This window comes from Calypte anna, chromosome Z (genome assembly GCF_003957555.1).
Source record: "Calypte anna isolate BGI_N300 chromosome Z, bCalAnn1_v1.p, whole genome shotgun sequence".
Classification (NCBI taxonomy): domain Eukaryota; kingdom Metazoa; phylum Chordata; class Aves; order Apodiformes; family Trochilidae; genus Calypte; species Calypte anna.
In genome coordinates this window covers 46,695,558-46,839,736 of record NC_044274.1, presented here as the reverse complement: position 1 = coordinate 46,839,736, position 144,179 = coordinate 46,695,558, and the positions used below count along the sequence as shown (strand labels likewise).

At 41.1% G+C, this 144,179-nt stretch overlaps 5 protein-coding genes across 9 annotated transcripts; 2 read left to right on the top strand and 3 right to left on the bottom strand.

Moving 5' to 3' along the window:
* Nucleotides 1-14,803: 14,803 nt before the first annotated feature.
* ENC1 (ectodermal-neural cortex 1) lies at nt 14,804-26,544 on the bottom strand. The gene is made up of 3 exons (XM_030467815.1): nt 26,279-26,544; nt 19,776-21,588; nt 14,804-16,106 (listed from the first exon to the last, which is right to left on the bottom strand). The coding sequence occupies exon 2, from the start codon at nt 21,574-21,576 to the stop codon at nt 19,807-19,809; it is 1,770 nt and encodes a 589-aa protein (XP_030323675.1). The 5' UTR covers nt 21,577-21,588; nt 26,279-26,544; the 3' UTR covers nt 14,804-16,106; nt 19,776-19,806.
* A 35,045-nt stretch (nt 26,545-61,589) lies between these two features.
* Nucleotides 61,590-78,319, top strand: HEXB (hexosaminidase subunit beta). Its single transcript, XM_030467850.1, has 14 exons — nt 61,590-61,989; nt 62,097-62,248; nt 64,665-64,730; nt 65,464-65,510; nt 65,728-65,838; nt 68,692-68,793; nt 70,120-70,249; nt 72,021-72,201; nt 73,222-73,308; nt 73,720-73,792; nt 74,435-74,609; nt 75,411-75,501; nt 75,718-75,822; nt 78,144-78,319. The coding sequence occupies exons 1-14, from the start codon at nt 61,658-61,660 to the stop codon at nt 78,205-78,207; spliced, it is 1,716 nt and encodes a 571-aa protein (XP_030323710.1). The 5' UTR covers nt 61,590-61,657; the 3' UTR covers nt 78,208-78,319.
* Nucleotides 78,320-79,184: 865 nt separating this feature from the next.
* Nucleotides 79,185-98,862, bottom strand: GFM2 (G elongation factor mitochondrial 2). 5 transcript variants are annotated; one of them, XM_030467033.1, is made up of 21 exons: nt 98,777-98,862; nt 98,106-98,195; nt 97,486-97,570; nt 95,715-95,760; nt 94,577-94,674; nt 93,438-93,563; nt 92,924-93,012; nt 92,038-92,126; nt 91,717-91,777; nt 91,436-91,621; nt 89,783-89,863; nt 88,943-89,091; nt 87,728-87,868; nt 87,541-87,640; nt 86,609-86,798; nt 83,657-83,733; nt 83,024-83,162; nt 82,685-82,870; nt 80,285-80,400; nt 79,862-80,044; nt 79,185-79,365 (listed from the first exon to the last, which is right to left on the bottom strand). In XM_030467033.1, exons 2-21 carry the CDS (start codon nt 98,166-98,168, stop codon nt 79,237-79,239), a joined length of 2,334 nt encoding a protein of 777 aa, XP_030322893.1. In that variant the 5' UTR covers nt 98,169-98,195; nt 98,777-98,862; the 3' UTR covers nt 79,185-79,236. The 5 variants fall into 5 exon arrangements, with proteins under 5 accessions (XP_030322893.1, XP_030322892.1, XP_030322894.1 ...); XM_030467032.1 differs by having other exon boundaries at nt 98,670-98,844; XM_030467034.1 differs by lacking the exon at nt 98,777-98,862 and adding an exon at nt 98,611-98,682.
* A 349-nt stretch (nt 98,863-99,211) lies between these two features.
* On the top strand, nt 99,212-103,787 carry NSA2 (NSA2 ribosome biogenesis factor). Its single transcript, XM_030467038.1, has 6 exons — nt 99,212-99,318; nt 99,547-99,734; nt 100,815-100,965; nt 101,312-101,491; nt 102,675-102,867; nt 103,525-103,787. The coding sequence occupies exons 1-6, from the start codon at nt 99,316-99,318 to the stop codon at nt 103,590-103,592; spliced, it is 783 nt and encodes a 260-aa protein (XP_030322898.1). The 5' UTR covers nt 99,212-99,315; the 3' UTR covers nt 103,593-103,787.
* Nucleotides 103,788-118,736: 14,949 nt separating this feature from the next.
* On the bottom strand, nt 118,737-131,758 carry FAM169A (family with sequence similarity 169 member A). Its single transcript, XM_030467605.1, has 12 exons — nt 131,624-131,758; nt 131,200-131,299; nt 130,059-130,144; nt 128,583-128,754; nt 127,077-127,256; nt 125,589-125,717; nt 125,292-125,392; nt 123,558-123,612; nt 123,067-123,193; nt 120,936-121,101; nt 119,965-120,171; nt 118,737-119,243 (listed from the first exon to the last, which is right to left on the bottom strand). Exons 1-12 carry the CDS (start codon nt 131,756-131,758, stop codon nt 118,737-118,739), a joined length of 1,965 nt encoding a protein of 654 aa, XP_030323465.1.
* Nucleotides 131,759-144,179: the final 12,421 nt, after the last annotated feature.

Below are 144,179 nucleotides of genomic sequence, written 5' to 3'. Positions count from 1 at the left end.
TATGCATTCAGGCAGAGAAGACTTGTTTCACACTAAGCAGGTAAGCAAAATTTAAACCAGCTGGTTCCAAAAAGGAGGGGCATTGACAGAAGCAGGATTAACATAATTTTATATAACTAAGCTTGGGGGGGTGGGGGAAGCATGGGAGGAAAGTAAAAATACATTAAGAGCTTTCAGTGCTTACTTGAAAGACAAGACAAGCAGCTCACTTCTGAAATCCTAGAAAAATGTCAGTTAGGAAGTTTTTGGAACTACTTTTAAATGTTGACCTAGAACATTTGTTTAATCTAACAAGGTTCTTGGCTACCCTCTGGCTTGTATGGTTGGACTACAAGGCATTAATCATGTTAAAAGGAGAAATAAGACATGAGAAGACCTTTTGGAATTTCTTGAGCCATCATTTGAATCTAATTTCACCTGCCTTTCCAGTTCAAGCAACAGTGCTACATGGATATATAAATAAGGCCTCCCTTTATGTAACAGCAGCTTCAGTTGGAGTGTAGGGGTGATGCAAATGAAAACATTTCGTAACACTTTACGAGCACCTCACTTCGCTTGAGCAGGGAGCAAAATGGTATTTGCAATCAAACTTAAATCCGGTTACAGTAATTAAAGAGATCTTTCAAATCTCCTCCTCAGTGGCAAGAGACTCTATTTGCTGGCTAATTAAAGAGTGTACCTTAAGCCCTTTCAGAATAGATATTAAAAAAAAAAAATAAATTACTGGTTAGGCTTTAACAAAAAGCAAATCAATCCACTATGTGTGCCTATGTTTTGAAATGTATTCTTTCTTTTGATACAGCTGAGGGTGAGAAAGAAGACACACACCTCCTAGCAGCTTGGGGGCCACAACTGACCTTACCAGATCCCCAAGGCCCACCTGGGGTTGGCTGTGGACAATGATGCTCGCTCACCTGGGTTCTCACATGCCCTGATTGCACGGCAGGTCTCTCCATTGTTTATGTGGTGAGGGACCCTGAGCATATCCCAGGTACCTAGGGACATAATGTATGAAAGAGGAGGAATGACAGTAATGGATAGATTAGCACAGCTGGAATATTAGCACAACTCTATGGCTGTCAGATGGATTGAGAAAAAGTGCATATGTGATATCTTTAGATGTCAGCATTATTTCATTTTGAGCAAACTTCCCTATATTTCATTTCTAGCCATTGAGCTCAATAGTTTTAACAGTAAGGGTGGTCCAGCAGTGTTGATGCTATTTAGATCTCTGAAAGATCAGTATTTTTTTCTGTCCCACACCACAAATTTCCTTTATAATGTCTTGTTTTCAGCGTGTAAAACAGTACAAATTACACCTTGCCAGGTTTTATACCAGTGACCCCCTGGACCAAAGTGGTTGCTCAGTAAAATTACCTCACATGCACAGGACTCTCTGTCCCTCTTTGCCAAGGCACAGTGTGGAGCCTCATGGACCTGTTGCAAGTACAAATACACGAGAAAGCGTCTGGGTTTTGGGATCCATTTTAGTGGGCATAAAATAGATATTAGAGCCAGAGGAACATATTTGGGCCTATCCTATCACTAACGTGCAAAATCAATCTTTCCAAAGCAAAGATCTTTAAACATTTTTTTAATCCATCTAAAAGCAAGTTCTTGCAGAGGTGCTGTTGAACTCTCTATGAGTTGCCACTCAGCTGGACAGAAGTGAGTCCTCTTCTAGCTTCAAACCAACAAGAAGCAGCATGCACAAGTCAGTGCTTCATCTGGTACACTCTGACCCTCTGTAATGCTCAATTCCTCAGACTCAGTGTCATGTTATCTACTCCCATATGATTTTCAGCCACTCCAGGCCATGAACAGAAAAAGTACAGTCTACTCACAGCATGCTGTAGGGACATGCCAGTTTTCCCCCCTTTACTGTTAAAAAGATTCTCCACCATCCACAGATGTGGGACCCTGTATGTGTGCTGTTATTTACTGTAAAATACAACATTTAATTTGATAATATTTCTCTTCCTTTCAGCCAGGATTAGAAATTATTCAGCTTCAGTGCAGATGTCTCTTCTGTCCTAAGCAGCTTCTTACACTATGTTTGTCAGCATAAGACCCAGTGAATTGAAGTGGTGTGCTGAGCACATGTGGGTGTTGCAAAGGACATCTGAGGGCAAGGGATGCTTTGTAGGTATATACCTGTTTTTATACATGCCTACATGTACACAGTCTGCTATGCTTTGGTTTAAAGAAGCTGAGGAAACGTGAGAATAAAGGCAGCTTAGTGGGTCTTTTATTCAAAGGAAGTTAATTTCACGTTTTTCTAACAAACCCTTTCTTGCTTATTCCCTTGCTCACTTCAGTATTCCCTCCCCATGAAAGACTTGTCCCCTGCACAGGAGGTCCTAACCTTCCTGTGGAAGTGCTGGGGAGGAGATGCAGACTCCAGCTTCCCAGCCTTGCACCTGCAGAACTCAGTGATCTGACAGAACAGCACTGCAGGAGCCACACACCACAGTGCAGCTGTATGGGGACAGCCTTCAACTACTGTAAAAACCTACCAGTAGGCATGAAACCAGAATAAAACCTGATACAAAAACTTCTTAACTTGTTTTGTGTGCCTTAATCAGCTGCCTTTTGTTCAGATGCTTAAATCTTGCTGAATATTTTGATAGAGAGGCTGCATAAAAGGACCCTACAGAGACAAGGGCAGCTTGTATGGTCGTGTTCCTTAAGCTGGTTGTATTCATACTCAGGAACTAAGAACAAAATCACACTCTTGGCCTTTAGAGAGCCCTCTGTCTTGTTCCTGACTCCTACTATTTCATAGTAGTTTGCTTTTCCAGAAGACTTAGTCTCCTGTCTCCAATGGCTTGTACCTCTGCCTGTCTTCTGCATAGTTGTGGTTGTTAGGAAGTTTCTTTCTCTACCAGCCAGGTTAGCTTTCAAAATGCTCTGCCTCAGCTATCCCCACATACCTCCTTTCAGTTATTCTGCTTATTTAATCCTCCCATTGGACTCCTTTCTCATCCATAGCAGGGAAGTGTGACAGACAAGTAAATCTTCAGCTGTCGTCACTTCTGCCCTGGCAAGGAGGAGGACTGACAACCCAGTCTTTTCCCACGGCTGAGCAAACTAGAACCCATGGGCTACATGTTTGCCAGTAAATGAAACCACTAATCTGTTGTGCTTAACTGTTACAACAGGTCTAGGCACACTTTCTGCCAGAGCAAATTCACATGCTCCTTAATATTACTGATTTATATATGTTATTGATTGATCAGCTGATTCTGTTCTTGCAACAGGATGTTTTACCTCTTCATTGCATGCTCTCCAACAGGAATGGTATGTCTCAGTTCACTGATCAAAAAAACTGATCACAGCCTACAAAACACAAACCCTGCTGTGGTTAAAGTCAGCAAAGTGCAATGCTGCACAGCTTGTCCTGTTTGTGTAAGTCACTCCAACGCCCAGCATCTATCAAGAGGTGGAAGTTGCTGACAAACATCACCTTTCATAAACCTTTTCTCATCCCACCACTTTCTCATCCCTACCTTTCTCCTCTGGGACACAGGCAGACTTTTTCTTTTCATTCCAGTTTCTCCCAAAATGTATGTTTCCCAACAGTGCCTAAAAATGTCCCATCTTCCCTCTGCAGCACATCACAGCTCACCATCATTTTCTGGTGGCCAAAACAGCAGAAGAGTTATTAAACCTCATCCTTTCATTATCCACAGGACAGAGCATACAGAGGTCACAAAGCATCCCCTTTGCACCACGCTGTGACACCCAACAGAAAATGTCACCAGGAACCAATCCTGACCAGAAAACATAGGGTTTTGTAATGCTACATTTTCACAGTGTGTAGACACTCCTATAGATTTAAAAAACATATGGATTTGGGGAGAGAAATAGCAACATAAGAGGTTTTGAAGTTTCTCAAGCTAATAAAAACCAAATTTTAAATTAGTTCAAATGCCAAATTCAACATTTCCAGAAAGCTGGAGATGGTTTCATTGGAGGCAGAGAGATTACAATTCCTGAACATCTCCAGTGTGGCTGCTGAACAGAAGTCACCCTGTTGGGAAGACTGCAGAAAGACTGTGTATGACCAGAGGAAAGTGGGGTTGGGTGTGCACTGATCAGATCCTCCTAGTAATTCTCCTTTGTAGCTAGAACACACATCACTGTCATCACATTTTTTAATTCAAAGAGAAAGCCTGACCATGTAACATCTACTTTAAGCATATTTTTTAAGAGCAGATATCCTGAAGAAATAATAGCTTTTTATTCAAAAATAGTTGGGATTTTTTTTTAGACCACGGGGCACCAAAACAATAGGTGGAAGGTTGTAGCTACGATTCACAGAACAGGGGAACAAAGATAAATCTGAGTCTTGAATCTGCAAAGGCTCTTACCTAGAAAATTCTCCTGTTCTGGAGATCTCCTTACCCACACAGACCTGTATGAGAGAATGGTTGTGTATAATGACCACAGCCAAGGCAAATTCCACATTTTTCCTGTTGTTTTTATTTCATGTGAATTTGCCCTTTCCACTATAATGTCATTTTAGCAGATGATTTTAAAACAGAGAAATATTTGTCTGTTTTTAGAACACAGCTGAATGGAAAGATGTTGTCAGTGACTTGATGGGGGGAGCATGGAGGTGTAGCTGAACTCTTCAGAGCAGTGACCCATAACAAGAAGCAATGCACACAAAATGAAATAAAACAAATTCCCCTTAAGCATAAGGTAAATATTTTACTGCCAGGTTGGTAAAGTACTGGCACAGAGTGCCAAAGAGGTGGTAGCATCTCCATCCTTGGAAATACTCAAACCTCACTGGACATGGTCCTGAACAGTTTGATGTGGCGTAGCCTGCTGGGAGGTTGGACTGCACCCTCTCCAGGGGCCCCTTCCACCCTCGGCCCTTCTGGGATGGTGCTTGAATGTGCTGCATGGACACTGTTTTTCAGTTCTTCACACTAATAAACCCATAAAGTTATTATATGCACCATTTCCCAATTTCTGCATGTGCACAGGTCCTGGGCTGAAATCCTCTGTCCCTTGCTGCAGGCTCAGACACAAGCAGAGGCAGAGCATTTCCCTGAGCTGTGGCTGCTGGCTCAGGGAAATTGAGACTGATCATAAGCTGCTGTGGGAGAGACAGCCCTTAATCCTGACTACTTCAAGGAAACACTTCTGTGTCCAGAAAAGCAAAGATAATATTGTCAGGAAAGGCAGTTATGCCATAGCTGCCTGCTGCAGTGTTTCTTGCAACTGCTGTGAGGTATTCTATAAGGACCTAAGTCCACATAGGCTGCTGAACTAGAGTAACATCACCCTACCCCAGCCTGGTGGTAGCCATCATCCCAAGACATGCTCAGTGGTAACAGCATCTTCACTGAGCACATCCCAACAGCACCAGCAAATAGGTGGATCACTAGTCAATATGGACACTAGAACAGAAAGACTTTTTAAGACTTTTACATCTAGTTCTTCTCAAATACTGTGAACGCTTGGAGTGGGCTGTCAGGATCACTAAATGGCTACTCTCTTCTTATTTATTTAGAGAACAAAAAGTAATGTCATTTCCCTCTCTGACAATAAAATTCTTGACAAGATGCTGTAAAGATGCTGTGTTTTGTTTTGTTTTTTTTATAATATAATGGTACCAGTTATATGCTCAGAAATATGGTTTACCAAGCCATCTAAGTTGCCATCTGTTATGTTGTTCAAGCATCTTTAGAAGCAGGTAATCTCTTTTTGACATTCTTTTTGATGCTCTGAATAGAAAAATTAAATGGTTTGGCCATCCCTTAATCATTTATATCAGTACCCTGCAGTGTTCCATCATGAAATTGTTTCCTATTAGCATGGGCCTCAATCCTGCAACTTACACATACCAACATTATGATCTGTGAATGAATACAGTGAACTCAACAGGAGTATTCAAGCTGTGTGAAGTTGAGCACACACAGCCATACTCTCAAAGTAAAGATTGTATCTGAGATGAAAGGGGAAAGCTGAGGCATTTTGTAGGCCACGTTTTAACCAGAACAGCTCAACAAAAATAGGGAAAAAAGCTCTCTCTATTTCACAGATCAAAATTAATCCTTTTTTTTTTTTTTGCTATTCCAACTAAGTTAAAATTACTCATATGTTTTTATTTAAATATTCTTATTGAGGGCCTTCATTGTACAATTGTTTAAACAGCCAGCTAATTTACCTCTGTATTTATAAAGCCTGTATCAGAGTTTTAAATGTGGGGTTTTGTAAAGATAAATATTTTCCCTTCTTGCAACTTGCAACAAGGTATAAGAGCAGGAGAAAAATAAATTACTCATTTTTCCAAGAATCAAAGAAGCCACAAGGAGTGAGAAAACTCAAAACCGGAGCATATTGGCAACTGTATTTCTAGTTATCTAAAGTTGAGCCTCAGCACAGAGCCAGGATCCAAAGCCACGTCCCTAGTTTCTGGGGCTGTAATTACCTCTGAGCCATCTGTCCACCATGGCCAGCAATAACAGCAAGGCCATTTCTCCCCACCTTCTGTCCATGGGCCTGGGCAAGCAAAGCCAAGCAGCAGCTCCACATGACCTTGAAGGAGGCAGAGGCTTGAGGTGAGTATGGTCTGCCTTTTCCTGAAAGCACGATGGACCACAGACAGCCACAGGCTTTCAACAAGGAAGTAGCATTTTATTATAGCATCAGATAAAATAGCTTTTAATTGGAAACATCCAAATGAGATTAACAAAATGAACACGCTTGGACAAAAATACCATGGTTCTGAACAGGGAGAGTGTGAGAGAAATTTTTTTTCTTTTCTCTGCAGGCCTGCCTGATAATCCACCAACTGTGAGCATTGAAGAAACCCCACAAAATCTCCTCTAGGACCCCAGAAAACTCTTGGAGGCTTTGCTTTAGATCTGCTCCAACTGTATTTCTAAAGGCTTCACAGTCACCACTTACACTATCAATGCCTCCATCCCTGCTACTCGGTCTGCACAACCAAACCATCTCCCACAAGTGGCTGCTTTTTACCCAAATGGATCTTTCTCCACCCTACAGTGCCCACTTTGCTGTGGTGCTGCAGCCAGTAGGATACAAGCAGGTGAGTTTCATTCCTGCTGCCACATGACTCTCTGAAAAAAGATGTCACGTTATAGCAAAGCAAACATCCATCACAAGGTGTGCAAACTGCATCTGCAAAAAACAAAAAAACATCGGGTGAGGAAAGACATACTTATCCACTCTGTGACAAAAGGGGTTTTTTCATCTGGCTAAGAGGCAAGGAGAAGGGGATTGTTTCAGCTACTCAAACAGAATTGCTGGAAATGAAAAGTAGCTAATACCTCCCAATATAAAATACTCTCAGCAACAGGAAGAGTGTTTGGACACCCATGACCAGGGCAAGGCAGTCCCTGTGAGAGTGTCTGCATGTACACAAGTGTTCCAGAACCCTGTTTGCAGAATCAAAGATGAAAGGCAACTAAACAGAAATGAACGTGCATCAGCAATGATGACTAACCCTTTTAAAGCTAACAAAACACTAGCTAACACAACACATCAGATCTTACCTTATGACATGAGTATTTTCAGGATTTTTGCAAAGTAAACCAGAAACAGCTAGATACAGGTCTGTGCCAAACAGAATTGTAAACAGCTAACAGCCACTGGTCATGTGGAAAAGAGGTTAAAGTTCTGCTATTCAGGTAAAGTGAGACAAAAACAGATATTCCATTGAATTATCAGGCCCTGAGAAACAGCTTCTGAACCCCATCCGATGGCAACATGTAGGCAAATGACACCAAAAGCTTTTCTCCTCACTCGTAACACCCGCAAGATTCACTGCTCTGCCCATCCAACTGTATGGGCTGGGGCCAGGGGTCGAGAGGGAGTTTACACAGGAAGGGGTTGAAAGAGCAAAGGTGGTAGTGAAAGAAAGTAAAGGCTAAGTTGGCATGGAAATGAAAGCCAGACTGCTATCCTGTGTGCCCGGGGACACTTCTACCTACTCACTGACCTCTCGCTCAGCTGCTGCCCAAGCCAGCCATTCACTCTCAAGAGAAAATCTTCTTTGCCTGAGTCCCTTTACAGTGATGCCCAGGCTTTTCACTACTCTTCCCAGTATCTGCAAGACAAGACATTTCTGGGTTTGCAACTGAAATGAAGTTTATTATCTTTGAGATAAGAAGCCCAACCTGCGTCTTTTTGTCTTTTGCAGAGCATCTCTCCACACTGGGAGGGAAGATGAGGGGGAGAACATTTTGTATAAACATCTGTGTAAATACTCTGCTGCCAACAGTTTCCAGAACCTGTCTACTGCCTATCAGTGCTCTTTAACTAAACAGTAAACCATCTGTCTGAAAGAACTATTGTCCCTCGCCACTACAGAAAAAGCCAGCCTGCTTGTGTTTACCTTGTGGCAAGTCCTCCCTAATTCTGTTAGTCCTGAGAGACAATGTCTCTGTAAATAGTTTAACCACTTCTCAAGCCAGTTAATATTGGGAATGGAATAATGAGTGTTCACAGCCAGTCTTGCAAAGCAGCTGGACATGTGGTTGACCAGCACAGCGCACACATTTGCTTGAGAAGGTACTGGGAAACCCAAGGAGGCTCTGCTGCGACTCCCATTGCATCCTTCAACAAATTCCCTCTTGCACCAACTTCTTTAACCAAGGCTGGGATTAAATATTTTTGCTCTCACAAACCTGCTGTTGGAATGAAATGTGACAAGATGCGTCGAAATCTGATGGAAAGAGCTGCAGATTTCTGAATTTATAGTTTGTGTTTAAGACTCTATACATACAAATTGGAAATAAGTAACAGTCAACCATAAACTATGTGTCTGAATCAGAGTGCATGCTATGACCCACAAATTCCACACAGTGATTACAAAATACCTTATGAACTCCATCTAGTACACAAGCTTTAAGTAATTTACTAAATGTGTGATAACATAAGAGTAGGATTAGGAGAAATCCTGGCAGAAATTCCAGTGGCTTTGCCTCCTTCACAGCTCCCCACCACTTCAGAGATAAAGATTATGGTTTCTAGGGTAACTAGACACACACACACAAAAAAAGGACACACTGTCTAACTTGGTTTCCTGAGACTGTCAGAGCATCTTTGGGCCAGAAGCATAGCCTAAACATGATTATGAAACAGATTTGTAATTTATTTAACCACATGTTTTTATTTGCCATCAAGCCTTACATACATTTTTTGTCTTAATGGTGATTCTTGTACTTAAACATACAGTGTCTAACAAATAGTGACACTTTAAAATTGGCAGACCTTTATTAAAAACGCAGAGTGCAAATGGTCCTGTCATGTATCAATCTGATACCACTGAGGGATTTTTACTTTGCTTTATGGTGCACGCATACATAAATATAAAGACTTGAACAAACATGTTATTTTCCTGTAATACTTTTGTTTCTGTCAATTTTTGTATATGCACACACATACAGAAATGATAGACCAGATTACCATTTCAGATCACAACCTTTCACACTGTGTTGGGTTGGAGTGGCAGGGTTTTGTTAGCAGAAGGGCCACAAGGAGAGGGATCCTGTGAGAAGATCCTGGAAAGTCCCACAGATCCAAAATTTGGAGCTGCCTCTGGCCAAGGCCAAGGTGGATACACCTCTGTAACTAACATATTCAAGAGAGGGGAAGGAAACTATAGGATCTTCAGGAAAGAGAAGAGGGGGAAGTGGGACCAATACCTGGAAAGAGACACCATGGTCAGTGAGAAAGGAGGGGAGGAGGTGCCCAAGCAGGGGAGTCCCTTGCAGCACGTGGTGAGATGTCAGCTGTCACCTGTACCCCATGGGGATGGGCATGGTGGAACAGATGTGGACCTGCAGCCATGGAGGACCCTGTGCCAAAGGAGGGGAATGTTCCCAAAGCAGGCTGTGACTCTCTGGGCAACTGGTGCTGGAGCAGTCTGCTCCTGAGGGACTGCACCTGGTGACAGGGACTCACTTTGGAAGAGTTTGTGAAGGACTCTCTCCCATGGGACAAGTCCTACATTGGAGTGGGGAAAGGCTGTAAGAAGTCCTCCCCTGAAGGAGGAAGGAGCAGCAGAAAACAGTATGTGATGAACTTACCATAAATCCTGTTCCCCTTTCCCCTGAGCCACTGAGGGTAGGGGGAGGTAGACTATCAGGAGTGAAGTAATTTGGTCCCAGGAAGAAGGGCTGGGTGGGGTAAGGTATTTAAGATCTGGTTGTGTTTTCTGTTTGTCCTGCTCTGATTTAATTGGTGATAAATAAAATTTCTTTTTTTCCCCAAGTCGAGTAACCATGACTGGTGAGTGAACCTTCCCTGTCCTTGTCTCAACCAAGGAGCTTTTAGTTGGATTTTCTCCTCCCCATCCCAAAATGTGGGGAGGAGTGAATGAGCAGATGCCTGGTTCGGTGTTGCCACCTGGGCCTAAACCATGACACACATCAGGGAGGGGAGCAAATTATGCTTCTTAAAGAAGTGTAAGGATCAAAAGGGATGATGGGCTGGCAAAGCTAAGGATACTGATCTTTTAAAACAAAACAGACAATTTTTTTCTCATTTGGTATTTGATAGCCAAGGTTATGTGCACATGTAGGCATTCTCACACAGACACCTCAGCTGCTTCTTTGTGACTGAGCTCTGCCCAATTTTCTTTTTTTTTTGAAACCAGAACACACCATGCCACAGCTTGCAAAGCCCACAGAGTGCTTCCACCTTCTACTTTTGGTCACACCAACCATTCTTTACACACACGTGGACACTCCTGCCCTTTTCTCTCCACACTTCCAAAGCTTCAAGTCATGGCATTTGAAGCAGTAGCATGACTCCACTTCTTTTGGATCCATCTTTTCCACTTGTCAAAGTCCAGATGACTCAAAGACAGCATTCCTTCCTCTACATTCACCAGAATTTAAGTGACTAATGCTGGATCAGACAACTTCCAGTCTCTAAGCCAGTACCTAAGTGTGACATTACTTGGACACCCTGGCTGTGTTGATGAGAATATATGAAACCACACTCAGCAATATTCCCAGGCACTGGAAGGTGTTTGTCAGTTTTGTTAAATTGTTTGAAGAGCCCCTGACATATCTTTGGCTCCTGCAAACTTGCCCTCTTCCAGTGCGTTCCTGGACAGCGTTCAGGTGCCAGCACACTCTGGTCACCACCCCAAAAGAGCTCATGTGCAGCCACCCAGCCTTGCCAGGACAAGGGGCTGCTCAAACAGCTCTAGGCTGTCCTATGCCAGCCAGCTTCAGTGCCAGGGACTGTTCCCAGGAAAGTTCAATTTACTGGTATAAGAGTACATAGAGCCTTTGAGACTTTCCCCACTCAGGGCTGATCACCCAGGTATGCTAGACCCACTCAGTGCTGATGAGCTGATTCCTTTACTCATTCAGGCATTTAGTATTCACACTTACTGTGAATAGAGCCAATGCATTGCAGGTGTCTAGTTTACAGATTATCAGCTATTTCAAATCTAAGTGTAATTTTCTGTTTCAAATTCTCCAGTATGAGAAGTCTTCCCCATTCAGAGCCAAACAAAGGGAGTCTGAATCCATGACCAGGCTAAAGTCCTCTAATTTAAGTAACCTGACACCCTAAAATGACACCAATAAGTCAGTCTACAGCCCTCTACTCATCCCCAGCAATGCTGTGAGCATCCCAGGCCCTGGTGAAATGCAAATAAAACAAAAAACCCCAAACATGGCAGGTTGCTGTCCAGTAAAGAGGTTTCAATGAGCACTGCAACTGATTGAACTTTATTCTGTTCTGTGGTAAGGCTGATTTCTTCCAACATCCTTCATATCTCAAGATTCTCAAAGATGTTTCCCACTCCTCCAGCCAAGACTGACTGCAAACACCTCAAACACAGGCTGACTGAGCAGTGCCTAAGGCCTGGAAGTTAACTTAATGCCATGACCCTGGTTCTTCTGGGCAAATAAACACCCCAAAGAAGCCTTTCACTTTCAAGGGGCAGCTGCAGGAATTTTAATAAAGATAATTAGAATATTCCAGAAAACTTAACTCTTGCAGGAAACAATACTTACTGCTACTGCCTTGCCTGTCTCTGCTAACCAAGCACTACAACTTCATTTCCAGAACCGCCCTCAGGAACCCAGCTGCTGAGCTACTCGTCACACACTACATAGGCTAGTGATGGCAGCCAAAGCATCAGCATCTTTGCTGCACTACACTGTGACCCCCATCTTTTTTACATTCATCTTCAGAGCTGTATAGGCAAAGGGATGAGATGATAGCTGGTGAAACAACCCAAGCAATGAAGGCAGGCCCTGCTCCTTTGTTCCAACGTGACAGATGTGCACTCAAGGGAAATCCTATTCTAGGGAGGACTGCAGGTCAGTACTTAGCAGACCTAAGCAACTGCACTTTCAGGATGTGTCCCTGAATGCCACTGGCATGATGTTATTTTAGACCAGGACATTGGTCATTAACACCTTAAGGCCAGAGAGGTGCTAAGCCATACAAAAAATCAATATAATTTAAATATATTTATATGTATGCATAATAATGAAAAAAAAATGTAAATGAGCTCAAAAGATCAAGGAGTTTGGCTGTGTGCATGATATAGAACAGCTACAATGTTTACACACAGCCAGCATTTTTTGCCTTGAGAACAATTAGGAAAGATTCAAGATGCCTAATTCCACTTCCAAGTCATATCAGGCACTAGCTAAATTCTGCTGCAAGCACCAACAAACTTGCATTTCCTGTTCTTAAATGTTTTGAGGCTCTCCTAGTTTTAACTGCTGAACTTTGAGATAGAGATCATAGTAACAGCAGCAGAAAAGAACAAAGGAAAGGCAAGTGCAACTGAAGCAGAAGCTTAAACCAAAGCACTAAACTCCATGTTTTCAATGTGCTTTTATTTAAAGGACATGAAAAGGACATTATAAAGGATTCAAAGCATTTTGGGATGGAGGGGGGGAGGAAGAGACAACACTTAAAATAAATGTTGCATGGAGAGAAAATCTCTAATAATTTATTGACCTTCAGTTTCACATTGTGAAAAAAAAAAAACAACAAAAAACAAAATAACAAAGCCACGCAAGTTTTACAAAATGTTAAGATGTAGTAGCAAACAAAAAGACACAACATAGATAACATTACTTCTTCACTTGTACAGTTTTCTTGTAGCACATGAACCACATCTTCAACAGCCAGGAAAGGGAACATTATTCTGCTCTAATCACTCTTATTCAGACAGGTGTCAGACTTAGAGAAAAGGGGCTGCACAATTATACCAGAAGAGGAAGGCTGTTCTTTGTTACATGTTTCTACAGCAACCAGCCTGCAAAATAAAAGGAACCTTCCTGTCTTATGCCAGGGGTTTTGTGTGCACTCTACTGTGAACTGCATTTGCTTCAAAGTATGGGGTGCTTTGCAGGACTGGAACGGTCAAGTAACTAGGCAGGATCCCCACATCAATTCACAGAGCAAGAGCCTAGCATATTCCCTGCAGGGCCAGAGGCCCACCCTGACTTCAACTTCCTTCAGCCTACACACAGGAATTAATCAAGGACTTGAAAGCAGACCACAACTTTGGTAACAGCTGCAGAGAATCCATCCCACTTTGGGAAGCTCCGTGGTGCTGCAGAACAGATTTCACAAGCTAAGCACTTAGATGCAGTGCAGCTTCACATCTGAACTCCAAGGAGCTTGATGGAGAGAGCAAGTCTCAAACATGTAAGCCCTTATTCAAACAAAGGGGCTCCTGGGGACCCCGTTCTTCACTTCCTTGTGCCTCATGCAGTCACTGGAGAGAGGACATGCAAAGCACTGCAGTCGGGTTTTATGGATCCCTTTACACTCCCAGAAGCGACCCACAAGATGAAAGGCAACAGCAATTCAAGACTATTTACTTCAACTGGGCCACTTGTGTAAGTATTGGAACACAGAAAGGAGGCCTACCCCACCTAATACCTTTTCCTACTGTGTAAAAGCCATGTAAAAGAAAAGAACCAATGTGGGGCCAGGATCGGAAGAGGCTGCAGGCTTAAATGCTTCTTTAATCTATCATTTCAAGAAATCAACTCAACCAGAGAAACTAAAACTCTTCATGTCTAGCTGAACACCTTTTAAAAAACTGCTAATGCCTTTACTAATTATTCAGTGTTCTCTCAGTATTCACAGAACTCCAAATACTCTGAAATATAAGGGTCTACTCCAAACAGCATGTCAAATGTAAGGTAGCACAAAGAAACTTCCAGTGATCAGTGTAAACACTTTCAGATGACAAAGCTTCCACAAATACAGCTACATCACTGCCACACAGAGAAAGGCAAGCATCACCAATGTGACTATTTTTGTTTTGCATGCATGCATGCAGCTGTTTACTTTTATCACAGCACACACCAACCATGTTACTGAATGTGTCAGTTAATCTGGGCTCCAGAAACATTTATGGGAAAAAAACCACAATAAAACACATACTTCATGACAAGGTCTGCAAAGAAAGCATCTGTGAAACACAAGCTTCTGAAATCCAGAAGAAAAAGAGTAGCTTCATCTCTGTCTCAAGACCAGACTAATAAGAAACAAGCTTAGTTAAAAATCAAAGTTTGGCTTCTCAGGGTTGTAACCGATGCTTCTGAGCAACCATTAAAAACACCCACCTAAGGAAAGCAAAAGGCAGCAGAGTCTGAAGGCTATTTTTAAGATTAGAGGTTTGAAATTAATTTTATATCCCCATAAGAATTTTGCTAGATTGCTTGAGTCTCTGACACCTGGACACTCAGATCTGAAATCCAGATGGGTGAGGCAATCCAGTCAGTGCAAAATTACTGCTTTCTTTTTTCTTCTATTTTTTTGTTTTTGTTTTTTTTAAGACTTCATCAGTAACCCATCTTGAGGTTTTATTGTTTTTATTCTTGAATCACCATACTCCACTCATTCAGGTCAATGTGACTATACCGTAAGCACCCCTTCCAACACAATAAATAAATAAATAACTTTGGACAATGACTTCATCTGGGCTGGGTATCCAGAAGCTCTTCCACAGTATTTGAGTTGCTATCAGAAAGCTGCACAAAGAGAGAGCTGCAAGAGATTTTGGCTGTTTCCAGATTAGAAATCAAAAGGCATGACCAACACATGAAATGTAGTAAGGACACCATCTACAAGACACACCTGGGTAGCTGGTGGCCTGAGAAAGTGACCTCCATGGCTTCTTCCATTAGTATGTGTGTAATTTAAGATCCTGCCTTGTAATCCCCACATTTCCGACCGGGAAGCCACACCTCCTTCCCACTTCCAACTGTTACTGAACAGTTTTCTTTCTTTGTGCAGCAGAGCAAATTACAGATCACAAAATGTGCAAAACATACAACAATTCACACAAGCCCTTGCAACACAAAGACAATTACAGGCATTGTTTCAGCATGCAAGCACTGAACAATAAATAACTATCTCTACAACAAGTAACATAAGAATGGGACAGATTGAATTACTTATAAATACAGGGAGGAAAGAGAACAAGGAGCATTTGGGGGACGTAATTTTTTTTTCCCACTGTTCCTAAAGCATTTCACCACTGGGCCATTTGATGTCAAGAAGAGAGTCACCCACTGCACACAGGACAATGCAACGTGGGATCTAAGAGATGCTGTGGGCACTGCCCACAGACAAGCAAGCCCCAGTCAGCAGGGTTCAGCAGCAATGCTGCTGCTTCATTCACAGCAGCATCTCACTGGTTCAGATCTGGCCTGCTTCCCCTGCAGCTGGTGCTGGCACTTAAAAACCACCACAAAGAGAGGTGACAACCATTTCAAATTTCACATATAAAGAGCAGAGTCCATGGAAATCAAGTGTTGTGTGCTGCACAGCTCAGAAGTTCTGTCTGGTTTTCTCTTTTGAAGGACTGATTAATATTGGCATTAATCCATAATTACTAGCACAAGGACCAGATCATAGGTTCATCCATTTATATTTAAACCACGTGCTGAAGCACTTAAGACTTTTTTTTTCCCCCTCTCATTCCTTCATGTCTAGGTTAGATAATTTACAAGGTGCAGATGATTTTCTTCAAATGCAAGAGACGCCGAACAATTTTTCTTCATTAAAACTGTTTCTCCAGATCTGAGGTTCCAATTCTCTTCTCCAAATAAAGCAGTACACTAAAAGAATGGGGAAAAAAAAAAAAAAAAAAAAGAAAAAAAAAGAAAGAAAGAAAAAAAAAAAAAAAAAAAAAAAAAAAAAAAGAGAGAGAGAGAGAGAGAAAACACTTAAATAGGTTTGCCATACCATAAGGTTTTTGTTATATGTCAAAGAAAATTTAAAAGCTAGGCTTAGGATACACTGTGCTTCCCCACCCCACCACCACCTCAGTGTTCCTGTGCAATACCAACTACTGATCAAGAATGCATTCAAGAACATAATAATTTAGGGTCAGATTCTGCCTATTTTACTAGGCTTACTCATCAAACTCTCCTACTGACCTCAGAAATACTGTTTAATATTTTGGATTTAAATTCAGCCATTTGAAACCTAAACAAACTAGCCCAATACAGTTTAATATGGTGGGCTTTGCATCCTGCACACTATGTTGGCCCCAAATGTTAAAGCTTTGTAGATTTGTTTTAAGCAAACATAACACAGTGCAACTTCCACAAAAGCTGACATGAATGCTTAAGTTCAAGAGTTTTTTTTCTGTCCCTGGGCCAGGGGAAACCTGGTTGGGGAAGGGGAGGTGAAGGTGTCTTATTCGATTGTTTCCATTCAACATGGAGGAATCCTGAATTGAATTTATTCACTATATAGAAAGGGACATATAATCCTCATACTTAAAACATATCTAATATTCATTAGAGCAGAAGCCTTCCTCATTCTTTTCACAAAGCAGTCCACCATGCATCCATAGTTCCATCCTAGAGTCTTCTATAAAGATTGATTATTCAATGAAACATTCAGCCTTTAGATGCTGAGACTATGCTTTGCTTTGTCACCATAAAGCTATATTAAAATGCCCCTTTCCAAACCATCATGAGCTCACCACAGTCATTTCTGACAGGACTCCTAGGGTTTTAGGAGGCAAAGCCTACATCACTGCAATGCAAAGAGACTGCAGGGAACTCAGTTCATTTGAACACACATCTCTCTCAAGCTGTGCTGTCCAAGAAAAATAAGGAACATACACAGGAAACAAAGAATCCTACAGAACAGCCCAGCACCAAGCCTCTGCAACTGTGGGCTTAAAAAAAGATTATCTTCATCACATCTAAAAAAAGGTTTCCGTACTTGTTGTTAATGAAGTCTTTTCCACAGGTTCTTCAGAGTAGTGTGTTACTTTTCCCTCTGAAACACATGTATCAATACTGAAGCCAAAACAATGTTCCCTGTCACAGGATTACCTTCAAAAAGGCTATAGGCAACTCCAAAAAGCAGGGAAACCAACCAAACAAATAACATAGATGCCTAACCTACTCAAAAGCCCCAAGTTTGAGGAATAGACAAAGCAGGCTGAAGTCTTCCTAAATGCTGTCAGACGGGGGCCACACAGCACCATGAAAACAGAGGGTAATCAGAAGTAATTTCCGTTTTGTCCCTCCCACCCACTGGCAAAGCAGCAGGAGTCAGTAAAAAAAAAAACCCACCAACCTACTTGCTGGATGAGCACACAACATTAGAGAGATTTCTGTCTGCTCCTGTGTTCAGCCAGTTATCTTGTGTGCTAGTTAAACCAGTTATTCTGTGTGTTAGTGATGCTAAAATAATGGCTTTAAACAAGATTCTTCAAAGCAAATGAAAGCTTTTTGCACCGTTACATTCTGAGGACTCCTTTTCAAAACAAAACACTCCCTCTCATGTACTGTAAACTTCAGAACAATTAAGTCAGTGTCAGAAGAATAAGTCAATATTTTTCTTGGCACAGAACTGAGTCCGGGCATTCAGTCCTGCTGCTCTGATAACACTGAGAACTGCTGAAAGTCGGTAATAACAGAAATTAAACTGAAGATGTCAAGACTTCGTTGCAAGCTAGAGAGGAAGGCACTGCACAGACATCAAGAGCTCCATTCGCTGGCTGTCAGGGGTGCAATTACTCCCAGCACCCAGGCTCTGGTAAGTCTCAAGGGTTTGCCCTGCTTTCCCCAAAAGTAAGCCTAGAAAAAAATGAAGCGAGAAGAGAGGGCAGCATCTTAAAGACAACCAACCAGCTGAGATGGCACAACACAGCTGAATTTCACACTACATTTCTATGCTGACCTGCTGCTCTGCATGGGCCCAAACTTGTACATGTTACACATTCAAAGCTCCCAGCTGGCTGAAAGAAACACCAAGATGAATCCTCTGTGTACCAAAGAGACAGGAATGTAATGACTGCCCTACTTTTCTAGGTATATACTTCTATCTACACTGCTTCAAAGACTTCTGGGGTTTGTGTTTACATTTACTGCAAGGTCTCCAGCTGCAAAGGACACCAGAAAAGAAATAATCTGTCCCAGCAAGAACAACCCTCCTTTCTGGAGTACCTCTAACAGTCTGGACTAGGTAACTTAGACGGAAATGCAGAACTTGTTTGATTATTGCAACTGTATCTACTTGCCTTGCTCCTACTAAGGTGCCTGCCCTGCTGGTTACACTATACAGTGTTCAAATAAAAAAAGAAAGTATCACTTGCAGGATTTAAGATTATTTAGAATTAAGCATGCCACTATAGTTGGTTGGTTGGTTGGTGTCAAGTGCGATTCTGCACTTAAGTCTGAAGCAGGGAGTGGGGGAAATTACAACAATAAGGGGACTCTGCCATATTTGTTGGAAAATACACAGCTTAGTAGTTCTGGAAAAAGTCAGTGATTTATTTCCAGGGATGAACTGTAGAAAAGATAAAAATAAGGAAAAATTAGTAATAACTGAAGTAATAGTTTGTAGTCTGCATGAAAAAAAAAACAACTTTTGAAAACACTGGCAATAAGTGCAGGTACCTAGATTTTTTGTGGGTTTTTTCTAAAAACCTTTTCTCCCCTGCTTCTAAAAATCAGAGATCCAAGCAAGACCAAATTCATATTTACTTGTGAGAAGATACAATGCTGAAGTTGCATCTAGTAAGAGCTTGGCCCATTAGATATAATTAAATTGTTTTGGAACAGTGAGTGCTACAGACTAGTAATTATTTCAGTCAGCAATATTAATTACATGTCTTCCTAACACTGTAGCTAATCCAACATATGACCATAAGTCTTTTGAAAAATCTGTATTTTAAAGTTTGTCAGTGGAGCAAATGCCACCTTGCAGATGCAACCATTCTGGCCTGGTGAGATAGAAAATTAGTTGTGAAGTGCCTAAGATAGCAAATTTCCCTAAAGGCTGTCTGCATGAGGAAAGTATGCCGTCTGCCTGGAAATTCAGGTGAAATCACTATCAGGCTTCAGATCAGAATTTACAGTACCTTTCTGGGCACTGTTACCAGGTGCACGGTGTGACCTGCCCTCCATTGTCGGGAAAATGGCACAGAACCCTTGTTTGCCATCCATCTTGTATTTAAACACAGAGTAGAATTTGGTTTCCAAAAGATTATCTGCATTTCCACACAAGTTTTAAAACGTTACTTTTGCTCAATATCTTACACCTAAATCATGAGGAAAGAGAAGTGGGTGCAAAGTATGTGACAAACTACTTCCAGCATCTGGCTTTGTCACAGATGGGGCGCCTGGCTCACAGCTGCCAGGGAATGCATGTCTCAGCTGCTCCAGCTGTAAAACTGGATTGAATATACTCACCCTCCTCAAAGCTAATGCTGAAAAAGTTTTGTTGTTATTACAATGGAAATCAAAGGTGCTATTTCTTACCTGATTATTTGTACTTGCAACACATGCACAATTACGAGGGGAGGTGCTTCCACGTACTAACAAATGCTGTGGGAATTAGCGAGTAGGGCACAGTGGTTATGCTGTTCCACACATCTAACGTGGGATCATAGCAGTCCAACGTTTTGCACCTCTGAATGCCAAAGTAGCCTCCAACCACATACAATTTGTTTCCAGATGCCACTGCATGGCAGCTCATTCGCTTAGCTGTCACATCTCCCACCTTAGTCCACTGGTATGTCTCACTGTTGAATTTGTAAGCAGAGCATGCAGAGAATTCAGTATCTCCACCCATAATAAAAATCTGGTTACCCAGAACAGCTGCAGCTGTGTAGCGCCAGGGCTGGGGGCAGGTGGCTGGTACCGTCCATCTGTTTTCACACTGATCATAGCACTGAACTTTGGGCAGCTTGTCATGGCTAACGCTGGTACCTCCAAAAGCAAACAGCTTAAGCTTTGCACTGACTACAGCTGCGTTGCTTACGCCCTCTCGGAGTGGGGCAACCATGGTCCATTTGTTGGTCACGGGGTCATATTGTTCCACTTGCTTTAAGGATACTGAAGGGGAAGCTGGAAGGCAACCAGTTGCTGCAGTGTGTCCTCCTACTACGTACAAACAGTGCTTAAGTTCAGCAGAGCCATGCCCAAACCTAGCTACCAGCATGGGTGCAGCTTTTGACCACTCCTCGTGAAGGGTGTCATACACCCACACATCTTTGGAGACTCCATTTTCTGACCCTCTTCCCCCTGTGATATACACTTTGCAGCCTATGGCACAGGCACTGAACTCTTTCCGTGGACTCGGTATGTCAGCCTTCGGAATGATCTCCTTTGCCTTCTGGTCCACCAAGTACAGCTTGTCACACATAAAGGTTTGGCCACCCAAAAGAAAAAGCGAATGGCCAGTTTTACGGGGTCTGGCACACAAACTAGTGACCACGCCATCGTTCTGCAATATCTTTAATTTGCACCTTATTGACTCTTCTACAATCTCTTTGCTTTTCCTTTGCTTGGTGATAAGCTCCTCCATGGCCACATTCTCCATGAGGTATATGGCTGGCAAGAGGGCCAGTCTCACCGTCTGCAACAGCTCAGGCAGGTAACAGTGACGCTTACTCAGGTCATAGTTGACCCAGTTGATAGCAGATTCATATACTAGCCTCTCATCTTCAGTTTCTAGTTCTTCACTGGAAAGAAGCTGCACTACCATGTCTTTGGGCAGCTGGAGGAAGTCTTCGCTCTTACTGATACTCTGGAAGTTGCTAAGGCACATCCTCCAGGACAGCTCGTACAGCCTGGTACACTGGTGAGCATCCGACAGCAGCAGCATGCCCAGACAGTTGGTGGGATGTAGGTTTTTCTCCAGAAATTCCGCGCAGGCATCCCGGATGTCCTGGAACTCCAGCATGTCACCAGCCTCCAGCAGCGACTCCGCATTCTCCTCGTTGATGATAACCCTGGAGGAATAGGCGTAGTCCAGCAGAAGCTCTAAAACTTCTGGGTGAATCGAATTATGAAAGTTGACTTCACTGTCTTGGCTCTCCTTCAGTCCTCCGCTGAACATCGCTTCAAAATAGCGGCTACAAGCGGCTAGCACGGCTCTGTGGCAGGGGAATGACCTGTTCCCAGCATGGAGGAGCACATCTGTAAAGAGACGCTGCTGACGCAGAAGGTTCAGATGAGTAAGGACACTATCAGCATAGGATGACTTGTGAAACAGGTATATGTTTATGGAGCCAGTGCTGGCCCTAGATTTGCGATTTTCGTGCATGCTGACTGACATTTTCTTTCACACCTATAAAGGAAAAAAAATATTAGTAAGACAGTAAAATTCATTATTATTTTTAGATATCAAAAAGTTTTATTCACCAAAGTTATTATTCACTACAAATGGGGAAAAATCCTTAATTTACAGGTGAGCGGACAGAGAATTAACTTTGGCATGTGTTTATTTTTTTCTAAGATGAGTTTCATAAATTACATACTCCAAATTCATTGCCCAAGAGCAGGTTTATCTTGGGAAACCTGATCTCCAACTTTCACAGCAATACAGTAAGCAAGACAGAGGATAAAGAAAAGGAACCAGGACTGATTTTCTCACCCTTCCCCAGCCTAGACCAGCTGATTCATTACATACATACACATGCACATGCTTGAAACATTCTCCTGTACTGAATCATAGCAGGAAGAGCTACCAGACAGAATACCTAAGGAATGTCAGAAACTGCATGGGGAACAAAAACCTACTAATCCCATTAGGAAGCTTCCCTTTGGTATAATGATTCCATATGCAGCAGCAGAGAATGAAAAAAGGAACTGTAAAACGAAAACCTAGCAACGATCGTAGACTTACACTAGCAAAACCTTTAAAAAAATACAATGAGTGAATGTTTGAGATTACATCTTGACCTCTGCCAGCAGCTGCCTGCTAAAGTGATACAGCATCTACACAGGCAGAGTCAGCAGAAAAACGTACAACTGAAGCCACCAGGGCATCACCTCTGAAGTTAGATCAAGAGTCAGGAGCACAAGCCATTGGTTCATTCTAAGTTTTCAAGGAGACATAAAACACAAGACCTATCTTTCCCACCCTTTTCCTAACAAAAGCACAGTGCTGTTTGGAGGTTAGTGTTACATTATCTGCCATGATAGGAAGGTCCATCAGTAAGATTACAACAGCAAGTTTCCAGATTTAATTAAGAGTAAAGTTGAAACACTTTGCAGTGCAAGGAAAGGAAGGAATTCTGGCAGGCATATATAGCTAATAGCCAACAAGCCACAGTGGAGGCAGTAGGAGATGAAGCATATACAGCATAGTGCAAGCTGTGGCTGTTGATTACTGCTGTAATCATCTCACTTCTATCTGTCCAAACAGTAATGGAGGCTTGGAGAAAGAAGAGAACCAAAATTCCTTAATAATGATGATATTTACATGCCCAGAGTCTCTTTTACTGCACTTTCACATAAGGAACAGGACAAAAGCCTAACTGGCAAGTGTCCAGTGCTCAAAGACCTGGGGCCACCTGTGTAAATTTTTATTGTGGAAATACTTCCCTCCCTCATGGACTTTAATATTTTCATATTACTCAGCATGTTTAAGTGGTACAGAATTGTACAAATCTATCCTCACATTTCATGCTTCAAGATGACACAGAGCTTTAAAAGCTTTAAAAATATATTTAAAAATATATGGGATTTTTAGAAATTCTTATTACTAGAATCTTGAACAAAATTGAAACCATAAATAATTAATTTGGGCAGCAGACTCCAAGATAGAAGGATTTGTGCATATGGAATACACAACGCATGCAGAGTGACTGCAGCTCAGGTAGTAACATTGTTCTGATAGCTGTGCTAGCATCCAAAATAACTGATCTGTCACATCAGACAGCAAGCCTGTCATTCATCTTTCCTTCAGCCACAGCAAAAAAGCCCCTCAAACCAATATCAACTAAGTCAGAAAGAGACATCTTGCTGCAGAAGTAACAGCCCATTTCCTTTAATCTGGAACATGACTTGCAGATGAAACAACTGGGATGGAAAAGAACAAGCAAGACACACAGTGCTCAATCCAAAATCCTCAAAAAAGAGTGAGAAATCCTTTCCATCAAAGCCACAAAGCAGAGTATATGTCTTGCTACACGGTGCAAAAATTTGGGAAAGTATTTTACAAATGCTCCCTAGGCCAACATCCTAAAAGCGCTAGCACAAAGCTCAGAGCAACTTAAAGAGGCTGGTACATCTTCATCACACAAATCCTTCTATGAGGAAAATTAAATTACCTTTAATGCAATTGTATTGTCTGGCAAATACAGACTCAGATGGCATTCAAAGGTCCTGAGCACTAATCTTAGAGTAAAATTACCCACTTACTCCATAGCCAAAAAGATTATAGTGACCATAATACAGGTTGAAACCTGCTGGAACTGAAGGATTAAAGGAAGGGTCATGGCTTGAAATACTAGTACATAGACACAGAAGGAAGGGTGAATCCTTCACTGGCAAAGAGCCCACTACCAAATTTTAAATTTTTTTCCAGGCACTTGGCCATTTCACATGCAATTACAATGCAGTGCACTGGATTTCTGCAGATTGGCTTTCCTCACACTGAGGACACACTCCTGCAAAGTTTCCTTGCCAGGGAGCAGGAAAGGAGCTAAACGCCCACTGATCAGAGACAATAAGAGTCACTGGGATATGAAGATCATTGTCCCCCTGCTCTCCATCCCAATTAAGCTAATGTGTAGACACCACAATCTAGGCATGCCCGGATCTCTACAGAAACACCGTTCCTCTCCTTTTCCCTCAGAGTATAATGAAAATTCTCTTTTACCATGCATCTAGAGTTCAAAACCAGGGCAGGTAAAGTTCATGTTGGAGACTGTAAACACCGGCATTCAGATCTTACAGCGGGCTCTATACTCCCATGAACACCACTTGCTCAGCATCATTCAGAATAAGCCCATAACCACAATAAAATAGAGGCAAACATAAAAAACTCACCCTGCAGTTATGCATACATTGGAGGCTAGCAAGCTACAGATGCAGAGAGGAAGATCAAGATCACTGCACATTACTCAAGCCCACCCACAGACATAGTAACAAACCCCACTGTAAAAGATAATAATTTAAAAAATTAATTTAAAAGCCACTCTGAAACAGCTACTGAATAAGGCACTCAAGGGTTTCATCCCCATAAAGCAGAAGACTTGGTCTTTCAGTGAGCAATGCCATTTCTTAGGAAGCACTTAAAAGAGCAGCAAATGTGTCATCTGCAACTGTTCCGATAACATTGCATTTATCACCACAATATCATCTATTAAGAAGAATTCAAAGTATGCCAATTCACATTTAAGATAAGCTAGCATATTTCCCAGAACAGAACAAAGATATTTATCTATACATATCTTTTTCCTCCAATGTGATTGCTGAGATGAGTTCACACTTGGACTAGGCAAACACCCTTACATGCAATTATCATAATTTACTGACAGGCAGTGCTTCTGTAATCATGTCCTTTTGCAGTTTCTGACAATTAGATCAGTCTTAATCTTACGACAATATTAAAATATATAAATGACAATCTAGCTTCTTTATTTGGAGTTGGAAATCATGCAAGCCCCAAATACTTCAGCAGAGGTAATTTACAGTCAGTGAGCAAATGCTGATCTTGAATAATGTGAGTCAACTCCCTTCAGGCATTTTTTCCGTGGAAATAACAGTGTTTGTATGTAAAAGAAAAGAAGTGGTCAGTAAATTACAAATACAGATTTTATCTAGGAAAAGAGGTTGAACCAAGATTTTGATTTATAATTGCACCTCAACAGGCTGCTTCACTGCAGCCCAGTTGTAAACACTACTTGAAAACTAAGCAAGACTGGCGGCCCCGCTTAGCAGCTCTGCAACATGCAGGTCCCAGCCTAAATCAAATGAAAAGTATTTTCAAATTAGTGACACATCCCTGATGCAGGCTCATTGTAATTCGACTCTGTAATTGCACGGTGGTGCTTGCGTTTTTGTCTAGAATCAGTGAAACAGCTGAAGGAGAGGAAATCTGCTCAACATCCCATTCATTTAACCAGCACCATTTTCAGTTGCTAAATCTGCAGTGATACTATGACGGCTACAGAGCCAAACCCTGACCCTGCCTGAAGTCCTCTAGCACAAACTCAGCGGCTCCCTAAGACCTGCAGCGAGACGGAAAGCAGGACATGCTTCTCCTGCTAGGAATGCACTACTGCTCACCACACGCAAAGAAACCCAACGCTTAATTCCACCGAGTACCCTTCACAATAACGCCTCAGCAACTCCATCTCTGAAAAAAATAACCAAACCTGCTCGTTTTCTTCCCAACCTGATAAAGAAGCAGCATAATAAATTAAAACGCGTTTGGTTTCCTTTACCGAGCAATAACCACGTGCTGAAGTTTCTGTACGACAGCAGGGACAGCAGCGTCGCAGCGACCTCCGGGAGCTGCGAGGAGTTCGCTCGCTCCCCTCACTCCCTCCCTCCTTTCCTTCCTTCCTCCCTCCCTCCCCTTCTCTGCCCTGACCCACAACCACGGAGCGATGCTCCGAACTTCCTAGGGCCCCGAGGAGGAATCCCAAGCCCACGAGGCAGCCTTCCCAACAGGAGCCGGCACTTGCCGAGCAACGCTGCACTCCGTACGGTGTGCGGAGGCACGCAGCAGACACCGCGGATGCCTGCCCACCAGCCGCGCCGCTGCCCGCGGATGGGGCGACGGTCCCCGAGCGGAGGGTCAGGGGCCGGCGGATCAGCCCGGCTAAAGCCGGGGGGGGCCCGCAGCGCTGCGCGGGCGCGGACCCAGCTCGTCCCGCCTGCCCCGAGCATTCCGTAGCTCTGGCTTCCCGCTCGTCCCCCGCCGCCAAACGCACGGCAAAGACGGGCCGCCCCCCACAACCCGCGCTGCCCACCCGCCTGTCCCCGCAGCCGGCGCTGCAACAGGTCGGCGAGCACCGACTTACAGCAGCGGCTCCCGGGCGAGCGCGGATGTCCCTCTGCCTCCGCGCAGCGCCGCGCATGGGATGGGAGCGGCTGCCGGCTCGGTGGTCCGAAGGAGAGGCGGCCGGGCAGGCTGAGCTGCCGGGAGCCGCGCAGCGCAGGACGGAGGTGGTGCCGCTGGCGGGAGGCGGGACACGGGAGGAGGGCGGGAGGCAGAGAAGAGGGACGGGCGGACGGGCTAGAAGAAGGGGCCGGCTGCTGCTGGCACCGCCGGCCGCAGCTCTGTCCCGGCGGCGGCACGAAGAAGGGGTATATGGGCTAGGGGCGGGAGGAGCGTTTATGCAAAGTGGGTGAGTGACGGTCGGGGGAGGGACGGGAGAGCGCGGGCAGCGCCCGGGCGGCGGCGGGAGAGGCGCAGCGGTGCCACCGCGCTGTCCCGCAGGGGGCTGCAGGGCGGACGAGTCGCCCATGCCCGCGGAGCTGTGGCCACCGCGCTTCCATTGCGCTCTCCAGAGGCCTTCACAGAGCTGCCGCTTCGTAGCAGCGCGCTAAGAGTGCTAAAGCAGCACGGAGCTAAGTCTGGCCTTAATTATTTCCCAATTAAACAAGTATGAGAAAAATGCACTTGTGCAAAAGGCGGATTTCAAAACTAAACATCTTCTACTCATAAGTGTTTACATGATGGAGTTTGTAGTGCAGCTGTCTACCAGAAAAATACAGGATGCTGTATCAGTGTCCACGTTGCTAATTTGCCATTTGCTCATACCAGTTAAATCAATGGTATTAGTCAAAGGTTTTCCAAGGAAGATAAGAATAATTATGTTACTACCACATGGAGGAAACTCCCAATTGCATACAATAGCTAGGAGAACTAATTCATTTCTGAAAATAAAATCTCACCCATATATCTGTTAAAAGAGAACCCTGCAAGCAATTCACTGGCACACAGAGGCTTACTTACATTCTTGTTGCTGGACTCCAGGGACTGTGAGTAAGTACACACTTAGTGTACAGCAGGACACATCTGAGATTCAAGAGAGACTGAAGAGCATGGCTTAACAGGGAGCAGATCAGTGATTTTTTTTTTCAGATTACTTATTTTTTGTGGTATTGTTCGATTACCACAAGAAGTGTTGCAGATTGCAAGGTCAAAAAATCCTGCACATCTGTATGTAATAAAGTATGCTTCAAAGCTGTTTAGGTGTGAGAAGCTGTTGGAAATTGTAAGCCACCTTACACAAGGAGTGTTCATGGGCATCCGTGCTCATTTGAGTCATGTATCTCCAGAGGATTTTGTTTTAGACTGTGAATGTTCAACCTTTGTTGCAGATTGGATTGTTCACTTTATGTGTGCAGGTTTTTCCTTTCATAACATTTCCCATAAAATGCCTTGATCCTGTTTCCTCCCATTTTCCCCCAACAGAACCTGCAGAGATTCTACCCAGATCTTTGCCCTTACAGGTTATTCCACTATGGTAAACATTTCATAGCCTAGTGTCAGAAAGTCAGACGGTACTATCCTTTGCAATTAAAAACACAGAGACACATTACTTCATACTTCAGAACAAACTTCTAACCAGCAGGACTATCACCATGAGTTTAAACCAGAAATCCTAGGACAGATTGGGTAACATAACTAATCCATCAGTCAGCAATATCTAAACTGTAAAATTAATGTTAAGTGTGGCTATGAGAAGCCATTGAAAAATGAGGTCTGTAGCAAAGACAACACACAAGGCTTGCACGGCTACCCAGAGCATGCAGATTTGGTCAATACTCTGCAGGAACAGAATGAGACAATAATCCTCTAAGATAGTGACCAGATGAAGTACTGATCTTCCTTGTTCTCCATAAAGCCAGGAACCTGTTGAAGTTAATCAGGGCAGAATGATTGGATGAAGCTATACATCATCTGTTGGGGAAACAACTACTCAGCCAGACAGCCCCTTCTCTGTGCATGCAGCTTGTCACACATGCACTGCATGAAGTCATGCTACTGGTGGGAGCAGAGAGAGAAGGAGAAGAAAATGGAGTTCCATAGTCCACTGCCTGTAATTCCACACCTGGAATGCTTACAAACCACAACAGCAGTTCTCTTGAATGTGCACACAGGAGGTGACACCTTCCAAACTGCCTCTCTCTGCTCCTTTCTTCAGGGGAGTTAAAACTTAAGTCGTTCTGGCTGAATACAGCTTTTAGAATACACATTTAGAATGCTTGCACGGCTGGCATGGAAATAACACTCAAGAAATTAACCTGGTCCAAAACAAGTCTTTGTCCTGCCTTATATTGGTCTAAGAACTAAGTCAGGTCACAATTAAACACAGTTCTGGTTAAGCCAGTTTTGTAGATGGGCCAATCTGTATTTTGACACTACAGAAAACAAAGGTGGCCTAGCCTATCCCAGGACATAGTTTAACATGCCCACTCAACTAGTTTAAACATGTTTCTCCCAGTATTCATATGCCAGGTTAGATGGGATCTTTAAAGTGTTGCTAAATATCATGATTTTATCACAAATCACAAGACAACTGGCCCTTTTCTCAAAGCCCCAACTTCTAGAGTAATGTGAAATCGATAATCATTTAGGGTTGGTTTCATTTTTTGTTGTTGTTTTTTAATAAGAAGTCTCAAAAAATTACTATGTGGAGCGGAAGTATGGCCTTCAAAACCAGAAAGTATATAAAGCCTCAAATATTTTTAGTTTTCATCTCTGGAATTTTAAGTGCCACATCTGACTTAAAAAAATTGTGGTAGTAAAAACTTCTTTGTTCAACTCAAATCCAGTTTTCTGTGCAGAGAAGCGCTGCTGTTTGAACTAAATAAGTTTCACCTCATATTTTATTTAAATTGGTTTAGCCTCTGTGTTGAGACAAGTTCTTGGATCCTTGAATGTACAACAAACTTTATAATAAGGCTTTACTGACACCTTCATGTTTTTGAGGCATACCTGTCTAAAACCTTCTAGACTATAGTAGCAATACCAGCAAAAGTTCTAACGTTAGCAGAGCTGTATCAGCAAAATAATCCAATTACCAGTGCAGGTCATTTCATTCAGGAGATTAAAATATATTTTTTGTTTTGCTTTGTTAGTATCAGCTGCATCTACACTAGCAGGGTTTGCCAGTACAGCTATCTTGGCAACCCTTTTAAATGCAAACAAGCAGTATGTGCCCGCAGCACAGGCTGAGATCTCATTTTTAATGCTATTAAACAGCTGTGTATTGGGCTTTATCCTTGTTAGACTCTTTTTAACCACATTATTTTGTTGAACTGCTAAATAAACATCGTGGGGTTAAATGTATTAGCGTAATTTATCTTCATTCCTTTCTAATTTACACTTTGAATTAATTAATTAGAACGATGTAATTAACACTGTACAATAGCAGTACCAGTGCCAGCGCTCTCCCTGGGGTATAGGGCCAGGAACACCCCTCAGTGACCAACACCTGCTTTCATCATTTCCCTTTTTACAGGCTTCTCCAATCTGGCTTGCAAGCACAGATTTGGGACTGATATTGCCCAGTGTAGTACAATGCTTGTTGCCAGAGATGTGTTTAAAGTGTTTGGTGGAAGTTGAGCATTCAACAATTCTTAGCAAAAGTTAGGTCAGCTTGCCCACCAAGAAAACCTTCTTTGCCCTTTTCTCCTTTTCTTACCTCTATGTATGTTTATTTTTCAAAAGGACAACATTCAATCAGTCTGGCCCTTAGATGTCATGCAGGAGCATGGCATGGCATGGCATGGCATGGCATGGCATGGCATGGCATGGCATGGCATGGCATGGCATGGCATGGCATGGCATGGCATGGCACGGCATGGCATGGCAGCTGAGATTGGAAAGAAAATATCTGCTGTTGTCCAAGAACTAGCAGGGCTGAGGGGCAAATGTTGATGTACATGACACATAGCTGCTCCTCTCCAAAATAATTGTATTGCATCAGTATGACAAATGGTTGCGAGGTGAGTCCCTTGCTATTTGTAAAGCATATGGACACTATCCCATTTGAAGTCATTGAGTTACACCATCACCTTAAGTCTAAAAGGTAGCAAAAGTCAGGCCTTGTTTTCTATTAAAGGCTGAATGCTATCGTACAAAAGATTTTCAGAAAGATCAGTTTGGCTGTAAAATAATGTTATAGGTGTGGATAATGTCTGGAGTGAGAAAGCTTTCCACCTGAAGGTTTTTTAACCATTAGAGGAAACCCTTGGAAAAGCCTTAGTATGGCATGCAGCCCAGAATTCACCATTGTGCAGCAATCCAGTAGCATGCGCTGGAATACAGGAAAACAGTAATGGAAAAAAAAATGTGTTAGGACTAGAAGAAGCAAACACACATTTCCCTTTTGTACATAATTCCTCTGCGTGTGCCGCTGCACAGTCCTTGAAGGTGTTCAAGGCCTGGTTGGATGGGGCCTTGAGCAACTTGATCTAGTTGGATCTATATGATCTTTAAGGTCCCTTGCAACCCTGGCCATTCTGTGATTCTATGATCTTACCATTTTCCAGTTTGTCTTGCTCTCTAATTGCTCCCCAAAAAAAGTCTCTGCTCCCTTACATTATCTTTTGTCTATTCCATATTGCCTCTTCTCCCTCTTAGAAAAAAAAGCTGTTTCTGGTCAATGAAGACAAAAGTTATGATGACCCACTTTTGAGTGGGTGTGATTAGCTAGGGGTCCCAGGTACTGCACGTGTGCAATCCACTAAACATAGATACCTGGACCAGGACTGGTAGTGCTGCTGCAGAGTGGTTGGTGCCACTTCTGCCATCACTCACAGTGACATTCAGCTGAAGTCGTAGGATCTCATTCTTATACTCACTGTCAGGAGATGTCAATTGCCTGTGCACGTCTTTGCTGGCTAGTTCCACCTCTGAGCAATGGCTCCACAAAGAGGCTGTTTCTTGCTTCTCTCCAGGAACTATTTCCAGGCAGTGCAGACCAGGCCCTGCAGAAGCTTCCCTTGGCTTCTCTCTTGCTAAGTAGCAGTGGCCCCCAGTGGTGACAGCTAAGCTGCCTTCTGATTTCAAGTCTTCCATTCTGAAAAGCCTCCGTGCTGCAAGAGAAACTTGGCTTAAGGACTCGAAAAGTTCCTGCATCTTCCAGCTCTGCAGAGACCATGGGCCAGTTCTTCCTGACCCCTTCTAGCTCCCCCAGACCCAACCTTGGAACCTCCCCAACGATTATAAACCTCTGAGATTGTGGCCGTATCTTATATTATACATGAAAATGTTTAGTCTTTCAGAAGGAATTAGGTAATTTAAACAGAGGGCAGTTGGTCATCTATAAAAAACCACAAATGATGGGAATTTTTTGCTTGTCGTTGTCTTTAATGTTAGCATAACAGAGAGAGAAAAAAGATGCATTCATGCAACCAAATAGCTTTGGCTTTGTAAGGACAGAAATACATATCTTATAATCTTGAGTAGCAGTACACTTTTAAAGACAAGGTATTTAAGGATTTTTAATACTTAAGGACTATTTAAGGACCCTATATTGAATATATTTATGAACAAGGATTTTTTTTTTTTTTTTACATGAGATAGTGATGCCGAATTTTGCCCCAAAAGGCGAGAATAAACTGCCTCAAAGACTTGGTTTGAGTCAAATAGGCAGGAGGTATTTTATTAACGACGCGCATCGGAGAAATCGCAAAGGGGATTTCTGAATTCCCGTGACAAATGCAAGCCTTTTTATACATTTTGATTACAGAATTACATCATAGTACATACATAATCATGCATATGTATATAGAGGCGTGGTATAGGCGGGGTGTAGGGTGGAGCCTTTCTTTTGAGGAGCATCTTGGTGGTCGTTCCGGTTGCCTTCATCATTGGCAGGGGGCGTCCCGTGAGTCTTCCTCCTTTAAACTTTTGAACTTCTTCCTAATTTGGGCAATCTCCGATGTACTTGGCTTGGCCCCCATAGCTTGGCAGAGGCCTTTGGGTCAAGCCGACCTTGTTGGTTCTGAAATGCGCTGAGCTCTATCACTGCCTGTTCCTATCTCTCTTCCCTGCCATTGTGTTCCATTCCTTAACTAATTTATTGCTCTATGTGGTTTTCCTAAACGCTGAGTTTTCTCCAGATGCTCTATATCCTATGCTTTAACCCATTATCTCTTGAAAGTAACTGTTTTAGGGGCTTCATTTCCCTCCTTTTCTTATAACTTACGAATTCTTTCGTCAAGTTCTAATCCTAAGGGGCATTGATACGCCCGTACCATCGCCCAAATCATTTGAATCCTTTTCATCATGGATTTTAGCTTCCACCACAAGCATAAGTTCATAAGGGTTAGTAAAAGCATTGCTATAGTTATAATTAGTATCGGGTGCACCAGGTAGTGGAAAACCTGTGTTGCTGTCGGGGAGAATCCTGTAAAAATGTCCCACCAGTGATGTTGGCCTACTTGTTCTACTTCAGTCAATACCTTTTTTATTTTTTCTGAGTTGTGTTCCACCTGCAGGACCGTGCGCTTAGCTGTTTGGTTTACCCTTTGCACCAGTCTCTCTACTTCCGGATGCACAAGCATCGCCTTGAGAACCTCAACATCCATACCTATCTGTAATTTTGGCAGCTCGTGGTACAAGTCGTACTCTGCGTTAATTAGCTGCTGAGTGGTTACGGGAGCGGTGTAGTTAAAATCGCAACCTATGATCCTGGTAAAATTACACACACAGAAGTTAGTATTGTTAATTTCCTCTTGGCAACTATCTACAGTTAGTTACTGCAAGCTGTTCTGACACAGGCACATCCATTCCCTATATAGTAGACTTGCGACCGTACTCTATTGTGTGAAAGCATTTCGAAAGTGCATACACTATTTTCAGTATCTAAGCATAAATCCTCTGCTTCCACTAAAGCATTTTCTCAAATGTAACCTAATTGCCCCCTAGGAATACATGCTTCTGTACTAACAGACTGCCACTTGTTTTTAGCATTGTCATAGCTCGCCCAGACATTATGATCCACTGGCCTAACAAGGACATTCTGATGTACCGTCCCTAGGGTAAGGATAGGGAAAATCGCCTTCTCTTCTGCAGCCCCAATGGTGAGAACGTAGGCCTCAATGTGCTCATGTTGTGGCACGTAAGTGAAGTTTACTAATTGCCACCAGGCTTGATGGTCCCTTTCAAATTGCGTAGTGTGACTATCCTTCAATATAGTTTCCCTTACTTCCTGGGGCAACGTCCCTGACATTCCTTCTCTCATTATTCCTGCCGCCACCGATTGCACCCACTGTTGTGTCTGTACGCATTGGATGGCAAGCGCAGTTTCCTTGCTAATGTCTCCTGTATAGCCGGCAATTTTAATGAAATCTTCTGCAGTATGGTTCGCTACCAGAGTTAATAATCTAGCTACCAGTGATTGTGTTTCTGCTAATGTAAGCATGGATGAGCTCAGGGGCACTTTTAGTTTTCCTAAGTTAGAGGTTACTGTACTCAATTTGTTTACCAACACCTCCTGATCTATGGTATTCAATATTCCAAATCCAGTGCCAACCCACCCACTGATATCCCTTTGTGTTCGTCTATGATAGGACCTAGTTGCTAGCCATGCATTCCAACCTTTAAGGCTCTGTTGTATAAATGGCTGACAATCCTTTTGTAGGTGGGTGATATTGGTCTGGATATTCATCTGCACCTTTTTCAGAGAATACGTGGGGTCTAGTAGTAGTTTTAGTTCGTTTGATCTCCTTATCACCTGGGGCCCTATAAAGGTTAAGTTATGTATTTTTCTACATTCAATTGGTGGAGTAGTTTCCTGGGGCAAGTCTAGATTCGGGTACAATGGAACCATGTCTCCCGGTAGTGCGATCTTATACCCAACAGCACGCCTAGGGAAGTTAAAACCTCGCTCCAGTGTTTTCAACTCCCTTTCACATGTGAACTGCACCGACTGATCCAACCTAAATACTAGCTCACACCAGGCTTTCCCTTCCTTAGGACCATTGGATGCTACAATCTTTCCTGCGGGTACGAGAAGGGGGTGAGGATTAAAGGTTATATTCTGGGGATGTAATTCCCCAAGCGCATCCTCCCTATAAATTACTGAATTCCAAGGTTGTGATCCAGGTGGATCTTCCCTGAAGTCACTCCACTGACATGAAATTGGGCCCTTTTGCTGACGCCAGATCGTAGGTTTGCCCATTTTCACTGGACTAAAGGTGATTAAGGACTCTTCCGCCAGGGGTTGGATTGTTAGTACTAGCCGCCTGGTTTCTCCTACTGAGTCAAGCTCTCAACACCCAATTTGGATTTGGTCCCCCTTATATGCTAGTATGCTGGGCTGATGCCATACTTCTCTTGCGTATGGCTGATTATTACGTAGGGCATAAACCTCAAAATATGGTCCTTTCGGGCCCCTGTCCGACTCCGGATGGATACACTGGTGTGCGTTAGACCATGGGTCCATTGGGGCAGGGTTTTGGGGAAGAACTATACTTATCAAGTGTCCAGTGATCAGGATGGTAGAGGTCTGAAGTGGAGTCCGGGTCATGGTGTCTACTCCTCTTGTTTATTCTCCGGTGCTTTCTTGACCCGTGAGTAATGGATCCACGTAGGTCGCTCCTTGATCCGAACCGCGGTGAAGGTGGTCAGCAGCACTTGGAAAGGTCCCTCCCACTTCTCTTGTAGGGGTTTTCCTAAGAGATTCTTAACATACACCCAATCACCGGGATTAAACGGATGCAACTTACAGTCAGGTTGTTTAGGTTGGTGATCAATTACCACCGTAGCATTTTTGTCGAATTGCTTCCCCACCATAATCACATAGTCATAAATATACTGATTACCTATTTGATCTACAGCGTCCCCATTTACAGTTTGCATAGCGTAAGGTCTGCCATATAGAATTTCAAATGGGCTTAACCTTTCTTTTGACCTTGGTTTGACTCTCAGCCTAAGAAGAGCAATAGGCAAAGCTTGATACCACTGCCAATTAGTCTCCTGGCATATTTTGGCAATCTGCTGTTTGATAAGATGATTCATCTTTTCCACTTGCCCACTAGCCTGTGGACGGTAAGGCGTATGTAATTGCCATTTAATCTGTAACGCTTTGCTTATCGCTCTTACCACTTTTGCACAGAAATGTGTACCTCTATCCGAGGAAATACTCTTCGGTACCCCAAACCGTGGAATAATTTCATTCAATAACACTTTAGTCACTTCTCTTTCCTTGTTCGTTCTGCAAGGGAATGCTTCAGGCCACCCAGAAAATGTATCAGTTAACACTAACAAATATCGAAACCCTCCTTTTCTTGGGAGTTCAGAGAAGTCAATTTGCCATACCTCACCTGGGAATTTACCTCGATTTATGGCTCCTTGGTGTATCCTAGTTCCTGTGTTCGGGTTGTTCTTCAGGCATCTTTCACACTGGGATGTGACATGTTTTACAGTGGTAAACAGTTTTGGTCCCGCTACCCGAGCCTGCAGATACTGATATAGCGGGTCTAAACCCCAATGGGCTTTCTCGTGCTCTGCTTTCACGAACTGCCACATCGTATTCCCTGGTATTATTAACTGTCCTGTTTCCAATTGACCCCAACCATTTTCTAGCATTCTACCTTTGTTTTTCTGGATCCACTTGTGATCTGACTCCTGATATTCTGGCCGGAGGTTAGTGTCTAACTCACCTGGTATTAGAGCTGTTATTTTTATTTCCTCAGTTTTTGCAGCAGCTAATTTAGCCTCCGCATCCGCTTTTCGGTTCCCTATCTCCGGGGTAGTGTTTCCCTTTAGGTGTCCCTTACAATGCATTATGGCCACCTGTACTGGGAGTTGGACTACCTCTAGCAGTCGCAGGACCTCCTTTGCATGTTTGACTGCTTTCCCCTGAGCAGTCAACAGTCCTCTTTCTTTCCAGATGGCTCCATGTGCATGTACGACGGAAAAGGCATACTTGGAGTCTGTCCATATGTTAATCCGCATGTTCTCCGCCAATTCCAGGGCTCGGATCAAAGCTATCAGCTCTGCCTTCTGGGCTGAAGTTCCTGCAGGCAAAGGATTCAACTCAATTACCTTTTCTGCGGTGGTAATTGCATAACCAGCCATTCTTACTCCCTGCCTCACGAAACTACTTCCATCCGTGAACCAGTTGTCCGCATCTTCGAACGGTTCTTCTTTGAGGTCCGGGCAACTGGAGTAGACGGCTTCAATTGTTTTCAGGCAGTCGTGCTCGATTGGTTCTGCTGGGGCTCTCCCTTCTAGGAATGAAGCTGGGTTCACAATGTTAGTCACCTGAATAGTTACGTCATCTGATTCAGCCAAGATGGCCTGGTATCTTAGGAATCTGGAAGGTGACAGCCAGTGGTTACCTTTCTGCTCTAACACAGCTGAGACGGTGTGAGACACTAGCACCGTTACCTTTTGGCCCAGCGTGAGCTTCCTGGCCTCTTCTATATTGATAATCACTGCGGCCACCACTCTCAGGCAGCCAGGCCATCCTTTGCTTACTTCATCCAACTGTTTGGAGAAATAGACCACAGCTCTCTTATGTGGCCCTAACTGCTGTGCTAGGACTCCTAGGGCCATCCCCTGTCGCTCATGGGAGAACAGCCAGAATGGTTTTGATACATCTGGGAGACCTAAGGCTGGTGCCCTCATTAACTCCTGTTTCAGCTTTCTGAAGGCCCCCTCTGCTTCGGGAGTCCAAACTAGGACACTCTCGGTCTCCTTCAACAAATCATACAGTGGTTTAGCGAGTATCCCATATTGGTAAATCCATAGCCGACACCAACCTGTCATCCCCAAAAAGGCGCGCAGACCTCTTACTGTTTCTGGTTTAGGCATCTGGCAAATAGCTTCTTTTCTGGCTGCTCCCAGGGATCGTTGTCCTCGGGAAATTTCATATCCCAGGTAAACCACTTTCGTCTGCACCAGCTGTGCTTTCTGTTGAGAGACTCGATATCCACTTAAACCCAGAAAGTTTAACAGGGAAATAGTCCATTCAATGCATTCTTCCTTTGTCACTGTTGCTATCAGGAGGTCGTCTACGTACTGCAGAAGAGTGCCATCTCCCAGTGGCCTTTCCCACTGCTCTAATTCTTTGGCTAACTGATTCCCAAAAATCGTGGGGGAATTACACCATCCCTGGGGCAATACTGTCCAGGTAAGTTGGGTCTTTCTTCCTCTATCTACAAATTCCCATTCAAAGGCAAAAGTCTTTTGACTTTCAGGAGCTAAGAGAAGGCAGAAGAATGCATCTTTTAAATCTAATACGGTGAACCATGCCAAATTATCTTTCAATTTGGTTAAAAGGGTGTATGGGTTAGCAACTACCGGGTGTAGTGTCTTGGTTATTTTGTTTACTGCTCTCAGATCCTGAACTAGCCTATAAGCCCCATTGGGTTTCCTTACTGGCAGGATGGGTGTGTTGAAATCCGATTCGCATTCTACTAGTAACCCCAACTCCAAAAACTTTTTGATTATGGGCTCAATCCCCTCCCTGTCTTCTATCCTCAGAGGGTATTGTTTTCTTACCACCGGCCTTGCCCCAGCTTTAAGTTCGACAATAATGGGTGCTGCCTGTTTTGATTTCCCAGGTACATCAGTAGCCCATACTAATGGGTATGCTTCGCTCAGGATTCGCTCGATGTTGTGATTCTCAGGCTCTGGTTCCACACAGCTGATCGTCAGGCTTAGAGCCGCGATCAGTTGTTCCTCGTTTACTTGGAATTCCAATTTGTCTTTGTTAAACTTTATTATGGCTCCCAAGTTTTCTAGCAGGTCTCTTCCTAATAAGGGCTTTGGCAAATTTGGTAAATATAGGAACTGATGGATCCCCATCTGCTTCCCAGTTTTATATCTAATGGGTTTCAAAAAGTAAGCCTTTTCTGGTTGGCCTGTTGCTCCCACGACTTGTACAAATTCATCACTCCTAGGTACCAATTCCCGATTCAAAACCGAAAAGGTTGCTCCCGTATCAATCAAAAAGTCCATTTCCTTTTTACCTTCCCCTAGCTCCATTCTAACCAGTGGGTCTGCTAGGGAACGGCCCACCGGTCCCCCTCATTCGCTATCCTGACGTGTGGCAGTAGCAGTGCCCATTAGTTTTTCCCTTAGCTGGGGGCATTCTCGCTTCCAGTGTCCCATTTTCAGGCAGTACGCACACTGGTTTGGCCCTACTCTGGCTGGGTGGGGTTGGAGCCTCCCTCCCCCTTTTTCTGGGATGCCTCTACCTCTTCCCCTGATCTCTGGTTCCGAGTGGTTTGTATTTTGGGCCGCTACTGCTACTGCCACCACTCGAGCTATCCTCCTATCCTCTTTTTTCTTTTCCTCTATCTCTCTATTATTATATACGTTCCATGCCTCATTCAGCAATGTCTCTAGATTTTTATTTTCTGGATGTTTAAGCTTTTGCAATTTCTTCCTGATGTCTGGATTACTCTGTCCCATCATCAATCCTAACAACTGTTGTTTCCCTTCTTCTGTTGCCGGGTCTAGGGGTGTGTATTGTCTCATGGCTGCCCTAAGTCTATCCAGGAATTCTGATGGGGTCTCATCCTTTCCCTGTCTAATATCGTATAGCATTGACCAGTTAATGGCCTTGGGGATTGCATTACGCAAGCCCGCCGCTATCAGCCTTCTATACTGTTCCAGCAGGTTATAGTGATCTCTGTTACTTGGGTCCCATTCTGGTTTACTGCTGGGGAATATATCTTCTATCCTTCTCCCTGGTGAGGTTAATAATTCTGCATGTCGCCTCCCTGTTTCCAACACAAGCTCCCTTTCTGTATCTGTCAATTCCGACAACATTACTTCTATGTCCTCCCAGTCAATGTCCAAATTCTTTGCCATCAGCTCAAACCTCCTCGCTACCCCCTCTGGATTCCTCCTGAAGCTCCTCGCTTCATCCCTCCAGTTGTTCAGATCACTCGTTGAAAACGGCACCTTGATTCTACCCTTTTCCCCTACTATCGGCATAACTTGTCGGAGAGGAGCTATCGTATGGTTCTCTTCCTCTTTTTCCTCTGCTTCTCTCCGTGCCACAGATCTGGTGTAGTACGAGTGACTGGTCCCTTCCCCAGGATCTTCCTGGCCCTCAATGTCTTCCCGATTCTTTCTCTTCTCTTTTCTTTTTCCCTTTTCCTGCTCTTCACTTTCACCATCTGTTTCTATTAGCTCTTTCCCCACTACTTCCCTTCCACCTCTCTCATCCTTTATCTGAATTACTATATTCAGCCTTTGTGAGCTGTTCTCTGCCTCTCTCATGCATGTCTCATTGTTATCCTTCTCACTATACCCCAGCTTAGAGACGTCATCTCCCAGTGGGTTACTTCTATCTCCAGTCCTTGGTGTGCTGGTTTCCCTTTTACAGCCACCTCCATTCCTGGGTGTACTACCATCCCCATATGGGCTTAGTTCGGGCAGGCTACGCGTCTTCCTTCGGCTCTCTGCTCCCGGCGGACTGCCTCCCTCTCTCTCAATTTCTAGTCTAAGTGGGCTTTCAGCGTCCCTGTCGCTCCCCGACCCCTGCGGATTATCCGACCCCTGTGGGCTACCTTCTCCCCCGTCGTTCCTCGACCTTAACGGACTAACCCCCCCCCCAACTCTTGTCTAACTTATCAGGGCTACACCCAAACTTAGATTTCCACCATCGCTCCAGTTCCTTTAATGGGCTCGCTTCCCCTTGCTCTTCTTCTGGCCTGGGAAGAGGCCCTTCCCGTCCAGGGGCGAACGGATGGTACTCCCATAGGCTTATTTCGCTCTCCCTTCCACTATCCTTCCTTGTTAACTTAAGACACTGCTGCCCAATGCTACATGCATCACAGCAACGTTCCTTAGGCTTTGAACCTTTTTTATCTTTCTCCAGGGCTAGTACTAGGGGGTCCTGAGGGGCTACATTGATTCCACACTCTTTTTGCCATTCTGGTTTATTCCTCAGAGTGAAAAACATATCTGCATACGTCACCTCATCCCATTTATTGAGCCGGCGGAGGAAAAGCATCAGTTGCAAGACTGTATTATAATTAATTGTCCCCTCCGGTGGCCATTTTTCACCATCATCCAATTTATACAACGGCCACCATTGCGTACAGTATTTAAGGAGTGTCTTTTTACTTATACTTCCCCCCGGAACCTCCCCAAAGTCCTTCCAGTGTTTTAAGATACATCCTAAGGGGGTTTTCATATTTATATCTTTACTTGGTTGATTCCCCATTGCTATTTCCTGGGTCTGTGTTTTCTATTCAACTGAGTCAATCTCCTTCCCGCAAGCACTGTATGTCAGTCTATTTTAGCACTTCATTCATACGATATCCAATCGCTTCGTCCTTTTCTGACCTGGCCTCTCACGAGGAACAGGAACTGCAGAGCCGGACTCCTCTTTCGCTTCGCAGCAATGCTGCGTCTCATGCACACTCACCCATACGCAGTGCTAGTTTATTTAAACTGTCCTACCTTTCCGGTCTATCAGAATATACTGCTTTACCGCGAGATGCCGCTGGCAGACCGTAAGGTACAGATACTGGTCGGCTTCGGGCTGTCACACACCCGCAAAACAGCTGTAAACCAAGGTACGGTTTTGCAGATAATATCACAACAAATTATAGACAACACAAAAACATTACATTCGCCTCTTTGCCAAATTCCTACAATCAATACGACAAAGTCAAATAAAAGCATACGACAGAGTTAGACAAAGGCATAAAACGTATGTATCCTTTCAAAGTTCCTCCAAGGGAGTGGAGAAAATTGGACAGAGTCCCGGGCTTTGTTGAACGTGCTGCCGGTCAGCCTGGAACTATTCCCGGGTTTTGGTTCAGAAAAGAAACAAAAGACCAACCGCTCTTTTTAACTCTTAGATCATAGTTTTAAACACAGTTATAAGAGAAAAACAAGTACTCTTAAGCAAGGTAGAAACACGCATACTTTTTTCTGTGGTGCAGCTTTGAGTCTGGTCTGAAAACACAATTTTTTTTAAAAAAAATGTTTGTTTAGCCTGGGGACTTTTCACACTGTTCCCTTCAGATGCTATTTGGTGCTCAAGTCAGAAGGGAACTAGCTCTGCAAGCCTGTTGTGAAGTCAAGCCATATGCCAAGAGATGCTAGAAAAAAGAAGGCAGTGAACAGGAACTGAAATCCCTGACTGCATCAGACACATAGGAGAGCTTCCCATTTCTTCTGGTGCATAAGAGCAAACATAAGAAAAAAAACATTTTTGCCCCTTGCCCTTCAGTGCCCAGAGGACAGCTTATGGATACATAGCCTGATGAGGATCTCAAGTATAAGTCTGGGCTGCTGGCCTGCCAAAAGTCTGTGTCTTAATGCTATTATCCACTGTACCAAATTAAAGTGACAGCCAGCAGAAGTCTTGTAATCATGCTTTACATTATCATACGGATACTTCTTAGAGGACGTGTTTCCAAACTACAGGCTATGAGGTCATGGGAAGTGGTCCACAGATCCACAATAAGCTGTAAAGTTTGTTGCTTACAGTTCAAAAAGGTTGATGATAAAAATGCATGAGAAATTCAGAAGCTTAAAATTGTTTGGGGGGGGACCACTGATTTAAATAGAGCACAGAATTTCCTGATTTTTAGGGGTTTAGGACAGATCCAGACAAGTATTTTAAAGCAAGCTTGTTCGTGTAAATATGGCTTTATTAACTTTCCTGCTGAGCAATTCACCATAAACATCTGGAACAGAACAGCATTACTAGTAGTTTTGAGTCTACATTAATTTTGGGTGTTTTTTAATAGCATTTTTACAGATATTCAAGACCACTAAAGAAAGGAACACTTTTGAACACTCTTGGCAGAATATAAGAAGATTAAAACAGAGTCTCTCTTACCTTGTCTTATTCTGTGAAGCTTTATAATTGCAAGGGCTAAGTAATCAGATTCCAGACATTTGAACAGTATGAAATGTGTCCTATGGAGTTGGTATTTCTGTGTTCTAGATCTAACTTTTGAACATTTTGCCTACAGAAGGGATTCTTCTTCAGGCATCCTTCTATGTAAAAGTAGCCTCAATATTCTCATCAGCCTGTCTCTGTTTGATGAGAGGGACTTAAGAGGACACATTTGCTGGTTTTAAAAGACTTATTTATATACCCTCTCAAAGCCTTTATTTGAGACTTTATTGTTCTTGTCTACAAAGGAAACCAGTGAATTGGATCCTGCCACAAAGCCCATGTATTATACAATGGTTTAAATTCTTCATGGTGTTGGTTTGAATTTTTTTATTCTTTTTTATGAGCAAGCCTTTGTAGAAGATTAATTCACTGTGCACTGCTAGTTCATTTAGTTCTGCAGCAAAGCTTGAAAAAGGAGAGAAACAGTTTGAACGACAAAATGTCATATTATAACAGGCAAAACCTTGCAAGCTTCACATACAAACAGTTGAGGGGAAAACCAGCACTCTTAGGAGAACTTTATTCCAAAGAAGCCTATAACGTCTCTGCTTTAAATGCTATTTCAGACACTTTAGTTAAGCACAAGTTAAGTACAAGGGCTTAACCTTGGAAGAATGCAGACTGTGGGCAGATGTTCAAAACTTTCTTAATAAAGTCAGTGTGGCATTTACTCTGGTTATTGATTTACATTATCAAAACTCTGGATTTTCTGTGAGATTTAATTAGAGATCTGATTGCTGCTGAAAGTAGTAGAAATTAAACTGATGATGCTTTATTTGAGCTAAACATTTTCTGGAGACTTTCCCACCTCCAGGATATGTCTGAACATGTTTTTACTTTCCTAGCTTAAGCAGGAGCCACTTGGCATGTCAACATATGTATATTTTGGCTTAAAGAAAAGACAGTAGTTTGGAAATACAAAAGACTGCTTCTGTCTTTTGTGACAGGGCTAGCGTTAAGATGTAAAACAGGTAATACATTAAATTAGAAAGAATTTGAAGTGCATAGTTGGGAGATGGCTAACTGATCACTTGGGCTTTCTTAAAGAAATGTAATTAAGGTTTTAGTTAACAGGCGATTTCCTTTACATACACATGAAAGTAGGTTCTGAAAACTTAGAATTTTACACAAATAGAATAACAAAGCCTTGTGACTCAGCATATCCGAATAATTGATTGGAAGAAAAACAGGTTTTTCCTTACAGAAGTAGTGCACATTCAACTATGGAAGCAGTCATATTCTGTGCTGGCTTAAAGATCAGAAGATTCCCACTAGCACATTCTCTAGACATCTTTGAAATCCATTGCTTATAGCAACAGACTGCACATATCACAAGTCTTCTGAAAAGAAAAATACTTGCAAGCTTTGACATATCACAATAAACAGATGGCCGCAGGAGCTGGCAGCCTCAAGAAAGTGGTTCTCATGTAGCAATTGTCAAGCACACAAAAAAGGATTTTTTAGCTCAAAAGTAATAGTCCACAAAAATATCTATGCAAATATCTCTAAGCACCATGTGAAATGCCAGTAGATTTATGGCACATGCACACACACAAGCTCAGCCTATGGTATGCACAAGCCCAGCCAAACCTTGTATTTATAAATATATAGTATCATTTTCTCTGGCAGAAACATAAAAATGAAATTTATGGATGACCAATTATATGAAAATACATCATATTTGGACATCTGGCTTCAGAAATTTCTCAAGCAAATTTTAATTATTCATACCAAGAGTGAAAAATACCTACAAACCTCAGTAAGTGTAAATTCAGCTGCCAGGTTTTCATGCAAATGAAAGCTGTATGCATATGCAAACAACATCCTAAAATTTGCCTGGAGGATTACTCAAGCTCCTATGATGAAGATACCTTGGAAAGACCTGTTCTCTTCTGCTCAAGTACATTTCAAGAAGTTTTCCTTCTGCTGGGTGTTTTTGAGATTCCAGTAAATTAAATGGGGAGAAATCTCTGAGGAGAAAGTATCTGACAAAAATCATGAGTGGTTCCAGTAGATTCCATGTATTTTCCTACACCACAGTCAGATGAAAAAGAAATAAAAAATAAAAAAAAGAAAAGCCCCCCCAAAAGCCATAGAATTCTCCTTTACAACTGACACTGCAGATTCCATACAGTTTTTCTGAAATTAATAAATAAAATTATTTTATGTTGCTTCTCTGAGCAGGTCTAATGAAGATGTATTTCTGCAAGAGAGCTGTATTGTATGACAGCAAGAATTTTAAAATTTTCTAGATTTCCTACATCTTATTTCCTACCAAATAACATTAATATGTGAAGTTCCAAGACATGTATTAGGTAATGATCTATGGTTTTTCATGCTAATTCTTCTCAACACACAGACTATAGAAATGAAACCACATTTAAAACACAGGACTCCCAGCTCATCCAAATAAACAGCATAAAATGTTGCCCACGATCTCCAGAGTAAAATTACACAAGGCCTAATCTTTAGACTCCTTATCTTGTAAAATTTTTCCTCTTAGTATATTCAAAAAATTCTTAGTATTTCAGCGTACTCCAATATACTTTATTAGAAATAAGAGCAAAAAGTGTAGTACATTGTTTTAAGGGACCAAAAGAGAGAGATCCTTTAATAATTTCTTACTACAAAATTGTTTGTAAGAAGAGGAAATCTCTTAAAACCTTCTTTCTTCTTCTAGTGTTGTAGTTACAGCACCACAACTTCTACCATGGAATTACTATCATGTTCAACCCTTTGCTTGCTAGGTATAATGTTTAGACACCTCTTTCTTTAACCTGTGACAGTCTTAAGTCTGGGCTGAGTTCTGAAGCCATCTCTACCTGCTCTCCTGGCAGATGCCTGCCCCAAGTCAACACCTCCGCAGGGCAGGACATCATCACCCTCCCTGTCTGGCTGGCAGACAAGCACAGGGCACCAGGCAAGGCATGGAGCTACCCAGAGCTGGTGAAAGATGATGTTAAGCTCACTGCTTAGGTGATCCTTTATCACCAACAACCATCAGAAAGAGATGGGGTGAATCCTGGCTTTCACAGAAGACAGGGCAGATGATCAGAGATGTGGTTTTGTCATACCAGTTACAGAGCTTGGTAATTATGTTTAGTGAAACAGACATGGGTTTATATTACCTGTGCTCACAAATGTAAGATTAACTCCACCCTCCCCTGCTTAAATACATCCCTTCTCCCTCTTATATTATTAGTCATGGTACAATTACATATGCTTTAGAGATAAACAGTGGTATTCTTTCCTTTCTTGATGTCTGCATATATTTATTTCTCTTTACACATTCCTCTCTTGCTCCACCTTGTCATGGTGAATTCAGGCTACCACCTAAGTGTTAACAGCATACTTTCTCTTAGCTGCCCTCCTAGTTTAGCAGTATTTGTCCATAAACAAAGAAGGAGCTGCAGAAAGGGGAGCCTGCCAGTTGCACAGCCAAAATATACTCAGTCACACCCTGGTAATGGACTGATTTTGGAAGGATTGCACGGATTCCACTGTGATAGGTTTTGGTACCACACCCCCTATCTGACCCATTTAGTTCAGTAAATCCCACAACTGTGAAAAGATAGGTCTGATCTGTTAATACCTGCAGGCATAGTTGTCCACTCTACCCTATCTGAGCCAACAGATTAGCTCCATTTCTGAAGCACACGTTCTCAACATTATTCATTTAAGAGTAAATCCCAGCTCGTGTGAAGTCCATGGGAGTTTTGCCAGTGAACATCAACACCTCTGCTATTTTATTCCTTGGCTTCCTAAGCAGGAACTGCCAATCATGCTATATTACAAAGTATTTTTATTAGGTACTCTATGGTGCTTTCAGTGGAGACAAGTTACCCTTTCCTGGCACCTTCAGCAAACCACTGAATTCTCTACATATTTCTTTTGTTGGAAGGGACAGCTCTAAGCTGCTTCAAACCATTCTGACTTCTGAACTGATAAACTAAAACATTTATGCTGCCGCACCTATACACAATCAAAGCCCCATCTACAAGTCTATTTTATGACTGTTCTGCTCTTTTAGGACCTAGGTATCTTCCCATTTCCTTCTGAATAGCAAAGTCTGTTAACTAGACATTGATAGATTTCATATTATGTCATTCTCTACAACTAATATGAAGCATCAAGAAAACATAATAACAGTAAAATTATATATAATAATAATAGTTAACTCAGATAATCAATGTGAGCTTTACTTAAATGTGTAATACTTCAGACTCCTTCCCTAAATATGCATTTCTGAATAAGGTGTCTTTTCATCTGATTAGTTTTTGAAATAATAAATCTACATATGAAAAAACACATGGCTAATGATATTAGGCAATCTTCTCAAAATATTAGTACCTTGGCAGAGCAGCTCTTGGCAGAAGTGAAAGCAGTAGACAGGTATGGGTTTAAACATTCAATAGGCCCTGGGGAGGGAAAGCAGAAAAATGTCAGTACATGCATACTACCCTAGGAATATGAAATGAGAGTAGCACAAATCTTCTCTCTTCTGGGGTTTGTTTTAGAGCCATTCTGCATTATCAGCATCAGTAGAGGCAGTTCTAAGCACAGGATCCCAGTTGCCAGTGTGTTCCTTCTATCCACACAATTGACTTGAATGAAACACTTTCTAAGCACACTTCAGCTGTCCAAACATAGTGTTGAAAATGATCATAGTAAAGGCATTATAGATAAGTAGAGTCTATTTCTGATAACATTTGTTCATAGCAGTACTATGAAGAACATTTACACAAAGCATCTCAGGTCATAAGAGAAACTAATGACCACAAGAAGGAGTTAAGTAACAACATCTGACCAGTTCTTCTTACAAGTTAATCTGCAAATACAATGCTCAAGCTTTAGAGCTCACTGAACAAAAGATTACTTACAGACTGCCAAAAAAGAAAGCAACATCTGTTACTGGGGTCTATACAAGGAAAATATTACAGTTTAACTGCAATCAAAACCATTCTGCAGCTCTTAAAGCCACATTTCACTTTAAATGTATTGTATTTTTTGTTGAAACTGGATATTTTGTAAGGCTTTTTTATCAGTCAAGAAAGCTTTTCTCCAAAATATTTCACTATAAATCTTGGCATGCTTTTCAACAAGTCTTACTCAGTATACTGAGCAATACTGCTTACAAATGCCTTTTAGTTGTATTGTGATAGCTCTTTGCATTGTGAACCAGTGCTTACTCAAACCTTTCTTTAACACTCTTCACAGTCATAGCTTTCAGATCAGAAGTCTCAAGCTCTACACTGTATTTCTAAATGAAATTTCCACAATAAATTCAATGTTCACAGTAAAGATTAAAGACTTGGAGGAGCATATGTATCAACAACTACATTGATTATGTAGGACTGATCATTCCTTCATTCAACTAATACACAGAAAGTTAAAAATATTACAGGTCTAAAGTCCCTTATATCAACAGCACTTTTAAATACAAACTCCATCAATTCCATAGAATTTGTTCTGCAATTCCCAATTAAGTGATTAAAATAATTTGAGAGCTGAGATTCCTCAACTGACTGAAGTGTATTAGATTATCTTCTTTATTGTGACAAGGCCCGAAAGCATCTTTGGCAGACTTTAGTCCAACCTCTTTTTCAAAGGAGGGTTACTTTTGCAGTTAAATCAGCTTGCTCATGGCCCTTTTGAAAAGCTCCAGGTAAGCTCTGAAAAATATCCAAGAATGGAGGTGTTAACTTCCCTCAAACTACTGATGATGAGCTTGTTTATACCACTTAGACTGCTGTTCTCCTTCATTGCTGCAACACCACATGGCTGACTCAGGCTCAACATGCTGCCCACTAAGAGACCCCAGTCCTTTTCTAAAAAGCTGGTCTCTCTCCAGTGTCCAGTCAGCACCAACTTATGGGGGGTTTCTGCCTCAAGTGCACACTTGTAGTTGGTGACTTTGTCTCTGCATATTCCACAGGTGCAAGGTTTGTATATGTCCTGCTTATTTAAGTATATCCTGATTTGGTCCCCCTCTGGGGGGGAACCCCCTGTGGGTAGTATCTCTCTCTTCCAAACTTCTTTAGTAGTCAGTGAAATCTTCCTGGAATAGAATATTTCAGTTGCAAAGGACCTACAAGGGCCACCTGACCAGTTCAGCACTGACCAGAAACTAAGCAAGGATGCTAAGTTAAGAAGCTAAGTTAAGGATGTTGTCTAACTGCCTTTTGAACACTGACACATTTGGGACATTGCCCACCTCTGCAGGAAGCCTGTCTCAGTCTTTGAACAACCTCTCAGTAAGAAAATCCTCCCTAATATCCAGTCTAAAACTCCTCTGATGCAGCTTGGAACCATTCCCCTGTGTTCTGTTGTTGGATAGCAGGAAGAAGAGATCAGCACTTTCCTCTCCACTTCCCCTCCTCAGAAAGCTGTAGGGAGCAATGATGTTGCCCCTCAGCCTCCTTTTCTCCAAACTAGAATCCATAGACCAAGTTTCTTGGCTGCTTCTCACAGGACATGCCTCCCAGCCATTTCACCAGTTTTGTTGCCCACCTCTAGACACATTCAAAGATCTTCATGTCCTTGCTAAACTGTAGAGCCCAGAACTACACAGTGCCCAGGATGAGACTTCACCAAAGCTGAATATAGCTGGACAGTCACTTCTTTTGACTGGCTGGTCATGCTGTATTCTATGTACTCCAGGCTGTAGGTTGCCCTCTTTGCTGCCAGGGCACACTGCTGACTCCTGATGAGTTTAGCATCAAACTAGATCACTTTCTGTAGGGCAGACCTCTAGCTACTCCTCTCCCAGTTTATACTTGTGTCCAAGATGACCCTGTCCCAGCTATAGAATGTAGCATTTGTTCTTGTTAAATTTCATGTCATTGATGGCCCAGTGCTCCAATCTAGGTCCTCTTCAAGGACCCAAGAGGATCCCTCCCTGAAACGTCTCTCAAGAGAGTAAGCAACACCTCCAAGTTTTGTATCCTCAGCAAATCAATACATTCCACTACTGCATCCAGATCAGTGATAAAAAGAAGATGGATCTGGCAGGACTTGGGAGGCTTAGAGGGAGATTCTTCTAGTAAACACTGAAATTAAAAGAGTATTGGGTACCTCAGCATCTTCAATGTCCTTCATTAGATGGTGACCTGCTTGATTCAGCAGCAGGTCCATCTTGTCCCCTGGTCTTCCTTTTGCTGCAAACATGTCTGCAGAAACTCTACCTGCTTCAGTGCCAGCCAAACTGTGATCTTGCAAATGCCATCCCCGACTAGGGGACACATTAGAGAAGTGATGTTTCTTTACCTCAGCTTGGTATTATCTCCAATTTCCTCTTCCCATACACTTCCTCCTTGTGTTTCAGCTCAGTCAGATGGTCTCTGCTTGACCATGCTGGTTTCCTGTGGTACCTGCTCTACGTCTTACATATTGGGATAGCCTCACTTGCCAACAAAAATCATGCAACCTGCACATGCAGGTTTAGTCTTGAAAACAGGAACAAATTTCTTATTATTTACACACATACAAACACACAAAAATTCTGATTTGGGCTTTGAGAGCCCTCTAATACTTTGGCTAGAGACTTTTTTTTCCTAATGGAAACAGTTCATGTTGTCCTTTATGTCCTTTTATTTTGCCTAAATGACACATTAAGGCTGGGACATACTAGTGCCCTAGACCCTCTCTGTCAGGGCTGTAGATTTTGAGAAAATCTGTGTGTGGCAGTTTACTTATTACTGCTATCAAGGGGTTGACAGAAACACTGTTTGAATTTTGGACTTGAATGTCAGGACTTCCGTAAAGCATGGTTTCCTTTTGTCTTCTTCAATCTTGTAATTGAACATAGCATGTATAGCACACAGTTCAATGTATATTGAACCGCATGTATACCCACTCTGATCATTACAGACTCAAAGTCTGAAAAAGAAGATACAAATCCAAGAAGAGTTTTGAAAAGGAGAAACCTGATGTTGAAGCCTGAATTCTGGCTGGAGGGATGCATGGAGAATATAAGAAAAAGTAATATAAGAACAGGATTCTGGGTCTCCTGAAGCTTAAGGGTATAATGATGAACTATAGTCAGATGAACTATAAATGAAACAGCTGAAATAACCTGAGACAGGAAATAATTCAACAATTAATAAGAATTTCATCAGAGCTAGAGATGAAGGAAGATGCCTGGAAGTGCTGCAGAGATTGTGAGAAGTCAGTGACACACGTGCAAACTGTAAGAAGGGTAACAGATTTAAAAATCAGTTCATGCTCTAAGATGGCTTCAAGATTTCTGGCCTTCAGTACCACAGAAGACAATTAAGCAAGTTATTGCATTAGTTGGAGTCCTCTTACAAAGGTAAAAAAAAATATATATAGTAATTCATAGCTGCCAAACAGGCATCCCTGCAGGTTTTTCCTCTGTTTCAATAAAAGTTAAGGGAAGGAAGGATGCACTTGAAGAACTACAGTGTTATCTTGGTATTGACACCTGTCCAGGCTGGCCTCAGTGCACCTGCTTAGAACAACCTATAACTTATGTTTTGAAATACACATATAGAGGATTTGTTTCAGGAGATATTGCAAAGTATAACAAACAAACAAAAAAACCCACCTAAGAAACTGCAAGAGTAATTTGATGATTCCAGCTCTTCTACAGGCAATATTCATGGAACAGGGAACTGGAGGATTATAGCAAATGCAGAACACTGTAGGATAATTCATGTACACAGAGTTCAACAGGCTTCACAGAAATGAGAAAGGTAAATGAAAGAAACTTGTAGGTGCCATTCTTGAAAAAGCAGTGATTGTTCAAACTGAAAACAGTAGAAATCTTAGACAAAGAAAAGGAATAGAGGAGAAAACAGCTCAGTTACACACTTTTCAGGGCTGTTTGGAAAGTAACAATGAGAAAAGCAAGGTGAGCAAAACCTTTTTCCACACAACAGATGTTCAGTTCACCTTACTTGAAAATACTGTGCAAGACTGAAAATGGAGACTATGCCTCTGGTTTTTATGCAAAGCTGTTATCTTCATGAGAAAATGTGAAAGGCTGAGGAATAAGCATAAAGGAATAATTATTTCATAGACCTGTAAATGTAACAAAACACAGTCTTAGAGAAGAAATAAACAACTCCTAGATCAAAGGATTAAAAAATCACCTTCACTGGAAAAATAAGTAGAAATTTATTACTCGCCTTTTTTTTTTTTTTTTTTTTAGCCATCTCACAATAAGTATACACCTCAATGTCAACTTAAATTACATCTACAGTTTTATGATAGATTCATTTGCTATTTCAGGTTTACGTCTAACAGACTGACAGTTTCTAATCAATAGGAGACAATTCCTTTTGAGAATTATTAAAATATACCTTGCATTTAAATGCAATAAAAAGCACGACTGAACATGCCTCTGTTCCTCATAACACATAAATACCACATCTGGTCCATAAAAAAACAGGCATTATATGGAGGTTGTATGAATGCCAGATACGTATTATTACCTGGAACTGTTTTATCCATCTAGCCTTGTTTCCAGATGTTTTATTACTTGTAGACAAGAGTATTGTCAAAACTGTTGCTGGAAGTCCATTTATTTCAAGAGGGCAGGGGACAGGCACAGCGAGTTAAGCTACAGGAAATGTTTGGGCTACAGTTAGTGGCAAATCATGTGACAATCATCAGTGCTATCATGTTTAAAGAGATGCACTTAAAAATTCAATTGCAGACTAAAATTTCAGTTGACTGCATTTTAAATATGCACTTATTTTTCCAGTACTAAATGGCACATAATTGCAGGCAATATTTACAAAAAACAGAGCAAGCAACTAATGGAAATGAAGTGGAAACCATTAGTGCAAAAGTTGCTGGTAACTATAACCATACCCAGAAACATATCAAGCAGCTAGCTAAAAATTCTAAAGACATTGATAACTAAGATCCTTAAATTCCTCCAATTTAGAACTGGGCTCTGGGGTTTTTCTTTGTTTTATTCTCTATAAGGAACATAAATGTGTTTTCAAACATTATTTGAAATGAAAGCAACAGTTCTCAAGGAGCCATATGACATCTGAAAGGCTTGTTTGGGTTCCCACAAAAGTGAGGTTTTCTAGTGCAATGATAAAAGAATGAGATAGAGGAGGGGATGAAAAGGCATGCAGCTGAGGGTGGGAAGAAAAGGAAAAGCAGCAGATGCTGTGTCATTAAACTGTTTTTTCACAAAGATGTCAAAAGAGACAGGGCTAGGGGTAAGGTTAGTTAGGCACAGTGAGGCAGAAATGAAGCAATTGTAAGAATACACCTAGAAAATAGGCACTAACCTAAGGGTTAGACAGTAGCTACTAGTTTTGCTTGTAATGCAAATACACTTCATTAAATGCACAATTTGTTTCAGTGAAGTACAAGATATACAGAGATGAGAAGATTATAAAATGAAAACAATTATTTTTAGAATATTTTACATATCAGTGTGACACTTCTGGTTTTATCCCTGATAAAAACCCAGGATGAATACAGTAAATTTACTTTATAATCCCACTCAAAGTAGCATTACAACATGAACTCAAAATGTCTGTTTCTAACATCTAACATTAACCCCATACTCTTTTCTATACTGTAACATTTCCTATACTGCTACTGAAAACCTAAAAGTTCCTCTCCTCAGCTCATTGTGGGTCCTATTTCAAATTAGATACTGTTTCTCACACCATACTTTATTTTTTAGCAAATCCTCAGCATAGGCATTAAAAAAAACAAAACAACAAACAAAACAAAACCAAACTAAGCATCAGATAAAGGCAAGCAGAACTAACAGTGTCTCAGTGAAACCTGAAGACTTCAGTCCATGACTCTAATATCAATTTCACAGTTAAATGATTTAACTTCCTCTCTTCTGGCTTACTAAACACTAGCATTTAAAACAGGCTTATACTATATCCACTAAAACCCTAGAAAATATTTACAAATTGTTTGAGACACATAATGGCTAGGAGGGTAAAATTAATTTCGGTCCTGTGAATACAATAACCTGAAATACAATTTACCTGAAACCTGACATTGACAAAAACACTACCTAAGGCTTAATCAGACTCAAAAAAATGGGAAAATATTCACCATCCTTTTCATGAAAAACTATGGTGGTTATTCTGCAGTCACTGATAGTTCCTCAGAAACAAAGTTGAGACGATCATTAGAACCAGATACTACTTCTCAGGCTAAGACCTGCCCTGCTGCAATCATGAGCCCTCAACAGGTCCAGCAGTCCCCTTAAATCAGTCAGAAAACTTGTGGCTCTCTCAAAAGGTTTGTGTATAATAATAAATACAATACAATATAAAAATATAGTACTATATTAAGATAGTAATATAGTAATATAGCAATATGAGATAGCTACAATAAGACTAAAGAGTTAATTAATATTACTCACTGTATGTATTGGCCTAATCACTAATTCTGTTCCACCCCCATCTTTTACAATCTCTTTGTTCCCTCTGTAGTAAATAGAAAGCAATCTGGAGGAAGACCGTGTCTGATTCTGCTTCTACAAGGGGTTCCTCAAAGAGGACAGAGCACACAGAAATACCCTGTGCATAGACATCATCAAGAAGAGAAAGACAATCCACTTGTGCAGGGCTGGATGGACACAACCCTGTGTACATTCTTTGCAATGCTTCTGTGTTGGAAATATATGGGAATTGTTCCCTTTGGGATCAGGAAAAGAAGTTCTGCTTAAATTCATCTTGAAAATTTACATGACTCCTGCTATTGAAAGTAAAACCAACTCAGCTTCTCTGCACTGCTAAATATTCTGACACCTCTAGGGATCAGATCTGTCACTTACAATATGCCTATAGTGTATCTAACAGAATGAAATTAAACTTGACTGACTACAGCATTATAAATACATAACAGGAAGAGAACTCAAAATAAGCAGCTTGTTACAAACATCACGATGCTTACTCCTTTATGCTTAAGGTGGGTTTTTTATGCAAAGTAGAGAACATAAGGATTATAAATACTAATAGTGGTATGTGTATATGCAAAGGTCTCCAAACCCTTTGCAAAGCAGACACAGCTCTTCAAATACAACATACTAGCCAAAAAGATGCTAACCAAGTCAAAGGGATGGAACAAACCCAAGCTAAATCTGAACAGCTGCAAATTATATGGCAGGTAGAACTGGCCCCAGGCTCAATCTTTAGAGCATTGCATTCACCTGTGTCCCACTATCAATTTTTATTGAAAGTAGCTGCAAGCTTTCACTGCTATACTCTATTGTCCAAGAGAAAGACAAGTGTTGTGAAAAACAAAAAAGTATTTTCAAAGCTTGCCCCTCTAGGGATTTTTTCAATATTTTGTTACCTATATTATTGTCTAAACCATAGGGTTTTCCTTTTGCAGTTCTCATGCAATCCATGGAAAACAGGATATCCATATATCTTTGATTTTATGTACTAGAAAATGTGCCTGTATCCAGGACTCTGGGTCCTATTTGCATACATGCTGTAATCCTAACACATGTTCTTGTTTCATTTTATAAGGACCAGTAGAAGAGTTTTATCCACTGGCTTCTTTACTGCTCCATAAAGCATGCCTGCTCTGTAATCAAAGTTTGTGATAAAAATTACATGAGCCTAAAGAGGCTAATTCATACTTCCTTCCTCCATTTCCACCACTCACTCCATCCTGCATTAAGCAGTCTGTATTTGACATTGCAAAACCAGGTTTGGGATTATTTTCTTCTTAACTGACGACCCTGCAAGCCACTTGATGCTTTTTGAGATCACAGTCCTGTTTTAAAATTATGAAAAATCAATACCAATTTGCCAGATGTGAACAATGCATCAGATCTAGTTTGGTAACATGGTAGAACACACCAGTGGTGGGCAACATCATCTGAGCTTTTGGACATAACATACCAAATAGATATGGTGACACAAGTATGCCCAAACATCCTCGAAGCATCTCTGCCTTTCACCTGTTGCTAAGCTCTAGTCAGACTAGGTGATCTGTCTCCTTTTGAGCCAGAAATAAACTTACAGGAGTTCACCTCAGCAGTCTCCTTACAAGACTTTCCTTCCAGGACCAGATAATCACAGGGGTACCTGCTCCATGTCCAGATCAGCTTTTGCTGCACCTCCACCTACCTCAGCACATCAAGACCATCATCATGAAGCTGCAGCAGGGAGAGGCACAGAGTGGCCACGTGGCATAGGGCAGCTGAACCTACTAAAGAGTCTACAACGAGAAGAGGAGACAGTATCATGAGAGTACTGTGCCTAATAACTGTGATGTCACACACATTTACATCATTAATCAGTGCATACACATAATTTGACTGTAGTATATAATAGAGCTAAGCTATAACTAAGCCACTGCAGCATTGATCACAGAGTATTGTCAGGAAAGGAATTCTGACCAGAGCAGACCAACACAACACCAGATGAGGTCAGCCACAGCTTTATCAGGCCAAACTCAAAAGCCTCCATGGATAAACAATTTGGCCTGTCCAGACAGCTTCTTACAGACAGTGCTGTCCCAAGGAAGTTACTGCCCTGTACTGATGCACAGGGCTATTCTACACCCCCATATTTCTCACTGTTGAAGTTCCTGAGTTTTCTGTTACTATTATCCTCAAGTTTCTCTAAGCCTCACTGAAGTTCTTCCTGTAGGCCTGTCATCCTCTCCTACTTTATTGTACTGTCCAGAAATCAGTTATTTCATCATAACAGACCCATTATAGTTCTTTCTAGAGAACTGGGACTGCACTTGAAACCACTGTGTGCATTTGCTTTGTGGAAAGCAAAATCTTTATGAGAAAGACATCAAAACTTTTACAAGACTCCAGCCATCCAAAACTTAACAGTCTGAGAGATGGCAAGGAGGGAGGTAGGAACAAACAAGAACCACTCAGAGACTGAAAAATAACATTTTTTTTTCCTGCCTCTCTAAACATATCTATTAAGGTTTATTGTGACTGAAAAATTCTTCTAGTGTCCCTAAAGCTTGGGCTTACTGTTGTGCACTGAATTTTGCCCTGTCTCAGAAGCTGCAGCAATAACACAATTAACCATTATCCTGCAATCTGTAGTCAATAAATTTGAATGTTAACTACTCACAGTACATGTAATCATGAAGTAAGCATCTGATTTGCATGGAGTTCTTCGGTGACAAAATACTATAATGTTTATTTTGCCATATACACACAGCATGGAGAAACTCAGCAAATAAATTATACGTGTAGAATGCATTGCAGTTTCTAATCAGCTAACAAAAGGTTAGAGGACACTACCATTTCCCTCAACGCCTGTAGCTCAACCTTCAGGGTGGTGTACCCAGGAATGTGACACAAAGCTGACTGAGATCATACCACCACCTGCTGCCAATACAAGGCTTTGGGAGGAAAATATTTCACCATCTTTCCCGGTAATGTTGCTAGGTTTTGTTACCAGTAATACACATACACACATACAGATGTACGTATATACCTCTGTTTATACCTCATCTTGTTTGATTATTAAAGAAGTCTCCAACATACAAAGCTTGCAAGGGTTCTGTGCCTCAGACAATGTGTGGAGACTCCTAGAAGGTGTTTCTGGGAACAACTGAAATAATTATTCTATCGCATTCATATTCAGTGCTGACAAGGTGCTTCTCTAGAAAACATCTCTTTTAGAGCTTGTACACACAGACAATTTAGGCTAGTATAAAGCGAGAGATGTAGAAATATCTGTGTCTTCAATGTGTAATTTATTACAATGATGCAACAGATGAGTGACTAATATGCTCTAGTAGTAATTTAACGTCAAACAAATGTCCAGTATTTATGTTTGCGTGGGTCTGCCTTTGGTTGATAATACATTTGTAGGTGTCTTCCTGTACCACACCTCTTTGTGACTCACCAGCCCGCTCATGAGGATGTGCTCTCCTTTCTTGAAATCTTAAAAGCCTAATGTCACGTCTCTGAAAATATGTTGCCATGGACGTAGTCAGGCTCCTAGGTCCACCTCCAGGAGACAGAGGATTTAACCAGCAAACTCAGCAGCTGGTCTAAGTGCTATGCTGACTTGTCATGTTGTCAACACTGAGATATGCTGGAATCCTGGAATTTTCTTATGCCAGGGAGCAGCAAAGAGGCAGAATGCCCTGAATGCTTAACATCAGAAAACTTTTGAGGGGATCACTGTCTTCCACTATTATCATAGCTATCTTGCACAAACTAGTGATTCCCTCTAAGTCCCTTCTCCTCATCTGAATTGTACTCTGTATGTGTACAAAGAAGTTCTAACATGATCAGAAGTTTTGCACTAAAAGACCTTTTAATAGCACATAGTTCCATGGCAGAGATAATGTAATTTCAGAAAGCCAGACAGAAAACAGGATGGATGCTATAGTGGACAATTCTGATGGAGCCTGCTCAGAAGTCAAGAACTGGTGCTATTTTTAAGGACAACTTTGTTTAGGGGAAGGGCAAACACTAAGGTGTTTGGACTGTAGTTGTAAAAGATCTGGGGATCTTCAGGTAAGTGGTCCTGGAAGCACAAGAAATTCTCCTTCTGCTTGAATAGTCCTTATTTCTACATGCTCAAAATAGTGACTCATCTGCTAAATACCTCAGTTCCAATCCAGGACAGCTGTACCATGTTCTACTTTGCCAAACCGTGTGTGCAGTGATGGACTGATCTGAAAAAGCAGCAGCTAGTGATGAGGCACAAATCATTACCCAGCACAGACTGCACAAGAGCCCTTATTCACTTCAGCCTTTCCCTGCTTTGGATGTCTCATTGCAATTGGTGCAGACTGAAGAACCAGAGCTGATGAAAATAAAGAACCCAGAGCAATCTAGTTGGCAGCAGGAGTTCTCCACCAGAAAAGGAGACTTTATCAGTCTGAAGGCCGCAAACACAGTTAGCACCAACCCAGACCTCAGAACTCCCAGACAGCTGTGAAGCAAAATGATAAATCAATAAAGGACCATGAGAACTTCTATAGCCAGTGAGTAGAAGAGAACATTTCTGCAGCTAGCATATGCTGGTGGTTTCTCCTAACACGTTTTTTGCACCTTCTATAGGCTTCACTACTGAAGCCACAGGCTCATCTCAGTACCAGAATCATTCAGATTTTCTTGTATTAAAGCAACACAACAAACACTGACACACTAAGCAGACAATAACACACAGTGAGGCTGGCAGCCTAAACCACAATTCCCTTTACAAAATAATTTGTGTGTACTATATATGCTTTGTCCACAGTTTACTTTCCGGCTGGTTCACATACTTACACTCATCATGTGTCTGGTATTTGCATCCATCCATTCACAAACTGCCCTTGCTATTGTTTGAAGCAGTTTTGGCCTGTGAGTTTTCTTCAAGTTACATCAGTTAAGCATCCTGTTTTGGTTATTTCTCATCCCTAATTAGTTATGTGTGTCAACATCAGTAGAGGCATTCCCACTGTGTAGCTCACACACAGCTCCTGTATGATCTTCTTCCATTTTAAAATTTTCCTCAGCCAAAAAACACACTTGAAGTCAGTTGGTCCCAAGTTCATAATTCAAGCCAGTCTGTGGTTGCATACAGGGTTTCTAGGCTGTCAGCAGTACCAACCTTCTAGATCTAACAGGTGCCTGGATACCCCTGGTATATAAAGGATGTCCTTAAAAATAAATCTGTACAAGGTGGACAGGACAGAAGAAAAGATACTTCTGGAAAAAGCTGGATAGACAACCACCATACAGAAGATCATGTATAAACTAGGTTAGGAATTTACAGGGCACCAAGTTACTCCCTGCTAGATGTTTATTCTATTTCCAACTGCAAAATTTTTGTCCATTTCCCTATAGGAAAATAATAGTGTGAGCAGCTACTTCTAGTAAGAAATTATCATCTTACTTTAACCAGTCCTTCACAACAAAAGTAGACAAGCCCTTCAGCAGAGGTAGCCTATACTATTTACCTAGAGTAAGCTATTTTATACAAAGATTCAGGCTCATGTGCAAAGGACACGTAGTGCTCTTAATTAAAGGATATGTTCCATTACTCACATAGTGGAACAGCTGAACTGCTTACAACCACGGTGAAAACATTTACTTGTAATTTAAGTCAGTTTCAGTTAATTTCAGAATTTAGCTTAGCCTGGAAATGCAGCAAGTAAAATATCACCTGGTTTCCCAATAATGGGAAAGTCACACTCCTTGCTGTGATAGATTTCTTTCAGAAATTAATGGAAAGGCCTTTAACATACTCTAAAAATGTCTGCAAGGGACACCAGTGTGGAATTCCCAGTTTGGTGTCAACTGACACCCTAGTTTACTGGGATGTAAATTCCCCATCTGTTGGCTAGACTAGGGTGGCCACAAAATATTATTTGGTGGTAAGTCACTATTTCCTCTCTGCTGCTGAGTTATTTCTCAAGTAAGACGAGTCAACTGCAGAGAGCTATCTCTTTATAGACTAAATGTCTTTGACAGCTGGAGACGCTGCTGAGTGATTCCTAGTCACTCTGAAGTGACTGATGTTAGAGCAGAACTGGAATAACTGAGAGCCACCTTTAACACTTGCTCCTACAAAAGATATTGCTGTCCAGGCCTATTCCAACATTTTGATTAGCAAGATGAATATCTGAGATTCCATAACGTTGAAAACTGCTTTTTTTTTTTGCTTTTTTTTTCCTCCTATTTAACACAGGAATGTGTGTGTGAAAGAATTTGTACAATTCTGTGTACAAGTCAAGCTCAGCTATATGCATCATGTTGGGTTTTTTTTCATCCTTCACGCTCCAATTGCATGGATAGGCACAGCAAATGACAAAACCAGGATGTCTTGATACATCCCCCTCAGTTGCAATTCACAGCCTCAACATCCCTGCTGTAGCTGCAGCTTTCCCTCATCCTGACTTTATTCACCATCTTTTCAGTGTTTCATCACTTTTTTTGGAGGAAGATTAGATCAGCTCCCTGGACCTGCTGAGTGTTATGGCTTGAACAGAAGCAGCCCTGGGCACACCTGGCAGCCAGGACTCCCCTTCCCTTAAACTGTGCAGCCCAGACCCACCAAGATTCACCAAGAGCATGAGGTACCAGACTTCTCAGAGAACCTCCCTAGAAGCAGTAAGAGCCTCTCCTTCAAACCTGCAAAGCAACAAGGCAAAAAGAGGCAGACAACTGCTACTGAAGGAGCAAGGGTCTGCTTCTTTGGAAGTATACAGCTAGACATCTGTGTTCTTTGCAAACATTTGTTGTGAAGCCACTGTTATTCTTTTTTTTTTTTTTTTTTTTTTTTTTTTGGGGTGGGGGGGGGTGTTGAGTTTTGAAAGTCTATTTCATAACCCAGTGCATGTGACCAGAGTTAAGCTTGCACACATGCAGATGGCCAAGGAAGCAAAGCCTGATCAGATTTTAAACTGCACTGCAATGACAGCATGTGTCAGCTCCCTCGTTGCTTTAGCTAGTGCATTGCCCATGACACTTCACTGTTTACAGTAACCATACAATTCGAGGTAGTGAAGAGCCTAATTTCCTCCCACTCTGACTTCCAGGTTTCAAAAGCTTGATATGCCACAGAATCATAGAATGCTTTGGGTTGGAAGAGACCTTGAAGATCATCTAGTTCCACTCCACCTGCCTTGGAAGGGACATCTCCCAGTAGATCAGGTTGCTCAAAGCTCTTTCCAACCTGGTACTGAACACTTCCAGGGATGAGGCTGCCACAGCCCCCCTGGTCAACCTGTGCCAGTGTCTCACCACCCTCAAAGTAAGGAATTTCCTCCTAATATCTAACCTAAATGTCTCCTAGTTTAAAGCCACTGCTCCTTGTCCTATCACTGTATTCCCTTCTAAAAAGTCCCTACCCAGCTTTCCTGTAGGCACCCTTCTGGTGCTGGAAAGCCACTATAAGGTCTCTCCAGGCTGAGCAACCCCAACTCTCTCAGCCTGTCTTCATAGAAAAGGTGCTCCAGCCCTCTGATCATCTTCGTGACCCCCTGTGGACTGGGATCTGTCCTTTGCACTGGTATCTGTCAAAAAAAACCAAAACCCAGTTTGTTTGGTTAAAAGTTGAAATATATTTCACTGCAACTCAGACTTCCGCTTATTCACAACATAGCTGGTAACGCGGTCTGCAGAAACTCTCTTGAAAAGTAATCTTTTCGCTAACACTGATACTGTTTCGTAGCAGCACGAGTTGCGATACCTTCCCTCCACAGACGGGAATTTCCCTCTACCCCACAGAACCGGAACCGTTCAACGCTTCCCACCAACCAACGCCCTCTTGCCACCGATGTCAGGAACAGCAGCGCCCGGTGGCAAGGAGCGGGGCGAGACACCTCCGGGGTTGGCGAAGCGGCCCTTCCGCGCTGAGGGGACCAGCCCTCCAGGGAACCTTCCTGAGCCTCCCTCCTTCTGTCCCTGTCCCTTCCCAGGCCCCTCCCGCTCCGGGCAGCAGCGGGGCCGTAGCGAGGCCGCCAGGGGCCGCTGAGGACTCGATGTCTCAGGCGAGCGGGCTCTGAGGCGTGGCCCCGAGGCCCGCCCAGCGATGGCGGGGCGGGGCGGGGGCTGAGCTGCCTTTCGAGCGGGCTGTCGCGGGCCGGCAGAACCGCAGCGCCATGGTGAGAGCCATGGGATTCGTAGGACTGCTGGTGGGGCTGATCCTCGTGCCCGCCGTGCTGGTGAGCACCAGCCTGCGCCACGGTGCCCCGCGAACCGAACCGAAGCCGGCCGAATGGGAGCCGGCCGAATGGGAGCCGGCCGACCGAGAGCTGGACGACCGAGAGCTGGACTCTCAACCCGTCCCCGAGAACTCGCTGTGGCCCCTGCCGCAGTGGGTCCACACGTCCCGCCGCCAGCTGCAGCTTGTCCCCGGCCGCTTCCAGCTGGTGCACGGCGCCGGCTCCGCGGCGGGGCCGGACTGCGGGCTGCTGCAGGACGCCTTCCGCAGGTGAAGGACGGCAGGGCCGGGGCGGCGGGGGGGACGCTGCGGGTGGCGGCGGCGGCAGCAGCAGCCGTTAAATGAGGGCCCCGCCGGCGTCTGTGCTTCCCTGGCAGGTACTACGAGTACACGTTCGGACAGTCCCGGCGGCGGGAGTGGAGTCGCAGGCCGCCCGGACTCCGGGCCGAGCTGTCGCAGCTGCAGGTGGTGATCGAGTCGGCGGATCCCGGCTGCCAGAGCTACCCGCACCTCGGCTCCAGCGAGGCCTGTGAGTACCGCACACGGCTGCTCCTGCCTTCCTCTCGTCCCGCAGCTTGCACACATCGCTAGCGCTCCTTGCCCAGTCAAGTGTCCAGTTTAAAGCCAGCTGATTTTTTTATTTTTTTATTTTTTTTTAAGGAACAGGAATTCATAGGCTTACTGAGGTGCTCGAGAACATTTCACAAGAGTGTCAACCAGAAGATAATTCTTGCTCTTAGTGCTGTGAGAAGTGCCGGCCCACAGTGAATCATGAAGCATAGCCTATGATTCCCGCAGTTCATTCAGCTCTTTTACCTGCTGTTATCCCTTCTAGTAACTGTCATTAAGAATCAGAGGCGTTGAAACACCCTGTACCCGATTATGTATGGCAGAGCTATGCATAGCAAGAGATCAGCCTTTCTTTCCCTGCAGGGTACTGAGTGAAGGGTGGCTTTGCTTGTTCCCCAGTTTTCCTTAGACATAACTGCATTTAAATCAAAGCTGCCTCCACTGGCTTCATGGTATTCCTATTCTTCCAGGAAAACCAGGAACTGTTCATTGAACTATTCATCTTGCAATGTCATAAATCTACTCTTTTTCTATCAGTAGGTATAAGACAGGGTTTAGAAAAATGATGATCATATTGGATTTGTTCTGTTATACTTCTGTAGGTCTATGACTGAAGTCCAGAATGGAGAACTACTGTAAAATCAAGTCTTCATCAACAGAGAAGTTTCTTAATACTCATAAGGATGAGTTGATAGTATTGCTTCTTGTCTGTCTGGGTTAGCACACAATCTAACAAATTAATTCAATTGATCTAGTTCTGTCTAGAGACAAACTTCTGTACTAGGCAAGGTTGTTGTTTGGTGTCCAGGATGCAGATCCTTAGAAGAAGATCCTTTTAATCTTGGGGCATACATCTGCAGCAGGATTAATTCCACCTGACTAGTAATAGAATTTTTAAATTTACTCAGTCCTTTTTGGCACATTTAGTCTAGTAGTGCAATTTTTGTGTGCAATTGTATCATATATTTCAATGCAAATGAGGTACAGTAGCAAAATTGCAAATGGTTCTCCCACAGTCAGGTTATTACCCTGCTTTACAACTGGATAAACTTTGAACTGTTCTGGGAACTTCAGGTTTTAACCAAAACCAGATCTTTTCTTCTGTCAGGGAATCTGTCAGATCATGTGATTTTTAGTGTGCAGTCTTCAGGACAGTCAGTTTTCCCTTCTGCTGTAGTCGAAGTAGTTTGCAGTTACAAATAACATGGAGTTTTCTTAATGAAGTAAGCTGACCTCTCTGTATTTCAGCAGCATTTTGATTTTTCTGCCTTTAATGGGATACCTTGTTCAGGGAACAAATGCTAAAATACACAGTTGTTGGTCATTTGCTAGACTGAGCAGTTTGACTCCTTTTCTTAGCAGAACATTATAGATCAGTCAAGGACTATCCTATAACATGAGTCTTGGATATGTAAGCAAAGTACAAGTTCTTTCTCACTGGCTTCTTGCCTGACTGTGTGAAAGCTTACAGATAACCCTATAAAACTTGTTCTGTGTTCATTTAAGCTTCGATACATGTTTAGAAGAAGACTCCTGTCTTGAAAGTAAATCCCTGACTGAACCACAGTTTACCTCTGAATGACCCATGGAGATTACAGTAGTCCCCTAAGTTCTTTTTCTTACCAGGAACTTCAAGTTTATGCAGTCATACGGCTTTACATTAAAATACTTTCTTCATGTCCCTGAACAGTTTTTCTTTGATAGTTTAGATAAATGTTTGAACTCTGTAACTTAGAACAAATTGGTCTTTCATATTGATGCAGACCAAATGAATCATTGTACAACAGTTTACCCCTCTGATTTTTATTTTGCAGCTTGAAATGTGTGACCGGTCAGTTTATTATAGATTTGATGTTTTATCATTATTATTATTATTATTATACCAGTCTTCCAGCCCACATGATTCTTTGATTCAATTATTGTTATTTTTTTCCCTTTGTAATTATACCTTTATGACAATATTATTTGACAAGCTAAATCTCTAAAAAAGTATGTAAGCATCATCTATGTAACTGGAAGGTAAAGGGAGAAGTAAACTTCACCTGTATCTTAAATGAAAAATACAATCTTGTATGTTTTAAATCATCTGGGTTCAACTGGACTGGAATTCTGGCCCATGTGCAATATTTAACACTGGCATTATGAAGTACAGTATTTGTTTTATCATCTTACTGGTTAACTTTTGATTATCCAACTAGCAGCTTCCATTATTTCAGGATCATATGAAGGAATGATTGCATGGTATTACCATTAGAAGCAGCATTGGTTAAAATTCAGAAAACAGAAGGAGATGTGACAGTTGAAGAACCTCATTAATGCCTGGTAGTATAGTCCTGTCTGTCTGTGCTTTCTTGATGAATTTTTCTTTTCTTTAGATCATTTAACTGTAACTGAGCCTGTTGCTATATTGAAAGCAGATGAGGTATGGGGTGCTTTAAGAGGTAAGCAGGTACTTTTCCTATAGTTACTTGTTCTAGGCTTATACAAACTGCACATGAGACTAAGAGCTGACCACTGAGCTCATTACTTTATGTGAAGTAAGCTTGGGCACTGAGGCCAGAAGGATACCTAGGTGTGTGTTGGTCCGCCCCTCAGTCCAGATGTTCAGCATCTTGGATCCAGCAAGGTATTGTTAGTACATTCTTGCTGTTCCTGAAATCAGCCAAGCATACCAGATCCTGGATGCTAAACAGCTCTTTGATCCACAGTATGAACAAGTTATTCTCTGACTGCAACATGCAACATCACCAAGAAGACCATAATGCTGAATTGTCTTCTTGCTGGAATATTAGTCTAAATTAGCAGATTTTTTATACTGAATTAGAAACTTCACTATTTCCAGACAGGGCAGGAATAGATTCATGACAACACCAGAAATTCCTACCTTACTCTCAGTAACTTCCATACTATTAAGGATTAATTTCAAACAGCTGAGCTGTAGTGCTAATGCTCAGTATTTGTATATAATTGAGAGTTTTAGTAATTCAGTCATTAATTTCTTTAACTTTGATTCTTAAGCAATTGCAAAAACTGCACTAAAGAGAAACTGAGCTACAAAGCATTCTTTCTAGTTATATGAATGCCTATAGTCCTTATAGTCCTGCTTTTAACTAAAACTTTATGGATAAATACTGGATTGTACTCCAGATCCTTTTCTCGGATTGTTTTTTCCAGGTCTGGAAACCTTCAGCCAGTTGGTTCATGAAGATGACTATGGGAGGGTAAGTATAGCTTTGAACTAAAACTACAGTCCTGATTACAGACACCCACATTCTTGATTAGGTGCTCTTCTAGAAATTGCAGATTTACTACTTTCATTAGGTATTTTTTCAGGAAATGATCCTTGGAAAGCTGTTAACAAAATGAATATCAAGTATTACCTGTTCGAAATTATTAATATAAAATGGCAATTCTAATTTTTTATTCTCGTTCTCATAGTTTCATATCAATGCATCTGAAATTGATGACTTCCCAAGATTTGCTCATAGAGGAATCTTACTGGACACTTCAAGGCATTATTTACCATTGAAATCTATCCTTACAAATCTGGTAAGTGGGTGGTTTCATGTCATTAACTGTGAAGGCTATCTTTTATTGTGTTTTACCCTGAAGTAGGATTCAACTGGAGCTGGTATGAAAGGAGAACCAGTCTCCTGTGTCTGGCTTCTAAAAGGACAGAGTGAACTTTGCACAGTGAAGGTCAGAACATACACCGGAGATGAGCTGCGTGGGTAGACACCGTGATCAGTGAATCTGTAAAGGAGGCTGGGATTTATAGTGCTTTAGTTTTTGTGTGTTTTGTTCTCTAAACCTGCTTGTCTATTTCTTGGAAAAATGCTTTGAGATCCTGACATCACCAGGTAACAAATCTTGCAAATCCTGGCCTCAGGGACAGTGGTTGCAGGAAAATTCAGGTCTTTTCAGCAACTAGGCTTTGGTAGTCTTTTTCTAGGCTGCTAAGAGCAAGCCATTAATTAAGCTGTACAGAGCAAGCAGGGAAACTGGAATTTTTCATTGGAAGCTACAGATTACCTTCATCACATCCCTTCAAAAACTAAAAAAAAAACAATACCCAAAAAAACCCAAACAAAACCAAAACAACAGTCAAAAACCCAAACAAATCATTCTCCAAAAAGCTAAATCTAAGAATTATATACTTCCACCTCAATGGTAAGGTGATTAATTTCTGTAAAGCTCGCTTTTCCTGTTTAATGCTTCCCTTTTCTTTTGAAATGCTTGTAGCAGGGCTTATTTGGTGATTTGAAATGGGGGAGGCTCCGAAGGAATACAGAGTTTCCTGTCTTCCCTTTTTTTCCTAAGATGAAATATTATTAGACATTTCCTTTCCATTTTGCAGAATTTTGTGAAGCAAGCTTAAGAGGGGCAGGAAGAGAGTGCAGGCAAAATCAGTCGTCATTTCCATTTGCTTCCTTAGACTGTGCTCAGAACTCACCCCTCCATAGCTCTTTATGACTTATTTACCTTCAAGGTCAGTCCCTGGTCAGCAGGCAGGGTTTGTGGTAGAGTCTTAGTGGTAACTGCAGGTGCTTCAAAGACTCAAGTATTTACTTGTGTGAAGACTTGTTGTCTTTCTTGAAAGAAACAAAGAGTAACTTGACTTTTGAGACTTGCGTTTCTAACCATTTTTGTTTTTCTGGAAGTGCTGCTGTTCTGTTCTTGATATGTCTGTCCCTCTAATGCTTTCCCAGAGCTACATTTTAAACCTTTTTGCTAGTTTAAGAACAAGTGTACTTTTCCTCCCACCTTTGTGCCTGCTTGAGTCAAGGCTAACCTAATAAAAAGCCACAGTAGTCCTTTCAGTGACAAATGGTAATCAGATGCTTAAGGGAGCATCAAGTTCAAGTATGTTTAATGTGTTCAGTTTCTGTACTGTATTGCCAGGAAGGACATTGTCCTTCAGGAGGAGGTCAGAAGGCAGTAATTTTCCAGATACACAGTTCGTGGAAAGTTGTTATCTGATACAAATGCATAATGATGTGGTAATGATACTTCTCCTGTCTAATAAAACAAATGAAATAATGTTGGGGAATGGATGAGGTATAAGTTTTGTTTTGGATTTGGTGGGAGTTGCTGAAGAGATTTTGTCACTTCTTTAAACACACAGCTTAGTGGAAAAAGAAAGGGGGGGCACAGAAATAATTGTGTTGTGACAAGGGATTGGACACAACTCTGGTGCAATTACTCAGTTACGTGTAGGCAACACTCCATCTGCTCACAACACACAGCACTTGTAGTGACTCTAAAAAACTTGCATAACTCAGGGTATGTGTGTAACTGTTGGTCTGGAGTCATAATTCCATTCCAGGGAAGAGCCAGGAGGCTGTGAAGGGATCCAGCATGAGTCCTGTGAGGAAGGGCTGAGTGAGCTGGGGGTGTTCAGTCTGGAGAAGAGGAGGCTCAGGGGAGACCTCATCACTCTCTACAACTCCCTGAAAGGAGGTGGGAGCCAGGGGGGGGGGTCGGTCTCTTCTCCCAAGTAGCTACCAGTAGGACAAGAGGGCATGGACTTAAGCTGTGCCAAGGCAGGTTAGGTTGGATGTTAGGAAAAAATTATTTACAGAGAGGGTGATCAGGCATTGGAATGGGCTGCCCAGGGAGGTGGTGGATTCTTCATCCCTGGAGTTTTTTAAGAAGAAACTGATGTGGCACTCAGTGCCATGGTCTGGTAACCACAGTGGTGATGGATTAAGGGTTGGACTTGATGATCTCAGAGGTCCTTTCCAACCCAGGTGATTCTGTGATAATTCTAAAATAATTGTGTTAACAGTTATTTTGATTATCTTCAAGTCCAAAAAAAGGGAAGTACTGATACTGCAATGACTGAAAACACAAGGGGAGTGCTATCCTCTGTGGAGAAAATGTGTGGTTTATTTTGCATGCTTTTGAAATGGATTCTCTCATGCGGTTTAGCTTTTGAATCCCTAGTATCTCAATAGAAAAGCATAAGCCTTACTGTAAGCTAAAATAGCTGTCCATGCACAGAGAATTACCCAGGTAGGTTTTGAAAGTGAAGAAATTCATAAGCCTTTATAGCAATTCTCCTTCTGCCAGTCACTATAGCATGTTTAGATCAAGAGCTTGTTGACAGGAGTGGGGCAAATATATGTCAGAGGAGTGGTGCAGTAGTATAAACAGTCTGGCGCATTTCCATATGTGTTTATAGGGTTTGGTGGAGTATGGCATGCTTTTTCTTTGTTGTGGGTTTTTGGGGTTTGTTGTTTTTTTTTTTAATATTAGTATCATTGTTATTATTGTTGTTATTATTATTGCTTTAGGCATGCAGGTTATGCTGGGACCAGACCACATGTTTTTCATAGGGTTGCTGCAAGACTCTGAAGTGCTTGACTTTATTTTAACTTGACTTACATTATTAATTTACAGGATGCCATGGCTTTTAACAAGTTCAATGTTCTCCACTGGCACATAGTAGATGATCAGTCGTTCCCTTACCAGAGCATTTATTTCCCTGAATTAAGTGACAAGGTGAGTAAACATCACTGGAGGTGTGATGAGACTGTCTGGGAAGATATCTGGCACCTATTTCACAAAACTAAAATGCAGAGCCTACCAATAGGTGAATACAGCTGCCTTGGCTGATTGTGAAACAGTATAAGAAAACCAGCAAGTCCACATCTAGGATCCTACCTGAGTTAACTGTACACAGCACAGTATGTCTGTAGGAAGTCTAAAAGCGAGAGGTTGTTTTCTAAAACGAATACAGTGCAATGTATCTCCTTATTTTCTGATTCACAGAAGATATTGCTAATTAGTGAAAGCCATCATGGGGTTCTTGCTCAGTCATGATGCAGTAGTAGCCAAATGAATGATTAATTAGACTAAGCATGAAGTCTGTGATTCTGTTTTAAAGTTTTTATTAGAATCTGACAGTCATGAAAATCATGTAGGCAGTGGTTTCACAAATTCCATGAAGAATTTTATAGCTCAGAAATTGTAGATTTCAGATGTTGCAGTCATATTGTTTTTCCTAGTAATGGCTGTGGAGCTCTGTCCTATTGCTAACTGACAGCTGGAGAGAGGGACATGGCTTTCAATAGCTTTCTTTCTGAAAGGCTTCTTGCTTACCATTGTCTTTTTTGAGTAACTTGACTGTGCAAATCATTTCCAGATAAATGGACGCCTAAGGCACTATTAATCATAAGGAGTCAGGATGCTTTTCTTGCATAATTTGGCTTTTTGGCAAGCATCTGTTTCACCAGACTGTAAAGGTCTGGGTCATTTTTCACATTTGTTGGCTGTGTGGGAGTGGAATAATGCTTAGAGTTGGTGTTAGAAAACAAACCTGCCCTGATGCTAAGTTGAGCATTGTACCAAAACCAACAGGCAGAAGTGTTGGAAGAAGACACCATTCTTTCTGATTGGCAGAATTTTTCCATTAGTCTTACATGTCATGTAACAAGGGCTCTATATTTCAGAACTAATGATGCAGAGATGGAGGGGATAACTAAACTTGCCTGTGTACTACATAATTGAAAAATATATCTTGCAAGAATCAGATACATTCTGATGTAGAAACTAGCTTTTCTGTTTTCTTCAGAAACTGACAGCTAAAGAGGGAAGGATGGTCTCCTCAGGAGATTTGTCATGGTGTGGAAAAAGGGGTTAATTTTTATCAGGGTTTTTATGGTTTGGGGTTTTTTTCCCATTAATCAGCTGAAATGTTCTGCCAATGCCATTGCACATGTCAGAAAAGGCCAGCTTGTAAAACTGCTCTCCAGTCTAAATTTTAACACTTTAATCCCAGTGTTGTGAGCTGCTTTGTAACCTTCTCTAAATATGAATACTTTCCAGGGAGCATACTCCTATAACCACGTCTATACTCCTACTGATGTCCATCTGGTGATTGAGTATGCCCGGCTGAGAGGCATCAGAGTTATCCCTGAGTTTGATACCCCGGGACACACGCAGTCTTGGGGAAAAGGTATGTCCAAGAAAATATTATCTAAAATATTGTGGTAAGTAGAGTGTAGCAAGCAGATTAACTTGTTAAAAAGCAGCCTGTAAAATGCTTTGAAAGACCCTCAATGAGGGGTAAGCAAGGGGCAGACTCAGTGTTGGTGATGACCTTTACGAGTTAGAGGAACTGAAGTAAATGGAGAGAGCTGACATTTCCCATGGTGGGAATGTAGGATAAGGCACAGATACATTCTGTCTGTCTCAGGTCATTCCCTCATCCAGTAATCCTGGATTACTGGAGTAATAAGGCATTGGCTAGAAACAGTGAGCTGCTCTCTCTAGAGTAGAGATTTCTGCTTTGGAAAGATTCTTTCAAAGTGGTTGATGTTTCTATTAGTAGTAAAGTGATAATCTGCCAGTGTACAAAACGCAGCAAAGTTTGCTGCAACTTCACTCTCTTGTCTCTTGGGTTTCAGAGCAATGCTTGCATTAACAGAGAATGCTTGAGTCTTGTGAGTGGTGGCGTTTACATGAACTCAGGAGACAAAGTACAGAGAGTACAGGGAACCTTGTATCTTAATTCAAGTTGCACTGACTTCAGTTTCACTGTAATAAACCTAGGATGGTTTTGGGCAAAATTAAAAAAGTAAAGATTTTTCTGGCACTTCATAGCTGAGCTGTAGCCATGGGGCTTATTTTATGCTCATCCTGTGGAGGTGTTGGAAGATGCTTCAGGCTCTTCCTCACAAACTTAAAATGAGGGGAAAAGGAACCAGGCAAAACCTAAATTTGTGAGGCACTCTTTCTTGACTCCTTAGTCTCATGTGGTGTTTTCTGTTAAGGAGCACTCATAAGAAACAGTGGCTTCTCCAGTGATAATTGTGGTGGTCTACATTCTCATTAAGAGCAAGGTTCAGCTCCAGGAGCAAAAAGGAGAAAAATCATTTGTTTCTGATAGCTTCTTGTAAAATAGATTTATTTTTTTTTTAATCAGGCATAGGAGCCAGTCCTGGCTTTGACTATGAACCTGGGTAGTTAGGCTTTGTTTGCACCCCAATTCAAGGTATTAGAGAGGAGTCTTAAGGAGCATGAGGAGGGAGGGTAGTTGGGTAGTTGAAGCAATCTAGCACTCTTGGGCTGTTTAGGGGAAATGTGCTCAAGAAGGAAACACACAGCCAGGAGGGTGCTGCTGCTGCAACTGCAGTTCACCAAATAAACTGAATTTAGGAATCCCTGGCCTACATATAACAGTTTTTCTGTTCTGATATTCTGGATATCATGCTGCTTCAAATAACTTGAATCTAAAACCCATGCATAGCTTTGATGTCTGTCTAGCTTTCCTTTCTTGTGTAGAGGTTAATTCCTTACAGACTGATGCAGGGCATCTACCTTGAGCTATGTAGCTATGTACCTGTCTAGGTGGTAAAAAGAATAATAACAAGAGAAAAGAGGCTTCTGAAGCACAGTCATTGTATTTAGCTTTCTTTCTAAATCAATTAAGGCTTTTTTGTTCAAGAAGTCACAAAAACCTGTTTTCCAGGTATGGTCACATGTTCCTTAAATTAGCGTGTAATAAATTGCAAATCTAAAAGTCAGAGTCCTGACTTCCAGCTAGAGATTTCTTCAACCTTGGGCAAGTTGTTTTACTTCATCCTACCTCTATTTGGTTATACTTAGATTACATAAGCACTTAATTCAAATATTAGACTTCTAAATATGTGTAACTGCCTCTTCCTGCTAGCAAAGTTAGCATGCCAACGTGGAACTGAATATCCTCTATTAACTGTTTCTATTAGGTAAAAAAGATCTTCTCACCCCCTGTTACAATGGAGAACAGCCAACTGGGTCCTTTGGACCTGTAAATCCCATTTTGAATACAACTTATGACTTCATGACTAAATTCTTCAAAGAGATCAGCAGTGTATTTCCAGATGCATACATTCATTTGGGAGGAGATGAAGTGGACTTTAATTGTTGGTATGATGACAGTTCAAAAAAATAAATATCTAGTGCCTCTTAAACTTGCCTAAACATATCAATTACAGAACTCAGTTGCTTGAGACATCTTTCACTGCTTAACCCAAAGACTTCTCTTCCTACTTTTCTATCTATTTATGGGCAGAGCATTTGTGATCCCTCAACAAGCAAGTGATGGTGTGCAGAATTTTGCTGTGACTAGTAGTTTCACAAATGTTCAACTTCTTTATGAAAATTAAACTGGCAGGAAGGAGAACTAGTGTGGTGGGAAAATGGTATATAAAATAATTATCATTAAAATGTTGCGTGTTAATGGAAAAGCAGTTCTTTCCATTGATTTCTACCTTCCAGAAAATATGCTAACATTAAGTATTACAGTACTGACTCTTGTGTGCTTATATTTAAAGCATTGATGTATTAACAGAGTTCTTCAATTGGCTGTGGGTGTTGAATATTTTGGAGTCTCTCTGATGGAGAAACTAGTAATACGGAACTTGGAGCAGATCTAGTTGGATGAGTATTCAAATTGGTGTAGCTAGTACTTGTGTGTTCTGTTAAAACATCAAATCTGAACACTCAGGACATGCTTTTAATTTTTAAAAATAAAGAAAATTTCTGACATGTTTTATCACAAAAGTTTCATTTAGGGATGTTTTCCCAAATTCTTGAGGTCACTCCCATAGATTCCATGGTACTATGGCTGCTCAGTTTCCAGACCACCTGGAAGCTTTCCACAAAGTCCCAGAGAAGTCAGGAACCCCAGAGCTCTTAGAGGCATCCTGCCAGAGAGTGCTTCAGAACAGGACTCTGTTAGGTCTACCAGAGAAGTAGGACTACTGGCTTGATTTCAAGTCAGGATGAAACTGCTTTGAAATACTGGAATCATGTTAGCCTTCTGCTTCTGCTCTCTTGTGCTTTCCAGGCTATCAGTGTGCTTGTGCATAGGTGGAAATGGTTTAAAACAAACAAACAAACTAACGAAAACAGGTTTTTTAACTTACTTTGTTGTTGTTATTTAAGGAAATCCAACCCAGAAGTGAAAAAGTTCATGAAGAAGCGAGGATTTGGCTTTGACTATGCTAAGCTGGAGTCTTACTATATTCAGAAGTATGTTGGTTCTTTAATTCTTACTCAGCTTTTCACAGCCACTCTCTGAGGCTGGTGTTGAGGTGCAGACACTGAAGCTTATTTTGATTAGCCTGTATTGTTTTCAAAAATTGCCATGTACTGGACACTAGCTACTTAGTTTTATTTCTTTTGTCCTTCAATAACATGGATTTAGACACCTGTATGAAGCTACCTGCTGGTAATTCTGAAAATCAGTTTGTGTTACTGCAGAAACACATACACATCTCCTTATACATGGGAGAGCACTGAAGGCCAAACCTAGGAAAACCTGGTTTTCCTTGGTCTCCTATGCAGTGCTGGGGAAGGCTCAATGTGCCTTAGGGTAGAAGATGTCGATGCTTCCTGTGATCCATTGACATTCACAAACATAATCTCTTTTCTAAATTCTAGGATTCTGGACATTGTTTCCTCCTATAACAAACGATATATGGTCTGGCAGGAAGTGTTTGATAACAAAGCGCAGGTAAGATAGGAAAATAAATAAGGTACTATTGCATAACAGCATAATATTGTGGGAGGCTTCCAGAGCAGAGCTGAGTTTAGTAGTTACTTTTGTGTCTCATCATTTAAAACAAATCTGCTGACTTTAGTAGGTCTCCCCAGGTGTGAGGCCTGTCTTGAAATTATCATCTGTTGAAAACGCAAAGTAAGTGGAGCAGTAACACCAGCAGTGAAGTGCTTTCTAAAGCTGAACACAGATAATATAATAAAATATAATAGGTTTAGAGCATCAGAGTAAAGGGTAGGAAATTTCTATGACTTTCCAGATTTTTTTTCCTCATGACTGTGTGTCAGTACACCAGGTGCTCAGTGTTTCATAGTTGGTCACATAACTGGTATATGTAGCAACACTCTTAGGGCATTAGCCATAGTGTGACCTAGAGTTCAGTCTAGTGTGAACTCTGCCTTTATTTCCCAAAACCAGCAGAGATCTAATCAGCTTTAGACAAGTGGGGAAAAAGACAGCAAAAGGTAGCCTCCAGACAGTACCTCTTCAAAACAAAATACCACCCTCCCAGTTTTGAAATCCATTGTTGTTTTTCCTGATAACTTTAATTAATATTGTCTTTAATGGTTTTTTGGGTTTTGTTTTTCCCTGTTTTAGCTGAAACCAGACACTGTAGTTGAAGTGTGGATGGGAAACAACTATGTTCATGAACTGAGCAGTGTCACTGGAGCTGGATTCACTGCTATCCTGGCAGCTCCTTGGTACTTGGACTACATTAGTTACGGGCAAGACTGGAAGAAATACTACAGCGTTGAGCCACTTAAGTTCCCTGGTTTGCTACTTTTTTGATATGCATGTTCTGTCCATGAAAGTCTTTAGTTCACGGTGAGGTGTAGATAAAAAGAATAAGAAGAATAAGCCCATACAGAGTGGTCATGCAGTCATTATAGTCAGATACACTGTAATCAAAGCATGGGATGTCAGCCAGAACTCTTAAATTCTCAAGTTAAAAAAATGCAACTTCAGTTTCTGGCAGGAAAAAGTGTTGACTTCCTCAATCATCTTGCCACTGGTGCTTGTGTGGGACAGGATTGGTGCTGGACTAGGTGGACATCATGCATTAGGGAGAACATTGGGCAAAATGACTGTAGGTCAACAGACATTTAATTCAGATTAGCAAGCTTCTAGAGGGTAGATGATTCTGGAAGAAGATGTTCCCTTTCTCTGGCAGAAGCCAAGAGAAACATGCGTTACCCAGGGCTTTTATTTTGTGCAAGGTAGCTCTCAGAGTTGATTACAGAGATCACTTGACTTCTGTTGCTTTTCAAAGAATGTACTGTGTAGAAGTGAATGAACAATTACAATCAGGACCAAAAGAATGCTGGCATAAAAGTTAAAATCTCTTCTGACAGAGAAACGGATTTCTGAAGTGGATTGTCTGTGCACATGGCCTGGTGGTTCTCACATCCAGTAACAAAACTACCACAATATTAAATCAGTGCTTAGAATAAATACTTTATATGATAAAGCAAACACCTGAACAGCAATCCCCTCTGAGGATTGGAAAATTAAATTTTAACGTGTGCCTGCCCTCTGGGCAGATAGAAATTCTAACTCTCTGCTTTGAATTCAGGATCTGAAGAACAGAAAAAACTTTTAATAGGTGGAGAAGCTTGCCTGTGGGGAGAATTTGTGGATGCAACTAACATCACACCAAGATTATGGTACAAACTATTTTTATCTTTGTATTTTAGAAGGTCGGGTGCAAGGAGCATTAATTAATCCATCAGGACCATATGTTAATGGGAACTGTGCTCTGTACTGAACTTGGCCAGATATAAAAATTAATGCCTCTGGATGTTTAAGACCTGGTGTTAAAAACTGAACTCCACCCTTGGTTATAGACTATACAGACTCTAAACCTCATTACATCTTTACAGGCCTCGAGCAAGTGCTGTAGGGGAAAGACTGTGGAGCAGCAGGAATGTGACCAACCTGCAGGATGCCTACAACAGGCTGACAAATCATCGGTGCCGCATGCTCCGGTAAGGTTAATACCTGCCATAAAGGTTGGTTCCCATGCCTTATAGCCCAGGGACTCCAAGTGTAGGCCTAAATTGTTGGCCTGTAAATGCAGGGAGGAGAGCTTGTAGCCTAATGCTACCCCGTGTGTTTGTGTGTCCTCAGAAGAGCAGAGAGGTTAATACAGTATTTCTAGACAGTTTTGCAACGAACGTGTTCAGAACTCATTAACTTCCTTCAAACACTGGAACACTATGTGACTCCTCTAAAGGAAAAAACACCATGATTGACCTGTCCCAGACACAAAGGATATACAAGGATATGTGGGAGGAGTATGCAGACTTAAAAAAGGTTTTTTTTCCTATTTTTTTATTGTAAAAATTAAAGACATGCAGCAGGTAATAAGGTGAAGCTGTTTGCATGAGAGGTGAACTCAAACGAGGTATTTTTTCAGGCATTATAAAAACACTGAAAGGGATGGATAGGGAATCCTTGAGGAATTAAATTTTATTTATGGTTAATGTAAACAAAGTAAATTTGTTACATACTCTTTTCTGCAGTTCTTCACTGAAAACTACCTAGAGAAGTTACTCATCTTTGTATATATCCAGTTGTAGAAATGAGTGATTTCCAGGTCTGAAGTCAAATTTGTCTCCACTTCTTTTAAAAGTATACAGTCACAGAGCCTTGCAGGTTTTTCTGAATGCTACTGCAAAGTTGGACTGTAGCAGGAATGTAACATGCCATTTAATTTCTCCAGAAAAGTTTATGAAAAATCCTTTATTGAAAATCCTTGAAGTATTTCAAGGTAGATACAAATCAGCTTGTTAGAAAACAATGTAAGATGGCAGTTACAGTCAGCACTCAAATCTCAAGCACTCTGCTCATATTCCTGTAGGTGCCTCAGCATGATTACCTTTTGGAATCACTGACTTAGCTTACAGCATGAACAAGCTCTTGTAATCAACAGTTACTGAAAGACCAGAAAGTTTTGACTTGCTGGGTTTATTTCAAGGTGGTTTTTAGATAATGGTATAGGAAAAGTTACATGCAAATTGTGCTTAATCAAGAGAAACATAGATACATTAAGAGGAATTTAGCACATGAAAAACAAGATTATTAGGCTTTAAAAAAATTGTCTCTTATTACTTAACATGATGGTGCATCTCTTGATGGGTCAGAGAAAATACTGATAATGCTGAACAGTGAAGTGTACAGTGTCTGTACCTCTAGGATTAGGGTCAACTAATCCATGCTATTTCTGCAGCTGGTTAACTATTGGCACAGCTCCATCTTACCCCTTAATCCTTGCATTGGTATTGCTGTACAGGGCACTGATCAGTACAACTTCAGCTGCTCTGGTAGTGCAAATGAGAGATGCAAAATGCAGGGGCAGGCTAAGGACTACTTATTCTCTCTCCTTGTTGCACACTTCTTCCTTTAGCCACCTTCTGGTGCTTAAAGGCTGAAGCCGCTGCTGTTGAAGCAGCACTACAAAAGCAGCAGCTTCTATTCAGATCAAAAGTCATGTTCCTCTAGAGCAGTCTAAATTGCAGTGAAACAGTATTGCAAGAAGAGAAGCAAACAGGTGGACATAAATTGGAGAGTCCAGACAACAACCCTGCCTTTTTTGAAGGGAAAGTCTTGCTTAGGGGCAAGAGTTTAGCTGAGCTGTTTCATTAACCAGTTTCTGCCATTGCATCTCGCAAGTGCAATTAAACACATGAATGTATCATCCTACACATCACTGTGGCAGTACTTACACAGGTAGCTTTTCAACATCCTCTAAGCAGAAATTTGACTAATACTACTTTTAACTCTGAAACTATTGGGATGCATCTTCATGAGTTAGCTGGTTTTTTTTTGCCTTTAAGACCACCTGAGAACAGAATAATTTATGTTAATATAGCTGGAGAAAGTCTCATTTACTAAAACTGGCTCCTCAAAAAAAAAAAAAATTACATAGAGCTGCATATGAAGGAAGCATTGGGGAAGGGGGGAGTGTGCAAATATCAGCTGATTCATATTTTCACATTATGATTTCAATAAAAACAATAGATTTTGCAAAACATCATGACAACTAGCTCCTGAATATGAGTTTTTCAGCCTGTTTCCTAGTTTTCTGCTACATCTGACTGAACAACAGAACCAAACTTAGCAGAGGTACGATTGGGTGTACAATGGGATCACTTTTCACTCCCTAAGTCGGCCATCTGTTACTCCTTGGAAGCAGGCTTGTCTACACAAAGGTTATACCAGAGTGAGGGCCAGGATCTCTCTCTTCAGCCTACACAGCCATCTGGTGATGGATTATAATCATACACGTTGCACTTTATTTTAACAGCCGGGGCATAGCAGCTGAACCTGTGTTTACTGGATACTGTGCCCATGAAGCAAGAAGGGAGTAGTGGCTGAAGGGACGTACGGTCACCAACCTGAAGTGCCTCGGGGATATGAATATATGTGCATGCAGTTTGGTACCTGAACTTAGATTTAAAATAAAGCTATTTGGCATTTTCAAAGAAACATTTTGTGGTTTAATTTTCATTAAAAATGTAGATTCTTCTCTTTAAAATCCAAAAACTTGGTATCAAGTTACCCCTTACAGTTTCCTTACAGTCTCAAGTTGAGGGAAGATAAGAGTAAGATATTCTTTAAGTAAAGAACAAACTATAATTTTATTTCAGAGTATCTTATCACTTGCCACTTTTCTACCCCAGTTAAGTGGAAATCAGAACAGACTTGTAATCCATTACAAATCAGAACCTTACAGTTTACACATCACTCCCCCTCAAGAGTGAAATAATAATCTTCCCACAACATACACCAAGGTGGCAAGTAGGGATCACTGACCTGGGAGAACTCTGCCTTTATTCTGGATTGTTTTTGCACGTATCTTTCTTAATTTGCAGAAGTATCCATTCCACTTACTTGCCAAAGCAAACTCAGGTAGAAGTTACACCTAGTCCTGAACTCAGGTTCAAACTGGTTTCAATTTGGTTTCTAATACTACAGGAAGTAATACTTTCAGTTGCAGAGATTAAAATGCTTACTAACCGTGTTCTTTTATTGAGCTGAAAACAAATCATGATGTGGACTGCCAAGACTGTGAAGTTATTTCATTTGTAGACAAACTTCAACAGTCCCAGCGACACATTAAGGTCTGCTCAGTGCAAACAGCTATAATTTACAAAGCAGCAAATTGTAGTTGCATCCCATATAGTTCAGCTGCTTTGCAAGGCCCAGGCTGTGGCAGAACAGTCTTTTGAACCTTCCCTTGGATAGTTAAAAGCACAGTTCACCCACACAGCTGCTTCTTCATCATTTACCACAACCAGCTGGTCCCAGAAGAATATACCGGTGTACATAAATAGGCTCCCAGAAATGTTTAACAGGGAGAATAGAAAATATCTTTATTGTGCTATAGAGTAAAGCAATCACACCAGTCCCATCTTCCTCTGAAGAAGCGCGCTTTGCTCTTGGCTGCTGAGGGCTTGGTAGCTGGCAAGCTCCAAAGTGAAGGTTGCCGAGCCTGATGTTAGAGAACGTAAAACTGTTGAGTAGCCCTGGACAAAATGGAGAGCACAACGTCACTCAATTTAGGATAAAGGGAAGGTGAGTTTGCACAGAAAGCTGCTCAAGTCACAGAGGGAGGTAAAGACAGTCTGTGGTATACTTCAACACACTAATAAGTGTACTAATAGTCAAACACATGCATGAATTAACCTAATAATACCCTTGTAAAAATTTCTCTGTAAAGCCTATTTTAGTATTTGTTACTTTTCTTGGGATTGGACTAGATGACCTCTAAAGGTCACCTTCAACCCAACATATTCTGTGATTCTTTGACTTACAGTTGAAAGCACTGATCCAACAATCTGAATTAAGCACACAAACACTTAGTTTTGCAGACTTGCTTCAGACTTTCAATAATTAAAATACAGTAAAAGCCATCCATCCCAAACTTACCTCACCCATAACAACAGGAAAAGTGAACTGAAGTGTAATTGCTTTAAAACATAAAAGAAAAGATGCTTTGCTGTTAAAAGGAAAATAACATACCATCATTTCTGCCAGTGGAACAGCAGCAACCACAACTCTGTTATCTTGACGACTCTGGATTTCCTGGATGCTGCCCCTCCGCTGTGCAAGGTCAGCCAGTGCTGCACTGAGGTGCTCTTCACCTACTGTGATTTCCAGGTTCATCAAGGGCTCCAGTACTTGTATACCAGCTTTTTTCATAGCCTGCATGGAAGGGAAACAGTTATATTGACTAATAGTTTTGTTGATTTTTTTAGAAACCTGACTGGGTTAAGTAATAAATCAAGCAAACACTGCCTCTCAAATCCTCTACTTCCAAAAGCTATGAAGTCCCTAGTGACTGTGTTATGCTGTCAGAGAAGAACAATTACCAGATATACAAATATATTTTTCAATAGTATATCATGCTACCATGTTCTACAGCAGCTTACAGTATCACTGTACCTTCTGCATGCAACGGGAGACACAGGCTGATACCATGGTGTGGGAAGTGTCAGGATGTACTGTCAGTGATTGAACTGTCACATCTATATCCTGAACTGGGGATCCAAGCAAGGGGCCTAGGGGAAAAAAAAAAAGTAAAATCAAAAAGAACATTTGGTTTTCAGAATATTAAGAAACTGCAAAAATGTTACAGGATTATTTTCAAGTTTCTCATTTTCCTCTTTCCGCTCTCCTTCCACTTTCTCCCCCGAAAGGCACAGCTACTGGGTCTTGTTCTTACTTCGTTATTACCCAGCTTTGCCAATGAGGGTAAGGAATGCAGACTTATGCTTTCTTACTCACTTTACCAAAAAGCAAAGGTAATTTTGGGGAGTGATTATATGGATTAACACACTTAGAAACTGGTTATGAAAATTATTTTTAAATACATTCTAATAACTAAAACTTGCCTATTGAAACAAGACTTAATTTGAAGAACGTAGTGAAAACTTTTTTTAACCAGAAGCCCCTATACTCTCCCCCCCTGTACTTGTCACTAGTGAGGCTGCACCTCAAATATTAAACTCAGTTTTGGGCCCCTCAAGGGCCCAAAGTGCTGAAGGACACAAGGACACTGAAGTGCTGGAACATGTCTAAAGGGAAACAAAGCTGGTGAAGGGTCCGGAGCACAAGTTTTATAAGGAGCAGCTGAGGGAACTGGGGTTTCACTTCAAGAAAAGGAGGCTGAGGGGAGACCGAATTGCTCTCAACAGCTACCTGAAAAGAGGTTTTTTTCCTCCAGAGAGCATAAGCACTTAATGGATTTTAGGATGGAGATATTACAGTTCAGAAGTGTCTTAAAGGAGCATGAACAAAGTCAAGAGACCCAGAGATGAGAGGCACTTTCCAATTAAATAAAGCAACATGGGAAAAAAAACCCCATGCTGCTTCTAGAATAATTATCATTAATCAGTCCACTGCCTTTTAACTTTACTGTAAGGGACAGTTCTTTCTTCCACACCTTGAATATTGCATTCAGTTCTGGGCACCTCATTATAAGAAGGACACAGAAGTGCTGGAGCCTGTCCAGAAAGGGGCAATGAGGCTCCCCAAGGGCTCAGCCTCATCCTACGAGGAGCAGCTGAGGGAGCTGGGGTTGCTTGGTCTGGAGGAGGCTGAGAGGAGAGAGACCTCATCACTCTCTTCAGCTGCCTCAGAGGAGGCTGGAGTGAGGAGGGAGACAGCCTCTACTCCTTGGTGGCATGTGACAGGACCAGAGGAAATGGATGCGAGCTACACCAGGGGAGGTTTAGGCTGGATACTAGGAAACATGTCTTCCCTATAAGGGCTGCTAGACACTGGAATGATCTGCCCAGGGCAGTGGTGGAGTCACCATCCCTGGAGGTACATGAACAGCATGTGGACCTGGTCCCTAGGGACATGGTTTAGTGGTGAGCTTACAGTGCTGGTCAAAGGTTGGACTGGATGATCTTGAGGGTCTCTTCCAACCAAAGACATTCTGTGATTCTTTGGCCACAGGTTATTAAATACTTCCTATGTTTAATCAGACATAAAGGACACTTTTAGTCCATTAGAAAGCCTATGCTTTGCAATTAGGAAAAGCTTTTTATTGTATACTTCCATGCATTCAACATACTTGAAAATAAAAAAAAACTTTCAGTAACTAATAGCAGTATGTTATACTGCTCTTTACTGCTGCCTGAAAGGAGGTCAGAGAGAGGTGGGGGTCAGTCTGTTTGCTCAAGTAACAGGTGATAGAATGAGAGGAAATGCCCTCAAGTTTCACCAGGAGCGGTTCAGATTGCATATTAGGAAGAATTTCTTTATTGAATGAGTGGTAAGGCATTGGAACAGGATGCCCAGGAAGTGGTGGAGTCACCATCCCTGGAGGTGTTCAAAAACACATGGATGTGGCACTTCAGGATATGGTTTAGTTGGCATATTGGTGCTGCATTGATGGTGGGGCTTAATGGTCTTACACGTCCAGCCTTAATGATTCTATGATCCTATGTATACATTGGCCTCCAAAACCACTTCTTGCCACATCACTGCTGTTTACATGATGTCATCATGTAAATGTACTAACCCTCATAACACATCAAAAGGCAAACCCAAGTTTGAAAGATAAATGTTTTGAAAGTTAGAAGAGATAACCCAAGTTAATTGCTGAGTGACTGAGAAGAAATTAACCTTAAAACCAAAGACTACCTTTCCTGGCACAAGGAAAGTAGTGATTGGCAATTTTTGTAGTTAACAAAATTGCAAATTTTTCCTTTGTACCTGATGTTAATATGTACAACCTTTTATGCTTTCAAGCTACCAAGGAGTTTTTCCTCATAGAAAAATATTAAATTGCTTTATAGAAATAGACCAATATAGCTGTCACAACACTTCCTTCACCTTGAATACATGAATTTGTGATTCCATTTTCTATAGCTGCTTGAAGTTCTTCGGGTAGCCCTTCAATGACACTTGGAGCATACTGGATGACAGGTTTTGTTGTTGCTCTCTCTCCTAACCTTGGCCTCACTTCTAACTCTGCAGTTACAAAGTGTCGCTTATCTCCTACTGTTCTGTCCAATACATCTGCAGGATACGGAAAAACAACACAAACAAACAAAAACATTTGTAATAAACCTAGTCTATATAATTAATCTGGAAGTTACTCATAAGATAGTGTCAGGGTAAACAAGCTAAAAAAATCAGAAACAAGATGTTCCTTCCACTTGCTCATTTTACCTGTAGCTTGGGCAGCATTTAAGATTGTTTCCCTGTATGCTATCTGAAGAGATCCCAAGTAAGTCTCAATTCCATATTCACGTTTGATTCGGTCGTGAATGATCTCTATGTGCAGTTCACCCATGCCACAGAGAATAGTCTAGTAAGAAGACAGGGAAGAAAGGAGAAACATGTAAAACTCAGGTTTTAATACAAACTAGTTTAAGCAAGGACTTGCATGGTTTCTTTAGTCTTTCAAAAATATTTCAAATTCTAAGGTGCCTCGATAGAAAACAGAACTGCTTTTGGCCAGCTGACATGAACACCATGACAGGGTAATCACCACTACTACTACACACACCACCACTACTCATCTTACCTTATCTTAAAGACTATGTAATTCAAACATTTTTAAATACAGAACTGTCATAAATGTGAAGAGCATAGGATGGTATCCTATACTCCGTAAAGCTCAAATTATGTTAGTTTGATGCAGAGAACTTTGCACATACAAAAATTTAGCAAGTCCTTTTTATTCAAGAAAATCTCAATATGAGATTAGTAAATGAATGCTGGTCTTGACAGTTGTAAAATAAAGCTTGGTTATAAGAAGCACTAGAAGCTTTATAGAAGCACTAAGAAGATTTATCTTACTTGTCCTGTGTCAGGATCTAGCTTCACTTTTAAACTTGGATCTTCACGCTGAAGGCAGCTTAATGCATTATCCAAGTCTGCAGGTAGAAGGCAAACATTGTATCTTAAGGGACTTCAGTAGTTTGAGGATAACAAATCTCTATCGTTTTACTCATAAGGTCAAATCTTACTCTCAGAATGAATCAAAAGGACCCTAAATAAGCACAGATTCTGGCAAACAAATGCAGTTCAAAGTTACAAGCAACTTACAACTGCTTATTTTCTCCAGCAAATTAACTATGCTACCAAATGTTTATTTAATTATTTAAAAAAATCAGTTTGGAGGTGATATTTTCTACTTATATGAAGATAGAATGAAACCTTTATGTGCTTCATCAAGTAAGTAAAGTATTTTCCCTTTATACAGGCAAGAAAACTTTGTGAACTAGCTCTTATGTGATCTGCATAAATGCTTCAAAGTAAGTTCAGTTCAATACAATGCAAAAAGGTTCAAATGAATTTTTTTTTCTCATTTGCCCTTATCTAAACTCCTGAGGAAGACAGCTATAGAATGATAAACACATAGCTGATACTGCATTTACCTACCTTGCAGTCTTTGGGAAAAACCTCACAAAACAAAAACAAACAAAAAACTCACAAAACATCCAAAGGGATGAAAATAAGAACACTTTAAAACCCAGTGGTTCAGCTTGCAGACACATTGCTCCAAACTGCATTCTACCTTGTTCCACTCCATCACACTACACTGGTACTTAGCCTTCCTCCTCTTCACTCCCAACCACATTCAGCTTTTGTGGGCTGAAGATTCCAGGAGGAATTAATGGCCTGCTATGGCACCTGGATACACAACAAGTCCATGGGGCTAGATGGGATTCACCCAAGGGTATTGAGGGAGCAGTCAGAGGAGCTCACCAAGCCTCTAAACATCATCTACCAACAGTCTTGGTTAACAGGGGAGATCCCAGATGACTGGACACTTGCCAAAGTGATGCCCATCTACAAGAAGAGATGGAAGGAAGATCCGGGAAACTAAAGACCTGTCAGTCTGACCTCAGTGCCTGGAAAAATTATGGAAAAGTTCATCTTGAGTGCAATTACATGGCCAGTGCAGGACAACCAGGGGATCAGGCCCAGCCAGCGTGGGTTCAGGAAGGGCAGGTGCTGCCTGACCAACCTGGTCTTGTTCTATGACCAGGTGACCCACCTAGTGGACAAGGGAAAGGCATTGGATGCTGTCTGGCTGGACTTTAGTAAAGCCTTTGATATCATCTCCCACAGCATTCTCCTAGAGAATGCTGGTGGCTCATGGCATAGACAGGTGTACTTGCTGTTGGATAAAAAACTGACTGCATGGCCAGGCCCACAGAGCTGCACTGCACAGAGTTAAAAATCTATTTAGCTGTGAGTCACCAGGGGTGTCCCCCAGGGGTCAATTTTGGGACTGGTCTCGTTCAGTATCTTTGTTAGTGATCTAGATGAGGGAACAGAGAGCTTCCTTAGTAACTTTGCAGATGACAGCAAGCCAGGTGGGAATGCTGGTCTGCTTGAGAGTAGGAATGCTCTGCAAAGGGACCTGGACAGGCTGGACCAGTGTGCCAAGGTTAAAAAAATGAGGTTTAACAAGACCAAGTGTCAGGTCCTGCACTTTGGTCACAACCACATGAAAATTTTCCAGAGTGGCTGGAAAGCTAGCAAGAAGAAAAGGGCCTGGGGGTGCTGGTCAGCAACTGGCTGGACATGAGCCAGCAGTGTGCCCAGGTGGCCAAGAAGGCCAACAGCATCCTGGCTAGTAGCAGGAATAGTGTGGCCAGCAGGAGAAGGGACGTGATGGTGCCCCTGTGCTCAGCTCTGGTGAGGCTGCACCTTAAGTGCTGTGTTCAGTTCTGGGCCCCTCACTACAAGACAGACACTGAGGTGCTGGAGTGTGTCCAGAGAAGGGCAGCCAAGCTGGTGAAGAGTCTGGAGAACAAGTCCTATGAGGAGAGGCTGAGGGAGTTGGGAATATTTGGTTTGGAGAAGAGGAGGCTGAGAGGAGACCTTACTGCTCTCTACAGCTACCTGAAAGGAAGGTGTAGGCCTCTTCTCTCAAGTGAACAATGGCAGGACTAAAGGAAATGGCCTGAAGTTGCACCAAGGGAGATTTAGACAAGATCTGAGAAAGAAATTCTTTCCTGAGGGAGTAGTCAGGCATTGGAATGTGCTGCTCAGGGAGGTGGTGGAGTCACTATCCCTGGAAGTATTTAAAAACCATGTAGATGAGGCACTTCGGGACATGCTCCAGTGAGTGACAGAGGTATTAATACATGTCTTATTTGAGATGGGATGTTGACAGCTGAATGCATTGATGCTAGAGGTCTTTTCCAGCTGGGGCAATTCTGTGATAAAAAATTTCAAGTATGTATTCCCAGAAAGAGTCAATGAACCAAGTTCTATAATACAAATTCTTGAGAAAAGCAGGATTACAGGTTCACACTGCATGGGTGAACCCTAACTAGACACACAAGTCTTGGTAAGTGACAGCTCTACAGCATAGAGTAAAACTGCTACTATTGACTGAAAAACACATTTGAAGGTTGTTTGTACTTGGAACATGACATACAGCACACCAGCATGACTGCACGAAAACTAAGGATTACAATAGGATGAAACTGCCTCCAGCGCTTTGAAGAACCACTACTTTTCTTGAGACAAAACCTAGAAAAATCACTGGTACTGATCAATGTAGTAATACCAATGGATACTGGCAATCACTATCTAAAATGAAGCACCTGTGCAGAACACAAAAAAGGCCTTTATTAGATCACTGATAGACAAATATGTGCAACTCACTCATGCCAACCAGGTGTGCATCAACTGGGAACAAGCACTGATCCTTGTATATGAGAATATGGTTACACTTGAATATCTCATTTGTAGATTATTTCATCACATTCTTAAGTAGTCATGTTGTACCTTGTTGTTTGGTTATTGAAGGAGGTTCAATCGTACAGAAGAAGACAGGGTCAGGGATCTCAACACCTGCCAGCAGAAGGCTCTCCACCTCACTGGTAGACCTCTTCTCTCCCCCAGCATCCCTCCCAGCTCGACGTGCTGCAGCCACTGCTGAAGCCTTTGATGACACTATGGTATCTCCAGTGGCACTCTACAAATCAACACTCAGTGACCCACAGGACACAGGAGGGGGAGAAGACGGGATGGAGAAAAGCAAACAAACAAAAGAAACAACAAAACACACAAACCCTGACCATTTCTTTTCCTCAAAACCGCTTGTGCTAAACTCCACTGATACATACTTTTATAGTTATACTTATTCATAAACAATTGCTTTAACTTCTCTTTTCAAATAACTAAAATGATGCGAAAGAGGTAAAACTTCTCAAATTTAAACTAACACTCCTTTGCCTAGTTCACTGCATTTGAAATCTAACTTAACAGTCAAGGCATAAAGCCACAAGGAACAGGGATGGTAAATATAGATTTGCTTATGCATGCCAAAGTTTGTTACATTTTACAAAATCTGTGTACGGTCCATGCAGCCTGTTCAGACCTTAAAAAAAATGAATAAACCAGTAGAAGCAAGCATGAAGCAAACTTATTTGAACTTAAGTTAGACCATTGCTCTTTGCTTACTTATTAGAAACATCAGGATATACCCTCAGTTTTCAGTCCTTCCCATGTAATCAGCACTGCATCTCCCCAGTCAATTACTGCCATTTGTACACTGTAATAGCTCCTTTTAGGAGGAAGTACAGGTACATGTACTTTAAATAAACCAAGTTTACATATGTCACAATAATCAAGAACAGGTCTGAGACACAATACCACAGAAGAAGAAAGCACACTACTGAAACAAGCTCCCTTACACAATCAGTATTTTCCATTACCTGTTTTAACCCGACAGTAAGGGCAATGTTGCCTGGCATTAGTGATGGTATTTCAATTTGCTGATCAGCAAATGGTAGAAGCAGACGGCTCATTCTCTCACTGAAAGGGAAATTCTTGTATTGCTCAGGACTGTAACAGGCAGTTCCAGTGCTAAACTAAACCACACCACACCTGTACCTTACTCACGTGCAACTTTTGTTAATATTATACACAGCTGACTGAGGTTTCAGTGAACCTGAGTAAACACGAACAAAAACTAGAGGTCCACGATGTTTATCATGGAGAACTTTAAATGCTAGGGCACACAAGTCATCTTTGTACCACTGTCTGCAAAACAAAAAGCACAATAAAAAGCATACTTAGGAGTAGGATTAATCCACTCGAACTCACCCTTACCTAAATTCTCACTTATTTAGAAGCAATATGTTCTTTATTGTAATATTAATACACAGATATTTTAAAATCATAATTTATACCAAAAAATATTAACCTAAGCAGTTGCAGTAGGACACTTAAGACATCATGTAACTCAGCCAACAGTAAAACTAATACCTAGACCTCAATTTCATAAAATGGCAGTATCACATATTGCCTCACACTGGCAATATCAAAATGGCAATTTCATAAAATGGTCTGGAGAATCATAGAATCATAGAATTGGCTGGGTTGGAAAGGACCTCAGAGATCATCAAGTCCAACCCTTGATCCACTACTGCTGCAGTTACCAGACCATGGCACTGAGTGCCACATCCAGTCTCTTTTTAAATATCTCCAGGGACGGAGAATCCACTACTTCCCTGGGCAGCCCATTCCAATGCCTGATCACTCTCTCCATAAAGAAATTCTAATATCTAACCTAAACTTCCCCTGGCACAACTTATGACCGTGCCCTCCTGTCTTGCTGAGAGTTGCCTGGGAAAAGAGACCAACCCCCACTTGGCTCCAACCTCCTTTCAGGTAGTTGTAGAGAGTGATGAGGTCTCCTCTGAGCCTCCTCTTCTCCAGGCTGAACAGCCCCAGCTCCCTCAGCCTCTCCTCATAGGGTCTGTGCTCGAGTCCCTTCACCAGCCTGGTTGCCCTCCTTTGGACCCGCTCCAGGACCTCGATATCCTTCCTGAACTGAGGGGCCCAGAACTGGACACAGTACTCGAGGTGTGGCAATTTTAAAGTGCAAGTATGACAACTGGAGATAAACGTATAAAATTCTAATAGCACTGACCAAACCAGGCTCAGCACTCAAATATATTTTTATGTCCACACACTTCTACTGTTAATTAATATCTACAAACAGTAAACATTTTAAAAGATATTAGTGTTTTGTTAATATTTTTCACTTTCTCCTTTTCTGCTTTGCTACTGATTTTTTCCTTGTTCCTGACCCTCCTTTTCCCCTGTACTTACAGAAACTCATATGAACGCTCATTAGGAGCAGGCAAGTACATAGTAATGGCATCCAGTAAAGGCTGCACCCCTTTGTTCTTCAGTGCACTGCCACAGAGCACAGGTACTGCTTTCTGAGCTAGAGTGACTCTGCGAATGGCAGACTGCAACTGCAAAAAAGAATTATTTTCTGTAAACAAGTGAACAGCAACAAAGCTTTAAATTTCTTTCAAGCTATCAGATATTGCTAACAAATCCCCTAAAGTTAAGGAGGATGCTTGCAAATAACATGACTCATTTGAGTTCCTTTCACTGCTTTAAAGGACCTCCAAACTCAAATGTTTAGATGCTAAAACAGAAAGCCCTGCTTATAAGATTTCTAAATACTCTACGCAGATCTGCAGCTGTTCTTCATTTTCTGACAGTCCTTTTAATTCAGAATGTTGTACTTTCAACATTCAGTGTCTGAAGTTAGTAACTAATTCCTTGCCAGTAAGATTCAGCAGCTCGGACACCAGCTGCACCAAGTCTACCTGGAAATTCCACTCACCTTTTCCTGAACTCTTCTGCAGCAGCCTACCTTTTAAAAAAACCCACCTTCCTAAACAAAGGTTTTTTGGTTTACATTTTAAGTTGTGCCTGACATGCCTGAGAATCATGGTTATTAGTGTATAAAATTCGTCCTTTTTCCTAAATACACAGTACTATGAATTCACTACAAAAGCTGTGATTTTTTTGCAGTTGATAAAAAATGCATGTCTGCAAAATCATACTCTAGATGTGCCATACACAAGCAAAACCCAGGCTTTCAGAATAACAGCTAGTAACAGTCCATCAAAAATGATGAAATGTAAAAATTACCTTGTCAGATGGTATTAAGTCAAAATTTTCACTATATTCTCCTAGAACCAATTCAGCAAATTCATCATCCAGATCTGCAACCTTCAATGGAAGAACTGTATTATTTGGATTGCAGCAGTTTCAAGTCACAAGTCATAGTTACTTAGCATATATAGCTAAACAGAATAGGAAAACAAGCAGAAGCCTTTGAAGACATCAGAGATCATAAACTCAAAGGAACTATAGCAACTAAAACTACAGGAAATTAGGGAAAGTAAGCAGGAAGTAACCTTTGTGAGCCAACAGATATACAGGTGCAAAAAAAGACCAGCATTCACAGCATTTTGGCCTTCATCGTGTCAAACCTTTGTAGGTACAACAGTTTATCTGTGATTTCATACTGTACAAATAAACCAACTACCCTTCAAAGCTCATCTCACTCCTGCCTTGCACTGTCAAAGCCCCAGGAGAGCCAACCCGAAGAAAAGGCACCTTGCCCCCTCTAGTGCCTACGACAGCAGTTGACCAAATACTGAAACACATATGTGATCAGAGGGCTCATCAAGCTAACATTTAAAACATGAGAGATAAAGCAAAGTGTTAATTTAATCAAGGGAAATCTAAGTGTGCAACGTGGCTGGTGTTCTGACTACTAAATTCGACAGTGTTTCTGATAAGGAGTGCTAACAGGACAGAAAGCATATTAAAAATATTTTACCTACATAAGGTTATCTCAATTATCACACTAAGGCCCACCCCTTCCTGCTTCAGGAAGGGCTCAGAAACCAATGGGAAAAACCAAACAATATTCTTACAAAGGCCTTCTATCTGACAGTACATTTCTTAAGATAAGGAACTGAGTAATAATACCCCTACTTAAAGCATGGAAATTTTGAAAACCAGTTTGTGTATGTGTTTTACTGAACTCATAGCAATATAAAATGGTCTGATGTTTCAACAGACACTCGCAGCCTAACATCACTCACAGCCTTGCACAGAGTAATTCAAAGTTCTATGGGGCAGTGCTTCCAGAAAAATGGAACCATGTCTCAGATAAACATAGTTGTTAACTTCACATATTTTTGCTTATAAATGTATGCATTCAAACATAATCACTACTACACTTCTAAGCTGTATGCAAGCAAATCAAATGTAATTAAAAAAACCCTTAACTTTGGCAGACTTTAAGCTTAGAGTCCCTCAAATACAACCAAATCTTCTAATACCATTATATAAATTACACAAAATAATGTGGGCCATTAAATTGCCAGCTAAGGGGAGAAGAAAAATACTCTGGAAAAACTATTTCAAATGTTCTGCACTACTCAATAGGTAAATATACTTTAACTTCCATTAATTATTCTGTTCTTCACCCCTTCTTACCTCTCAACTGTGTAAAACCTAGTATCTAGTAGAGAAGTTTTTATGATCTTTTTTAGCTTCACAGTACAGCAATCTGTGTAAAGAAATAAATTGCTCTGTTCTAATCTCTCCCAGGGACTTTTTCAATGTATCTGGAACAGGATTTGTGACTGGGATTCAGCAGCCCTGAAGTTAGCCCTGCTTTGAGCAGGTCACTGCACCAGACACCTCCAGAGTTCCCTTTTAGCCTATTTTTTCTACTTTTCTTAATAACAGTTTGAAATACATTATGTATTTACTTTAGAACTTTACTTGTTCTATTAAAGCATTTCTGGCATCCTGGACTTCTTGGAATAGGCTGGGATCATCAGCCTCCAACAGTGGCTTTTGCTCAAATTTTTTTCCATCATCCAAATCAGAAGTGGGTTTCCAAATTATTTGTTCCTTAGTCACAACATCAACCAGTCCTCTGAAAGTCTTGGCTTCCCCAATGGGCACCTGCAAATACCATGGAGATTTTAGACAGCTATAAAATATTAAGAAAGGGGTTCTATTTGAAAGAAAGCAAATTATCATTTAGTTTCTAAGCTTACCTGTAAAAGCAAAGGTTTTGTCTTCAACTTCTGTTTGATGCTCTCAACAGCATATGTAAAACTATATTAAAGCAACAGATACTAAGTTACACAAAACTTAATGATATCATAAAATACATTTACCATTTCTTATTTACTGCAAATATTATTCCTAAGATTAGAGAAAAATATTCATCTGCATAATCAAAGATGTATATAGTAACTATTAACAGGACTGACTTGCTCTACGCTGAGACATATTTAACATGATTAGATTTAACATGATTAGATACATCCACTTACAAGGTTTTCAGCAAGAATTAAAACAACCATTCAAAATACCTTGCCCTGTTTTTGTCCATCTTGTTCAAAAAACAAATCCGTGGTATCTGGTGTTTGTCTGCTTGCCTCCACACTGTCAGAGTTTGGGCCTGAAGCAAAAGACAAAATGGAGACATCAGAGCCAGCAGCTGAACTGTACAGTCCCTGTCACTGCTGAGTGTTGGAGTTCAAAGTAGAGAAGGGAACTGTGCTCAGCTTTCAGCAATGACACTGTATCTAGCAGCACAGGTGAACTCCAAAAGCAGCTTTGTTTCCCCTCATTTTTTAGCTGTCATTCCCTGTCCCTCACTAAGGACACAGAGATATATGGGCAAGGCAAGGAAACATGGAGAGAAGCTAAGCATAAGGGAACGTAAGTGGAAAAAACCTCAGCAGTACAGAAACTTAAGACTGCATTGTCAAATCTAATTGTTTTGTTGTTGGGGTTGAGGCTGTTACTCAGACCAGGTTCTTATACAATGGTTCCTAATTGCGTTCAATAGCAAGTTAAATAATCTGACTCATGCTAATGGAGTTCTTTCATCCCTCATGCAGGACAAAGCTGTGTCCCATGAAACACAGTGATTTTGAAACATGTAAATGTTCTACAGGGTTGAACTACTCAAATATCTCCTGCTATAAAATCAAATTCCAGCCTGCCTCCACCTTTTCTGCACTATGCCTCAGAGGGCATGTTAAATAACTTATTTAACCTATCTGCCTGTTATTAACTTGGAAATTCTTACGTGCCACGGGACTCCAAATTAAATGCTTAGCCTCCTGAAGCTGAACTTTGATCAAAGCATCAAGAGATAATACAGAAGAACAGAGCAACACCTCTCTACTATTACTAATTCAGTCTGATTTAAGTCATTAGAGGGAAAAAAAAATGCTAAGTTATTTTTACCTCAACACCAGCTGAAGCATCAAACACTGCTACAGCTCCATCCAGAACTCTCAAGGAACGCTCAACTTCCACTGTAAAGTCCACATGACCTAAAAAAAAAAAAAAATCTTCCTTTTATACCATCATAACTTAAACAAGCAACATCAGCAGGTCATAACAATTTTTAATTTTTTTTTTAATCAGGTCAAAAACCAAACTTGTCTTTGTTTGAAGAGAAACACACCCATTAGTTCATGAAACACACAAGATTGTTACACTGCAACTGAACTGAGAGCAATTTTGTGTGGAAATGTCTGAGCTCACTTTAAACAAACTAAATTAGCCACCAGCAAACAACAATTAGACAAAGTTACAATAATTAGACAAAGTTGAACTGAGCTCCTTATAGGCCTTCTTACTGCCATAATTAAACCAACTAAATATTGCACCATACTTAAAACTAAGACTTGTGTTCAGCAGCAGCCCACCTCGTCTACTCTCCCGTAATAAAGTGAGTGCTGCTGAAGTGTGGTACCTGGGGTATCAATCAGATTGATTCTGTAGTCCTTCCAGTCAAACGTAACAGCAGCAGACTGAATGGTAATGCCACGTTCTCGTTCCTGTACCATGAAGTCTGTCACTGTGTCCCCATCATCAACATCTGTGAACAGGAAGCAGGATTACAGTTGGACAGGTAAATAATTAAAAAGCTGAAACTGTCTTGGAATACAGATGCTGAAAGAGATTTGTCAATAGTGTCCTGTTATACATGTATAAACTATGAAAATTAGCCTTTTTCAGAAAGTAGTAATGTCAGCTAATTAAGCCAGGTTCCCTATGCAGGGAACAAATGCTCTGTACATCAAAGGCATGCAATTCCAACAACCATTTTGTTATTCCTAATCCCAGTAACAACCATGAAAAACCTAAAAACTAAAGCAAAATCCAAACCCATTAAACTACAGTTTCAAAAAGGCTGTCTCCATTCATTGTATGGAATGACTGGCATTTTGAAATCTAGGAACTAAAAGGTAATTAAGTTAAAACTAAACTTAACTTGAAAATAATCATCAAAAACCCAACACAAACAAGTAAGAGGGTAGCTTTTGCTTTTGTTGGGTTTTGGTTTTTTAGTCCTTAATAAAAAATCAGGTCCACATTTTCAAACAAGCAGGCCACCTGCTTGTGGTTCAACTGCTCCACACTTTCCACACTGCGTTCTTATACGCAGGGAATTAAATTCAAAAGATCAAAAGGTAACACAAATGAAGGCTGTTGTGATCCTTTCAGTCTCGAGGAACTCTTGTGTGTCAGCTGCTGAAGCGGGAATTCTTCTGTGCAATGCCTTTGGAAAGAAATGGTTACTCTTTGGAAATCTTGTTTCTTACAGGTCAAAAGAAGAAACAGCTCTACCAGAACTGCCAATCAGCAACAAGTAAAACAGAGAGAACTTCTGATTTAATGTCAAGCTAATCAATGCACCAAAAGAAAGATGTGAACCTATGCTCTCTCAAAATACACATCTTAGAAAATAATGGAACATGCATTAAAAGTGAATTATATTGCAGCAAGTTTGGAACAAGTGGCTTCTGCTCTAGTCTGGTAACTTCATTCCATGGTATTACATATTGTTAAATATCTCAAACCTACTGATATACAAAAAGTATTTCTAACCTCCAGGTGTTCTTATGTATCCAGAATAATACAGCATTCTCTCTGTTGTCGTAGTTTTCCCTGCATCTATGTGGGCCATAATGCCAATGTTTCGGATTCTGCATAAAGAAAAAACATTGCACTTACTGTGGTAATGTTTTTATTCAGTAATGCTGATATCCATATAAGCAATTAATATTCACGGAAAACAGAATACCAGATTAATAGCATTTTTTTGCTGTGACACATCTGATACAGTGTCCATTCTGATGCTGGAGTACACTGTATTCTTCAGATCAGCAGCACTCAAAGAGTTCTGGAACAGGTTTCCGGGCTTCACCTCAGAGGCAGGACACTTCTTGGCCTCAACCTCACCCACATGCTCTCCCCACAGACAGAAGCAGACCCATCACCCTCTCATCCATCCCAATGCCCAACTAACCCCTGTTGCTTGGAACAATCCACTGAATAAAACCCCTTTAAAATAGCCCCAAAAATCCCACACAGGTTCCCATGCACCCTCTCATCCATCCCAATCCCCAACTAACCCCTGTTGCTTGGAACAATCCACTGAATAAAAAAACCCTTTAAAATAGCCCCAAAAATCCCACACAAGTTCCCATGAAGTTGTCCTTGATTCTGTTCAGCCAACCCTTCCTTTCTAAAGTACCTTGGCAGTAACTTCCAAAACTGCTTCACTACCTCTGATCAGTCCCCATGCTCACCATTAATGGTGGCTGGATTCCTCCTCAGGACAGAAGTCTCCAAGGGAACTTGGCCCCCAAGCCATGCCCTTGGCAGCTCAGCCCCTCATTACTCTGCCCTTATTAATAAGGCCCTCACCTAACAGAGCTGAGTGCTTCCACAAACCCAAAATAACCCTTCCACCTGGTTCAGCTTCCAGCAGCCACCATGGATTTGGAGCTTCCCTAAGAGCCCAGTTGGTTCTGATTATGTAAACAAGAGACAGTCCAAGACCACCCTGACACCAACAGCTGTTGCGTATTGAAATGTCAGAAGCAAGGCAGCACTGCCTTTAATTTAGAAGGTGCATATGAACTGTGCCTGTGACTGGCACAGCAACAAACCCCTGGCTTTTTGTCACATCAGTTGCCCTGACTACCACCTATCACCTGAAAAACAAGCTAGCATGACATACCTGGATATGTGAGGATTAATGACAGAACGCAGAGATTTAACATCTCCTGGAGACAAACAAAAATATGCAAGACTGATCCCAATGCAGAAATTACAGATTTTAACAAAATTAAATATATTTAAGAAAATAATTATATTTATGTGATTGTTTATATATATAGCAATATACAAATATAATACTATATAATTATATAATACTATATAATTAAATGTATCCAAGAAAACTCTTAGAAAGGCTGGTTAAGAACCCACAACTCATGACAGTCCTCAAATTCCCAAAGTTAGGTACATAACTTTCAATAACCACCTCTCTTAAAAAAAGAGAATCCCTCCAAGACAGCTGTAATTCAGAAGCAACAGAAAAAAGCCAATGTAGAAAAGTATCATCAGCACAGTAAAATCTTACTCTGCGGATAATACTGTAATGCTGATGTTCCTCTCAACTAGGTACCAAATAAATTTTGAAAGTAATTTCTCCATTAAATACTGAAGCTGGACAGCATATTCTCAGGGAAAAAACACAGACAGACGTAGGTTAAGAAAACATGGGACTGGGGAGTTTTAAATGAATCTTTTCTTGAAAGCTACTTCCTGGCTCATACCTTATTTGGCTAAAAAATAAGCTGCCAAGCTAAATTTTTGTGAACAGATAATTCTGTTACTCCATCCATTTAAGCTGTTCCAGTAACCCACCTAGTAGTTCTGTTTACCTTTGATAGGCCAAAGAGAATTCAGCAGTATTTAAATTAAGTTTCCTTCACCATCTACAGATCACCCATCTTACCACTGAGACATCTTAGAGGTTAATGTCTTGACAAGGAGAAAGACTCATCTTGGAACCAATGTAGCAGAGGCTGCACATTCAGTAGCACCCACCAATCCATATAAAAACTCCAATTAACACTGCCTTTCCCCCCCTAAAATCACCCACAAAACAACACATTAGTATGTTTGAGATTTCTTGTTTGTCTGAGCCACGGTATCTTCTTGTGTTATGGAAAGTATCTCTGCTTCCATGTGGGACAGTGAGGCACTCCACACAGCAGAAACAGGACTCAGGACATCAGGCAGCAAGGGTTTCACACAGGCAGCTACAGAGAAGCAGCTGGCAAGAGGCTGCGCTGACCTGAGCAACTGATAGCCAGCCTTCCCCTCAGGTGTATGACTGCAGGGTAAAAGCTTTTGCCAAGACACACAGTGCTGACTCCACTAACTTTTTTTTTTTTAAAAGAAGCTGGTTACCCACCAGTTACCAGTACTTTACTCTCATCTCTATCTTGATGTAGCAGAAGCATGGGAACAGTGGCCCTGACTCCCAGTACTACCCTATATCAATAACTTTCCACTCAGTTTCAGTGTTGCTACCCAAAAAACAGCAAAAATTCCTGTCAACTGAAATGTGGTTTTCCAAGTATCTTATTCTTTTTAGTCTCTTTCAACCTGAGTCTGCAAAGAAAATGCACTAGTGATAATTTAAAACTTCTGTTTAATCAGATTCCTGTCTTTCTACCTTTGTCCAACATCAGTTAGCTAATAACCAATTAACACTTCAGGCCACTGGACAGGGGCTCTAAACTTTTATAATATATGTCTCTCAGAAAAGACCACACCACTTCTCTTTAATCCTTGAACATTTTAATGGCTCTATTTGTGCTTCATACAGAAAATTCTATAAATAATGATCAAAAGGATACAATAAAACACAACTCAGAAAGTATTCCTACTCATTTTAGTGTAATCTTTAGTAGAAAGAAAGCAATTTCAACTCATACCTGGTGGAGAACTGTAGTTTCTCATACTGCAGTTTTGCTGTATTGCAGTTACGACTCTCATTCTTGTCTTCCTGTAATACATGCACTTAAAAGAAAAAAAAAAAAAAGCAATAACTATATCAAGTATTTATTATTATAAATAATTTGCCCTTCCCTGGAAGTGCTGAAGGTCAAGGTGGATGGTACTTTGAGCAATGTGGTGTAGTGGAAGGTGTTCCTGCCTGTGGCAGGTGGGTTGGAACTTGATGATTTTTAAGGTCCCTTCCAACCCAAACCATTCCATGATGGGAAGCAGAGGCATCAAGATGGCAGCACTAAGTTTTAAACCAAGTCCCATCCAAATACTGTTTGGGAAGTCCAGTGAAAATCTGTGATAGCATCAAAACGTGTTGTCAGTAAATGCAATATTTCAAATGCATCTCATTATTTCTGGAATTAAGTTCACAGAAAAATTACAAATTCCACTTCCATATTCAGCCTTACGTGAAGTCTAACAAAATCAAATGCTCTGTTTGTATAACAATTTGTAAAGGAACAACAAAGAATTAAACTTCACTTAGAGTAACTCTAGTATTTCTTTTGCTCACAGAGAGGTTACAAAAATCTAGGGAAAAAATTACCTTATTGCACAGACTTGATGGCTTCAGTGCATTCACTGAAAATTTCCTCGGGATTCTCAACATTCTGGCTCCAGTCTCTGAAGCTGTTCCCTGCCAAGATATGTAAACACGGAACAAAACATTTATAACCAAAACCAGTTACATATGTTATTTCTGCATAAATCAGTAAAGAAATTTAACCGTTTTTTCAAGTTAGATAAGGTTACTATTTTTCAGGTTACTCCTCTGCAGGGTAAATTTATGCCAGATCTGCAAAAACTGTTAGCAACCCTTAAAAACACAGCATAAACGTCTGGCCACAAACACTAAATATATTCCTCAAATAAATCTGCTAAGAGTAAAGCAGAAAAATTAACATCAGAGTTTACACTCATGCTCAGATAAGCTCCACAGTACCGAGTAACCACCAGTGAAGCACAAATAGTTCTCCCGGGCTGGAAGGAGAATTGGAGACAGGGAGGAGTACGTACTTGGGACACAACACGAGACACTAAATACTACGAACTTTTAAGCATGTCCCGAGTGCAGAAGCTTCAGCGGCATTCCTGGCTGCCTGCTGCTCACCTCAGGAGAGGCCGACACCCACACAGCTCCCGTGGCTGCAGGGAGGAGCGGGGCAGGAAGCTCGCATCCAGGCCCACCTCTACCCGCCTCACAGAGACACCACTGACCCGGGCAGCGGGGCGGGAGCGCTGTCCTCAGCCACCAGCACCCGAACGGAGCCGACCCGAGTCCCGCTAGCGGCCCTGGTGGCCGCTGCCCTCCCTGCCGCGTTACAAGCGGCTATCGCGTCACGCCGCGTTATCTCCCGTCTGCAGACGAAGAGCTCTAACAGGGCTGTCCCGTGCCGACAGCCGCCATACTGCCGGAAGGTGCCCTTTTTTTTCCTATCCCTGTCGCCACACCGCCTAACCGTCTCGGGTTCCGTGTTCCTGGTTCCGCCCTCCCGCCCCGACTCGACCGATCCAGGTGGCAAAAAAGCGCGGCACCGGCTTCTCACACTCAGTTCTCCTCACTTTTCAGCCTCAGCAAGCGGGGGCACCGGCCCTAGGGAACGCGAACCGCCGCCTGTAGGCCAGGAGGAACTGAAGCGCCGTGGGGGAGCGTTTCGGGACGGGGAGGTTTTGGGTCCGTCCCGCCCTTTTCGCGCAGGAGGAGGTGGCGGTCGGGAGCTCGGCGGGGAGCGGAGCGGCGCCGCGGGACCGGCACCATGGTGGGAACCGGGAAGGGGGGACCACGGGATGGGAAGGGAAGGGACGGGAAGGGGCAGGGGTGAAGGTGTCTGAGCAGGCCCCGCCGCTCCTCACGGAGGGTTTGGCCGTCGGGCCTCCTCGGGTCCCCGCCGCGTGTCCCGGGCTCGGTGAGGGTGCGGCGGCTCTGTCCCGGGCCGCCCGGTCCCCGGCCGCAGGTGTCCGCTCACCGCGCTTCCCTGTGCCCACAGCCGCAGAACGAGTACATCGAGCTGCACCGCAAGCGCTATGGGTACCGTCTGGATTACCACGAGAAGAGGAGGAAGAAGGAGGGACGCGAGGCTCATGAGCGGTCGCGGAAGGCGAAGAAGATGATCGGGCTGAAGGCAAAGCTGTACCATAAGCAAAGGCATGCCGAGAAGATACAGATGAAGAAAACGTGAGTACCCGCCGCTTCCCTGGCGCCGTCCACTCTTTCCGACATCGGAAAGACGAGATGAGGCGTGAACAGCGTTACACGCGCCTGCTCTTTGCGTGGGTCACGCGTTTTCCTTTTCAGTGTAGCTGAGGTTGTAGGACAAAGTGGGTTTTGCCCCAGAGAAGGCGTTTCTGACTTCCTGTCTTTTCAATGGGTCTTAACAATCCTGCTCCTAAAAGCAGACCTTTAATAAGTGTTAACTAGCAACAGCAGTGACTAATTATGATTAAAACGTCAATGCACTTATTTAGGACTTTTACATCAACTGCTGTGTTAGAGTAGCAAAAAGTGTCAGGCTTTATTTTTATATATAGTGTTGTTAGTAGGCAAAGTACAGAAATGTACACAATGTCTCAGCAGAAGGTGAGGCTTGTCTTCCAAAAGTTACAATATCAAGCATAGATAAAAGCATTTTCCTGAAAATTTTCTCCCCAAAATTGAAATCTATTAATCTACCTTATTGCTAATGGACTTTCTGCCTAGCTGCTATGTTGTTTCTGTTGTTTACCAAGGGTAGGCAGATAATTTCCTGTGCTACTTGTAAAGGTATTGGGTGTGTAAAATGGTTTGTGAGCCTTTTTTTTTTGTCTTTCCCTAAAAGGCCTCAAAATTAACAAAACCAACCCCTTAATACACAAACATGTTCCTCAGGTGTGTAAGCATTGCCATGATATCTCAGAAGAGTAGTAGTATGTTATTTTTTTCATCAGAAAAGAAGCATAAAATCTCTCAAAATGCCTGGATGCCTGTTTTAATTACTTAAGAAGTTTCTTCATGCAATGCATTCCTAGTGTTCCTTTCTTGATAAAAACAGACAAGCTCTTATGCACTGTTCAGTCTGTCAGTTGTTAAATTAACTGAAATAGAGTTTACCTGGAAAATTATTTGGGATTATGCTTTAAATAACTACATGTTTACAAATACAAATCCTCCATTTACAAAATCCAAGCAGACACAAGCTTAGTTAAAAGGAGATAAGTGTGTTCTAAAAATGACCCTTTTTTTTTTTCATGCTCTTAACACTGTTTTCTTTCCTTGAAGAATCAAAATGCATGAAAAGAGAAATACCAAGAAAAAGAATGATGAAAAAACACCTAAAGGAGCTGTACCAGCCTACCTGCTGGACAGAGAGGGCCAGTCCCGGGCTAAGGTTCTCTCTAACATGATCAAGCAGAAAAGGAAAGAAAAAGCTGTAAGTAACTGTATTAACATTCACATACTAGCTCTTGCTAATGGCAGTGACCACCTTGTGCTGCTGATGTTGTGGTGGCTTACAGAGCACAAGCAAAGTCTAAATATTGATACCACACAAAACCTGAAGCCTAGAGTAACTAAACAATCTAGGGCAAAGCAAACAGATGCAATCTCTTGGCTTTCATAACCTTAACTGCTAATTAAAATAAATAGCTATGGGTTGTATGGAAAGTATGGTGTGCCACTGCTTTTTAGGGAAGTTTTATTTTACACTTTGCTTGTCCCCTTTCATGTAGCTATGTAGTATGTAAGACTACTGACTTCCTTTTTTCTGGCTCTTCCAGGGGAAATGGGAGGTTCCTGTGCCAAAGGTCCGTGCACAAGGAGAAACGGAAGTGTTAAAAGTAATTCGTACAGGAAAGAGAAAGAAGAAGGCCTGGAAGAGAATGGTTACAAAAGTTTGTTTTGTTGGAGATGGCTTTACCAGGAAGCCTCCTAAATACGAGCGATTCATTCGACCAATGGTAACATTACTGAGCTTTAAAGAATGTTGAAGTAATAATTCTTCTAGCTTTCTGCTTTCAGTTCCTGTGCCAAGGAAATGTTCTTCTGTGACAAGTTACTTCATTACTACTGGTGCAGAAATATGGAACTTTGCTATTCACTTCCTTGCAGAAATGGGAATGTAGAGTAGCCGGGGGGTGGGGAGATGCCACTGCAGTCTGTCAGTGTTGAAAACTTTGCTCTTAGTCCCATACCCAGATGATGCAGAAACCTAAAGTTATAAGCTGCCTAATTAGCACAAGAAGGCTATTAGCAAAGGCATTTCAAATAGCTTTCAAAGTTGGAGGCTTCCTTTTCAAGCTGCTGTGATCCTGACAGCAGCAGAAGCCAGCTCTGTTCTAGGACTCCAGAACTCCCTCCTTTTGGCTTGTTCAGTGAGCTTCAAGGAGCTGTGACAGGGAAATGCTGTGCCTCCAGCCTTCCCTTTCCTGACACAGCTGCAGGAACAGTGGCTGGGCTCCAGCAGCCTGGCAGTGCAGAGGGGGAGTAATTAGACTCACCAAGACAGTGTAGTATTTCTATAAATACCATTTCCTCACTGAAATCAGCAGACTCACGAGGCAGGCTCCCTGTGGATCCTTCCTCATTGCTGTTTTGATGGTCATCTTACACAGAAGCCTGGAGTGGATTTTTAGTGACACAGAAAAGGTTACAGTACTTTGGTACTGTGAGTAATGGGAAAGTACCTTTTATGAAACACTGGTTGCTAGATAGAAAGTGCTAGAAGAGATGGATGTTTAGTGTTTTTTTTTTAAATGTGACAGGTTTTTCATTTTTACAACAATAAAGGAAAGATTTCTAGTCATAAAAGCCAGTATGCTGGCTGTTAAATTTGTTACCATGGATCCCTCATCTCTTTGTGGAACGGAGGCCATCTGAGGTATCATGTGTTCATTTTGTACCACTGTTAGAAACTGGCATCCTGAAAATACACGTAGAGAGCTTTATCGTGTCATTTATCAGGTTTAAAGCAAACCTGGCCTTCTATCATTGTCAGATAGTATTCTGAATTCTAGGTTTCAGACTTCCTAGTTTCTCAAAACATCACTGAGGGATCATCACAATGCTGACATTGTTAAATTTTGTTAGTTGTGAGGGCTTAAAGCAAATAACTAACTTGTTCCAACACTCCTTATACAACAGGGCTTACGTTTCAAGAAGGCACATGTGACACATCCTGAACTTAAAGCTACTTTTTGCCTACCTATCCTTGGTGTAAAAAAGAATCCATCTTCTCCTTTGTACACAAGTCTGGGTGTAATTACCAAGGGTACTGTCATTGAGGTGAACGTGAGTGAGCTTGGCCTTGTGACACAGGGAGGCAAAGTTATCTGGGGTAAGTGGTTCAAGTATCTGTACTGCATAACTACTTTTAAAAGTTTTAACTCTTCATTGCCTGATGTTTTGTTACAGCCACACCCTATAAATTGTCATAATTGATCCACTGTTAAATGTTAGGTTTGGAGCAGAAGCTACATAGCTCTAAAGTGCAAGTTTTTGAGTTTTAGTCTTAAACTTTCCAGCCATGTCTTCAAAATCAAATTAGGTGAAATTCAGAGCAAGGCTCAATTGCTTGCCTTGTCTCACATTAAGCAGTCCTACAAGCTTGTAAGGACCTAACCATGTGAGCTATAAACAACAGCATTATGTTTTCCATGGAAATTCTGTGTAGCATAGGATCAGGCTGTCTTAATAGAGCAGTTGGCTTGGATTATAGCAGAACCCGTGAATTTATTTTTTTTTAATCTACATAGAATTTTTAAGTTAGCCATTTATATATATATATATATATATACATATATATATAAAAAAGTCTATACAAAGTATTTTGAGAACGTAGGTTTGCAGCTCAGCCCAAAATAGATTAAGATTAAAAAATGCATTTCAGTTTTAGAACAGGACTTGTGGTTTGAACTTGTGAACATAGAAGATTCTGATTTATTATATGAACTTTATACAAGGTTTTTAGACTTCCAACTCTCTTTTCCCTTAGGGAAATATGCACAAGTCACAAACAATCCAGAAAATGATGGCTGTATTAATGCGGTTCTACTTGTTTAAGTTGTTTAATACCAAGCATTGAACATGGGCTCCTGCAAAATCAGTGAAGTTTCAAGAGGTTTGCAAGATCCCTGGGACCATTCGAGAACGCTGATCCTGCAAGCTGGCCAGGAACTTAAATGTGCCAGAAACAACTGCTGGAGATTTTATATTTATGGTATTTGCTCCAAATAAAGTGATTCAATTTTCATGTTTTGCTTACGTGGTATGGCTTTTACCTTTACCGTCCTGGTGTTTTCACATTAGCAGTGTCCTAGCTGAGATACATTGTATCAATAATTATTCCAGCTCACATTCCTAGGGATGGGAATATGGTCCTTGTCTCCGGTGATGGCCTGCTGTAATAGCTGAAGGTACAGAGGAACATTCTAACATGTATTCTGCTTCTGGTAAGGCAGAAGACTTGGAATAATGCAGCTGCAGTCTTACTGCAGACTAACATCAGAGGAATCAAACCCTACAAAAGCATCAGTTTGAGCACAGATTAGCAGCATGGGCACATGGGGGAAGAACATTAAGAGAGCAGCTGTTTCCCCCCAAAAAAAACTTACCTCATGTCTTTCTCCCCTTGGCCTCCACAACTGCCTTAATGGAAAGAGCTAAGGCTGGAGTGCAGCACTGTTGTACCAGTCAAGAGGAGAATTGTTTCAGACATTTAAATTTCTGCATTTGTGTTTGAGATGTGAAACCAGAGAAAGGCATGAAGCCCTGACTGCAGCTATTTTCATGGCTTTAAGGCACATTCAAGATGCCTTGAAAACTGAAGGTCACAAGTATCAACTGATAAATGTGTATTTAGCTTGCATCTTCAAAATACAAGCAAAAGCTGCTTTTAAACCCCAAGCTTTCATTAATGCTGTAGATAACTGCATAGTTACCTTCCAGTCAAGAATTTAGTGGTGAACAAGCTTAGCACAATCCATCACTCAAAATAAACATACTCAATTTTATATTCCTGTTCTTAAACAGTACTTCATATCAAGCTAGGGAACTTGTAACACAAATTCCAACTCAAATCCTTGCAAGCTTTCTCCAGTTTATGAGGGCACTCTTAACCCTCAACACTGTAGAAAAATTTCCAATAAAACTCACAAGGTGTTTCAGAAGTCAGAAAGTAAATAGGATTGTGTCAGGGCTTTTTGCAGTAACAAGAGCTTAAAGCTGGAAGTGGTCACATAAGATAGCATAAAAGCTTCTACAATTACAGAGTAGTTAAGGCTGGAAGGGAGTAACCCTCCTGCCTAAACTAGAGTTAGCTACAGCAGGGGCCATGCCCAGTCAAGTTTCTCAAAGGCTGGAGATTTAAGGCTGTTTGACCACTACTGCAATGTAAAATCTTTTAAGTTTTCTAGAAGCTGCTGTATTCCATTTTGTGGACACTGCCTTTTTTCACTGGGCAGCACGGAAAAGAGTCTTGCTCCATCATCTTCATACCCCCTTCTAGTTACCAGACAAGATGCTGCCAAGCTTTCTCTTCTCCAGGCTGAACAATTCCACCTACCAGCCTCTTGTATGACAGATGCTCCAATCCCTTAGTTCCCTTCATGACAAGGTGGTGTTGCAGAGCTGGAACTCTGGCCTGGAAGTCAAGCTAGCTGGGATTGTACATGTTTTGTAACTTCTGTAGGCAGTACTTTTACCAGTCTTCTCCCCTTCTAGGCTATTGTGTTACTTTAACACACTGCCCTAGTCTAGACTTAGTAACTTACTGATTTTTACCTCTTTAAGTTGTGACAAGTTGTGACAAGTGATTTGAAACTAAGAGAGGGTCACAAGCCTGTAAGTTATTTGCTTGGAGAGAGGGCACCTTAAAATGGATAAGCCTCCAGTTAAGTCCTTGTTGCTTTACACTTCACTGCACATTGACAAGTAATAAGTTTCCTGCAGTTGTCCCAAGAACATTACTACATTTTGTGCTATAAATACATGACTTGTTGGCTGAGTAAGTCAATAGATGCACTTAAGGCATTTCAATGTGCCACACCACAGGGAGTGTGTTACAGCATTTCTAGCAAGTTACATTAGTAACCACCAAGTGTACACCAACCATGCCAGATACATACGCAGGAAAATGCATGCTGTAATATTCAGAAATGTCTGTTCTACAGCTTTTTTATGAAAGTCTGGTGCACAAGCTAATTAAGAACAAGAAATTGTTTTGATCAGTGTATTTTTTAATTAATAATCTTTAAGCTTTTAAAGCTCCTCGGTAGCATGATGCTAGTTCTAGTGAACTGAACGGCTTTAAATTGTGCCTCCTAATAGCAGAAAGAACTCGAATACTAAAAGCCAAGAAAAAGTAATTGTAAAATATAACTTTAATCACTACTTCAAAACACTTCAAAAGCAGCCAAGACAGTACCAAATAAAGGAAAAACTAACACTGTAACAAGACTAAGTACAATATTCTAGCAGCACATCTTTCATAAACTTTATAAACAGGTTATCACTAGTTTAGAAAACATCTAACACCACATTTCTGAAAATAAATTCAGAAGTGTATCCCCTTGGAAGATTTTAGAGTGGTCACTTAAATAAAAGAATCTGAAATTTAGACCTATTTGTTGCTGTGTTTATCTTAGTGATGTCAAATAGCGGGCTGTGAAACACAAGAACAGCAAACAATACAGCATGAAATTAACATAGACCAAAAGAGAACGTGGAAGAAGCACAGCAAATCCCCTTGAGAATTAACAAGTAGTACAGCAAGAAACAAATTATTTTTCTGCAAATTCTATTTCTAGACTAAATCTCAAAAATAATACTGCTGGTTTTCACTGTACATGTGTAGCCACACAGCATATTGTAATAGCACATGATACAAACTTGTATAAAGTTTTACCACTCGTTGTTTGCTGGTAGACTAAGATCTTAAAAATTCTTTAAGAGTTTGATGGTAGTAAGACAGCTAACAGACAAAAAAGAAGGAAAAAAATTGTCAATAAAGTTGTCAGATTATGTTCTGTTGCATTAATGTAACAGAAGGTACAGACTAAGCTAGAACTACCGTACCAATGAGACAGTCAGTACAGCAATAAAACTATTCTTTAAAGCCAGTATTTTGATTCTGCTACTCTATTTACTGCAAGATGATTTATGCCAAACAAGTTGTTACAGAAATAAACTGTGCCCTTTAGTTCAAAGCAGCGATGTGATCACCAGTAGAACACTGGCCAGTTTTCAAGACTGCTGGGCATCAGAAGTGCTAAGGGCACCCCAGCTGCCCACATTCTGTACGTAACAGTCTGGTCATCGGCTGCTGCCTCAGGTACCCCTGGTTTACAGAAGTAATTCTAATAAAGAATATACTTAAAGATGTGAATTTAGGTTGACTTTAAAACTATTAACAGACACACTGAAATGAGGTCAGAAATCTGACTGTTCTCAGTAGAAACCAAGACTGACATAATCTAGTAATTCTGTTGTAATATTTATGTATTCAATATGCAAATGTCTTAAAAGATAGTAACCAAAATTGATTCTACCTCAGCCATGTAAAGTAAAAGCCAGATGATATATTACCTTGTCATACACACTCTCATAAACAACATATAGATCCAAAATATACCTTGCAATAACTGAAGGAACTCATATTCAGTTTTTATAAGAAAAGAATACGTAACTTTTGAAAAGTAGATACATTTTCATCAGTTTAAGTATTCAGCAGATTAATCTTAAATAAAGCTTGCTCTAAAAATGAAAGGTGAGTCATGGTACACTGTATACAACCACCCTCTTTTAGGTCACCAACTGTCACAAATCCCAAATTCTTAGCAATGCAATACAATACAATACAATACAATACACATTTTCTAGCCACTCTTTTTATTACACCATAAATCTTACAAATAAAAGAAGCCATAAAGACACAGAATTTTTGCCTCATGTGCTTTATAGAAAATGATTGATTAGTTTAAGAAATGCTTAAGGTTCACTTCAATATCTTTCATCATTGTTTGTAAATTCAGCACTTTATCAGTCATAAGGTAAGGAATATCTGTATGTAAATTGACAGGAAATTACAGCTAAAAGCAATAGTTCAAGAAACGCAGATTTAACTCAGTTATCCCCATGCACCCTGACTATAAATTCAGGTAATACACGTTTCTTGAAAACTGCTTTTTTTCCCTGTAATATGCTCTTAACGGATTAAAAAGGAGCATGATAATTCACCAACTGAAAGAAATAGTACAAATGTATCTTACACAGTTAAAATATCTTACACAGTTAAACTGTTTAAGCATAAAATACAAAACCAGATTCTACATCAGCTTCACAGAGGGATAAAGTTAAGACAGCACTGCAATTATTAAAATGAACCTTGTACTCAAAAGTTCTGAACAGCATTTTCGAGATGCCTCTACCTTACATACACTGTGGGAGACTAATCCATTTACTAGGCATACAGCAGGACAAATAGTGGTGCAATTTCCTGTTCTTAGAACCATTGTTCTTCCCTATTTCTGAGTTTTTAACCCATTCCAAGAAGAGCTTCAAGTACTGAAAGAAACAACGTAGCAAACTAAGGAGTAACTTACTGTATGGGTGATAAATTCAGTTAAATACATGGTTTTCCAGGAGACCCTCTGAAGCAAAACGTGTGAAAGCCTGGTTTTAATTCTGCTTGCATACAGCAAGGATTGGTTGCTACTTTCCTGAAACGCTGTGAACTGGGAGGCCATCATCCCAGGGAGTACACCCACGTTAGAAAAGGAAAGTAGGAATCAAGTATGTGCAAGCAATCCCCTGCTAACTCCTAAAGGCAAAAACATCTGGCAAACAAGCATTTGCTGAAATACCCACTAATATTTGCACTAATGAATGTCACAAACACCTGAAATGCCAGCACTCAAATGAGTCACACACATGGCAGACACAACATTTTAATAGTTACCCCACAGTACCAGCCCAGTACTTGGAAAACACAAAGCACTGTTTCCATTCAGACGAAAATGAGATCAGAAGTTTTAATATTCTTTTCCTTTAATACAACAAGTAATCAAGTATCCATTCAACACATGCAAAGTAGTAAGACAGCAGTTCAAATCATTCCATATGTGTGGAGTCTACACCCCACGCACTATGGAAAAACTTAAACTTAGAGATGTGTAGAATCCTGAAAAGAATATTTGTCTCAAAACAGCCACTCTGACAAAATGGACATTGCCTTCGGGTGGAGGCCTCATTCGATAAGCTATCTAGACTCTGTTCTCTCAAGGAGAGACCCTCACTTGGGTAACCATGCGTCACAGTTTAGCGCTGGCCTGGCAATTAAACTGAATGACAGATGCTCTCTATTAATCCCCCTCCCTGATAAAGAAAGGAGAGAGAGTAAAGAAGAGAGACTTACGGGCTGGAAACTAAACTACACAGCTTTAATGAAAACAGTAATGATAAAAAGGAAAAAAAATTATTAAATATATACAAATATAAAGGAGAACGATACCACACTCCTCTCCTTTTCCCCCAGTAACTCTCACGTCACCACCAAGGCTGCAGGGCAGCCCTGGGAAAGTCCAGGCTGGACTCCTGGAGTCAGCAGCAGTCAGGATCTGGAGGCAGGAACACACAGATTCAGGCTGGCAGGGATCAGGACCACAGGCAGACAAATGGACAGAATCCTCCCAGGATGACAAAGCAAACAGGGACAGGCAAAGAAGGGGAAGCAGGAATGATCCCTCAAATTTATACTGAGTATGATGTATACGGGATGGAATACTCTGTTTGGTCAATTTTGGCCATCTATCCTGTCCGTTCTTCCCCAAAGGAGGCTTGCAGGTGTGACCTCCTTACTCCTTTTCTCTTTCCAGAGGGCAAAATGTTCCTCAGAACTGAGCAATGACCTCGGTTCTGCATTCCATTCTCTAGCTCTACTAGAGACTGATACACTGTTACCAGTCCTAGAAGCAGACACTGACTGAGAAACTTGCTGTTAATTTTGGCAAGTGCAGCTACTTACAAGAGACTTAGCTGAAAGCAAAATTACAAGACAGAAAATTAGCTCTATTCTGGCTCAAACCAGGTCACTACCCTCATAAATGGGGCCCTATTCTCTCAAGAGCAGCCCCTCCTTCAGTGGTTTTCTCAATAAGCTGAACACTGTCCTTGCAAGGGGAGCTCTGTTTGACGGCCACCCTGACAGGCAGGACACTGTCCTTATTCAATAAGGGATGGGGCAGGCAAGCTCTACCCTGCAGAGGCAGAGTGACATCTTGTGTGTGCCCCAGGTAAAGACACATGGAGAGGGCACATGTGCAGAAATAAATGAGGGTTATTGCCTTGTCATCCCATCTGGAGGGGCCCAAGTGAACACCTGGCTTTGCAAGATATGCCAAAGCACCCCAATAAAGGTCGAGTCAGGTGGCATAAAAGAGGCACGCTCAAAATGCTGGATGTGTGCCCACCATCCAAGGACCTGAACTTCCTACCAAGATCATCACTGGATCCCAGGGTGGTGATATCTTCCCTATCCCATCTTTATCTCTCTCTCTCTCTCTCTGTGTCTCTGTTTCTAACCTTATCAGAGCACATGAGGGTAGCATAATTTCTAACTTTGTGAAGTTTTACTCCCCGTTGCTTTGTTATGTTTTGTTAGTTGTAACTTGTTCTTTAGACAACTTCCTTGTGACCTTATCCCAAGACAAGTTTCTTCTTGTTATCCCTGGGAGGAAATGGAGGAAGCAAAAACCAAATTTAATCCTTCACCAAAACTCAGTCCACTCATAAAAACTGAGGATTCATATGATAGTGAGGATGCATCACCTGTAGTTACCACTAAACAGATATCCTATGGTGCAACTGAACTTGCAAAATTGCAAGAAAAGTACAGCAAGCAACCTAGAGAAACTGAAACTGAGTATGTGTGGAGGGTTTCCCTAAGTGAAAGAGACTGAATAAAGCTCACAGAGTAAGAAGTCAGGGATAACGGGGTCCTGGTGTGCTCCTACCTGTGGATGATGAATGTGAACTTTGGTCCCTAACCCCATGAGAAGCATATTGGGCTGGAGGGTTAGATCCCATTGAGAGGGGAGATCCCATTGCCATTCCTACTGCCAGGTTAAATCAACTCACTGAAAGTACACAAAGGCAGCTTGTCTCCAGCTGATGCATGACAGACACCTCGAGGCTCATCAGGCCTCTCGCATGTTAGTATTTGCCAATCCAGATAGAAGGACTTCTTTAATTAGAGGACTACCTGATTCACTGAAGCTCTATGAAATACAAATTCAAGACAGACTTATAGCTGCTAGTCCAGGAGGTCCTCAGGCAGGACCCCATCTTACCTGGGGAGAGACTGCACAAGAACTGATTAATTATGGTTGAGGTGTGGGGTTCACTGGAAAGGAGACAAAAGGTCAGGCTGCTGTCCACAGGACTGAACCAAGTAAGAAGTCTCTCCAGTCCTGAGAGGGGAGCCTTGAAGAGAGAGCCAAAGCTGATCAGATAAAAATATGGGGGGAAGGCTCAAGAAAGGGCATTCCTCGACACTTAATGTATGGAATGCTGCTCCCTAATTTGCAAACTCTGGTAAAGCTGTGGAAGTGAATAGATAGGGGCCCACAGAACAGTGAAAACTTGCCAAAGCCAACAAATAAGAATCTTCAGAGGGAACAAAGTGGAGACTCTGCATCTCAGGTCAGTTATTTAGACTGCCCCCAGGAAAGAGCCTGCTCACCCTTTGAAGTTGGGAAACTCCCTGTGCCATTCCTAGTAAGTGAGCTGGGGATGGCCGTGGGTGCGCTTTTGGAGGCTCACTGAAAATGAGGAGGGGGATCTATGAGAAACTTTTCCCCTTGGTCCTTTCAAGACTCCAGTCACATTTTTGGTAGATAATAATAGGAGCACAAATGTCTGCTTTAAATTCTGGCACTGCCGAATAAAATGGGGTAGTCCCTGACAAGAGGCAGATACACGTCAGGGATGTGTTGGGGTACCCCAAATCCCAGCCTACAGCCCCAGTAAAATGCTGGTTGCCTGGAGATACCACCCCCACCGTAACCACTATGATACTGGGTGTGTTCCCTACAAACACTTTGGGATTAGATTTATTAAATGGGAAAGCATGAACAGACTCAGCAGTAAGGGAATGAAGTCTGGAACTGATGTAACCCTGGTAAGGCTCTTGTAGACTGCACCTATACTTCACCATCCAAGGTTGTAAATGTTAAACCTTATCCTCTGCCACTGCGTACGAGAGAAGGAATCACCCCAGTAATAAAAGAACTGTGGGAACAAGGAGTAATTATTCAAACTCATTCTCCTTATAACTCTCCTGTATGGCTAGTTTGCAAACCAAATGGCAAGTGGTGGCTAACAATTGATTATCAATGCCTAAATGCAGGCACCAGTTCCCTGACTGCAGTTGTACCTGATTTAACTGAACTAATTTCCACCACACAGGAGCAGTCTCATCAAATTCTATCTACCATTGATGTAAAGGATATGTTTTTCATGGTACCTATACAGGAAAGTGATCAGGATGAATTTGCATTCACTTGGCAAGGTATTCAATACCCCTTTACTTGTTTGCCCCAAGTATATTGTGATTCCTCTACCTTGGCACATCATGCCCTAGTCCTGGCACTTACAGAAATCACTACTGAGGAGGGAGTTAGACTGTACCAATACACTGATGGCAAACTAATAGGAGGGTCCAATGCTGTTGCAGTAGGGCAAACCCAAACAAAAATTATCACTCATCTGAAGAGTCTAGGACTTCAGATTCCAGCAGAGAAAGTGCAGCTTCCCTCTCCTGAGGTGAAGTTTCTAGGCATACAGTAGATTCCTCCCAGCACACTGACAGCCTTAGAACAAATAAAGATACCCAAAAGCAAAAAGGAACTGCAACATGCCCTAGGCCTATTAATATTCTGAAGAAAACCTGCTCCAGAATTCTCCATTATAGCTTGTCCTCTGTATGATCTAACACAAAAAAGAGTTGCCTGGAATTGGAACTCCATTCATGAAGAAGCCTTAAAATTGTTAATCTTTGAAGCAGGAGTGACACACCCCTCTGATCCACTCCAAATTGAGTGGGGCTTTGCAATCCATGGAGCATCAATAGACATGTGGCAGCATGGACTAGATGGTCCAACTCACCCCGCTAGATTTTATTCTCATAGCATTAAAGATGCAGAAAAACATTATTCCATCTGGGAAAAAAGGCTATTTGTAGTCAGTCTCACCTTGCAATAAGCTGAGAAAACCATAAAGTCAAAAACAATAATTCTGAGGGGACCCTTTAAGGCCCTGAAACCTGTGCTCTTTGGCACTCCACCCCCGCAGGAGCTGCACAAAGAAACTGTTAGAAAATGCTCAGTTAGAACATTACAGTCACATACACCTAATAGAGGACGGAGACCCCAAAGTACTTCAGATAGAAGAAGGATCATCTGTTTCCCCAGATAAGCAAACTCCGCCCTGTATCAAAGAAGCCCCCTCATTTGAATCCCATCTGAGAAATGTGTGGTTCACTGATGCATCTTCAAGGAGAGAGGAAAAAATTTGGAAATACCAAGCAGTAGCTTTGCACACTGATTCCAGAGAACAAATTATAACAGAAGGAGAAGGGAGTGATCAAGTATGGGAATTAATAGCAGTCTGGAGTGTGATAACAAGGAATGAACACACTACCAAGCCCACATACGTTTATACAGACTCATGCTGTATTCAAAGGATGCCCAGAGTGGCTTCTCTTTTGGGAATAGAACCAGAAGGAAGTAAACAGAGTGCCTGTGTGGCAAAGAGGTAAATGGAAGAGATAGGAGATGTGGCTAAACGAACACCCATACTGGTTGGATGGTAGCTGCCCAGCAGGGGGAGACCATCCAGCCTACATTCTGAATAATCAAGTAGACCCTCTCACCTGTTTAGCACTTTAAGCTGAGGAAGAAGAGGAAGGAAAGGAAAAGGAGAAATGGGGTTATCTCTTAGAGTGGCTACATGTTAAGTGTGGCCATTCTGGAGTGAAAGATTTGTTAAGAGAAGCTGCAAGCAGAGGATGGGCTGTGACTCACAGGGTGTGTGAAAGGGTTACCTCTGCACGTGGTCTGTGCCACACAAGATTAGCGAAACACCCTCTACAAGATCTCCCACTTCATTTACATAAAGGAAAAGGACTTTGGCAAGTGGACTATAATGGTCCCTTTTGGAAATCAGAAGGGAAACATTATGTATTGGTAGGAGTAGAGGTAGTATCAGGATTAGTACAAGCAGAAGCTGTAACATGAGCAACAAGAGAAAGTACAGTAAGAGGACTCAAAACCTGGTTTAGTTTTCTACCCAAACAAAAGTAAATTCAATCTGATAATGGTATTCACTTTTCTGCTAGGATAGCTAAGAATGGACAAAGACTGAACCACAACGGTGGTTCAAGGGTTGGACTTGATGATCTCAGAGGTCCCTTCCAACCCAAAAAAAAAGAAAAAAAGAAAAAAAAAATTCAGTGGATATTACATAGTCCCTATTACTCACAAGCAAATAGGATAGTGGAAAGAACAAATGGTCTTAAACGATTCTTAAGACCCTAAGATTCAGGTGGTCAGATCAACTGTGGGATGCAATGACTAAGGTAAATGATAGATGGGGAGTAAATGGGTGTCCATGACTTACAGCATTTTGTCCTAAAGCACCAACTATTGTCCCCAAAGATGATGGACCTGGCACCTGACCCCAAAGATGATCCCAGGCATTCTTTGCACTATCCAGGACAACCAGTGCTGACAGACCTACCAACAGTCAGGCAGGTCCCACTGGTACTACAGACTCCTATAAATGTGTATGCATGAGTAGCCACTGATGTCCACGGCAGAGAACATAAAATTAACACCAGGTGGATAGTACCTTCCTTTTAACACTGGTTCTTAACAAAGGTGGAGCCAGGTTTTCTTCTCGTTCCTCTTACAGGAAAGGAATCTACTGAGTACCAGAGAGGCCCACCACAAACAGAAGGCTTATGCTGCTTTTGATTTTTTAGTAATGTGTATAGTTTTTAGTATTGTATTTTTTACAGTGTGCATATATTATCACCATTCTCATTGTTTTGGACAACCTGGCTCTTCTCCCTTTGTGTCAACATTGTCTCCCCCAGTGGAATCATATAGATGAAGGACTATGTATTGCTCTGCCTAGATCTGCTGAAGATGGTTTACAATTTTTTGCTATTCCTATTAACCTGTCCTTTGTGTGTTTAATATGACCAGGGCAACACACCCTGTCCCTCAGCCAGAACTATGGATCCATGATCTTTATAATGCCAGGATACAGTAGACTAAAATTTCAAAGCTGGAAGGAGTGTATGAGCTATGAAGGCCTATAACAAAATCCCTCTTTAATGCTACCCTACTTGTCCAAACGTGTAAAACTGATATTCCAGCATCTGATGTGACCATCCCGTATCAAGTATTGCGACCTAAATCGCTAGCTGCTTCTGGAAGCACATGGAATGTGGTGGGAAAGAACACATTCCTGAATAATACAGTGAGATGGCTTTGTGAGTACTATCCCTGGGATCCAAAATTTGATTCACTTAGTAAACCTGACTATTATGAAGTAAATTATGTTACAAATGTGACAGTGAATTGGTGTGTGGAACTTCCAAAGACTGTTGCCACCACTGCCTGAGATTTATCAAACTGAATGTGGGCCTGGTCACGTAATGCAAGCCCTTAAGTTTCATCCACCTAGTGATCCTGTCAAGAGCCCCGTATTTAATTGTAGTAAGGTAATAAACTGTAATAATGGCCCAGGTGACCCTCCTGAAACCTGGTTTACCCAGTCCCTACGAACTTTAATTCGAGATATGTGTACTTGTTGTGGACATCCTTCTAGGGGATGGAGAAATAAAGATACTCAGTGTGATGCCACTAAATAGGATGGCAACAAAGTTTGTATATGTGTACAGGATACACATTATCCCTATAGGGTACTCACAAAGAGTCAGACCCAAACTGGTCTTCACAGATCATACTGATACCTGGACCTGTGAGTCTAGTATTTATCCTGCACCTCTTGGCTTAGCATGGGGGTGTTCCAATGGCAAGTTCTATTCATACCTCTCTCTAAAACAGCATGCTGGACTGAGGTGTGGAGTGGTACTTCCATCCCTGTGTCCATCTCGTATTTTCAGTTTTGCAGACACCGCGCAGTGATTGCACCGAGAACCAAGCACGCCTAAAGAGCATCCCATCTGGGCAATACATGGAGCTGCAGCACCAGATTATTATACAACAGGTCAATTAATATCTCTGATGATGGAAAATGTATTTAAACCTTATGTAACTCTAAAAGACATCAATTTGTATTAGAGAACATAACTCAGCAAGTACACCTTTTGAGTAACTGGACTAGATATGCTTTTGGAGAACTAAGTTTACAGGTACACAAAGTCTCAAAAATCAGAAAACCACTTCTTCAGAACCACTTAGCTTAGGATATGATACTGATTAAAGAACAAGGAGTCTGTGGGATGTTAAATTTAACTGATGCACAATGTTGTATCACCACAGATAACACCACCACAGCAATTAAGCAGTGGATTCTCCGTCCCTGGAGATATTTAAGAAGAGACTGGAGTGGCACTCAGTGCCATGGTCTGGTAACTGCAGCGGTAGTGGATCAAGGGTTGGACTTGATGATCTCTGAGGTCCCTTCCAACCCAGCCAATTCTATGATTCCATGAATTGAAGAAGCTCAAGCAAAGATGAAGGTAACAGCTGACCAAACATAAGAACTCTTCTGAGCCACACAACCTAAGGATTGGTTTGATGGAAAGAATTCAGTTTTAATGTTATCTGTCCTACAATCCTTGGGACTCACGGGGTGGGGAGCATGGTTTATGAAATTAGCTCTAACTTTGTTTGCAGGGTTTTTCGTTTTAATAATTGCCATATCCCTTCTACAATGCATGATTATCTCTGTCGTTTCCTCTTTTTCTTCTTCTCCCTCTACTCATTATGTTCAAATTACTACCCTGGAATAAGATTCTTCTGAAGACATCAAGGTGTCTACTTGAGCCAAGGGATGGTGTAGAATCACAAAAAGAGTATTTGTCTCAAAACATCTGCCCTGACAAAATGGACATTGCCCTTAGGTGGAGGCCTCATTCATCTGGACTCTGTTCTCTCAGTGAGAGACCCTCATTTGGGAAACCACCTGATAAACAGGGCCCGATTCTCTCAAGAGCAGCCCCTCTTTTAGTGGCTTTCTCAATAAGCTGAACACTGTCCTTGCAAGGGGAGCTGTTTGACGGCCACCCTGACAGGCAGGACACTGTCCTTATTCAATAAGGGATGGGGCAGGCAAGCTCTACCCTGCAGAGGCAGAGTGACATCTTGTGTGTGCCCCAGGTAAAGACACATGGAGAGGGCACATGTGCAGAAATAAGAGGGTTATTGCCTTGTCATCCCATCTGGAGGGGCCCAAGTGAACACCTGGCTTTGCAAGATATGCCAAAGCACCCCAATAAAGGTCGAGTCAGGTGGCATAAAAGAGGCACGCTCAAAATGCTGGATGTGTGCCCACCATCCAAGGACCTGAACTTCCTACCAAGATCATCACTGGATCCAAGGGTGGTGATATCTTCCCTATCCCATCTTTATCTCTCTCTCTCTCTCTCTCTCTCTCTGTGTCTCTGTTTCTAACCTTATCAGAGCACATGAGGGTAGCATAATTTCTAACTTTGTGAAGTTTTACTCCCCATTGCTTTGTTATGTTTTGTTAGTTGTAACCTGTTCTTCAGACAACTTCCTTAAGTTTTGCTAAATTGTAATCCATTGCTTTGCAAGTGCCATCATTAATAATTCTGCTAGTTGTAATCTGACATATTTTATAATCTTACTCACTTTATTTAGAAGTTGTGGTTTTATACAAACCTCCTGGGTAATAATCTTACTCCTGAGTACCATGCAGAGAATTCCCAAAATTAATCTCACCAAATGTGATGTTAAAACAGATCAATTAGAGGGGGATGAGGAGGACTGGGCCCAGACTCTCTGAAGAAGTTCAGAAAGCAAGGGGGCCAGTCCAAATTTCCAGGGGCCGACCCCCACTCTGGGGAACTCTACCCATGCCACTCTGTGGGACGTGATATTTGCTTTGGCCCCCACATCTGGGGAGACATGCAGTGCTGCACCCACCTCGTGTGGCATGACAACTTATGGGTGTCAGAAGTGGGATCTCTGTGAGAAGTGGTAAGGAAGACTGTTGAAAGGGAGAGCCATAAAGGAGAGCCAATTTCTCTGGCAGAAGGTCATGGCAGTTCGAAAGGTGCCTGGTCCTGACTGCTTCCCACTGTTAAAGATTTGTTGAAAGGTTACAGAGCTTGTCCAACATCAAAAGCACACAGTTGTGCTGTGAACACTGGCAATCCCCAGCAACCGTAGCAGAATGGGTAAGAATTGTCAAAAGAATTGGCAAAAGAAAGTAAGTCTAAACCTGACTGTAAGGGAAAAGCAGTGGTCTGTGGTGTCTTGGGAGCTGCACTAATTGCAGCTCAGAAAGACAAATGTTGTTAAACAAAAAATGGGAGATAAGATGATGTTGCTTCTGTTGTTTTACCTACCGAATAAAGACAAGACAAATGTTGCTTCTGTTGTTTTACCTACTGAATTATGCCTTCTTATGTATTTTTAGACTAAGGATTTACAGTATCTTAGATTCTTTTCATTACATCTGAGAGAATCTCTGCACAGGGAACAGGAGGCAAGAAGTATATTTCTTATTCCACTTCTCTTCAAAGTAGAGAACACGAATTTGCTAATTAACAATTAGTGAAAATGCTAGTGATGTCTGGCCTCATGGTAGTCTATGGGAATTTAAGAAACCTTAGAGTCAGTATTTCACACTGCATTTTTCTCCCACAACAGCCACCTCAAATATGCAAACTGTTCCCTTTGATAACAACCATATTTATTCAGCATGTATCCTTTATAAAAGGAGGAGACTTGCTGTTTACTTTCACACTCAATGTCTAGTGGTTAAAAATTCAAGAAAGCTTGAGGAAAGGTGATGAATCCCAAGAGGAAGTCCAACCCACAATATGAAATGTGTGTCCTGTGTCCCATTTGGTGTAGTTACACCCTAGTGTTTTACACAAAATATTAACTTCCTTATAAATAGATGAACTAACAATTAATATTTTGTTTTTTAAGCTGGCTTTCCTTTTTTCCTGGGTGGACCTTTGTAGCCTCTGGCCCTTCTTCGATAGGGTCTGCGATCTACCACAGGTACCTCAATTTCTGCTTCCTCTGAGCTGCTGTCAGCAGCTTGCTGCTCCATTGCTGTCTGCGTGGACGGTTCTGCCTGCTCAACAGGTGCTTCTGAATGCTCTTCCAGCTCGTTCTTCTGTCCTTCCTGTCCAGCAGACTGCTGAAAGGAAACACCCTCGACTTCAACAATTAGCACAGACCTATCAGTCAGCTGGCCATGCCCTGCTTCATTTGGATCTTCCAAACCATTTTCAGAAGAAGATTCTTCCATTGCTTCAATTACTACAGATCTGGGCAAACCATTGTCAGAGGACTCCTCTTTTGAGGCTGAAGCAGATGCATTTTCAGTGGTGGTCTTTTCAGACTCTTGCTGTTCGCCACTGTCCTGTATCAATAGTATTGTACTTTCTTCAGCCAGCACTTCTGAATCATTTTCATTTAAGTCCTGAGGGAACAGGAGAAGTATCAAAACAACCAAAGCCACAATTAATTGAAGATACAGGAGTCTGAACAACTGCTGCTACTAGCTAGCAACCTCAAAGGGTATTTTGGCATTCAGCAGTTTTTAATACTACATGTACGAATAAACAAGACTATTTTGTGAACTGCATTTAATACCTAAAGTTGCTCTTTGATTTTCAGATTTAAATCGTTCAAGTGATTATTCAGTTATAGTAAAAATATTATGAAAACAACAACAGGGAAAAAAAAGTTGTTTTAGACATTTTGCTAGCATGTAACAATCTGCTTTAGCAATATAAACAAAAAACAGTAAAATCTGTATTCTAGAAGGGTATTTTACCAGAAATACCTGCTTGTACACTTCATTAGGGCAGAATAAAGAGACACCATGAGGATGAGGCTTTTCACTCATATCTAAACAATATTTTAGCAAGAAAACTATTTCATTACTGCCCAGGCAAGCTAGAGCAACAGATCTTTCTTTTTAGTATCACATGCATATGTGCTGCACTTCTACATATTAAACAGAAACACCGGTATATTCTGTTTATGGATTTATATCATCTGGCCTTGTAACTGCTTCTCCCAATAATTTTGCATGATAGTGGGGGCAACTTTCAATCAGCTGCTTAACAAAGTTAAAAAAGCAACATATGTACACTTCAAAGGAAAGGTGACTTCACATTTTGTTTGAGTTCTCTCACCTTCTCTGGTAACGTGTCATCTGAAGGTTTTGCTGAAGACTCAAGGATTACTGGAACACAGTCCACCACCGATTCTTCTCCTTGATTCTCAGAGTGCACTTCTGGTTCACCACTTTGAACTTCATTTACTGTCTTCTCTTCAGACACATGTGAGGTCTTACCAGTTTCTTCTGTTACCTCACCATTAAGAGGTTCTGATGGTGTTTCCTAAAAACCACATTTTTAAGTAAAGATTATGCCTGACCATTATTCCCCAACACTAGTCGGTGTATGTGATGTAAATCTGCAGCTTAATATGAGAAGCAAATAACTTTGGTACACAGATATGTGTAGTAAAAAGATACAGTTTAGTGCAGAGTTGCTAACTTAACCAGCATTGTATCAGCTTGGTGTTGTCACCTGCACTGAATTTCTCAGAGCTTACACTGTTAGAATCCCAGCCAAGCAGTTTTTAATGCATCTCACCATCAAACATGCTGCACGTCATTCCTTTACCCCAACACAGTGAAAGATCCACTTTCTCACTCAGTCAGTAAGAACTTAAAACCCTGAAGGCACCACTAGGCACAGTGCTTGTAAGTCAAGAAGTAAAAAGAGCCAACACTAGTAACTGAGGCATACCAGCTATTGGCTTCTTCAGTGAAACTTTAAAAAAAAAAAAAATACTAAATCAGATCTTGACCTTACTCCAGTTCTCCGAAGTATATGAATAGGAGAAATTATGAAAATTAGGTGGTGGACAAGCTAAAAATTCACCTTAGTGAACATGCTATGAAGTCCATTATTCAAAATTAGTATAACTATTACCCGAAACTAGTTTTATACTAGCCTTAGCTTCAGATAAACTTTTAAAAAAAGCATTGGTACAAAAACCTAGGAGCTGATAGTCTCATGGATTAATGCAGCAAGGACCATTTTTACAAGAAAGTGCATCTGTGTTCCAGATTTATCTACTATCACACCCAGCTCACCTCCTTCTCACTTTTTTTCTCAGTGGGTAATAAATGTAGCCCTGCTGCTGACGCAGACTGGACCTTATTTTCAACAACCATTCTGTCAGCGTCCTCAGAACTATCGTCCGTGGATTTTTCTACTAAGTCTTCAGAGTCTTCAGGTGTGTGGGCAGGAAGTTCCAGCCTGCAGCAGGTATTAAGATATATTCTTTAATCTTTTGTATTCATGTATCATCTTACTGATCTGGGCAGTGTAATTAACTCATGACCAGTTACAAAGTGGTGTATCATATGCTTGCCATAGGAAATAAGAATCTAGACAACTAAATAGCATCTAAAACCAAAACCTCCTCATTAGGGATAAAAAAACCCCAAAACCAACCAACAAAATCATCTAGTAGGAAAGATTACTTTGACAATTATAAAATGAACACATCTGTCTCGCTTCCATTTTATGGGAATAAATATCAGAAACTTGTTTTAAGTTTAAATTTAGAAAGCAGCAATCCATTATATACTTGGAAGCTACAAAGGCATGAGAAAGGAAGCAGCTTCTTCCACCCCCACTGTAGAAACAGTTTGAAGTTAGACTGGTAAAAACAAATATGTGTATATAATTGTTGAATATACATGCATTACAACGACCATGACTGGAAGAGAAACCAGGCAACAACAACAAAAATATTATGGCTGAAGAAGAGTGAACTAGAGATTAAATAAGTAAATAGCTGAAGATGAAGCTCTGATGGACCTCATGGGTAGCAACACTATTTCAAAGATTCAGTTCTCATCTTTGAAATGATAAATGTCAGATGAACTGAAAGGATTAAAAATGATGGGAAAACTGCATGTAATAGATTTGCAGGAGGCTGCTTCAAGATCTCATAATAAAGGCAGCATTGGAGGATTTTATCCCAGGTGCCATCTTGAGAAGGTGCTTCATAGGAGAAAGCCAGTAACTTCGTTTTGCAAGGCCCAAAATACTGACATTCAAAAACAGCCCAGTCCTCTCACATACCAACTAGCCAATTATTAGTAGTAACAGGGAAAATAATTTTTCAGTATGTGGCAGCATTATTTGGCCTGTCTGTACTAGCTTAGGACAGCACACTGACCATGAAAGACAGCAGTACTGTATGTCCATAGTTACACAGAGCAATTTAAACACAAGGATGAATCTAGCTAATGTGAAAAAATGTGAAAAAATTGTAACAGCATCATGTGAAAAAACAGAGACACACAACAACTAATTTTGTTTAAAGAAACCTAATGGAACAAGTTCGATGAATTTCCTCTGAAACAACAAAGTTGCCTTCATCTCTTCAAAAGAGTTTTTTTGGGTTGCAGTGGGGTTTTTTGTTTGGTTGGTTGGGTTTTTTTGGAAGATAGTGAGTGAGACAGGGACAATGAAAGAGGGAGGGGATTAGTATATGCCTACAAGAAAACATATATACAGGAAGAGGGAGGAAGGAGGAATTTATTTGCTCAGCCTCAGTTCTGCTTTCTTGATGAAAGCCAGTGGAATGGCCCTTTCTTGTACAAACTGCTATGGCACTGAAGCAATACAATTCTTCATATCCCCATTTAACAATTACTACAGAGGATAATATCCTTTACACTGGAGATTATTTCCTTTTTTGTCAAGATGTAAGTAAGGATATGATAGTCTTAAATCAGAATTTGTCCAAAGGGTTTTACTTCGAAGATGAGTAGGTCCCTGTAATTCTTTTGTTTCATAGGGACAATATGCCACTGTAACAAGAGGTCAGGAAGGGACATCTCTACAGATACAGATGTAGCATTGTGGATTTGCAGTTACAGTATTGTAAGAAACTCTGCTGTGTGCATACAGATGGTTTTACCTTCATGCAGATTCACTTATACCAGAACACCCTTAGTATTCTCTGTTATCTTACTGTTCTTGCCAGTACCTGCCAAGCTTTCAAAGACACTATCTTTTGGTGCAATCAGTCTTCAGGTAATGTATCAGTTGTCTTTATCACATCAGGCTTTGTATTTGGTAATTTTAAAATCAAGCAAATAAAACAGGAAGAAAGGAGAAGAAACACGAAGTAGCACACTGTGAGACACTGATGTAGTCTGTGACTGCTTAAGCAACAAAATAAGAATAAAATATGGGCTCCCTTACCTGCTTTCTGACACCAGGAGAGCATTTTCGACATTTCCTTGGGAAGTTCCAGGTTCAGATTCCTGTCTACGTTTTCCTGTTCTGGGACATTTTTGCTGGCTGCTTTGTGTCCAAACAAAACCAGGAACTATGTTAAGGTTTCCAGAAAAAAAGCAAAAACAGAACAACAAAATAAATGTCAGGGTACAACCAGTGTGAGACCTCCATATAATTTTCCCATCTAGTATTTCATTGAAGAAACTGAGTGCAAGTAAAATAGCGTTTCATTGTGATACTTTTCTGAGTATATTTGCACGGTACCTTTACCAAGAAACTTAGTTTTATCCCAAGTCCTCCAAAAGGTTTGTGAGTTGAGCCACAGTACCTTGGAGGAAGGCATATTTTAATATTAATCACAGATTAATATGCTGAAAGCATATAAAGCAACAAAAGAGCCTGCTAATCTATTAATCCACAATCATCACAATGCTGATAATCAGGGTTATTTTTACCTTGAGGTGTGCTTGCATGGACTTCTATTGGTTCTTTAACTTGTAGAGAATCTGTCTGTGAAGCAAAAGAAAACTAATTTATGGTATTACGTTTAGATGTATGTATCCTGCCTCTAAACAGATGTAATTTAATTTACATTATCTTTCATACAAGAATTGGGTTTTATTGTTGTTGGGTTTGGTTTGGTTTTTTTGGCACTTTACTTCTGGGCTCAACATGGAAGATAGTATTTTAAAAGTAACCTGTTATAAACAAGGTCTATCAAGTCTTTTTCTTAACTAATCTGGTTTGTAACAGGTGTTCACATAATTAAAGGCTATAAATCTTTTTCTTTCCGTATAAATCCCAGGTACTACACTACTGTAGGTGACAAAATTTAACAAGAAACTTTTTTTAATTATTTGTAGTCTATTTTGTAGTCTTATTTTTATTAGGGCATGCAACAGAGTATGACAGCTCATGTTAAAAAAAAAAAAAGATCACACAAGAAAACAGAACTTAGTGATCAGGCAGTACTGCAAGCTACATGCGCAGTCAGCACAAGAAGCTGCTTATGTCCCAGTTTCCTCTCCCTCAATATTCACTTGCTTCATACTCTGACTTGGGGACAAACTGTGCACGTTAAAATAAAGGCATGCACATTCTTGTTTCTGAGCTGCTTAAAACTCAAGCAGCTTTTTGAGTTTGGCAATAAACAGCATCCAGACATTCTGCTCCACTTCCAGCTGCACTTCAGCACTAGCTAAGAAGGCAGGCAAGAAGCAGCCATACCTACAAACAGCTGCTTGAAATAGTTTAAGTTAAGTTTTCAATACATATGAAATTGTAGACCAATCACAAATTATTCTACCATCAAAACACAGAAACACAAGGAACTCTAAATGGAAGCTGAAAATGACAGTTGGGGAATGTTTTTTCCTGGTTTGGTGGTAAGTGGGACGTTTTTGGGGGTTTGGGTTTTTTGTTTGTTTGTTTTTATGGTCCAGTAAGTTTTCTAAGCATTACTGAACTACTTACAGATAGCACAGGTGCCAAGAAAAGAGCTACCAACAATTCTACAAAGCTGTGAGGGGTTGGAGCACTTTGATATCTACTGTCTTTCTCTTCTCGAAGAAGAGAAGAGGCAAGGCTTCAGTTCATAACTCATGGCAACAAAAATTTTAAGAACTACTATCCCTCTGCTATCTTTTCCAGGTAGATCCATGAAGCTCTACAACCAAGCAATTTTTTTAGGTCATATTGCCAATATGATCAATTACTCGAATCTGAATCTAGAACTCTAGTGATGATGCTCTCTTGAGCACACTTACAAGTGAAAGAGAATGAAGACTTGCTGCTTCTGGTCATTTAGAAACTGAAAACATCACTATTTTTGTAACAAAACAACAGATGAGGTAACAATTTCTGGTAAAAGCCACGGGTTCTGTCAGACTGGTTGCCACTTAAAGTGGAGAGATTAAGTACAAGCTCTCTGCATAAGCCAGGACTGCTCTTTGGGAACTTGAAACAGAAATATCAAGCAAGCATAACATACAGTTCATTAAATGCAGTAATTTCCAAAAACACCTAATTTCTTAAGTTGAGAAACTACTCTTTCATAGAAATTAAAAATATTTACTGACCATAAAGAACAGGCAATTAAAATAAGAACAGGACAAGATACATTAGATGAATATAGAAAACCTAAAAGGCCTCAAGCCTTTTTAATAATGGATAACACACTGTGTACCTACATTTAGCTGTGTTTCTAGATCAGTCTTCTGTTCACCTGCCCATAATGAGGCCTCCTGAAAATAAGCCTTAGTCTCAGTTTCTTTCTGCAATGTCTTTTCTTCTAAGATTTAAGAAAGAAAACAGGGAAACAGAAAATTACACTGTCTTCATGTAACAATTTACCATTTCAAATATGATCTCAGGACAAGTAAAATTGTTCTGCTAGTTTCCATGGGTAGTATTCACAGAAGTTGGTGTTGAACTTGTGTTTATTCAACATTCATAAAGTGTCAGAAAACAAAAGAAAGCATCCATACCTGCAATTCTGAGAGTTTCTCTTTCTATCTTCTTCTTAATAGATACTCTCTGGAACCACTTTCCTACTCCCTCCACTTCCCATAAGAGTGACTTATCATTAGGATACTTCTCAAGATATTGCTTACAAGCTGAATGAACAAACATAAGAAAATCACCGTATTATTTATATTATATAATCATCGTCAACTCAGTTTTTAAAGTTTGTCAGGAAACAAACTTATCTTCAATCTTCCATCATGCACATAAATGACCACAGAAAGAACTGTTCAACAAAAGAATGGAGTCTGAAATAAATACTGTTTTACTCTGCTCATTCTTCCCAGTACATTATTTCTTCTGGTTTAACCACATTCCATATTATCTTAAACTGCAAAAGAGATGGATGGGATTTCCTTCTTCTTATCTTAACCACCCAGCTGAGTCTTATACCTTCACTGGTCTCTGTCAATCACAAGACCCAGCCTTGGATGGAATGGCTCTTAGGCAGAGAATAGTCAGGTGATGTATGTCACTATCTTATTACAGGCACTCACAAAAAGCACTCTCTGGGAATGCAAACACGTTACCACCGCATAATTTACCATCCATTCACTGTTCACTTCTGGAATATTTTTCCCTGCTGTGCCCTCACCTCTTTTCTCCAATACACATACTAAAAAACAATGTGGAAATGCATCTTTTCATGTTATTCCACAGTATGTGGAAAACTACCACTTTTCACCTGAGTAACAATTGATACATAACCCTCTTGTACCATTCCTTGACCAGGGAAATGGGTTAGTCATTAAATTCCACTTCATGACAGTTTGCTGGCTGAAGCTTAATAAACCATATCCAGTGATATGCAAAACCAGACAATGGTACTTGGAAAAGCAGAATTTCCAATGGCTAAGACCACCTGATGAAAACATTCATAGAACCAAACTTAGAAGAGAGCCTGAGAGTAGGACAAGCCTTGAGAAACAGGGCAGAGGAAATGGTCTTCTTGCCCGAACATAGTCCCAAGCAGGATCATTTCCAGAAGATAACATGTAATCTCCTAGATGACATAACCCTCTTGGGTTTCTAATGGAAGAGCCATGAATGTTTCTTTCATGTAAGAACTGCACCTTCTTATATCCAAGGTAAAACAGCCTCAGATGTCTCTTTGACCAGAAGTTCTGAGCAAACATGAATTAAATGACCTTGTGAAGCTTAACAGTGAGCAAGAAAAAGGCAGTACAAAGAAGACACATTACATCACACCTCAGGCAATTCTGGAGGCTTGAGGAGCATACAGCAGTAAAAATTCACAATAGCAGAAAGCCAACAAAGATCCAATAATCTAATGTCATGCAGAGGATTAAAAATCTAATTAATAAATACTTCACCATCTTAAACAAATCACCGTTTTTAACTTTAAATGAAAAGCACATCTGTTATTACAAAAAGTGAGGATGCAGCCACAACGAGCTTGAATGACAGCACTGATTTGGACAAGAGCTTGCCTGTGTACAACAAGGGTGACAGTGGGTATCGTAGGCCAAGAGATTTCTCATTGAAGGAATCCACAAAGTCTTCCAAAATTGTTAGCAGAGAGTCCTTCCCACGATGTTTCTTTCTTACAAATACTGTGTCTAGCACCGACAGCCCATATTTCTTATCACCATTTGAGTTAAAAGCACTTCCTGAAATAACAGGAGGGAAAAAATATCTATTGGTAATTCAGCATCACCATGCTGCAACATAAGATTTTAGCATATTCAAATACAGACTTAAAGATTTTATCAAACTAAGTCATGGGATTACATTTAAATTATAAAAATAATACATAATAAAATATATGATAAAATATATAAACACTGCTGTCATTTTTTGCTTTAAGCCAGAACAAAAAACACTGCAATGTAAACACTATCCTTTTATCACCACACTACAGCAATTTTGACATTAAAGACAATATTGAGACTTACACAAATTTATGCAATGCATACTCTCATTAAAAAATAACACAAAGATCATTAAGACAATCAGAACAAGATAGCTGGTTGCTTGCCTATCCTGATTGCTAGCCTACAGTAGGTTAGTGACCCAAAGAGTTTACTATTTTAAGTTTGCAAAGGCATCTATGTACGTTAGAAGGGGGAAATCTCCAGCAAGCCTCCAGTGCCCTCCTCAGTCCTGAATTAGTTAACCCCTTCTAGACATGACACAAAAATATCAGACTGTTCCTCCTTGATCCAAAGATAGTAGTCTACAATAGCACATATCAATGTGCTAAAAAGCCTGCCCAAACACTAAATTTTATTCAGCAAACAATTAAAAAAACCCACAATAAATTCCAAAATAACTAAAGGGAAAGTATCATGTTTTGATAAAGTATAAGTAAACACATTAACAAACAAAAAGGCTGCAACATTAATAACAATCAATCTGCCAGTACAATTGTAATTTACAAGGGAATATATGTTTGAAAGGAAAGGGAATTTCTTTTTGCTATTACCAGGAGTCACTGAATCTTACACCTGTGAGCAAAATTTCTATGCTCTTATGCTATCAGATGTTTAAGTCATAGCAACATCTGATTTTATAATCATTTCAGACAAAATAACTTCTGCATTATGGAATGAGGTCCAAAAGACAAGCAGACAAACAAAAACAAAAAGCCAACCAAACATAACCAAGCATAGCCCAATCCAAACATGAACAACTGTTCTTAGGAGAAAAGGAAAATAAAAAAGCTTTTGTGTATACTTTTATGTAGTTTTAAATACATTTGGCAGAATGCAAAGAAACTTAAGAACTTGGACTGCTCAGATTGCTAAAATATGTAAGCATTAAAACTAGAAATTTTAACAGCAAGCTGACTTTTTTTTCAGGAAAACACCTCATTGAGCCTGCAAGGTTTGCAAATCCTAATTACTAATTACAGTATTCTTCAAATAGGCTTCGTTATCTCCACTCTGTACCCATTCCTCCTCCCTACCAGATCTCAGAGTACTGAAGTATTTTACCTTTAAGTTTAACAGAATAGAACCCAATGGCCTCTCCTTTTTTCCACAAGATCTTAGCATAGTCATTGCTACGATGACAGAGAAAAGGGACCTCATCTTCTTCCATTTCTTGCTTCCGATAAATAATTCGATTCAGAACATAGAGTACAACCCTCTCTCCAACAGACTTCACCTAAGGAAACAGAACATTTTAGAAGACTGGTCAGATGAGTTAATATGCATCAGAAGCTTATCTTTCAAAGTTGCCAGTTAACACAGGTGCAGATGGAGTCAAGCTGTAAATGCTAAAGCAGGATGAAGCCCTGGGGTTTGTCTGAGGGCAAGGAGATGCGTGGAAGCATAAGGCACTACCACAGAGAGAGGATATTTCACTACTTCATTATCACTCCTAATCCAAAGGGCAAAAGCTGAAAGAGTTCTAGGAGTGGGACAGTAGGGATATTTTGATTTTGCCTCACGACACTTTTCGGACTTAAGAAACATTCACTAAACACAACAACAGTACACCAGACCTCCCAGACTAGCAGATAAGTGGAATCCTGCAATGGAGAAATTATGAGCCTTATGGCGTTGCAAGACTTGGCACACTCAATCACTGCTGATAGAGTGGCAGACAACAGGACATGATGCAGTGGAAGACCTAGTTATAACAGTTTCTGTGATACGAAACTCAATATCCTTTCCTCTATTCTCCACATTAAATTTAAACCCACCACTATCCTACCCACTATGAAGAACAAATGTCCAGTCTCAGCTACTCTACCTGTTAAAGATTCAGCCTTCCTGATTTTATAATTTTCCTACCATAAGTAGTGTATGGAAAACAAGTCTACATGCCAAATTCTCTACGGCAAATTAAATACATAAATCAAACAAGAGTGCCCAGATTCCATGAGCAAATATAAATTACACTCCTCAAAAAAGAAATATTTACAGTTAAAAAAAAAATAAAGTGTCAGTAATGGCAACAAAGGTCAATGATGAGTAATGAAGCAGATACCAGGCAACTTACTTCCCAAATCTCACATACTGGTACTGCCAGCCACCAGCTCCAACTTTCCTCTATTGAACTAGTTCCCAACAATATTTTTAACGAACTAATCTCCTCGTAAGATAAATAGATTCAAGTGCTATGGTTCCATGAACCACTCTGCTAAGGTACTTCAATACAATCAGACATACAATGTGCATACAATATTCTAAGACTAAAGAAAAAAAAACTAAAATCATTAGCATCTGAATAGCTTATACATGAAGCTACTGAACAAGAGTCACTCCTATTCTAGAGTAGCTTCACAGAGTTCCTTCCTCCTAGTTCCTACTCTTCTATTCCCACTCTCCTTATTTTGCACATGAGACAGCCAACTAACTTCTGAATTAAATGAAAACATGTAGCATCTCCCAGCCTAGCTATTCACCATAACTTGCCATTATCTGAAGGATAAAAATTGCTAGATGAACACTGGAGCGCTTTACCTGATGAAAGCCCTGTCTATCAGGGGCAGATGTTCTCACAATGTCATCAGATGACCACCACTGGTCAGCAAGATACAGGGCTACAGCTTGAAAGACACAAGGGGAAATAAAAGAGTTAGTGATTCTTATCATTCCCAAGGAAACACATTAATTAAAACCGCTAAACAACTAGGAAAACACTGTAGTAGCAAGGTCAAGCACCTTTATCTGGAACTATATTAATGCAGTTCTCATTACACTAATACAATAGATGTGGTGCTACACAACCTCCATATGCAATACTCTCTACTCCAGAATTTGTTTGAAAATTGAGAACAATAAAACCAAACGCAGGTTTTGTGCAGTATGACACAGAGAACTGTTTTCAGATACTATCACTGGTCCTCATCACTGTGCTCTAGCATCTCCTTCCACTGAAAACTAGGCCTGCCAAGGAGCCCCATTCACACATGTACTTCAGTTCTGGGTTGCTAGCAGATATTGATATTGAAACTGTGCAAGTTTTACAGAGTCAGATGAATGTAAAAATGCTAGTGGCCATGTGGTCATGTGGTTAGAGATCAGGAGGAGTTTGATCTATGGACACGTGTGGCAAACTTGGCAATCAAATGGAAAGAGAAGAAAACATGAATGACTAGAAGGGAAGAGAAAAAGGGAGGAAAAAAACGACCCCAAAACCCAGTGAGATGTCATCTTAGTCAGACCTACGTTAGGATCTAGAGCTGAAGACAAATTTACACTTGAGGATGATCAGTTACTGCTAATAAAGAGCACCTAAATTCATGGGCAAGCTAATGGATTCTATGAATGCTCAATAAATATCTTTTGGAGTGTTGAGGTGTACATTAAGAGACCCGGAGATACACGCTGTCCTTGGATTCGGACAAGCACTGTGTTATTTTGCTACGTATCTTCTGAACTCAACAGGACCCCTTCTACTCTGATAACCATACACAGTTCTATCATTTGTGTATATAAATCCACAACAAAAATAACAGTATGTGAACAAGAACAGGGCAAACAACAAACGCAAAGGTGGTAAAGTTATGAGCTACACTAGCATGGAATGAACAAGGGCTTGGTTACATGCATTTGTCACAGAAAAAGAAACAGCAACAAAGATTAAAATCTTAAGTGAAACCTGTGAGACAATCGGGTGGTGCAAACAACCCAAGAATTTTGTGTGTCTGGTCTTCACCATATAGGGGAAGGTAGCCCACCGTTGACAAGCTGATAGGAATCTGGAACAAGATTGTACAAATACTTAAACAGGTTCTTGCTGTAACAACCTTACTCAAATACAGTTGATACATCAAGGTTTTTTGATAATTACTTAATGCATACAGATCCATTGCCTAGAAACAGCAGTTTACTGATGCCCAGATTTAAATGGAATTACAGAATGAAAAAAAGTAGAGCTTAACACACAAATATGAATTTGGGAAATACAAAAGCTTTGCTAAAATTGCTACGTAATACAATAGCTGTGGATTCGACATTTTAAATCTTTTAAATCTACAAATATATGAAGAAAACTTGAGACTAAGATATATGCTGGTTCTTACTTTGCCATGGCCTGGCAGAGACAAGAATTGAGGCTGATATGGATTCTGACTCATAAGTTTAGACATGTACTCTTCTGATGATCTTCTCAAGTCCTCATGACTGCTGCTGGTCAAAATATCCACAGGGAATGGCATCATCTTAAGAAATAAACAACATTTTTATTGTAGGTAGTTAGAGAGATACTATGCACAGTTTATCACACGTTCCTCCCCAACGTGTAACCAAGACTGCTGAGCCACCCTTCCCTCCCCCAAGGCTCACACACCTCCCCACCCCCCACCTCTGCTCCATGCAGCGGTCCATGTCCAAGTCAGAAAGGAGAAAAGCATCCTAATTAGGATGCCACCTACTAACACCCAACCTGTAAAACAAACACACAAACACAATCTGTGCTTATCAACAGAAAAAAAGTGGGAGGTTTAGCCCACAGATCCCAAACAGGGCAGATGTATAGCATCGGAGGCCGCTGTTTGCAGCAGAGGCACAGCAGCACACATGCTGACTCACAGTGGCAGGCTCAGGTTATCTCCCTCCCTTCTGATATTATTGAGGGCACACATAAAACAGTAAGCAGCTCATCAAATAAAGTGTAAACAGCCCAAACGATAATAACAAAGAAGAGAAGTTCACTTATTCTGCAGCCTGTGCACTTAAATCCATCTTTGAAGAAACGAAAGCATTGTTCAGAACTTTTCACAGATGCCCAGTTGTAGTGTGCCTGACAGCTGGGTGTTTGTTTCAGTTGTGGAGTCAAAAAGAAGAGCCCACAACTGACTGAAGTGACACTTTAAGGAAGCAAAAAGGAAATCCCTGAGGACCAACCATAGCAGCAACAGCTCCTTGAAAACACTTACATTCAAATTTGCCTTGTGTCAAATTAACATAAACAAGAGCTCTTAAAATCCACCGAGTAATCTTCAGTTAAAGCTTTTCTAGGTCTGTAAAACCATACACAGAAACAAACTGCTCAGGTCCTCCCAAGCAACAGCCCAAACTCTCATAAGCATGAGCTACCACAAGTTCATGGGAACCTATTCTAGACAAACACAGGGATCTCTTGATCTGTGTTGCCCAGCTACCACCAACACTCACAACCATACAGCTTTTCACAGAGCCTAGCCTGTGAAATAATCCTAGCCTCCACTGAGAATTCTTTTTTTACAAACAAATTTTTATTTCTAATGTTTTTTTTCTTTATCTCCAGTCTCCTCACTTCAATCTATTATTCGGTGTTCTACTGACATAGGTACATCAATTGCAAAGTAATTCTTTATTTGAAACCACTTGGTAGCAATTAAAAAGTCCGCATTTCAAAAGATTTTTAAGATCAATAACATACTATCAGTAAGATGATTGAAAAAATGAAGCTGCTTTTTCTGCAGAAGAGTTATTTTCTGTTAAAATTCAAAACCAAACTTCAACATGGCTTCACTGGCATTTAAAACTCCTAGGTTTAATGCTTTTGCTGATACAAACACTATTGGGTTCCATGAATGCTATTGTTTAGCACATGTTCCCCACAGCACTGTCCTTTCAAATTCAGGCCACTTCCCTCCCTTGCCTTATCTGTTATTTGGATTTTCCTTTGCATTTTCTTCCATCTCTCACGTTCCTCCAACTACTGCACAATGCCCCTTTCAGATGTATAGCTCCATCTCTTCATACCAACTGGAAAAAGGGAAACATCATTTTCAAAGAGGGCAAAAAAGACAACTCAGGGAACTACAGGCCAGTCAGTCTCACCTCTGTGTCTGGCAAGATCACGGAACAGATCCCCCTGGAAACTACACTAAGGCACGTGGATAACAAGGAGGTGATGGCCACAGCCAACATGGCTTCATTAGAGGCAAATCATAACCAACTACTCTAGTGGCCTTCTGTGATAGGGTTATGGCACTGGTGGGTAAGGGAAGAGTCCTGTCACCTGTCCTGTCACCTACCTGGATTTGTGCAAAGCATTTAACATTGTCCTTGTCTATAGATGGGAGAGACATGTACTTGATTGGTAGAGTTCTTGGTGGATATGGAATTGGCTGTGTGGTCACACGCAGAGTTGCAGTCAACAGCTCAATGTCCAAGAGGGGATGGGTGACACCCAGGGCTCCTCAAGGGCTGGCACTGGGACTGGCATCGTTCAATGTCTTTGCTGGAGATGTGGAAGATGGAACTGAGTGCACCCTCAGCAACTTCACTGACAACACCAAGCTGTGTGGTGCAGTCAATGTGCTGGAGGGAAGGAAGGTCATCCAGGAGGACCTTTAGAGGTGAGCCTGTACAAACCCACATTAAGCTCAACAATGCCAAGTGCAAGGTCCTGCATCTGGACCAGGGCAGTCCACAGGCACAAATACAGGCTGAGCATAGAACAGATAGAGAGCAGTTCTGAGAAGGACTTGAGGTTAGCAACTTATGAGAAAATATGACAACTTGCGCTTCCAGCTCAGAAAACCAACTCTACCCTATGCTGCATCAAAGGAAAAAGCACGGCCAGCAGGTCCAGGGAGGTGATTCTGTGCCTCTGCTCTCACAAGACTTCACCTGGAGTACTGTGTACAGTTCTGAAGCCCACAGCATAAGAAGGACATGGAGCTGTCGGATCAAGTCCAGAAGATAGCCACTGAGATGATCAGAGCTGGAGCACCTCTGAGCACCTCAGCTAAGAGCTGGGGTTGTTCAGCCTGGAGAAGAGAAGGCTCTGAGGAGCCCTTACAGCAATCTTCCTATAGCAGCTCTCTAGTACCTGAAGAGGGTACAGAAAAACTAGGGAGGGACTTTTTACATGAGCATGTAGAAACATGGAACAGTTTAAAGCCAAAAGAAGGTAGATTTAGGGTAGATGCTAGGAAGAAATTTTCTTGGGAGGGAGGTGGGACACCGGAACAGGTTGCCTAGAGATGTGGATGCTACCTCCCTGAAAGTGCTCAAGGCCAAGATGGGTGGGGCTTCAAGCAACCTGGTCTAGTGGAACTGCCCATGGCAGGGGAGTTGGAACTAGATGACACCTTTAAGGTCCCTGCCAACACAAACTGTTCTATGAACCTATGAATTCTCCACCTGTTTCGTCGCACCTTCCATGTGCTGCCCTTGCTAGCAGGGCAGAAGCAGTCAAGACATACCCGGCAGCAGCCACCTCCATTTTCTCCTCCTGTTCACAAGCAAAGGGAGTTCAAGAGAAAAGGTGTGGTGAACTTGCCTTTGAACACAGAAGCATTGTATACCAGGCAGAGGAGCTTCTGCCAGGGAAGAAACTCATCCACTGCCATCTCCTCACCTTTATCAGATGTGGTTTACCCACTCATATTACCATTCTGAAGCACACCAATACTATAGTACATATAAATGGATAAGTATGTTGATAAGTATGAAGAGAGTTGGAATTCTGTCACTGCTTCCACAATATGATGAGGCTTTAGCACACTATCACCTACAACAGGCCAGTTAAATTCTGCTTTTAGGCACTACTGACACAGGAAGACTCAAACCTTTATTTTCTGTATGCTGTCAGAAAGCAGAAAGATACACACACACCGCTTCTCCACTATAAAGAAATAAGCAAGTGTTTGGATAACTAAGAAATACAGAAATTGAGCCAAGCTCTTATTATTACATAATGGACAAGCAAGCCACAAGCTATAACCAAAAGCCTCTAGGTAATAATTCCTGACATTTTTTCAGAATGAAATAATGCAGGACCAAAGCAGAAAATATGCATTAAGAATTCAGCTGTAGCTGTTTGACCTAAAATACAACACAATGAAAGTAAAAGCAACAACTATATCTTTGGTTATAAGCAAAAAAACCTCTTTTCTTATAATTAATACATTCATTTAATTATGCTAAAAATAACTCAAAGCCCTCCTTTCTGTTTAGCTGTCTGGGTTGCTTTTGTATGCTTTGATTTTTATCCACTCTCAACTCATTTACATTAGTCACTTTTGGCTTTTCATCTTATTTCATTTCTGAAGAATAGGTTATGCAGAAAAAAACCCACAACCTAGAGCAATCTTCAGGATTGAACATTGAACAAAGAAAACATACTGAACATCCCTGCTAAATAAACGACTACCACTTGTACCCCATAGCAGATTAGACACGGAAGGTGAGAAGCTCTCAATCATTTCTGCAATGCAATTTGTTCCAGTGATGAGCTCAGTAATATTTCACAGCATTTAGGGTCACTAAACCCCTGAAGTATTCAGTAATTAAAATTATTACCTAAAAGCATTACATAGGTGATGAAAGGCAAGTGCCCTATTGCAATCTACAGCTGAGTGTAAGGAAGTAGTTCAACAGTCCAAAATTCAGGCATTTTCTGGTGGGTGGGAAGTTTAACATGAGCCATCAGTGTACAATTGCAGCCCAGAAAGCCAACCAGGTCCTTGGCTGCATCAAGAGAAGCATGGCCAGCAGGTCAAGGGAAGTGATTCTCCCCCTCTGCTCTGCTCTCATTAGACCCCACCTGGCGTAGAGTTCTAGAGCCCCTATTTACAAGAAAGACATGGACATGATGGAGAGTGTCCAGAGAAGGGCCACGGGGATGATCAGAGGGCTGAAGCACCTCTCCTATGAAGACAGAGTAGAGAGAGTTGGGGTTATTCAGTCTGAAGAGAAGGCTCTGAGGAGACCTTATTGTAGCCTTCCAGTATCTGAAAGGGAGCTACAAGAAAGCTGCTGAGAGACTTTTGAAGATGTCAGGTAGTGACAGGACTGAGGGGAATGGATTCAAACTAGAGGAGGGTAGATTTGGGATGGAAGTTTGGAGGAAGTTCTTCACCATGAGGGTGATGAGACACTGGAACAGGTTGCCCAGAGAGGTGGTAGAAGCCCCATCTCTGGAAGTTTTTAAGGACAGGCTGGACAGGGCTCTGAGCAACCTGATCTAGTGAGAGGTGTCCCTGCCCATGGCAGGGGGGTTGGAACTGGATGATCTTTAAAGTCCCTTTCAACCCTTAAAATTCTTCGATTCTATGATCTTCATTTTTAAAAGCAAAATAACCTACCAAAGACCAACCAAATAGCTTCCAATGAATACAGTTCCCTTATATAAACATAATTTGTTCATTAGTGTCTTTCACAAAGTAAAAATACAAATGGCTCCACATAGCCAACCTCAAGTAATGCATGACAGAGAAAAAGGGAAGGAGAAAATAGCTTTTCAGTTCTCTTTGACAAGAGCATTACACATTTACCTCTGCAGAGGCAGCCAGCATAACAAGAGGTCTGCCATGCAGTCCTGCATGCCCATTTTTGTAACTCTAAGCCTCCATGTGCTGTGCAACTGTAAAACTGTCAGGTCAAATCCTTATCACACACTGCAGGACTGTGCTCTATTCAAGCGGTACCACTCCAATTGGTTAGCACTGTCAGGCTGACCAAGCACATGCAATGTAGCCTTAAGCAACCAGGCCTGTCACGTGTACTAGAACTGTGTTTAGAAGGCAGTAATGAAATTTGGGTTTTATTAATTAAGCAAATTATGCTTTTCATGTGAAAGAAAATAAATCTTACACACTTCATAACCGTATCATTTCAGATAATAGTATTACAGATTGTATGTAATAAACTCACACGAGCAATATTTGCTTTAATGTGGAATTGTATCACTTTCGCCCTCGTAAACATGCAAGCTACTACAACATAAATGGCACGTCCTTTTTCAGGAACAGCTGCAGCACCAGAGGGTAACAGAGATCAATTCAAGGAACACAAACAAAAAGCACACTTAACAGGACGAGTGAACACATTCCTGTGCAACTGCTGCAGTGCCTTATTCACAAAATCTTTATGACTATAAGCATTATGGTTAAAAAAAACCGCAAAAATTAACTGCAGAATAAACAGATAATGTTGCTAATTGATTTAATTACAAATGACAGCTGCAAACCCTGTTTCATCTTACAAGACCATGGAGGAGAGATGTACAGTACGTGCAGATGTCAGCTCACTCATGGATTTCAGACAAAATCAAGATACCTATTCATCCCCTCACAGATCCTCAATACTGAGTGCCACACAATAGCAGAAAGATAAGAAGCCAAATACTATATTGTTTCTTACAGCATGTCAGAGGGCTTAAATACAGCTTAAGACTGTTTTTGGGTAACTTTATCTCAGGGGAACTGGAGTCTAAGTGGTTAGGCAGCACGCCAAGGATTTAGAGGAATCAGGATGAATTTCCAGCTCTAGCATAGACCTCGTGAAGCACAGACATTACTTCATCTGAAGCACTACTTCATCATGATCTATGAAATGTGAGCAATAATTACCTCAGACAAACAAGTATGAAAAATACTTCACTGATATAATGAGATACTTGGACATAAATTCTATCAAAATTTTGTCACGTACTGAACTAGGCAATTACACAGAACAACTGAACTGGACAGCTCACTTTCCTTTAAAAAAGCAACAAAAAAGTCAAACAATTCATCAGGGAATTTACAACAAAAAATAACTAGGACAGATAAAAATGCTGGTTATAACAAGTACATGCAAAACCAAATTAACCCCTACGTAGCAGGCAAACAATCTTCAGATTTATATTTGTGTTTATCAATAAAGAAATGCTCAAGCTATGACCTGCGGAACTCTTCTGCTAAACCAGGACAATTAATCCAGCCCACAGGACACACAGCAAGTTCTGTCCCTTCACGCAGTACTCTCCAGACAAAAAGCAAACCACAGGACCAAGTTCTATTTTAAAAAATATAATCCTCTCATGATCTCCAAGACTACTGATGAACTACATCTGCAGTAATATCACAATAGACATAAACAACAAATTAAATATGTATCTCCACATATACACTAGCTGTTTATGTTTCAGAGACAGCCAAGCCAGGACTGATGAAGGTCTGAGCCACACTCCAAGAACTGATCTGATGATGGTGAACCAAGCCAGCAATCATCATCTCAAGCAGAGCAGGAGGAATGTAATTACCCTTTCACTCTCTTGGTTTCCCACTTTGCAATTTCCAGTTGCTGGTTTGGTAAAAGATGTGAAACCATATAAAGTTGGGAGAAACAAATTTTTTTAAAGTAGCATTTTTAGTCTTCTAGCTTCAACTAAAGAAAAGCAACACGTCACTTCTAAAATTGTTACGTTCTACTAACACAATTTCTCTTAACTGAAAAATTACAAAAATATTTCTTTGCTTAGATTTAGATGTCTGTGGGGTAAACTAAACATCTTCATTCTTTTGCTATTCTTCTTTAACATCAAATACCATAAGATGAGAGAGGTTGGTTTTTTAAATAGTACCGTTTTTCTTGTTTCAACCCAAGTACAGTCAGAAACATTTAAATAATAAATGTAATAGTGTTTCTAGTGTAACTAAAATTTCAAGCCATATTAAGATAATTAATTATATAAATGTGTACAGGGTACTGTTGTAGCCTGAAAGACATGGAGAAAACCTGTCCCATAATTAACAATTCAGACCATTACTGTGACAAAGGATTTTAATATTTTATAAACAACCCCACCTCTTTCAAAACTCTATCAATTTTAATTTGTAATGTACTATATGTCAAATGCAGTAAGAGAAGATACTTTGGGAAAGGAAAATTGTTTTTCTAAACACAAAAGTATGTATTAGGATTTCTTGAAAAATATGCAGGCTTCAAGAAGCAACAATAACACTATCTAATCTGCCACATCGCATGGACAGCTCAAACCCTCCTCACCCAAATAGCTACATATGTAAAGATAGGTTTTCTTGGGTTTAAGTAACAAAAAGCATATTTCCATACATTTCTAAGTGGCCCTCAAACCTTTATCTGCACCATTGTACTAAGCCATATAAGTACCATTTCCTGCAGCATGGTTTTTGTTCACGTTTTTAGAGATTATAGACACATCAATCTTAAATACAAGTTCTTGCCAACTCAGATAGATTTGCTCTCCTTTAAGGGTTCGGGTTATAATTTTTTCTAAAAGGAAAAAGAATCATTCTTATTTTTTTTAGGTTGTTTTATGAGGTTGGTTTGTTTTTTAAAGGAACATAAACCTCCCAAAACCCATCTACTTCTACCCTATAAAATCCAAAATGGAAAGCTTTTAAGAAACACAGGACAATGATCTGGAAATTGCTGTCAACATCTGGCAATAGCTCTGGATTAGTATGCCCACCACGTTATCCATAATCTGCTTCAAGCAGCTTAAGCAGTTTTGGATTGCCAGAGACACAAATAAAAGCAGTTGATTTGAATGCAAATAAACAAACAAAAATAATCAATCCTTTCCGCTCATTAATTAGCCTCTTCATTGTAAAAAATAGAATTATGAAACCTAGATAAAAGAAGCAACTCCCTAGTTTGTGTATAAAATGCCATTGCAATAGCTATCAACGCAAATTATGGTCAAAAGATATATGCCATTCAGTTCAAGTAGTTTCTTGCTGAATGAAACAAACATTGGAAGGAAAACCTGTGTAACACCAGAGGCATTTTGTTTAAGTGACTAAAATCAGGAATTTGATTAGGTAAACTATTCAGTCAAAGCCTAAGTTCTTAGCTATACAAACGACTAGCAAGTTATTTACATATTTCTACAATTTCACATTTTAATTATATTATAATCTGTTTCTTAAAGAGCACTTTGTTCAGTAGAGAAGTTAGTTTTCGGAAACTAATATGCACAAATCTTTCCTTGTCTTCCCATGCTTTCCATATTGTCTTTCCATGCTTTTCCATACGGAAAGCATGCCAGATATTTATTAAATTAAAATTCCGTTGAGACTACTCAAAATAGCCACAGTTAAAAAAATATTTTAAAACTTTTAAAATATCTTAAAATTTTCTTTGATAAAGATAGCTTTCACACCTTCCCTTCTAGCTTCTCAGTTTAGAGGTGAATATATCCATACACAAAAATCCACTTCGGTTATGTTTGAAAACATCTAAACAACAGAAAGGTAGGACTAAGTGTGTTTAGTAACACAGAGGATAAGCCTCTCTGACACACAGCTGATCTCTCCTACGCTCAGCACTCGCTCTTCATTCTCATCTCCCACTTTCCTTTACCTCCCCTTCACTACACAACACAAACCTGCTTGGTGTCATAAAAAAACAACACCAAATGCATGCAGATACCCCTAATGACCCCCCTTCCTTCTTCAGTCACTGCTGTTTCCTCCCTTCCATGCCTCAGCAGTTCAGAGCTGCTGCTTTGCAGTTCTCCAGCTCCACCCTCAACTCCATCCAGTTTTTCTCCTGCACTTCAAACCCCACAGCATCTGCTCTTAAAACATACTGAAGGCATTCCTATAGCTCAGTACTTCTTGCCCACACTCAGCTCCCTCTCCTTAGGTGGCTGGCCAGCCACTTAAACACAACCCAACCATGCTGCTCTTGCCCCTCTTTATCTTCCACAACTCTGCATCCCTAATTTACCTCCTCCTTCTCCAGGCACCTACCTCTTCAAAAAACCCTTCAAAGATAAAGCCTCCTTTTTAATTTTCTGCTGCTTCATTTGCCACTTGCCATCAGAAGACCATCACCTACTCCCAAGCCGTCATCTTTCTTGGCAACTTACCTGGTTTTCAAATCTTCACCCCCTCCTCTAACACTATCCCTCTGGTTTGGGAGGGCCACCTCATAAATACATCTAGCGATTTCACAGATAAGAACAATAAAGACAGCTCTTTAACATAATTACCAAATCCCCACAGAATCTGGTTTAAACAGATGGTGGAGTATCAAGCCTAATGCAACTCACCAAACAGTGCAGTGAGACCAGTGTTGCAATAACTACATACGCACTACATCTATTTTTAAAATGCCTGGCTCTGGCATTCTGTCCCAACCACTGGAGTGGACCTCAAAGCTGCACAGATCAGGTCAGCCAGTCGCAGACACACGTTTGCACCATCTAATGAGTCACTGCTCATCAGCCAAACAGCAGCAACTCTCTTTACAGCTGCTTTGAGAATATTCCACATGCAAATTCAAATGTCATGGTGACCATGGTTACTAGCAGTGAGCAGCAGGTCATTAAGCTTTACAATAACACCCTCCATAACCAAGGAGTTAATTGCCTGAGCTACATGAAGTCTGCTGAGGGATGTCATGGCTTTCTGCAGAAGTGCTGTCAGAAATTCAAGGGCTAAGGACTATTAAAGCTCTTTTTGCCTCTTTAAAATTATCTCTGGATGGTTTTGCTGGTCCAGTTTTTAAAAGTCTTGTGCAGCAGACTTCTAACTAAGAAAGCAGCAACTGTCTTGGTTTTGTGGGCAATTCAATAAAAATCACCTACATATTAAAGGGAGTAAGAAATTAACATGGCATCTTCCCAGAAGTAAGTCACAGAACTGAAGCAGGGAAAGTAAATTAGACTGTAACAACAGATCATTGCCAGTCAACCCTAAAACTTTCTTGCAGACCAGGAAGCACCCAGAATTGAGAAGTTTCAGAGTCTGACTTTATGGTCCTACTGCCCATTTACAATAGCTTGAGGATCGGAATCCAGAAATCAGAACTATAACAACATACTTAGAGCAGTAAGAATTTAAACTTTACTGCAGATTAAGACTGCAGTTTTTCAAGACAGGGAATAGGTAGCTATCTCCAACCATTACTAGTTCTCTTCAGAAGGTAACAGATGGTTAAAAATACAGCGCTAAATAAAAGTGAATTTTATCTGCTATTTGTGCTTTGTGGTCTACAGCAGCAACTGCACACAGATGAAGTCTCGACCAGGTACAGGAAAATTAGGAACTTCACAGGCAATGCAGTTGGTGGACTTAGCAAAACAGGGTGGGATCAAAGAACACTAGAAGAGCCAGGGGCACAGGTAACTAGAAACCGCTTTACCTTTCCCTTCTCAAGGGAAAGGTAGGGTGAAAATCATATGAAATAAATACCACAGACATCAAAACCAATATGCAAAGGAAGTAATCTGGGCTTCCAGACACCGTGCTTGGGCCACACACATGATGATGAAGTCATTGCTGATGTGCCTGAACAAAGTCATTTTGTGAGGAGAGACTTCAAGCCACCATGCCCGGTGAAAGACATCACTCCAAACACATGGGCAGTGTAAGCATTTCCATATGTCCACACAAAACAACGCTTCTCTCGTCTTTCCAAAGGCCACACAGACTATGCCAATCTAGCTCACAGCTGGACTCCGCAATGAATATGTTTACCTTCCTCATCCCATATTCAGAAGGATGGAAAAAACTGTACATATTAACTACAACTATAAAACCAGAAGTAAACTTCATCCTCTGAAAAATAAGCATTCGAGAAACAAAAATTCAAATCAAGCATCAATTTGAGTAAGAAGATAGAAAGGAGTCGGGCATCTTACAGGGAGTCAGGTATCTTATAGGATGTTCCAGCTAGAAGAGAAATATAAGCAGCAAGGTCTGGTATATCTTATTTATGTAGAAGTCCTGTTCCCAAAACAAAGGCAGACTAAAACATCAGAAGACTTTAATTGCTCAGAGCCCTCAAGAATCTGTTCAGACACCAACTGACCTACATGCCTCTTTGCTAAGCTTTCCAATGGGACCACACAAATAAGCAGCAGTTCAGGGCACACCATCTTCCCCACAATGAACCACTTTCCCCCACTGTCCATACCTACTGCCATCTGAACCAATATTTAGCAAGCTTCTTAGCAGACAGAATGCATTCCAGAGCAGCTCTGTGTTTGTCTTTGCTTTCAGCAGCCTCATATTTGCAGATGGTTCTTTTTTGCTTCTCACAATTGTCTGGGTATAACTATTGCTGTTCTAGTCCAACCTGTACAGCTGCACTGTAAAAAACATTTGTAAACATGCATTCACTACCTATCAGTAAACATGTTACCACAGGACTGAAGCTCTCTATTTGTGAATGTTGGCAAGAATGTGGTGTAAAGGAATTCACACACAGCCTCCACTCTGGTGTCATCCTGTGCTTACCCCCATCAACGATCCTGAGTTCAAAGAACTTACACACTTCTGTGGATATACCACATTTTCCCTGCTTCTCACTGTAATATGCATTTTTAAGATTTAAACTTCTAAGTTTCCCTGTTATGGATGTAGTTGAATTAAAAAAAAACAAACCAAACCAAACCAAAACCAAAAAACCAAAAAACCAAAAACCAAAACAACAAAAACCAAAACAAACAAAACCAAAAACAAACAAAAACCAAAAACAAACAAAAACCAAAAACAAACAAAAACCAAAAACAAACAAAAACCAAAACAAACAAAACCAAAAACAAACAAAAACCAAAACAAACAAAACCAAAACAAACAAAAACCAAAACAAACAAAACCAAAAACAAACAAAAACCAAAAACAAACAAAAACCAAAAACAAACAAAAACCAAAAACAAACAAAAACCAAAAACAAACAAAAACAAAAACAAACAAAAAACAAAAACAAACAAAAAACAAAACAAACAAAAAACAAAAACAAACAAAAAACAAAAACAAAAACAAAAACCAAAAAAACAAAAAAAACCACAAAAACAAACAAAAAACAAAACAACAAAAAACAAAAAAGAACCAAAAAACCAAAAAACAAAAACCAAAAAACCACCAAACCCCCCCAAAAAAC

Excerpts from the sequence above, each read along its gene's own strand:
- ENC1 (XM_030467815.1), bottom strand. The coding sequence starts at position 21,576 with ATGTCAGTCAGCATGCACGAAAATCGCAAATCTAGGGCCAGCACTGGC.
- HEXB (XM_030467850.1), top strand. The coding sequence starts at position 61,658 with ATGGTGAGAGCCATGGGATTCGTAGGACTGCTGGTGGGGCTGATCCTC. Across the intron at positions 61,990-62,096 it reads CTGCAGGACGCCTTCCGCAG|GTACTACGAGTACACGTTCG; the intron begins GTGAAGGACGGC and ends CTTCCCTGGCAG. Across the intron at positions 65,511-65,727 it reads ATGAAGATGACTATGGGAGG|TTTCATATCAATGCATCTGA; the intron begins GTAAGTATAGCT and ends TCGTTCTCATAG.
- GFM2 (XM_030467033.1), bottom strand. The coding sequence starts at position 98,168 with ATGTTGAGAATCCCGAGGAAATTTTCAGTGAATGCACTGAAGCCATCA. Across the intron at positions 94,675-95,714 it reads ATTAATCCTCACATATCCAG|AATCCGAAACATTGGCATTA; the intron begins GTATGTCATGCT and ends TTCTTTATGCAG. Across the intron at positions 89,864-91,435 it reads GAAATGCTTTAATAGAACAA|GTTGCAGATCTGGATGATGA; the intron begins GTAAAGTTCTAA and ends CTTCCATTGAAG.
- NSA2 (XM_030467038.1), top strand. Across the intron at positions 99,735-100,814 it reads AAGATACAGATGAAGAAAAC|AATCAAAATGCATGAAAAGA; the intron begins GTGAGTACCCGC and ends CTTTCCTTGAAG. Across the intron at positions 102,868-103,524 it reads GGGAGGCAAAGTTATCTGGG|GGAAATATGCACAAGTCACA; the intron begins GTAAGTGGTTCA and ends CTTTTCCCTTAG.
- FAM169A (XM_030467605.1), bottom strand. The coding sequence starts at position 131,758 with ATGCCATTCCCTGTGGATATTTTGACCAGCAGCAGTCATGAGGACTTG. Across the intron at positions 127,257-128,582 it reads CTATTCTGTTAAACTTAAAG|GAAGTGCTTTTAACTCAAAT; the intron begins GTAAAATACTTC and ends CTGTTATTTCAG. Across the intron at positions 123,613-125,291 it reads ATCTAGAAACACAGCTAAAT|ACAGATTCTCTACAAGTTAA; the intron begins GTAGGTACACAG and ends TTTGCTTCACAG.